At 41.3% G+C, this 144179-nt stretch overlaps 1 protein-coding gene across 7 annotated transcripts; it reads left to right on the forward strand.

Moving 5' to 3' along the window:
- Positions 1 to 11180: 11180 nt before the first annotated feature.
- LOC126272628 (nucleolar protein 8) lies at positions 11181 to 91038 on the forward strand. 7 transcript variants are annotated; one of them, XM_049975594.1, is made up of 10 exons: positions 11379 to 11697; positions 17311 to 17330; positions 20730 to 20941; positions 37157 to 37339; positions 48876 to 49570; positions 55423 to 55611; positions 61929 to 62131; positions 79156 to 79460; positions 81122 to 81343; positions 90506 to 91038. In XM_049975594.1, exons 4-10 carry the CDS (start codon positions 37159 to 37161, stop codon positions 90685 to 90687), a joined length of 1977 nt encoding a protein of 658 aa, XP_049831551.1. In that variant the 5' UTR covers positions 11379 to 11697; positions 17311 to 17330; positions 20730 to 20941; positions 37157 to 37158; the 3' UTR covers positions 90688 to 91038. The 7 variants fall into 7 exon arrangements, with proteins under 7 accessions (XP_049831548.1, XP_049831549.1, XP_049831546.1 ...); XM_049975595.1 differs by lacking the exon at positions 20730 to 20941 and adding an exon at positions 29721 to 29945; XM_049975592.1 differs by lacking the exons at positions 17311 to 17330; positions 20730 to 20941 and adding an exon at positions 29721 to 29945 and having other exon boundaries at positions 11318 to 11723.
- Positions 91039 to 144179: the final 53141 nt, after the last annotated feature.

The following is a 144179-nucleotide window of genomic DNA, read 5'->3' on the forward strand; positions in this document are numbered from 1 at the left end:
ATATTGATGATTATTCCTACCTATGTAGGTTGGGCTCAACAAAATATTTTCGCATTCGGAAGAGAAAGTTGGTGACTGAAATTTCGTAAAAAGGTCTCGCCGCGACGAAAAACGTCTTTGCTGTAATGACTTCCATCCCAACTCTTGTATCATATCTGCCACACTCTCTCCCCTATATCGTGATAATACAAAACGAGCTGCCCTTTTTTGCACCCTTTCTATGTCCTCCGTCAATCCCACCTGGTAAGGATCCCACACAGCGCAGCAATATTCTAACAGAGGATGAACGAGTGTGGTGTAAGCTGTCTCTTTAGTGGACTTGTTGCTCAGATTGTCACCCAGGTCATTTATATAAATCAGGAACAGCAGAGGTCCCATGACGCTTCCCTGGGGAACATCTGATATCACTTCAGTTTTACTCGATGATTTGCCGTCTATTACTACGAACTGCGATCTTCCTGACAGGAAATCACGAATCCAGTCGCACAACTGAGACGATACCCCATAGGTCCGCAGCTTGATTAGAAGTCGCTTGTGAGGAACGGTGTCAAAAGCTTTCCGGAAATCTAGAAATACGGAATCAACTTGAGATCCCCTGTCGATAGCGGCCATTACTTCGTGCGAATAAAGAGCTAGCTGCGTTGCACAAGAGCGATGTTTTCTGAAGAAAAATGCTGCATTGATAAATACCAATTATTACATTGTTACAGTTGAGTTACAGTTAGGAATGTAAACACATAAGGGATATTACATTATATTGGGGTGTGAATTTGTTTACTATTGGGCCACTTTGTGGTTAGTAGCACGTTTACTGTATTATGTAAAGTTTAAGAGTGGTTATGTGCTCAGTTACAATTGGTCATTTAGAACCAGCTGGGGATTCAGAGCTAAGTCTTTGTTTATTCCAAGTGCTTCTAGTAGTCTGTTTTTTCTGCCTTTATTGGCTTCCAGGTTTCTTTTTGTTTCGTAGTTAATAGAAGTTAGTTTCAGTATATTGTGCTTCTAAATACGACTTCCTATGTGTAAAAATGTTGCTCATATTCTGACTGAGTTCTGCTGACATGCATAATATAGGATGGAGTAAATGACTCCAGTGTTGGTTTTGTGTCATATAAAACAGAAACTGGTTTCACTACATAGTGTTGTGTCGACTTTTGTGTATTTGTTACTGCTTATAAGTCTGTGTGTCAACAGCATAATATTAAGCATATTGGTTTTATTCTACTTTAGTTTTGTTTGCATCCTCATTCCATACTTCCTCGCATTTAATGGAGAACTCCATGTTAGCAGGTTTTAATAATACTAGTCTTTAGCTTTGTTACATCTTGTCACAGGATGTAGAATGGTGTTGCTTCTTGCCACTGAGTGCCATGATTTCACAAAGGCTTACGGAGTGTAGATTTAGATGTAGATGAGTATGGTATGTAGTCTTGGTGACTGGAAAGTCTTCCTTCGAAATGCTAAGAATGCGAGAGCAGTTATGCAAATGTTTTCACGTGTTACTAACAGGTACTGAAAACATTATATTGTACCTGAAGTTAATTCAGATGTCTGTGACCTCCATTACATGTGAGAGTGCGAAAAACGGATGGGTACAAAAATAACATTGAATATGGGCAATACTCTTACAATGCATTTAAACTGTGCAGTTCAAACATGGATTCATAAGCAGTAACAAACACACGTGAGTCTGCAGAATACCAAGTGACGAAAACAGCTTTGAGTCATTTTCCCCGCCCAATATTATGGATGAGAGCAAAAATTAAGCAGAATAAAAGCAACATGTTTACAGTGGTATTAGAAGAGTGCAATAAACACAAGAAGTCATGGTCAGGAACATAATTACCATTTGTTCCACATGTTCGAAAATGCACTATAGTGTTTTGTAAATAAATTAACTTTACCACTAGACTTCCATACCCGCCCATAAAGTACGTATGAATAAATTTATCATATAGTATTCGTATTTCACAAAGCAAGTATACAGGTTATTGCCGCATATTTTCCCGAATTAGAAGGCCACTATGTTGGAATTTTGTGAATAATATATTTCGTGTGAAACAGCTGCAAAGTGCATCACGTTGAATATAATAGACCTCTCTGGTGCTATTGTATGCTCTGAGTTTTTGCGCATATAATGAATGTTCCTTGGTTGTTGTTGTTTCAATGTATTTTACTTGGAAGTGCAAATATAGTTACTGGCACTCAATGTGTATTACTCACTCTTACTTATTCACCGGTGTCGACTCCGGTAGGTTATGGGTCCAGCGATGCATTTGAAAAAAGTATATACATAATATAATAGTGAGAAAGTGTTGGAAAAATTCCAAGTAGTGCACTTGCGTAATATACGAGTTATCCTTACAAGACGAACCCAACTCTTTTGCATTATTCTTACGTATTATTCTGTTCATCAAGAAAGATCAAAGTTACCATTAAAATGAGCACGGCACAAATTCCGTGGATTGAAAGACTTATGGGTCGCGAAAATTATGCAATGTCGAAATTTTTCAGTAGAAGCGTATTTACGTTTAGATGACCTATGGGATATGGCAGGTGGGACAGATCATAATTATTCGAGTAAGGACAGGAAAGCAAAGTCAAAGTTGATATTACTAGTTGACCCAGTGAATTACGATCACGTGCAAAAGCTGCAAAAGCGAAAGTAGTTTTTTCTTTCAGCAGTGCTAGTTCTGCAAGGTTCGCAGGAGAGCTTCTGTAAAGTTTGGAAGGTAGGAGACGAGGTACTGGCAGAAGTAAAGCTGTGAGTACCGGGCGTGAGTCGTGCTTCGGTAGCTCAGTTGGTAGAGCACTTGCCCGCGAAAGGCAAAGGTCCCGAGTTCGAGTCTCGGTTGGGCACATAGTTTTAATCTGCCAGGAAGTTTCATAGTTTGGGACAAATTATGAAGTGCATTTGAGAATGGAGGCCTTACAAGGAAAGTATGATTATTATATGAGTTAATTACCACTCAGCTGAACAAATGCGAAAGTGTAGACGAATACTTCAGCAAAATAATAGCCACGTCGACCCGACTGAGAAACATTGAGATCGCTGACGAATAGATACGAACACTGCTGTTTTCAGGACTGTGCGAAAGGTATGCACCTATGATTAAGGGGCTGGAAAGCTCAGGTGTGCTGATCACGGGTGACAATATTAAAGTGAACCTCCTACAGGATGTAAAGAGTACTTTAAGCTGTCATGTATTAAAGAAAGAAACTGCATCTGCTCTTTATTAAAAGAAGAAGAAGAAAAAAAAATCAGTGAGATGCTATAGATATCAGAAGAAGTTGCATATTGCATCTCAGTGCAGAGAAAAAGTAAACCCAAGGTCAGACACACAGAAAAAGAGGTACTTTGCTGATAGCCCAGAGAGGGAGACCAATAATAAAGGTAAGGCACTCTCATGTTTTTATTCTTTTGGAGATGTGGGTAATCGTCAACTGGAATGGATTTTAGATTTAGGTGCATAAGTGCATATTGTCAAAGACAAAGCTCTTCTTTGTGATGTTAAAGATCAGGCTGGGAAACTAGACATACAAGTAAGTGTAAATAGTGAACCCAATATGGTTACAGCACTTGATGTTCATTAAGTAAAAAAATGTTGCGATTAACCTACTGTCTGTAGGGAAAATTGTCAAGAACGGAAGTACATTTTTGACATGCACGGAGCAAGAGTAATCAACGAAAATGGTGAAGTTATAACTACAGCAAGTAACAAAAGGAGTATTTTTAAATTGCATACGATTGACAGAAAAAATATAAATGCCATTCAGAATACTCAGCAGAAGGTTTTTTATTGCACCACAGACTTGGGCACCTAAATAGAAAGAGTATGTCTTTAATGAGGGATATGGTAAAGGGAATACAGAATTATAGTGTAACCAAGGACCCTTGTGAGATAAACATAAAAGGGAAACATGCGAGGCTACCTTTTAAGACTAGTAAAAGTAATTCTACACAGGTCTTACAGTTAATCCATACAGATGTATGTGGCCAGATTGAGTGCAAATCTATAGGTGAGAGTCATTATTTTCTTATGTTTATTGATAATTATTCACAATATACTAATGTTTGTTTTGTTGGTTCCTAAGACCAAGTGAATGACATTTTTGAGGAATATTGTAATATGGTCGAAAGGTGGACATGAAAGAAGATTAAGTTCATCAGGTCTGATAATGGGAGAGAATTTACTAACCAGAAGTTGAAGACACTTCTGGCAAAAATGGGAATCATCAAACTACCGTAAGGTACAGCCAATCTCAAAATGTGTTGCTGAGAGGGTTCGAAGCATGCTAACTGATCCTGGATTACCAAAAGATTTTTGGACAGAGGCGATATCAACAGATTTTTGGGCAGAGGCGGTGTCAAGAGCCGTTTATTTGATCAACATGTTACCTACAAAAGCATTAAGGAATAAAATACCCTATGAGATATGGGTAGATAGGAAACCTGACCTAAGCAACATGAGAGTTTCTGGGTGTGGTGCAATGGCGCACATTCCAAAACAGCTAAGAGGAAAATGGGACCCAAAAGCTAAAAAGTATATTTTTGTATGTTATTGTGAGAATTCAGAGGGCTACCGATTAATGGAGCCATTGAATAAAAGGATAGTTAGAAGGACATATGTAATATTCTTTGAAAATAGAAAGGAGTCTGAAGAGGGTAAGACTACTAGGTTAACTGCACCTAGTTCCGAGAGTGAAACCTATGTGACGAAAGAGAAAGTCAAGAATAGGAAGAGGACAGTCGAAGACAAATGTAGAATGTTTATGATGACAATGAGTTTGAGGACGATCAAAATGAAGAGAATAATGTAAGGCGTTCTTCTCGCCTACCAAAACCAAAAGAATATCTGGATTTTGATATGTATGCAGTCCACTCTCTTAATGATGAGCCAGCAACATCAGAAGAAGCAATGAGCGGCCCGAACACTCAAGAATGGAAAGAAGCGATGGAGAGAGAATTGGATTCTTTATCTCAGAACAAAACCTATGAATTGGTAAATTTGCCAGCAGATAAGAAGCCATTACAGACAAGCTCCGAAAATTCATCACCAAGATATAAAGCACGACTTTTAATAAGAGGATATTCGCAAAAACAAGGGGTAGAACATCTTTTAGCCTTTGCAGCAAAACGAAATTTAACAATTCATCATATGAATGTAGAAACAGCATTTTGAATGGGAAATTGGAGGAGGGGATATATGTCTTTCCATCAAGAGAAGCTATGAAAACCAGATCAGAAAGGAAAAAGATTTGGCGTTTACGAAAAAGTATTTATGGACTTAAACATAGTGGACATTGCTGGAATCGATGTCTACATAAAACTCTAATATGGAGCAATCTAAGGCAGATCCCAGTACATACTATAAAAGGGAAAGAGAAGGGATAATAATAATGGCAGTATGGGTGGACAACTTCTTTATCCTGGCTGAAAACGAAAATCAAATGATAATTTTTAAGAAACAGCTGCAAGGTGCATGATTTGGGGGGGAAGTTAAACATTATTAGGTATGCAGATCACTAAGGATGAAGAGAGACAGGAATTGAGAATAAATCAATAATCATATACAAAAAAAATCTTAAAGAAATTTTGCATGAGTGATTGTAAACCCATAACAACTTCAATGGAAGTAGGGGTGAAGTTAAATATAAATGAGACAGATATGGTAACGTCACGACCAGACATTGTTTTTGCCACTAATGCAGTGAGCAGATATTGCAGAGACCCAAAGGAAAAGCACTGGAAAACTGTGAAAAGGATATTCTGATACCTAAGAGGGACTTCAAACAACGAATTAAGATACCATAGAGGAGGTAACGCAAACCTAGAAGGCTACAGCGATGCAGACTGGGGAAGTGAATTGGGTGATAGGCACTCCACTATTGTCTGCTGCTTTAAATTAATGGGGAGGCTCATTTCATGGTCCTGTCAAAAGCAAAAAAGCGTTGCACTGAGTGCTGTAGAGGCCGAGTATATTGTGCTATCTTACACCATCCAGAAAGCATTGTAGCTAAACATTAATGTATGAAATGGAACCCAATTTAATAGTGGAATCCACAACGCTCTTCTGTGACAATAAAGGAGACATTAACGTAGCTAAAACTGATGTCACTAGTGCTAGAACAAAACTTATTGATACGAAGGTAATCCCAAAAGTAAGGTCTCCTATTTTTTTCTAAGTACAGAACTCTGTTTGTGTGGCAGTTGGTCACACTGTTATGAAGAGTGTTTAACATGCTGTGTTTACTCAACTGTCACGCGTGACGAAACCTGGGCATTCTATTTTACACCTGAGACGCAGCAACAATCACGCCAGTGGTGGCATCCTTCTTCGCCAAAGCCACGGAAATTCAAACAAACACAGTCTGCCAGTAAAGTCATGACAACCGTTTTTGAGATCGGAAATGAGTATTGTAGGTCGACTTTATGCCCACTGGGACCACAATTGACGCTGACAGTACTGTGAGGCTCTGAAAAACTCAAACAAGCAATTCAGAACCGGAGAAGAGGAATGTTGAGCAAGGGCGTACACATTCTCCATGACAACGCTCGTCCACACATTGCTCGGCAAATCATTGCTCTCCTGCAACAGTTTCAGTGGAACATAATCAACCACCTACCCTATAGTCCTGACTTGGCGGCCAGTGACTATCACCTGTTCCCTAGGTCAAAAGAACATTTGGCCAGAAAGCGATTAAGCTCCGGCGATGAGGCGTAAGAAAAGGTTCATAACTTTCTGAACAGCATGGCGAATAGCTGGTATGACATGGGCATACAAAACTGCCACAGCGTCTACAAAAATGCACCGACAGAAATTGTGTTATGTTGAAAAATAGTTAAATGTTCAAGCTGTAAACTGATGTAAACCTTTGTAGAAATAAACAGGTCTATTCACTTATATAAAATAGGTGACCCTACTTTTGGGATTACCCTCATACAGGTAACGATTTTATTTGGGACTACATAGAGCGACAGAACATCGTCGTGGAATACCTGCGCACAGAAGACATGTTGGCTGACCTTCTGACAAAACCCTTTGACAAAGATAAGTTTGAAAAGATTGTGGGTCTGTTTGGTTTATCTTGTGAAGGCAAGCCACAAAATATATGATCAAAAGGGGGGTGTTGGGATCGTGTGAACAATACGTTTCGTGTGAAATATGGAATATAATAGACCTCTCAGGTGCTATTGTACTCTCTGAGTTTTCATGTATGTAATGAATGTTCGTTGGTTGTTGTGTTCAATGTATTTTACCTAGAAGTGAAACTATAGTTACTGGTACTAAAGGTGTTTTACTCGCTATTACTTATTTACCTGTGTCGACTCTGATCACTAGGAGTGCTACGGTCGACCTCTGTTCTGTATCGTAATACGGGCCTCGGACTTTCGATATTTTGGTGTTCTCTGATTATGAGGATGTTCGATATTTTGGTGTTCTCTGATGATGAGGATGTTGGTAGACCCATGTTTCTTCCGCTCTTCTACTGATGTATTTTGTTGTCGACAATGCCAGATCTTCCACTTTGTTGGAAGATCTTCCTATTAGTTCTGTTCAGTCGGAAACAAGATTTCCCTCTGAAATCTTCCGTTTTTTAATTCTGCTTTATAAATTAATCTTTAATGACATAGTACATGATACTACATATATGACGTAACACCAATATTTGTATGAATCCTCTGCTTGCTCTTGGTAATCGCTGATGACAAGAAAAAAAAACCAATTGCAGCTGTATACCATTTCTTTTGCGTTGAAAGCATCTCAGTTTAGGTGGCTACGTAGGATGAATGTTAAATAGTTCATTATGGATACAAGTAGTGATTCGGATGCCTCTCTGAGAGTGGTAAGACGTAAACAGAAAAAATACAGCATGGAATATAATAAAAAATGGGAAAATGAGCCCGGTCGAGCGGTTCTAGGCGCTACAGTCTGGAACCGCGCGACCGCTACGGTCTCAATTTCGAATCCTGCCTCGGGCATGGATGTGTGTTCTAGGGAACTGATGACCTCAGAAGTTAAGTCTCATAGTGCTCAGAACCATTCGAACCATTTTATTTGATTTTGAAAATGAGCCTCTTTTCATAAGTGGTTAAGTAAAAGTATCTGGGTTTCTTTTTTTGTTTACAGTGTTCTTCCATGTGTGACCAACACTTGAATTTGACATCCGGAATAAGTGATGTGAACAAACATATCACAACAAAGAAACATGTGAAACTATGTAGTACTATTGTGAAAATTTTAATATAATTGAGTGCCTTCTGTGAGCGTTAAATGAAATTACATGAAAATAGCAAGGAAGGTGATATATGTCTCGCTAGTTTTAAACATGATCTACCAGTAATAACTGTAACTGAGCACTTACCCAACCAGATAAAGACTGTGTCCAGATTCTGAAACTGGAGGGCACATCTGGTGTAAGAGATCAAAATTAACAATTCTTATAAATAATGCTGGAAGTTGGACATCTATGATTTTGCTGTTTGCATACACAATTCTGAATCTGAGATTTTATTGTTGCAGGTAGTAGCGACCAAGCAGTTGTCGATGGGAGTCAGAAGTGGTTAGATCGAGATTGTGGTTGAGAGAAGCCATGTGATATGAGAGATTGCAACCTACCATGATTGTGCTTGTACTGCTAGAGGAGACTTTAGTATTAATTGAGAATCTGTTGGTAATCTGACTTCTCGCTGCCCATTTTTGTTGGTTGCTTGTACACTGGAAGGATTTTCTCATATTTGTGTATGGATACACTCAGGGTAATATCTGTATCTTTGTTGTGGGCAGAAATGTGTTTATTGAGTATAGACATTTTGGTTGTATAAAACATCTATGTATGGCAGAGTGTGTAATAAGAAATGATAAACATTAATGACGAGTTCCTTTGACTTATTTCTCTGAATTATGCTACTAGCAACACTTTATATGAAGATATTCTTACTTTTTTTCCGACCATGTCGAAATATGGTAGGTTTTGCTGCAGATGGTGCAAATGTAATGATGGGGGCCCACAATTAATTATGTACATTGCTGAAGAAGGAAACAGTACAACGTTTCACAATAAAATGCATATGTCGTTCATTTGCACTTTCTGCTTCTTGTGAATGCCTCAAATTGCCTATAGGAATTAAAGATCATGCAACAAATGTTTACAGCTATTTTCAGTCAAGTGCTATTTTTGTAGTTGAGCTAAGGGAATTTCAAGATTTTGTAAATGTATTATGTCACAAGCCAGTACAGCCATGTCAAACACTCTAGGCTATTCTTAAGAACTTCTGGAGAAATATGAGACTTTAAAGCCCTATTTTACCAATGCCATGTTGAGTGATAACTTCTTGCTTGTGAAACTTTACTGCAAATACAGAACGATCCAACAACAAAATTGTTTCTTAAATTTTTGGATTTCATACTACCCTGATTAAAAAATTTGAATCTGAAAATGCAGAGTGAATCACCACAAATTCATATTATTTACCATGATGTTGCTCGTACATTGAAAACAATTTCTGAGTGTTTCATAAAAGATTAATACCTTTCTAAGGTAATGTTGTGAAACGTTCAGTATAAAAATCAATGTAATTTAAACTAGTAGATGATATTTATTTTGGTGCTAAAACTCCTCTTACAGTAACCAAAACCTAAGCAACCAAGAATTGAAAGATTTCGAGCTTCAATGCTTAAACTTCTGCGTATAAGAGATTTCATTTGGATGACAATCTGTTGAAGGACTTAGAAACTCTTGATACTGAAATTGTAAAGAACAAATCTATTTCATCATTGTTTGGACCTGCATCACTGTTTCCGAATTTAGTTGGAGATTACGAATCACAATAGCTGGATACAGACTGGAGAAAGCTGCGAAATACCGACATTCACATTATCAACACAGTTCCAACAGTGTACTGGATTGTGGCTCGAGGTGCAAAGAAGGGGGACAGAGAGTCAATGTTTTCAAAATCATCTAACTTAATGTTCTCATTTTTGTATACTCATTCATCGGTTAGTGTTGAAAGACAAGAAATCGATTGACAAGTGAAACAGTTTTAGGACTTCTGCATTCCATGTGGCCAAGAAAAACCTATGTCCATTAAGGCTTCAGTGTAAGATCTGAATTTATTAAACTAATGAATAGTGACATGTAGAAAACTGTACAAGAGGAGATAGATGAATAACCTCAATATTAAGCAGGAAGATCAAACTGGGACAAGCTTATATTTTCAAAGCGTTTAAATTATGAAATATAGATATAAGAGTTGTGTAATAGTGTCAAACCCTCGTAAACAAAATGATGTTTAATAATCGTTACCTACTGGCTGCTGATGAACGAGTGTTTCAGAAATATTGTATAAGTTCATTACAGTAATTTAACGGATTATATTTCCCTCCTCTTAACATATTTTATATAGTCATTGGAGCATTTTTATAGCACAGTTATAAAATACTATCTTTTCTCCACGATCTTCCATATTTTTCTTTATCTGGAATGACATGCACATCTGATGTGCCGCCACAGCTTGTGGCTACTGTACACACAGGACGCCACAAATTCTATGTTGTTACACAGCTTGCAGTATGGCGTCAATTGAAATCATATTGGCGGGTATGGCCTTAGAGCTGCGAGAAAAGTAATACACGAGGAAGAGGAAACCTTAGTGTTGGACACGAAAATATATTTGGAATAGGGAAAAATCAGGAGAAACAAAAGCATTTATGAAAGAAATAAGTCTCCGAGACGAAAATACTCTCTGCAACGCAAACTAACCAACAGTTGGCATGTAAATATCATAACCAGACACGCCACTCTTCCAAGATTTTATAACCTGTTTGTTGGCACAGATATTTCGAATAAATAATTTGTAGTTCAACAGCTGCCACATTACACTCCGGAGCTATTTCCGCATTTTAGAACCTATTCGTCGTTATAGGTATTTCGAATAACTAATTTTTAATTTAACAGCTGCCACATCACACTCCAGGGCTATTTTCGCACATAATATAGAAGTTATACAATGTTTTTTGTCTCACAAGTTACGAAGTTTATACGACTCGCTTTTTTGGTTATATTTATTAAGTTCATTTATTTTTTCATTTGTGGGATGTGCCATGGGTTTGAGCTCTCTCTCTCTCTCTCTCTCTCTCACACATACACTGGTGCAGAAAATCAAACATAAGTTGCTGTTCTTGTGGTTCTAGAAGCTGCGAAAGTGTATATGCCGACCACTGTTTTCATTTGTTTCGAAAATAAAATAAAAACACACTGAAATCGAATGGAGTAGGCTACAGCAGCAATTATTGCACGATATCTGCGACAGAATGTTTGTGTTTCGAAATTCTGTCACTAGGGAGCAATGTGTGGCTCAACAAAATACAATCAAGCTGAACTTTCTGTGACGTGACGAAAGATGCGTCTCTTAAGTTGCGCCACCAAAAACTGGGAGTTTACACATGTAACTGGAGTATGCCACTAGCTGTGGTGACACTTTCGTTGCAGGAGTGAACCCGGCCTTATAAAACCTTCGATTTTATTTTTTTGGATCTGGCGACACTGGTTGTTGTGGTACAAGCACACTCCGATAAGTGTGATCTCTGAGATGTGTACACTGCGTGTTAGCGGCAGTGGGAACGTGTTGTTTGTGTATAGGCGAGGAGCACTTGTTATTAATGTTATACAGTAACAGGCTCAGTATTTGTTACTGTGTAGGTGTCAACTTGTGTACAGAGGTATGGTGCATTTACGCTTTGTTTTTTTTGTTCTTTTGGTTGGCAGTAGCACGTGCTAACTTATGTTGACATGATAGATCTCTCAATATTCAATATAAGCTTAAACCGTGATCCATTTTCTGTACTAGATGAATAAGTTAAAATTTGCACTTGTTGAACGCCTTTTTCATCACTTAAGGCACAAATTTTTGATGTTTTGGTTGGCGCCACATTTGAAAGTGTTAGAATTAAAGTAATTTATGTGCATAGAAATAATTGCTAGCTTACAGAACTTGGTGTTCAGTCCAACAGTTTGTGGTTGTTCTCGGCCGCTGGTTATTACCAAGACGGTTAGCGTTACGTAGCCGTTGACGTAGTAAACATCATTTTACAAAGGAACTGTGAGACGATTACCAATGAACTGCGAACAGCAGAAAACTTCATAGTTCAAGATTCGAGAGACGCATGCTGTCATCATCGGATCTTATGCTTTAAAATATTACTATTACTAAGTGAGCATCGTTTACCCTCCATGGCCGAATAGATTACATCACATCTTAGCATTTATATTTTGGAACTACTACTAAAACTAAGATAACGGACAAGAAGTATTACACAACACTGATCTTATAAATAATGGTCGTAAACAATACTGTGCAACTCTTAAATGATTCCAGTTTGCGGCTTCACATGTGATGGTATCATTTCAGAATTCTACTTGTAGAGAAAAATTGATTTACAGAGTGGCTGTTGATTGAGTACACTCATTAGTCTATTTCAAAAAGAATATTGCCATCCTTTAGTGCCTCAGCTGAATTTCTACGCTTAGTCATTAATGTTGTATCATCTACAAAGAGCAGAGCATGGCTGTCACATCTTAAGTCATTGACAAATATTAAAAATAGCATATGGGCAAGTATGGAGCTGTGTGATTCACAGTGTTCAAGTGCCTTTTCACAAAACATTGCTCCCTGGATACAGGGACCGATCACCATGCAATTTGGCCCCTTCCTCCCCCCTCTTTAAACCAACCAATTTGGATCCAGACACTTTGCCACCAGTCTCTTAGGTAAGATGACAGTCTCAAAAGTGACACCCTTTATACTGTAAGAGTTAATTTTTCTAATAGTATCTTACAAAAAGTGCAATCAAATGCCTTGCTTAGATCACAAAGAACTGAAGCCCTGCAGTTCTTTTCTTCAAATGCATCCACTATTTTTGTTTTTACACCAAGCATTGTAGTAAATCTACATTTCCCTCTTCAAAATCCTTGTTGGTTGTCCAGGAACAGGCTGTTGTCTTTGAAATAACACAACAATTCGTCGTTATAGTTTCAATACATTCGCTAGTATAGGTATTATGGAAATTGGTCTATACCTGGCTGGACTGTTACGATCACTTTGTTTATACACTAGTACTGTCTTTGCTGGTTTAAGAAGTTTGCAAAAATTCCAACCCCAATCCACTGGTTAATGGCAGCAACCAAGGTTTCAGCGATGTCAAATACTGTTTTCTTCAATTCAGCACACATCATGCCATATATAGGGTGGAGAAAAATTGTGTCATGAAATTTCAACCCTGAATAGCTGATGCCAGTAGGAACCAAAATTACTTTTATTGTGTTGGCTGACAACACACAATTTTTAAACCACGCAAACTTGATGCCATGCATTCCAATTGGCTGTGGGATTGCCATGTTACCAGATGCTCCGGACAACACACGACTGTGAATGCTTTGCCTGCCAGAGATCGTGATGTATCTGAGGTGGCCCCCATGCTCTGTGGTAGTGCACCAGCCTTCCACTCTTGAGGCAAATCTGCTGGGATCCCGACATATCCATCTTAGTGTCATGATAAGACGTACCGAGAACAAACCCGTCAACAGCTGTCAGTTCGCATACAGAAAGTCTTTTACAAATTATGTCGGTTCTGAGAAGGACCTTTTTTTGTAGCTAGGATCTTGTTTATTTAAAGCAGGTGCTCGAGCTGGCAATCCTCGGATGCAACACAAGCTTGGTAATGTCGAACAGTGTTTCGCCAAACACTTTCAAAGATTCCTGGCATAGCTCTGATGTGATTGGTGGCATGTTGAATGCGATCCATTAATTCCTCTTCATTTCTAGGTGGGTCGTGTCCGGGTGGTTGAACTGGAACTTTGAAGAATCCCTACAGTAAAAGGGCTGGTGATTGTTGGGGGCCGTGTCCTTGAGCACCTCTGCCAATTACCAGGCCGTCAAAGATATCGTTTAAATATCCATGCACAGCATGTGCGGGCGCCCCATCGTGCTGCAACCGAATGCATAGCCCTATGTCCGGGGGAACATCTTCCAGTAGGCCGGGTAGAGTGTCTTGCAAGGAGTGATGGTAATTTGCCCTGGCAAGTCGAAAAAGTAGACGGACAGACCCAATCAAATGGTCACCCACAGTGCCTGCCAAACTGTTGAGCAAAAATCGTTCCTGGTGTCTGTGGACTTATGTGACATGAGGATTTCCCCTTGCCTAATAATGGACTTTTTAGTGTTGTAAAGGTGCAATTGTCGGTAAACAACACAATGGCGGGGAAGTTGGGATCTCGTGCAACATGTTGCAGAAACCAACGGCAAAACCCTAGCATGTGTTCATTGTCCACCACATGATTTTGGCCTTGGACAGGGTGGAAACTAAATGGATACTGTCCCGTCATTGCTCAAAACAGTCTCTCGAAATGCAATATCCCATTGTGTTCGAGGTCTTCCGGCATCACCATGATATCCTGCAAGCGAGCCTTTTTCGCCAAGTAGCCGGTGAATTGCTGTAAATGGTTGCGGGTGTGGGTGGTGTCTTTCTGGGTAATGTTCCTCATACAACTGTCGAGCTTCATGCACATTACCGTGCTAGTCCATAAATAAAAACCATATCTCATTGTTCTTCAGACTAATACTGTGCTGCCATGCTTACTGTATGAGTAAATCGCAGGTGACATGTGCGCTCCGAAGTGAAGCTTACATGTGAATGCCTCTGGCATGAGGCGGAGACAAAGAGCAAGACCTATTTGACAGGTGTGTGTATCACATTGGGGCAGTGACGGGGGGAAGGGATGTTTGCCTGTGTGAACTCAGACAACCATAGCCCTGTCCGTCAACCGACGAAGGGCAAAAGGGCAATCCCACGGCCAATCCAAGTATGTGGCACCAAGTTTCCGTAGTTTAAAAATTGTACGTTGTTGACCTACACAACATTAGTAATTTTGGTTCCTACTGGCATCAGTTATCTGGGGTTAAAATTTTGTGGCACAATTTTTCTCTGGCCTTTACATCTTTGCAAATGAAGCATTTAAAATCTTTCACAATTTTTACTTTGTCCTCTGGGATCTTCCACCTGGTCAAGGCGTAACTGTTGCTAATGCTTATATTGCTTGTAATATCAATTTCTAAAATTTATTACTCCAGCCACATTATTCCCAACAACATCAATAAAATGTTTTCTAAAATCATCAGGGCTGCAAGCATTTAATGGGGAAACAGGGCTTTTCCTGTGTTCATGAACTGATGCCAACTTTGCATGTGTTGTGGGCATCAGAAAGGAACCTAACATTATATGGCTGCTTCTGCTTTTTTCCTTTACATTCTTGTATCTTTCAGATGATAAGAATGAAACATATCTTTGGCCCTGGCAGCTGTTGCTGTTTTAGCTGAGTCATATGGCAGCAAAATAATACACTTAATGTTTTCCAGCTTGGGAGTGTACCATGGTTTGTCTCTACCTGTTTTTATTTTACTTTGAAGTGTATCTCAGGGATTCTTTATCACTACTGGTGGGAAACAGTTGTCAAAATTTATTTTGAGGAGCTGGAAAATCCATTTAAGAGCATCACTTGGCACCAATCCTAGAACTTTAGACAATATGTTGTAATTTTTTAAAGCATATGATCCGATAATGACAACATTACTGTTGAAACCCATCAAACAATAAGAATACTTATTTTAGCGATGTTGGCTTGTGAAGTTTTCATCAGTTATTGCAGATCACCCCCATACTTACTTTCAGGAATATATTATAATTAAATGTGTCCTGTACTGCCGATGACTTAGCCTGTTTGATTTTTTTGCTGGTATTGTAGTTAGTTGAACCTGTGATTACAAAATAAACAAACAGCTATACTTAACTTTCACAACTGAATGTATGTAGTGTATATTTTGTGCCATATGTAATCAGTTCATGTTTTGATGCATAGTCCTTATTCGCTACTCGTTGAGTTAGGGTTCATTACCATTTTATGATCAGTAGAGTGCAGTCGTGTAAATGTAACCAATGATGATGATTCTGCAAATACCCAGTAATATGGTTTTCACTTTTTGTTACAGTTTGGGTGTACTAATACCATTTTCTGTCCAAATACACATTCCAGTCTCAGATCTCATGGATGTAAACCTATGATTTTGTGGTGTTTTAGTGGTGTATGCATTTGCACAATTACTTTTTTGTTTGGGACCATCGTAGGTATGAGTTCTGTAACCTATTCAGCCAATGCAAATTACTGGCCGATAAGAAGCACGTAACATATTTTTGAATGTGTTTTGGTTCCCCCTTGAGGCTGCATCCCAGTCGTAAACCCTAAGAAGATAATTATCCGTGTCAAAAATATATTCAGTCTTAAGAAAATTCTCATTTTCAGAAATGCTTTTCCCCCCTGTTATCAGCCTACATTTTGTATCCTCCCTATTTTGGCAGTTGTAAGTTGTTTTGCTGCCCAGTTAATAAATTTTTCAGAAGATATATTCTAGAATAGTATCCAAACTGAGCAGTAATGATATCCTCTATTCATATAACCAACATGATTACTCTGCAATTCAAAATTAAGTGCCTGGCAGAGGGTTCTGTGAACCACACTCAAGTTATTTCTCTAATGTCCACTCACCAGATATTAAAAGCATTAAATAACAAAATTGCGCTACTAGGCATTTTATGTGACGTATGTAAGGCATTTGACAGTGTCAATCACAATATTTTCCTATATTAAAAACAAAGATTCCAAGACTTACCAAGCGGGAAAGCGCCGGTAGACAGGCACAATAAAATAACACACAAACATACACACAAAATTTCTAGCTTTCGCAACCAACGGTTGCTTCTTCAGGAAACAGGGAAGGAGAGGGAAAGACGAAAGGATGTGGGTTTTAAGGGAGCGGGTAAGGAGTCATTCCAATCCCGGGAGTGGAAAGACTTACCGTACGGGGAACAAAAGGACAGGTGTACACTCGCGCGCGCACACACACATATCCATCCACACATACACAGACACAAGCAGACTTTCTGTGACGTGACGAAAGATGCGTCTCTTAAGTTCCGCCACTAAAAACTGGGAGTTTACACATGTAACTGGAGTATGCCACTAGCTGTGGCGACACTTTCGTTGCAGGTGTGAACCCGGCTTTATAAAACCTTCGATTTTATTTTTTTGGATCTGGCGACACTGGTTGTTGTGGTACAAGCACACCCCGATTAGTGTGATCTCTGAGATGTGTACACTGCGTATTAGCGGCAGTGGGAACGTGTTGTTTGTGTATAGGCGAGGAGCACTTGTTATTAATGTTATACAGTAACAGGCTCAGTATTTGTTATTGTGTAGGTGTCAACTTGTGTACAGAGGTATGGTGCATTTACGCTTTGTTTTTTTGTTCTTTTTATATTTATTAAGTTCATTTATTTTTTCATTTGTGGGATGTGCCATGGGTTTGAGCTCACACACACACACACACACACACACACACACACACACACACACTGATGCAGAAAATCAAACATAAGTTGCTGTTCTTGTGGTTCTCGAAGCTGCGAAAGTGTATATGCCGACCACTGTTTTCATTTTTTTCGAAAATAAAATAAAAACACACTGAAATCGAATGGAGCAGGATACAGCAGCAATTATTGCACGATATCTGTGACAGAATGGTTGTGTTTCGAAATACTGTTACTAGGGAGCAATGGTGGTAGGAAAGTGGCTCAACAAATTACAATCAAGCTGAACTTTCTGTGACGTGACGAAAGATGCGTCTCTTAAGTTGCGCCACTAAAAACTGGGAGTTCACACATGTAACTGGAGTATGCCACTAGCTGCATGTCTGCTTGTCTCTGTGTATGTGCGGATGGATATGTGTGTGTGTGTGTGTGTGTGCGAGTGTACACCTGTCCTTTTTCCCCCCTACGGTAAGTCTTTCCGCTCCCGGGATTGGAATGACTCCTTACCCTCTCCCTTAAAACCCACATCCTTTTGTGTTTCCGTCTCCTTCCTTCTTTCCTGAAGAAGCAACCGTTGGTTGCGAAAGCTAGAAATTTTGTGTGTGTGTTTGTGTGTTATTTTATTATGCCTGTCTACCGGCGCTTTCCCGCTTGGTAAGTCTTGGAATCTTTGTTTTTAATATATTTTTCCCATGTGGAAGTTTTTTTCTATTTTATGTACAATATTTTCCTAGATATACCAAGATTGTGTGGGCTTGATGGTATAGTGACACAGTGGTTTGTCATATCTTTCCCTCTTACTGGTTGAGAATAGTGTTGCAATCGCCGGCTGGGGTGGCTGAGCAGTTGTAGCCGCTACAGTCTGGAACTGCGTGGCCACTACGGTCGCAGATTCGAATCCTGCCTCAGGCATGGATGTATGTGATGCCCTTAGGTTAGTTAGGTTTAAGTAGTTCTAAGTTCTAGGGGACTGATGACCTCAGAAATTAAGTCCCATAGTGCTCAGAGCCATTTGTTGCAATCAGTCCAAACATTAATACGGAAACAGATGAAATAGCAGGCTAAATAATGTCCAAAAAAGTATTATTGAGTCTTTTATGCCACCAAAATTTTTGATCATGTACCCAATGATGTATAATTTCTGACAGAAAGAAAAGTAAAATTTGAAAACAGGCTGATAAAGTTTCCTGTTGACAACTCCTGTTCTGTAGTATGAATTGCATTATTGTAATGTGTAAAAGGTGTGGGTAGGAATGACTAACTCACATATGTATGCATTTAAAAAAATTAAAACACATGGAAATGATGTACGTGTAACCATTTTTTTACTAAATAATTTGTCAATGAATTTTACTACATTCCATTAATGTCAGTATTTTCCAATTATTCCCTTGTAGGAGAGGATGTGAAATTGGCAGCTTCACTTGTTTTCTTTTTTTCCTTCCCAAAACCTCCTTATTAATTCCCTGTGTTTTTGCTTCCTTTGGTCTGTCAATTTTTTCCCTGTTTCTTTTCTTGAGATTTGTTCAATTTACCAGTATCTAATTTTATTTTTTTAATTGTTTTTTTGTTCGTAATTACTTCTGAAATTTTCAATCATTCCAGGTTTTCATGTGTTCTTTTTTTCCATCCAACTGGCCTTTAATTTGCTGCATTAATGACGTTAAAAAATGTTTTAGTGAGTCTGTTTTCACCCATCCAAACACATGACATCTTTTCCTAAATTAAACTGTTTTCATAGGGTTCCTCTGTAGGTTGACAAACCCAAGTTCCAGCTTAGAGAACAGTACTATAGGTTTTTCTAAGAACTTTTTATTCTTGTTTCTAAATTTCAAGACTTTTTGTCAACCTTCTAATTACTGTGGATTCTGCTGCATACAAGGCTTCTTCTGAAATAATCATTGAGTGAACTGGCTCAGTGGTTAGCACAATGGACTCGCATTCAGGAGGACAGTGGTTCAAACCCGCATCTGGCCATCCTGATTTAGGTTTCCCGTGATGTCCCTAGATCACTTCAGGCAAATGCTGGTCTGGTTCCTTTGAAAGGGTATGGCCGATTTCCTTCCCCATCCTCTAATCCGAGCTCGTGCTTTGTCTTTAATGACCTCATTGTCAACGGGACATGAAACACTAAACTCCTCCTCCTTCTAAAATAATCATGGTATAGTGTCATAGTTTTGCATTATGAGGTACCATTCTTTTGTGGTAGTGATTCCTTGTCAGATTGATGAAGACCATGTTCAGTCCTGTGGGCTGGATGACCTCTCCTAAGTACATGAGGTGAGAGACCTGTAGGTTTTTCCATCCTGTGCTTCCAGTGATGGTTTTTCTGTTGATTTGGTGTATGTATCCTGAGATTTTTTTTTAATTGGAAATTTGGAGACTGGTAGTTTGCTTTATCATTTTTGTTTGTTAATGTAACCATGTCATCTACAAAGGCCAAACGTTACACAGTGGCTTTTTTTCCTTTATGTAATTTGGATACATGTGATGTATTTTTGCCATTCTGTGATTATTTTTTCCAGTGAATAAAAAAATGTGGTATTCGTATGACAACATGCTGGCTAGATACAAGATTTTTTTCTGTAGAAAATACTGTTTGCATTCAAGATTACTTTTAAAGTATAGAGAGAGTAGTTAAGGAGAAACATCTTAGATCTACATTTCAAAACACCTCTGCTATCTGTGAACCATTTTATTTTAGGTAAATTGTCAACCAGTTTTACTATTGCATATATCACCTTTTCCTTGCCAAAGATAGATTCACCATAGGGTAATGCAGGACATTTTCCCTTCTAGTGGTGTACATGTGAATATTTCTGTTGTTTTATTTTTAACTCAGATGGATTTTTGAAAGCAGATTTCATAACTGAATACATGTAGTATGAGAATGTGGCTAATATTCCAAGCTGCTTAGAGACAGGCCTGCGAAATGTATATGAGTGAAACCTGCTCATAACTCTAAAGTGAGAAGTTACCCCTAAACATTATTCCATAAGACATCAGTGAATGAAAATATGTTGCCGTACAGACTTCTGTTGACTACCAACAAAGTTGGCAATTATTCTTATGACAAAAGCAACTGAACCTAAACTCTTTTTCTGCTTTCAAGTTTTTATCAGTATGCATACCTAAGAATTTAGAATATTGTACCCTGTTTATTATTTTTTGTTGGCACACTATGTAAATAGGCGGTGAGATGGCTAGGCTATGTTTTTTCCAAAGTTTAAAATTAAACCCCTTGTACAAAATCAAACAGTGATTTTCACAAACATATTGTTTATTATTTTCTATGTTGATGTTTTTTAGCTTGGCTTCACAAGAATGGTTGTGCCATTTGCGAATGGGACTAATTATGGATTTAATACAAATGAAATGGTGGATCATTAACATAAACCAAGAACAGGATACTGAAGATTGTAGTACCATACATTGACTTTGACTTAGGACATCATCGATGGCAGACATACCAGTTTCAACTTATACAATATGGCAATCCTGATATGACATTACACATGCAGGTAGGCACAAATAATATGCAAAATATTTCATTGCAGAAATAAAGTGAAACTAGCAGAATGACACTTGAATTGAGGGCTTTGGCCTCACGTGATTTGTATAGTGCACACACACACACACACACACACACACACACACACCTCCATGAACTGGTACCAGATATTTCAGTTTATCTGTTTAACTCAAACAAAGTCCACAAATTTATATAGCTGACCCAAAGTTTGCATTACCACAACATCAAAATCTATGATACACCTGATACAAAAATGTAACTCCAGCAATTTCGGTGGAACACACTCCGTTACCTACCAATCACAATTCAGCATAATTACCTACCACTAATAACATAACCCAAAAATTTGGGAAAAAATTGCATTAACACCAATTTTGAAATACAAGGAACATACATTATGCACATAAATTCACATACTCTACATGCTACAGCTAAAATGAACCGTAAAAATATACTTATTCACCTGTTTGTGTGTGCACACACGTGCTCTCTCTCCCACACACACACACACACACACACACACACACACACACACACACATATATACATATATCATCAACATACTGTCTCGAATGGCCAGCCTAGAATTCTCAAACTGGGAACCTCTCCACATAGAATGGTCCGAGATGCAGGAGATTTGCCCAGTCTAATACCTTCTCCACGTACTTTACCACACTGGGCAACAGTAGGTTTGGTTAATCTCATACCTTCCCCACAAACATACTACTACTACTACTACTACTACTACTACTACTACTACTACTATTACTACTCCTTGACACTACTGCTCCTGTTGGGCCTTGGCCTCCCGGACAACCTCCGCCTACTCTTCTCTGGTGGCTGCCTTGGCTCTTCCATCTTCTCACTCCCATCCTTCTCAAGTCCACTTCCATTTTGTCTAGCCATCTGGTCCATGGTCTGCCCCTTATACGACATCAACCAAGTTTTCCTTTGAAAACTGTCTTGACTGTTCTGTTCTCCAGCATTCTTTCCACATGTCCCAACCAAAGCAGTCTTATTACTCTTTATTTCAGTCACGATATCTGGTTTGTTGTGCAACTCTCTGATCTCCTTAGTATTTCTGATTCTCCAAAAATTCCTATCATTCACTGGCCCATAGATTTTCCGAAGTATCTTCCTTTCCCATCTCAGCAAGACGTGTCATAGTCCAGGTCTCCATCCATACATCACCACAGGTATAACTACTGTGTGATACGCTGTCAGCTTCTGATCCCTGCTAAGGCTCCTTGCTTTAAACACTTTAACCAGTGCAAAGTAGCTCCTGTTACCAGCTGCAATTCTTGCATATGTTTCTTCTCTCATATTATTATACTCAGTTACCAGTGACACAAGATATTTAAAGCTCTTACACCGTTTATATTCTTTTCCATTCAAAGTCGTACTTTTTTTCTCCTTACTATATCTTTTCCTAGATGTTAGCATATACTAGGTCCTTAATTGGTTAATGGTCAGCCCCATCTTTCCACCATATCTTTCTACTTTTTCAAGCTTTCCCTCAAGGTCCTGTTTCCTCATGGATAACAAATGAATATCATCTGCATATGCAAGTTCCTCAGCCACTGTATTAAACAGTGTTCCCCCAGGGTTGTTGCTTTGTGTATTTCACATTACACTCTCCAAGGCAACATTAAACAGAATAGTGGAGAGCACATCACCCTACCGCAGTCCTCGGTTAACTTTAAATGCCTTTGATAAAGTGCCCTTGATCTTTACTTTGCATATTGTTCTTCTCAAAGTCATTTGAACCAATCTTATCAGTTTGTTATGGGCTCCTGCCTCTTACATTGCCTTCAAAAGTTGATCCCTTTTGATACTATCATAAACTTGTTTGAAGTCAATGAACAGCTGGTGGACATTGATGTTGTACTCATAACATTTTTCAAGGATCCGTCTAATAGTGAAAATCTGGTCTGTAGTGGATCTGTTAGTTCTGAAACTACACTGGTAGTCTCCTAGATACTCTTCTACATATGTTCTTAACCGCCCAGCCATGATTTTTCCTAATATGTTATATACTAGACAGAGTAGTGCAATTCCTCTACAATTCCCACAGTCAGCTTTGTCATGATCCTTATGTAGAGGGTAGAGTATTGCAGTACTTCATTGTTTTGGCATATTTTCTTTTAACCATATTTCCACTATAACCTCATGCAAAATTCTTACTAGTTTTTCTCCATCATATTTTATCATCTCTGCTGTAATATTGTCTTCTCCTGGAGCTTTATTATTTTTAAGAGTCTTGATACTGACTTTAACTTCTTCCAGTGCAGGTTCTGCTACTGATCCCTGGTGCTCTTCATCTCTGTGTACTCCCTGCTCTACCTCTTTTGCTATACCGGCATCAACCCCACCTTCATTTTCCGATTCTGTATTCAGTAGTTCACTAAAATACTCTACCCATCTGTCTTAAGTCTGCTCTTTTCCTCCAATCAGATTTCCCTCCTTATTTTTACAGAAGACTGCTCTGGGTTGGAATCCTTTCCTTATATCTTTAATATAGAATTTCCTTGTTTCTTGAGCAGTACTTCTCTCTTCTAACTCATCACTCCACTGTTTTTGAGAGTCTCTTCTTTTCCTCTTACATTCCTTATCTGCTTACCTTCTCTTCTCCCGGTACTTTTCTACAGTACCTATAGTTTTCCTCTGCAGCATTCTTTTTGTTACCTCGTTTCTTTCTTCTATCTTCCTCCTATAGTCTTCATCAAACCAGCTATGGGTTCTCGATTACTTCTTCCTCCCCATTACAGTTCTAGCTGTCTCATGCATTATTCCTTTAACTGTTTCCCATCTTTCTTCAATATCCTCTCCTGCCCGGTCTTCAGCTTCATTAAGTCTATTTGTCAAGATAGTTTTATACTGTTGTACTGTATTTTTATCATTTTTTAACTTGATATCATCAAACCTTAGTGTGATAGCTTTCTTGATCAGTCTGTAATTGGCTATCCTCTGTCTGTATTTGATTCTAACCAAATAATGGTCTCTATCCCCATCTGCACCACGACAGCTATCCACCTCTAATATATCTGAAGCAAGTTGTCTCTCTATGAGTATGTGATCAATCTAATTTTCTGTGATCCCATCTGGGGAGCTCCATGTAACTTCCCTTATATCCTCCCTTTGCATTCATGTGCTTTTAATAATCATGTTATTGTTCATGGCAAAATCAATTAGTTTGATACCGTTATCATTAGAGACTTCACGTAGACTCTCCTTACCAGCCATTTTTCTGTATGCGATTTCTTTTCGTACTTGAGCATTGTGAAGTGCCACATTAACATCATGTTTTGCCAGCCTTGCTATTTCCTGCTCCAGTTGCTCATAGAATACATCTTTTTCCACCGACTCTGCATCTTCTGTTGGTGTATATGTACATATTGAAGAAACGGGCTTTCATTTGTAATACGCAGATTCTTTTGATAACAGGCTTAAAGTTCATTGTGGCAGCCTTTTGAGAATTATCAGCCAGAAAACTTGTGCCACCTTTGATTCCGCAGCTGTAAAACAGTGTGTATCCCAGATGTTACTATTCACATTGTATTCCTTCATTACCTTTTTCAGATTTTGTAGTCCTCCAGGCTTGTTCAGTATTCTCACATTCCAGGTCGCTAAATACCAATTCGTGTGCTGTTTCCATTGCCAAGGCCATTTACCTGTTACATCCACCCGTCTTTCTTCGTCCTTTGGTTCCATAATAAGTTTTTTTCCGGGTTGAGGTTGTTAGCCTCATGTGCAGCACCCATCTTGGAGGACCTGGATTTTTTTTAGGGTTCACTCCTCTAGGAGGGTTGGCTTCCCTACACCTATAGGGGGGGGGGGGTCCCCTTCCCCCCCCACTCTATGTCTATGTTGTGGGTCACACTTCGCCTGTCTTCTCTGTCAAGACCAATCCAGCGCTTGGGTGACCCTGCCAGTAGCTATGCTACTGTCGGCTCAGCTCTCGGCTTAATCAGAGCATGCAAACACTCCTGCCCACCACTGAAGGTGCCTATGATAAGACTGCGTCCCCTGGTAGGGTCCCCAAAACGTGAAAGAATTTAATTGCTGTCAACAAGTCATGACCCTCGGGCGTACAGCAAATTACCTGTGAACTTCACTTTCCTAATCATAACTAACAAAACATAGATTTAAATCTCCAGACATAAATGCCTCACCACACTAATAATTCTAGATCATGAAATGAATCTATTCCCATAACTGCAAACATCAAAATGACTTGCCACAAACACTTGTAATATTATTTTTAACAACAGAACTAAAGCAGTCCTGTGTATCATTAACATCATACACAAACAATTTAGAAACATAAACATCCCACACAAGAGAGCATCATCACATACTCTTAACATGCTTTCTGCAGATGCAACCGTTTCAAATATGTTGCACCATGATGATGTCACTAAAAGTGGTTGGAGTGGTACTGCAAACTTCAGTTGACCACCATGAATGGTAGTGGGTCAAGTATCAAACCTTGTGGGACTCCCATTGTAATTTATCCTGCAGCAGATGACTTTAACAGCCTAAGATAACTTTCCACATTCTGTTTGTTCAATAAGAAATAAACCAGGCATTTGCTGGACTATGTATTCCATAAAAACATAACTTCTCTTGTAGTGTGTTGTGATTGGCAGAGTCAAATGCCTTCAGTAAGTCACAGACGATCCCAAATGGTAATATTTGATCATTCAAAGCTTTTGTTATACACTCAGTAAATGCGTAAATAGCTGTCTCAGTAGAGTGTCCCTTTTGAAATTCAAAGAGTAATTGGGTAAATGTCTCATTACTACATATGTAGATGACATCCCTTGAGTTAGTTTCATATTCCATGGATCATTTGTATCATTAATCATAATGATGTGGAACAAGTCATTTTACATTCATATTACACATTCCTATGAAAGTGTAGCTACATCCTGATCATCTGCAAATAGTTTTTTTATGTACTCATTGTTGTCTTTGTTTCCTCTTCATCCAGCATCAGGCTGGGTTGAAACATTTAAGATCCATCTCCATTGTCCCATGTTTTTCCACCATTTTTCTTTTAAGACTGTTTTTGTTCTAGTGCAAATTCCATCACCATAAACTGGTCTTTATTGAAGCAGAACAGCTTGCTCCGGATCTCCCTCATGTCCTCGAACTTGGCTTCCATAATTCATTTTTATATTTTCCATCTTACATTATCTTTACAAGTACAAACTATTTAACCTGTTTTTCTCAGTTCTCTTATTCAGCTATTCTACTGCAGTTTTGCTCCTAAATTTTCGTTTATGACTGTCCCTATCTTTGTTTTTTCTAACATATTTCTTAAGAGTTTCGTTTCTTGGGGTTGGATTGTACTCTTCTTTTTTCTCACTGTTGTCCATGTCTCCACTGCATAGGTCAACTGGACTGTAAAGTAAAATATGTCTTGAACATCGCTTCCTTAACTTCATTGGTATCTTTCTTCCCCAGACTCCGTCCCTCATACACTGGTAAAATGCATTGCACTGTTATATCCTTTTGCTGATTTCTGCCACCACCCTCGGTCACCATTATCTCAATGTGTTGGTATTTGAAATTCCCCACAATTTCAGTATCCTGTCCTTACCATTCTGTGTCTCCTCTGGTTCCACGTTGTAGCTTTTAATCACTGCAGAATTATAAATTCTTGTATGAAATGGAAGCTTATTTTCCAATGTAACTTTGCTGTCTGCCAGACATTTTATATCAGTGAGTAATTGATCAGAAATTTTGGTGCCAGCATTGTACACCTTTTTTTCCCCTCCTCTCTAAAGATAATGTAAAGTAATGAATATAATTTTTTTTCTTCTGGTTTTGTAATTATGTGCATCTTTCTTCCTTTTGAACTTGTTGGATCGTTCACAGGGGAAAAAATATACTGTGAATCAGTAGTCAGAGTACCTAACTCCTTAAACAGATTTCTACAAAGGGATCATAGATGAAAACCACATATTATTATTACAGCACGTTTTTGAACAATGAGCACTTACTTCCTTAAAGTTGAGTTTCCCAGAACATTATTCCGTGTGACATTTTTGAATGAAAATATGTAAAATGGGTCAATTTACTGATTTGTTTCTCTCCGGGGTTTGCAGTTGAGATGTGTCTGAAATAAGTTTTGGGAGTACCAAAATACGCTGTGTCCAGTTTAAATTCTTATTGGTGTGGACACCTAAAATTTTTGATGTTTCCACCCTAGTTGCTATTTCCTCAGCATGTGTTATATCTGTCATTATTTTAGTACCTCTAGATGTACAGAACTGAAAATGTTGTGTCTTTTTAAAATTGAGATTGAGACCATTCACAAAAAACATTTCTTACCATTTGTTCTGCTGCTGTTTGTATGTTTGGATTGATTAAAATTCTGGTGCCATCTTTAAAGAGAACTAATTCTGCTTGTTGCACATTAGGCAGAAGGTGTTTACATTGAGATACAATAGGGAACCTAAGATTGAGCCTTATGCTTTATTTCCAGTCAGAATGATGTCCCTTTCTTACATTGCTTGAATTATTAAGTCTAACTTTCTATATTTTTGTAGTTAGATATTACATGATCTGCTTGTTTCCTATACCATCAGTTCCATATACCTCAGTTTATCCAGGAGAATATTGTACTCCACACATTCAGACACTTTAGGTAGGCCACAGGAAGTATCAACTGGTGCTATTTTGCTATTTAGTTCTTGTAAAATTTGATGAGCGAATGTGTAAATGACAAGCTCAGTTGAGCCAAACTGCGATTTACTGAGGATACTACTGTTCTTAGGTGGGATCTATTCTGGAATATATGACCTTCTCAAAACCTTTGGCTAATGTCAATAGAGAAATGGGTTGTTAATTATCGACTTCTCTCTTATCACCCGCCCTTAGTGATGCATTACATATTTCAGAAACGACAGTGCTTATTGTATAGTACTCTGTTGGAATTCACATTGAATACAGATTAGTTTTTATTTTTGAGCAAATATGTAATTTTCTTAATTTCAGAAGGAAGTTTCTTCTATGTTTAAGAAGTGGTTATTAAACATATCTGCTACCTGTTACTGATCATTTATAGGCATTCCATTTAAATTAATAGTGATGTTATCCTTTTCTATCTCTCATTTTACTACATTCCATGTAGTGTTAAGTCTGTTGTCAGAATTATTTATTTCTGACGTAATGTGGATGTTCCTTTTTTAAATAACTTTTCTTAATAATTTTGAGCAGTTCATGTATTGTGGAAGTACTGCAGGATCTTGACTTGTTCTTGCCAACAAATACAATTGCCTTTTCATTTCAAAAGATATTTTATTTCCTATACTGATCCATGTTTTTTTTTAAGTATCTGTCTAATGTCTTTCATTAGCTTATGTGGAAAGCTACTTTGAAGTAATGATATGAAATTATCGTGAAATAGATTAAATTTTGTCACCATTTGATTCGTTAGAAGTTTCATCCAAGTTGATCTGTTGTAAACTATTCTTAAAAATGTTGTCCTGGAATCGAATTATTTTAAATCTTTTTTCCACTGGGGAGTGTCTGTAATGTATGGTACTATCTCATTTATCCTAACTAACTGTATATTGTGATCAGAGAGAGCATTTTTTTGGTAGGTATATAGTAATTTTCTTGTATTGAGGTTTATCAATCAGTTAATTGATCAGTTATCAATTAGGCTCCTACTGTGTTTATCCACCTTTGTTGGGCGTGTAATTACTTATATCAAATTGTTGGATCCAAATAAGGTTTCCTGATCATTTTTCCTATAAGAATCCTATAGAAAATGTACACTCAAATGACCACAAACTGTTAACAGCTTGCTGCTGTCTGATAGATAGAATAGTAGGGAGTCTATGTTAGTAATAGACAGTTCAAAATTTTCCATTGAGGGTCTACATACAGTTACTACAATTAAAAGTTAACTATTTTTCAGTATTAATTCACAAGCACACACTCCTTTGTGCTAATCACTACAAAATGTTTTTGAATTTGTGTTCTGCCTCAATGTAAGTAACAAATCTTCCTTTTCCTGTGTTAGTTCTACATGAGTAAGATGCTTGAGTGTAATCTTTTATATTTAATTTCTCTAACCAAATGGTTATATGGTGCTCATGTACATTATATTAGCTTCTCAAAAATCTTAGTAGATGATATGATGAGTGACATTGGGTGGTATTTATTAACATCTGTGGAGTCAGCTTTTTTAAAAAAGAGGAGCATGACGGTGACATATTTTAATCTGTCTGGAAAAACACCTTGAATTAATGATTCGTGCATTACATAAGTGACGAAGAACAATACATATTATAGGACTACAACATTTTAGCTGGAGATAGTATCCATCCCACCATTCCATATCAACTTTCACTTTTTAGAGTCATGATGAGCTACTTTATTTCTAATGGAAACGGGAGAGTAATTTTTTCCCTCTAAATGTCCTCTGTATTGCTTCTTCACTGTACTGTATCAGTTTACCTTTTCAACTGTTTGAACCAATTCTCTCACCTATTTCTAAAAAGTAATCAGTAAAAATATCTGCTACACAATAATGGTCTTTTACAGTGCTCCCATTCTCTCCCTCTCTCTCTTTTAACAATTTTACAAGTTGTTTTTATTGTTTGATCTGTCAGTTTTTTTACAAGATATGCGTATTACTGGAAATTTTTCACACCTTTTCTTCATATGTACAGTACTCTTTGTAATATGTAAATATTTCCAAATCATTTGGTTTTCTGGCTGTTTTGTACAAGTCCTTTTTTTGTTTTCAGGACTCTACCACCTTTAGTAGCCCAAGGAATTTTTAATGACTTCTCTTTATTACATTTATCTTTTTAGGAAAACTACTTCAAAAATGGATACAAACTCTTTAAGAATGGCTCATTGTAAACTACACTCCAATGTACATTTTTAAAGCTTTTTTTAAAGTCTTCTGTAGTTTCGTCAGTTAACGAGTCTGACTGTTTTATTAGTGTGTATTTGAACTGTAAAAAGAGGTGAGTTACATGACTGTACATTGTGATCTGACAGTATGTTTATCACAGTATAAGCATGCATGCTTTTACTTCTGCTCATTGTGTTGTTGTTGTCTTCAGTCCTGAGACTGGTTTGATGCAGCTCTCCATGCTACTCTATCCTGTGCAAGTTTCTACACCTCCCAGTACCTAGTGCAACCTACATCCTTCTCAATCTGCTTAGTGTATTCATCTCTTGGTCTCCCTCTAAGATTTTTACCCTCCACGCTGCCCTCCAATACTAAATTGGTGATCCCTTGATGCCTCAGAACATTTCCTACCAACCGATCCCTTCTTCTGGTCAAGTTGTGTCACAAACTTCTCTTCTCACCAATCCTATTCAATACTTCCAGATTAGTTACGAGATCTACCCACCTAATCTTCAACATTCTTCTGTAGCACTACATTTCGAAAGCTTCTATTCTCTTCTTGTCCAAACTATTTATCGTCCATGTTTCATTTCCATACATGGCTACACTCCATACAAATACTTTCAGAACCGACTTCCTGACACTTAAATCTATACTCGATGTTAACAAATTCCTCTTCTTCAGAAACGCTTTCCTTGCCATTGCCAGTCTACATTTTATATCCTCTCTACTTCGACCATCATCAGTTATTTTGCTCCCCAAACAGCAAAACTCCTTTACTACTTTAAGTGTCTCATTTCCTAATCTAATTCCCTCAACATCACTCGACTTAATTTGACTACATTCCACTATTCTCGTTTTGCTTTTGTTGATGTTCATCTTATATCCTCCTTTCAAGACACTGTCCACTCCGTTCAACTGCTCTTCCAAGTCCTTTGCTGTCTCTGACATAATTACAATGTCATCGGTGAACCTCAAAGTTTTTATTTCTTCTCCATGGATTTTAATACCTTCTCCGAATTTTTCTTTTGTTTCCTTTACCGCTTGCTCAATATACAGATGAATAACATCGGGGATAGGCTACAACACTGTCTCACTCCCTTCCCAACCACTGCTTCCCTTTCATGTCTCTTGACTCTTATAATTGCCATCTGGTTTCTGTACAAATTGTAAATAGCCTTTTGCTCCCTGTATTTTACCCCAGCCACCTATAGAATTTGAAAGTGAGTATTCCAGTCAACATTGTCAAAAGCTTTCTCTAAGTCTACAAATGCTAGAAACGTAGGTTTGCCTTTCCTTAATCTTTCTTCTAAGATAAGTCGTAAGGCCAGTATTGCCTCACGTGTTCCAGTATTTCTACGGAATCCAAACTGATCTTCCCCGAGGTTGGCTTCGACCAGTTTTTCCATTCGTCTGTAAAGAATTCGTGTTAGTATTTTGCAGCTGTGGGTTATGAAACTGATTGTTCGGTAATTTTCACATGTGTCAACACCTGATTTCTTTGGGATTGGAATTATTATATTCTTCTTGAAGTCTGAGGGTATTTCACCTGTTTCATACCTCTTGCTCACCAGTTGGTAGAGTTTTGTCAGGACTGGCTCTCCCAAGGCCATCAATAGTTCTAATGGAATGTTGTCTACTCCGGGGGCCTTGTTTCGACTCAGCTCTTTCAGTGCTCTGTCAAACTCTTCACGCAGTATCGTATCTCCCGTTTCATCTTCATCTACATCCTCTTCCATTTCCATAATATTGTCCTCAAGTACATCGCCCTTATATAGACCCTCTAAATACTCTTTCCACCTTTCTGCTTTCCTCTCTGTGCTTAGAACTGGGTTTCCATCTGAGCTCTTGATATTCATACAAGTGGTTCTCTTTTCTCCAAAGGTCTCTTTAATTTTCCTGTAGGCAGTATCTATCTTACCCCTAGTGAGATAAGCCTCTACATCCTTACATTTGTCCTCTAGCCATCCCTGCTCATTGTATGAATACATTACCTACAAGGGTACTACTATCTCAAGTAACTTTGGTTAAAGGAAATTCATGACTGTTACTAAATTACAAGTGTGCTAAAAGATCACTCTTACTGTCAAATTCTTTCAAGAAATTTACATAAAAATCACCACAAATTAATAATCCCTTCCTTCTGTCTGACACATAGCACAACAGTCCATCAAAATTTTTCATAAACCATTCCCAATTTCCCAGTGGGGACAATGTATGCTTTAACAGTCACAAGTATTAAATTTCCCATTATTAACTCACAATCACATGCATCCATATCCTGAGCTATATAGAATTTATGTATTCCTACATTTTTGCATTTGTATTTATTTGTTATGAAAGTGAAGACTACTCCTTTGCTCCTATTGGACCTATGTGAATATGCTACTATTTTATAACAACATACATTAAGATTCGCTGTCCTTGTCATTACGTAATGTGCAGATAGGCATATAACATGAACTTTTAGTGAATAAGATCTTGCAAATGAACTAACAACTCATTTACATTATATATTAATAAATTTTCAACATGCAGCTATATTTACAAACTAATTTGTGTTGTGAATGTAAAATGACTCGTACCACATCACTTTGATTTCTTGTGCAAATGATCCCTGTAACTTATACCCCCCTCCCTCAAATATTTTGACCAAGCAAGTTGATGTCATTTTTCATTCTATTGTTATAAGATGAACTGGATCTCTCTGTGTGTTTGATTTCCTTTAATTTGTCATTCTGAATTTGACTTAAAGCTTGTGTCTCACCTGACCCCCAATAAGCTTTGTGTGCTGGTGACCCTTCTCATAACTTCTGTTTGGTTCTTGTAAAGTTTCATGTAACATTTTGCCTTCATTCAACTTAGGTCTCTCAGTGGTCTGCCAAATTCTTCTTGCAGTACTAAATTCTACATTTCATCAACTACTTCTTTCATTTTCATAATATTGTCTTCAAAGTTCTTTCCTTTATGTAGCCCTTCTATATATTCCTTCAACCTGTGGTTCCTGGTGTCTGTTCCTGTAGTCATGTCCTAGTTCATGAACCACGGGCAACGTATGAGTGGCCAAGTAAGTGGTCCCGACAGTCGGGATACTAGTTACTTTGGAATAAGGCTGGGCATCTAGGACATATTCTGAGTCGTGATCACCTTTGTGCTCATATGGTAAAGACTACCAAATCCACCGGTTAGTCCCTCAACCGTTAGGGGTAAAACTCAATGGGACTAGGGGCAAGTAAGTCTAGCAACCTGCTTCCCTGGTACTTAAAATATGATGCTGGCAACAATCAGAGCAAAATGCCTCGGACCTTTGGAGCTGACGGAGTCCCACCTCTAACTGACAAACCAGGGGCTCCTAAGATACGACTTGGCAAACAAATGGTAATGAGATGGGGAGCTATTAATATCAATGGGGGCTACTCTGGGAAGAAGGTAGAGCTGGCAGAGGCTGCAAGTAAGATGGGGCTGGATGTTTTACCTGTTAGTGATACTCGGGTAAGGGGTGAGAAAGAAGAGGAAGTGGGAGAATACAAGGTCTACCTGTCAGGAGTCAAAGCAGGACTAGCACAATGGGGCCTAGGGCTTTACATCAGGAAAGAAATGGAACCCAGCGTAGTTGCAGTAAGGTATGTAAACGAACGACTGATGTGGATAGATTTGACAGTGTCTAGCAAGAAAATTAGGATTGTGTCAGTATATTCGAATTGTGAAGGAACAAATCAAGATAAGATGGATAGTTTTTATGAGGCACTCAGTGATGTAGTTGTTAGAGTAAAGGACAAGGACAGTGTTCTGCTCATGGGGGATTTTAATGCCAGGATTGGAAATCGAACAGAAGGGTATGAAAAGGTTATGGGTAAATTTGGAGAGGATATGGAACGGAAAACAACTTTTGGATTTCTGTGCCAGTATGGGCTTAGTAATCACAAACTCCTTTTTTAAACATAAGAACATTCACCGGTATACTTGGGAAGGCAGGGGAACCAGATCTGTCATTGACTATATAATAACAGATCAGGAATTCAGGAAGGCTGTGAGGGACACACGTGTATTCAGGGGATTCTTTGATGACACTGATCATTATTTAATACGCAGTGAAATTGGGATTGTGAGGCCGAAAGTGCAGGAGGTCAGGTCCATATGTAGGAGGATAAGAGTGGAGAAACTTCAGGATAAGGAAATCAGGCACAAGTACATAACAGCGATCTCAGAAAGGTACCAGTTAGTTGAATGTAGTCAATTACAGTCACTGGAAAAGGAATGGACAAGGAACAGGGACACAGTACTAGAAGTGGCTAAAGAATGTCTTGGAAAAGTAGTGTGTAAAAGTAGGATGAAGCAAACAGCTTGGTGGAATGACACAGTCAAGGCAGCCTGTATAAGGAAAAAGAAGGCGTATCAAAAATTGCTACATACTAGAACTCAGGTAGACAGAGAAAGTTATGTTGAAGAAAGAAACAAAGCCAAACAGATAATTGCAGCATCCGAGAAGAAATATTGGGAAGACTTTGGAAACAGGTTGGAGACTATGGGTCAAGCTGCTGGAAAACCATTCTGGAGTGTAATTAGCAGTCTTCGAAAGGGAAGTAAGAAGGAAATGACAAGTATTTTGGACAGGTCAGGAAAACTGCTGGTGAATCCCGTGGATGCCTTGGGCGGATGGGGGGAATATTTTGAAGAGTTGCTCAATGTAGGTGAAAATACGATCAGCAGTGTTTCAGATTTCGAGGTAGAATGGGATAGGAAAGATGATGCAAATAGGATCACATTTGAGGAAGTGGAGAAAATGGTCAATAGATTGCAGTGCAATAAAGCAGCTGGGGTGGATGAAATTAAGTCGGAACTCATCAAATACAGTGGAATGTCAAGTCTTAAATAGCTACACAGGATAATTGAAATGGCCTGGGAGTTGGGACAGGTTCCATCAGACTGGACAAAAGGAGTAATCGCACCAATCTTTAAACATGGAAACAGAAAAGATTGTAACAACTACAGAGGTATCTCTTTAATCAGTTTTGTGGGTAAAATCTTCTCAGGTATTGTTGAAAGGAAAGTGCGAGTATTAGTTGAGGACCAATTGGATGAAAATCAGTGTGGGTTTAGGCCTCTTAGAGGTTGTCAGGACCAGATCTTTAGCTTATGGCAAATAATGGAGAAGTGTTATGAGTGAAACAGGGAATTGTATCTATGCTTTATAGATCTAGAAAAGACATATGACCGGGTTTCTAGGAGGAAGTTATTGTCTGTTCTACAAAATTATGGAATAGGAGGCAAACTTTTGCAAGCAATTAAAGGTCTTTACATGGATAGTCAGGCAGCAGTTAGAGTTTACGGTAAATTGAGTTCATGGTTCAGAGTAGTTTCAGGGGTGAGACAAGGCTGCAACCTGTCTCCACTGTTGTTCATATTATTTATGGATCATATGTTGAAAACAATAGACTAGCTGGGTGAGATTAAGATATGTGAACACAAAATAAGCAGTCTTGCATATGCGGATGACTTAGTTGTGATGGCAGATTCGATTAAAAGTTTGCAAAGTAATATTTCAGAGCTACATCAGAAATGTAAGGACTATGGTATGAAGATTAGCATATCCAAAATGAAAGTAATGTCAGTGGAAAAGAAATGTAAACGGATTGAGTGCCAAATAGGAGGAACAAAGTTAGAACAGGTGGACAGTTTCAAGTACTTAGGATGCATATTCTTACAGGATGGCAACATAGTGAAAGAACTGGAAGCAAGGTGTAGCAAAGCCAATGCAGTAAGCACTCAGCTACGATCTACTCTCTTCTTCAAGAAGGAAGTCAGTACCAAGACTAAGTTATCTGTGCACCGTTCAATCTTTCGACCAACTTTGTTGTATGGGAGCGAAAGCTGGGTGGATTCAGGTTACCTTATCAACAAGGTTGAGGTTACGGATATGAAAGTAGCTAGGATGATTGCAGGTACTAGTAGATGGGAACAATGGCAGGAGGGTGTCCACAATGAGGATATCAAAGAAAAACTGGGAATGAACTCTATAGATGTAGCAGTCAGGATGAACAGGCTTAGATGGTGGGGTCATGTTACATGCATGGGAGAAGCAAGGTTACCCAAGAGACTCATGGGTTCAGCAGTAGAGGGTAGGAGGAGTCGGGGCAGACCAAGGAGAAGGTATCTGGATTCGGTTAAGAGAGATTTTGAAGTAATAGGTTTAACATCAGAAGAGGCACTAATGTTAGCACTGAATAGGGGATCATGGAGGAATTTTATAAGGGGGCTATGCTCCAGACTGAACGCTGAAAGGCATAATCAGTCTTAAATGATGATGATGATGATGATGATGATCCATAGCACTTATTTTTCTCATAGTCGTGTGTGCCATTCATAGCTTTGCATTTCTCCACCAACTATGTCTACTGTTCCATTTTGAATTTTTTAATAATCTCATGTGTTTTAATTCCTGTTTGCCTATTTCATTTGCTCCACTTTTATGTTTTCTCCTTGCATATTGTTTGTTAATCTAGAGTTCCTAATGGACCTTGCCTGTTTGTTGCTCTACTGTCTTTACTGTTTCAGTTCTCAACATCACTCATTCATCTGTGATTGTATTTATTTCACATATTTCACTTGTTTATTATCTAACGGCCTGTTTAAAAATTTCTAGACTACCTGTGGATGTTTTGATTGTTTCATCTTTTACAAGCCCCAATTCTTCAATTTTGTATCTTTCAGAAATTTCTTCAGCTGTAATCTACAGCTCATAACCAATAAATTGTGATCAGTGTCCACACCTGACCCTGGAAATGTTCTGCTGTATAAAATTTGGGTTCTGAATTTCTCTGACAAACATTCCAGTGTCTCCAGATCTATGATTTTCAATATGCTCTGTTCAAAATTGTATCAGGTGACTTCCGTATTCATTAGTTTATCATCTTCCATAATATACTAAAAGTCTGTTTTATATCATTTCACACGTTTTTTTCAGTCTCGTCATCTTTATTTATGATATTGTGTTTAAACACAGAGAATTCACAGAAGTGTTCAATTACTGATTGTCTATTCGAATATTATAGGAAACAAAACAATGCATACAGGTAAAAATCAACAGGCTTTCCTTGGAGAATAAAGTAAATTTAGCATAACTGAAGAATCTATTATAAAAGCAAAGAAATTAACCAACATTACCTTATGAAGTTTTAAGAACTGTATATTTGTGCAATGACTATTGATACTGTTAGCTCAACATTGTATAGCAATATTTTATTTAATAGATTGCATTACTGTAATGTTTCCCTTTCTTTTGAGGGTTCATTTATTGTACACTACATGCTTTTTTATTTGTAGAAATGAAGTTAAATGTACAACGAATATTTGTGGGTAACTTACCCACAGTGGTAACTGAAGATGATCTTTCGAAGAGGTTCTCCAAGTATGGAAAAGTTCAATCAACTGAAATTAAACGACGCTCTGATGACTCTGTGTTTGCTTATGTTAATTTAGAGGCTGACAGGAGTCATATAAATGAATGTGAGTATATAAAATGTCTTTTGAAAGTACTGAAGTGTGCACTTTATGTGTTCCCTATGACTGCAGATGCAAAAAAAGTGGGATATATAGAAACAAACTTCCACATGGGAAAAATATATTAAAAACAAAGATTCCAAGACTTACCAAGCGGGAAAGCGCCGGTAGATAGGCACAATAAATAAAACGCACAAACACACACACAGAATTTCGAGCTTTCGCAACCGGCGGCTGCTTCGTCAGGAAAGAGGGAAGGAAAAGGAAAGATGAAAGGATGTGGGTTTTACGGGAGAGGGTAAGGAGTCATTCCAATCCCGGGGGCGGAAAGACTTACCTTAGGGGGAAGAAAGGATAGGTATATACTCGCGTGCGCACGCACACACACACACACACACACACACACACACGCACACACATCCATACATACACAGACACAAGCAGACATATACTCTTTGCCTTTAAATATGTCTGCTTGTGTGTGTGTGTGTGTGTGTGTGTGTGTGTGTGTGTGTGTGTGCGCACACACAAGTATATACCTATCCTTTCTTCCCCCTAAGGTAAGTCTTTCCGCACCCGGGATTGGAATGACTCCTTACCCTCTCCCTTAAAACCCACATCCTTTCATCTTTCCTTTTCCTTCCCTCTTTCCTGACGAAGCAGCCGCCAGTTGCGAAAGCTCGAAATTCTGTGTGTGTGTTTGTGCATTTTATTTATTGTGCCTATCTACCGGCGATATATGTTTTTAGCTTATCATTAAGCTTCATTAATATACTGTTCCATCTCCATTTTCATATATAATAGAGCTTTGATATTGTCTTATGCCATAAACAGAATCACAGTTAAAATGACATTGATACACAGTATCTTGCCAGGTTTCTCTATATGAAAATGTGCCATAGACTAGTTCTTTATTGACAAGATTAATTTAAATTTTTTTGTAGCAAGTCCAGGTTGAAATATCAACAACGTTATGAAAAAGATATAGTGCTCTCACCTTAAAGATGACACATTGAATTGCAGACAGGCACAACAAAAATACTGTTATTCATTGAGCTCTCATCTAAAGCATTCTTCAGAAACAATACCCCACACACATTCACATAAGCAAGCACACTTCACACACACATATGGCTACTACCTGTGGCTGTTCCATCCAGAATACAATGATGTTGATCCCAATTTCTGGTAGAAGGTATGACATAATCCCCAGTCTCGAATTAAATTTGTTTAGGCATTTTTTGAATCTGGGAAGGTTTAATCTTTGTGATGCCCTTGCTTCTAACTAAGTGTTCTTAATGATTTTGATATATTAAATTGTTAAATTGTAGATCCATGCAAAATAGATCTTCCTGGCGGAACAAGTCAGGTAAAAATAACATAATATAAATTACAGAAAAAGTCTGGCCAATACTTACCTTCAGATGGAGAAATTCTAATACTACTGATAAGATCTTGGTTTTTGTCTTTTTATCAATACTTCTGATAGAAACATTTAATGGTGAGAAAACAATTTCCTAGATTTTAAAGCTATTAGTTTCTTCTTCAGAGAGTAAAGAGGGATTCATTTGTTGAAGGTTACACTGGAGGGGCAGATCACTTAGGCCCCAGGATGAAAGGAACCCACCTGTGGGGGGGGGGGGGGGGGGGGATAAGGGAAACAAAGGTTTATGGGCAGACATCAGAAATAATCAAAGATAGTACAGTATGTGACCAAAAGTATCTGGACACCACCAAAAACATACATTTTTCATATTAGGTGCATTGTGCTGCCACCTACTGCCAGGTACCCCATATCAGCGACCTCAGTAGTCATTAGACACCGTGAGATAGTAGACTGGGGTGGTCCACTGAGCTCACAGACTTTAAACGTGGTCCCCAAGAAACCTTCCAGGTTCTGTTGGAATGTATGCCTGCGAGCGTGGATGCTGTCATCAGGGCAAAGGATGGGCCAACACCATATTGAATTTTAGCACTAACGAAGGGAGGGCACCACAAACTTGTAAGTCATTTTCAGCCTGGTGTCCGAATACTTTTGATCACAAAGTGTATACTGGTTAGCACTGATTTAGTTCAGAGATGACATAAGGACAGGTTGAGACATTAATTTGGATATGTGTGTGTGTGTGTGTGTGTGTGTGTGTGTGTGTGTGTGTGTGTGTGTGTGTGTGTGTGTGAGAGAGAGAGAGAGAAAGAGAGAGAGAAAGAGAGAGATATGTTTAGTGGATTCAAAAATTATGTATTTGTTTTTCATTTTGAAATGGTGGCCATTTTTGTTTCAGGATCCAAGCTTTTTTTGCATTTGCAAGCATATGCAGTTTTTCAATTATTGAGTAATGAGTTACTATAGACCTTTCAAATAAAAAGCAGTATTTTCAGCTCACACTGGTCTACAAATTAAAACTGTTATTGCCTAACTGAACCCTTAATGTATTTTTAATAGCTCAAAGGTATTGGTCATCTATTTAAAAAAAAAAAAAAAAAAAAAAACCCTCAATTTTTGAGCAGTAGTTTTCCAATGAAGGAGTAATTTCTCATCTGTAATATTTTTTATGCTATTGCACTATATAGTATAGTTATTTTCTACTGAATTTCAACTCTGAGAAGCTAACACTTGAGAAAATATGCTGCTTTTAAAATGGATTCTTCGAATTTTTTTCCTTTCATACCTTTTCTAGGGGACCAGACACAAATCTGATAATTACCCACTTAATAGACCCTTACGATACCAAACTTTAGGGAAATGGAACTTTAAGAATCAAATGGAAGTTATGGAAAAAAATTACAAATGTCAGTAAAAAATGCATTTTATAACATCTAGGCTAATGGAATAAATTATATCAGTTATATGATTTAAGCACATATCTACAGTTACTTGTCTTTTTATATTGAAAGAGAGCCAGCTAATTGCATTATCTGGTCTCATCTTATTTGTTTTTGCCATGTTGTGCACTGAGCATCTGAGAATTTTCTTCACTCATGTTGGGTGTTAGATTAAAAATTCACCCAGTCACAGTTGTAAATTCCAGGAGTGATAACTACTCCAATAAATTTTTAACTGACATTCAACCTTGAACCTTCTCAACTTTTTTAAACGGGATCCTTGGTCATGGCGTGTAGTAAAATGTTACATGCACATCTTGGTTTTGACAATCAGTGTTATCAACTTTGGCGGTCCACCACTTCTCGTCGTAGACACCAGCCACTATGTCTTTGTTTTGAAGTGTCAGTGGTACAAGTTTTTCACATTGATAAAATTCACTATCAGGGGATGTAGGTGCGAACCTACACTTGAAAACGACTTGACTGGGGGATAAGACAGTGAAGAGATCGAGTGCCTTTAATCTTCCGACAGGTGTTGAATCTTTCCTCCAAGACATTGGTGTAGAGTTCTTGTATTTCTTCACATTCTACAAAAACATAAGTAACACCTTTTACCCGTTCTTTTCAAAATTTAAACATTTCTGAGGATGTCAAGATCTGGTTCTTGTACGTCTGCTGCAGGCTAGCATTTGTGTCAGCTCACTTGTTGTACCTCCGACACCATCACAGTTATTCTTCCCATGGCTTGACGTGAAAAAGTACAATTTTACATCAATTCCAAAATCTTCTTTGTGAAAGGATATGTTAATATTTGTTTTGTTTTTATATTGGTGTTTAGCACCTTCAGAGAAATAGATTAGTCTGTATGGAAAGGTGGTGGTGTTTGATGTAGTTTGTTAATTTGCAGTTGAAAAGCATGCTCTGCTGTAGTGCGTGTTCAAGGTGGTCACTGATGACACGAAAACTATGACTGTTTAGTTTATCTTGGTCTATAAAATGAGTACAAATGGATGAAAAGTAGCCTGTTTGTTTGCCCATTGGTGCCCTTACCTAGTGAGGTGATGCAATGGTTAGCACACTGGACACGCATTCAGGATGATGATGGTTCAAACCCGTGTCCTGCTATCCTGATTTAGGTTTTTCCCTAAATTGCTTCAGGCAAATGCTGAAATGGTTCCTTTGAAAGGGCATGGCCAATTTCCTTCCCCATCCTTTCCTAATCCTATCTTGTGCTCCATCTCTAATGACCTAATTGTTGACGAGACGTTAAACGGTAATCTCCTCCCTCCATTGGTCCCTAGTGATTCAACTTGAACAACAAAGGAATAGTTTGCAGAAAAGTTGGCAAGAATTAAGCATTCACCAGTTGCCAATGTTTGCATTTTGTCTTTCAAAAATTTACCTTGACATTTGATAATAAAATGAAACATTTTCAGCTTATTGGGATTAGCTGCCAGCACATCAGAAAACTCCTGTTGTGGATTTATGATTTTAAACATTTCCAATTTGTCTTGTGTCACGCATTGTTTGTATTCTATGTTATCGGGAATCAAATCATCTTCCTTCGGTTCCTGAAACATGTCGTGTAAAGCTTTTTTGCATAGACAGTCGTGACATTTTCCCATGTTTATACAATTGTAACTGTTAATGTTGCATACCAGAATGCCAGCAGGTCTAAGATAAGACCCCTCTATCATCAAATTTACATTGTGGTGATACAAACAAATGCAAACGTTATGGATACTCCTGCAACAATACACCATTTTGATCTCTACTTGCAAAATTTCGACCCTTCAGTTTTAATGTCATCATTTGGTAGTTCATATAAATTACACAGTATTAACCATTTTTTGCCTTTGAACCTTAATACCATTTTGTTTCAGAGGAACTCTCACTTTTTTACCAGGCATCAAATAGCTGTTATTATCATCTACATAAAACCTAATAATCTTTTGTGTTTTCATCTATCAAATTACTCACATTCTTCATTTGTATTGCGGGTAAAATTTCCCATTTTGTTACTATATGCATTATTAATTTAACCAAAATGTTATAGCTTAAAGTTGAACAAATATATTTCAAGGATGAAGCAATACATGAAAGTCACAAATCAAGTAAACAGAGTAATACGTGTGTACACTTTAACAGTTAAAATCATAACTGACTCCAAGTCTAGTGGCCGCTGGCTAGCTGGCCACTTAGGTGGCGCTGCTGCTGCATGGCTAGCAGACAGCGCCACATGTAGAGGACACGCGTAACTGCGCGGCGACACTTTGAAGGATTGGTGAGTCACAACACAAACATTCTGTCAGATTAAATTTATAACTAACATTTGCTCAACTCCAGAAATTTGGTAGGAAACTGAAAATCTTGATTTTTATCCCCTGTGTCTGAAACGTTATTCCGTTTTTAGCTGTTCTATCAAATCATCATATTCATGTGGTGAATTTTTAGAACTTTTATGTGGTTGAGTACAACTTTATTTGTGAAATAAAACTTCAAATTATTTTTGACTGTTGTTGCCACTTCCTCAATTTTTGCATCCAAAGCAAAACATTGCTTTTCTTCATTTGGTTTTCTAACTTTACCAGTAGGTGGTACACCTAGGATTTCACAAGTTATATTTACTTTTTTATAGTTTGTTATTAGTCAATTTTTTTATTTGAACTATTAGTATCTGTTATTCAGTTAATTACAAATATCTTAAAGTAAGATTTTGGACACAATGATTTTCCTGTTATTGTGTTGATAAAAGAGCTTTTAATTTTAAGAACCATGCTCAAACATTATTTTTCTCAGGCCATTTACATTGATCAGTCAAAACATGACCACTGCCCACCACAACGTTGGATGCCACCTGGTGGCATTGTGGGCCTTTGATGCAGTAACGGAAGTATGTAAATGGAGCAAATATGGATTGGGGATCCCACTAACAAAGATACAGGCAGCAAAAATGGAGAAATCAATTCAGATTAGCAACTTTGACAAATGACAAATTATTATTATGCAGAGCCTGTGAAATAGAATCTTGAAAATGGCAAAGCTGTTGAATGATCACATGTTACTGTCATGAACATCTATGGAAAAAGGCATAGGGACAGTGGAACTATTACTAGGCACTAAATGGTTGGACACCCATGCCTCTTCACAGAATGTGGGGTTCAGAGACTTGTCTACTGTGTAAAATAGGATAGCTGGTGCTCTGTGGCGTCTCTGCTGGAAGATCACAATGTTGGTGTACACACAAGTGCTTCGAAGCACACCTTTCTTTGTACACTATAGAACATGCATCTTCACAGCAGACCACACCTATGTATTCACATGTTGATGCAACAACACCATCAGTTACAATTGTATTGAGCACAGGACCATCGGGATTCAACTGTTGATCAATGGAAATGTGTCAGCTCTTTGGATGATACACATTTTTGATGCTAGGTTGATGGTTGTTCCCACAAACACCGTCGTCAAGGTGAATGGCAGCTCGTAACTTGCAGTAACCCATGGACACAGGCTGGTGCTGCTAGTGGACTTCCGGAAGGTGTTCGATACAGTTCCGCACTGTCGCCTGATAAACAAAGTAAGAGCCTACGGAATATCAGACCAGCTGTGTGGCTGGATTGAAGAGTTTTTAGCAAACAGAACACAGCATGTTGTTATCAATGGAGAGACGTCTACAGACATTAAAGTAACCTCTGGCGTGCCACAGGGGAGTGTTATGGGACCACTGCTTTTCACAATATATATAAATGACCTAGTAGATAGTGTTGGAAGTTCCATGCGGCTGTTCGCGGATGATGCTGTAGTATACAGAGAGGTTGCAGCATTAGAAAATTGTAGCGAAATGCAGGAAGATCTGCAGCGGATAGGCACTTGGTGCAGGGAGTGGCAACTGACCCTTAACATAGGCAAATGTAATGTATTGCGAATACATAGAAAGAAGGATCCTTTATTGTATGATTATATGATAGCGGAACAAACACTGGTAGCAGTTACTTCTGTAAAATATCTGGGAGTACGCGTGTGGAACGATTTGAAGTGGAATGATCATATAAAATTAATTGTTGGTAAAGCGGGTACCAGGTTGAGATTCATTGGGAGAGTCCTTAGAAAATGTAGTCCATCAACAAAGGAGGTGACTTACAAAACACTTGTTTGACCTATACTTGAGTATTGCTCATCAGTGTGGGATCCATACCAGATCGGGTTGACGGAGGAGATAGAGAAGTTCCAAAGAAGAGCGGCGCGATTCGTCACAGGGTTATTTGGTAACCGTGATAGCGTTATGGAGATGTTTAGCAAACTCAAGTGGCAGACTCTGTGAGAGAGGCGCTCTTCATCGCGGTGTAGCTTGCTCGCTAGGTTTTGAGAGGGTGCGTTTCTGGATGAGGTATCAAATATATTGCTTCTCCCTACTTATACCTCTCGAGGAGATCACGAATGTAAAATTAGAGAGATTCGAGCACGTACGGAGGCTTTCAGACAGTTGTTCTTCCCGCGAACTATACGTGACTGGAACAGGAAATGACAGTGGCACGTAAAGTGCCCTCCGCCACACACCGTTGGGTGGCTTGCGGAGTATGGATGTAGATTTAGATGTAGAATCCACAAGCTTGTACAGGCTTGCATGTGAACCTTTAGAGACTTCAAGCTACTATCTGCTATCATGAGGAAATTTTCGGCAGAGGGTTTTATCAACAAATGATCATTGGCTGCTTTAATTTGTTTTATTTAAATTATTTAGTTGATATCCTTTATTCAATTTCCCTAGATATCACAGATATTAAAAAACATATTTTTGTCCCAAACAGTGGAAAATACAAGGTGGAATAAGGACAGTATTATGAAAAGGATAATTGCTGCTCTCCATATAGGAGAGATGCTGAGTCGCAGATAGGCACAACAAAATGATTGTCAAACAAGTAAGCTTTTTGCCAAAAAGGCCTTCATCAGCATTAGACAACATACACTGCACACATTCATGAAAACACAACTCACAAACACATGGCCACAGTCTCTGGATGTGTATGCCTGGCCTTTGTGTGTATGCATGTGTTGTCTATGTCTCATGAAGGCCTCTTTGGCCAAAAGCTTACTTGTTCAACAGTATTTTTATCAATCTTATCTGCAGCTCAGCATCTCTGGTATATGGTGAGTGATAGCTATACTTTTCTTAATATTTTTGACTCATATTGATAGGTTTCTTTCATAGTGTACAGTTGAATCACAAATTTAGATTTATACTTAAGTTTGATATCATAAAGATCTATTAGTCTGTAATTTTCAAATTTTGTTTGGTCCTTTAACAAAGATACTACCACGAAAAAATGAAAAAAATCTGTTTTTTTAAAAATATTGTAGTTTTTGTTAGTGAAGGCTTCTCACCATTGACACTCTATTATACATAGTGTAAAAGCACAAAAAAATATTAAGGCTGAGAAATTACCCCATAGAAAAATGCTGTTCAGGAATTGAACTTCTTTAATTTGCGGCCATTATGTTTGAGCTGTCACAAATATATTAAGGAATGCAGTCAGCTAGGTGGCAGTGATTTTAATTTGTGTGCCAATGTGTGCTGAACTAAATGCTTTTTATTTGAAAGGCCTAAGACAGCCCAGTACTGAATAATTAAAAAAACATAGATGCTTGCAAATGCCAAATAAATAAATAAATAAATAAATAAATAAATAAATAAAACCCTCACACCCTAAAGCAAAAATGATAAACAATAAACAAATTTTCAAAATATATTTGAGTCCACTAAATGTTAGGAAATTCACCCAGCAAATATCACATTTTTCTAGTATGGTCAAGAAACCAATTATTTTTCTCCTAGACCACTTGGGTCACTGGTATGACCCAAGGATAATGTGGTGGTGGTGGTGGTGGTGGTGGTGGTGGTGGTGGTGGACAGGAGGGAGGGAATGATGGGGGGCTGGCAACAGAGGGCATTCCCAATCATCATATCTGGTGTACAGAGTTTTTATTGATTAACTATAATTGCATCTCATTAATTCTGTAGCCAAATGGTACCAGCTTTATATGTTTTGTAAAGTGCAGGGCTTTGCATTTATCTACATTAAGAGCTGGTTACCAATCTTTCCCTGAGGCTGATATTAAATGAAGATCTAAATTGACATTACTTCATTTTTCATCATCTATAATTTCTTAATAAAGTGCATCACGTGTAAAAAATCCTCAGATTGAAGTCAATTTTTGAAGTCATTAAAGTATAATAACTTGAACATCAACAATCTTTTTACACTTCTCTGAAGCTCTATAGATTAGGCTGTTCAACCCCCAGGTGGACACAGGCACCGTTGAAAAGGGGTGGTGGATGGCTGACATAGACAGTGCTACAGCAGACCGTAGCACACGTGATCATACTCAACTTGCTAAGTGCCCATGGGCAGGGTTGGCCAATAAGCTCCTGAATGTGCAGAATGCATGCAATACGGCTGTCTGGCAAGCAGCTTGCACTACCTGTGCCTGCCTGCAGATGCAGTGAATGGTGGGCACGGATGCCCTTATTCCATGGTGCAGCATTGGAAAAGCCTATTCCGCATATTACTTCAGTATCAGTAGATGACTCATCATCTAGGATAATGTGTTGCATCAGGAAATTTTTGAGTCAGTCTCATACCTGTTTAGATATTGCATATTCTTTCTTTAGAAAGAATCAAAATCTCCTCAGAGCAGCTGAACATTTTTTCCTGTACATAAAGCACTGAGGATATTATGTGTGAAGAGCACTAGTTTAGCTTCAAATGATCAGTTGTTTTGGAACCCATGCTCAGTTCAATGGATAAAGTTATTTTGTTCGAGATACATCATAAAGTTAGAACTCACGTATGTATGTATGTATGTAATACATTAGTATTCTGCGACATACAGGTATGAGTGGTATAGGATGATAGCTCTGTGTATCTGTTCTACTTTCTTTTTGTAGGTGAGTGTGACCTGTGTTCTTTTCCTAATTGGGTTTTAGCAATTTGGGCTGCTTCTTAACATAATTCTTAGTGCTGGACCAAACGAGGTGGCACAATGGTTAGCACACTGGACTTGCATTTGGGAGAATCATGGTTCAATCCCACGTCCGGCCATCCTGATTTAGGTTTTCTGTGATTTCCCTAAATTGCTTCAGGCAAATGCTGAGATGGTTCCTTTCAAAGAGCACGGCTGACTTCCTTCCCCATCCTTCCCTAATCCGATGAGACTGATGACCTCACTGTCTGGTCTCTTCCCCCAAAACAACCCAACCCAACCCAACCCTCTTAGTGCTGGTGTGGCTATGGAATGATGTCAACATTCCTTCATTTCCCTTTTTGAAGAAAGATTTTAAAGCAGAAGTCACCAGTTTTGCTCATGTTTCACTACTTTCTGCTTTAGTTCTTTTCTCGTTCACAAGTTCCTGGAATCTCTTTGCCTCATTGACAGTCTTTATATACAGCCAGAATTTCTTGTGTTATTTTCCTGTGGTGCTTATTGAAGACTTCGTGCATTGCCCTTTCAATTAACATGTGTTTATCTGGATTTCTGATTTCTTTTGTCTGTATTATGCAGTAGGCACTGCTTCTGAAGAATCTTGCTGATATTTTTTGTATAGAAAGGGGGAATCTGTGCCATCTTTAATTATCCTGTTAGGTGCATATTTTTGTACAGCTTGGTTGATCATGTGTTTGAACTTGAGTTATATTCTCTGCCTCAATCCATTGCTTCTAACTCCTGTCTGAGAAATGGGACAACATCATGTTTAAGATTTTATTGATCAGTGTGCCATTATGTATAAAAATGTTTGCCCTTTCTGTGCCATCATTTTTTAAATGTTTGTTTTGATATTGATTATGAAGCACTAGGAGTTTATGACTTTGCCAGTTCACATTGTAGATAAAAATGTCACTGGGTATTTGATGTCTGTCTCTATTTGACTCCTAAACAAAATGAAAACAACTGCTAATGCATTGTAAAATTTGACTGTGGTGTGACTGATTTGATAAAATTGATATGGAAGAGAAATAATAATTACAGCGTAGTGTATGTAGACAGCTTTGAGCCTAAAACTAATGTACTTCATATTGGAGTGAAAAATGCCTCATTTTCCAGATTTTAAAAGGAAACAATATTGATGTGTTAGCTTCAATTCGTATAAAGTAACATGTAACCTAATATGCACTGAACATAAATTACGACCACATTCTTCATGCAAACTCCCTGAATTAACTGCAGTAGGTTATGTAATTTAGAAGTATTGTAATAATTGTAATCAACAATTGAAAGATAGAGAATTCGTTATCTGGCTGTACTGTGGGACAATAAGATGAAAAAGAATACATTTTTGACCATGTAGTATAATTAAAATCACTTGATAAAGACTGAATTGCAAATAAAACAGCTGGATGATTTTCAATATTTTTATTGTAAGTAACATTTTTACCAAAAAATTGTTTCAGTAATTGATGTAGCTTTGCTTTATTTAGATAAATTTCTTTTTTAGAGAGACATGAGATATGATGCAAAATCTCCCAGTACTTGGCTCTCACCTGCCCTGTGCAGCCTGCCATATTGACAATGGTCTGCATGTACCTACAAAACAGTGTACACCCCAATAACATGACATCCAAGCAAGAACTGTGTTTTGACATTTTTAACAGTAAATTTTGATGTTGTGTATTTAACCATTTGCATTATTATTCGTACTTTAAAATCTTGTATTTTATAGGTCTTGAATACATGTCAAAAAGAAAATGGCATGGTCAGCACGTGAAAGTGGAACTTGCAAAAGAAAGCTTTTTGGACCGATTGGCGAGGGAAAGACAACAGCAACAGTCTGTCGTAAAACCAATTCAGATATCTGCAGGGATAAATCCTACAGGAAACTTTATACATAATGGAAGTCAAGATGATGAGTTTGTGCAGACGTGTAATTTCAAAAAGGAAAGTCAGGGAAATGCCAAACAATCAAATGTTGCAAAATTTGAAACTGAAGACTCAGGTATGGGCACTTGTGAAGTGAGCTACAATAAAAAATTACCAATGTTTAAGGGTATACTAAGTTCTTATGCAGAATTCAAACCCAAGTTAGAAGAAACACAAGTACAACCATCTTCACCACTAAAGAATGTATCAGAAAGTATGAGGAAAGGAAGCAAAAAGAAGGGTAATCTGGAAAATAATTTATTTCCTGCCAGTGAAAACATTCTTGGGTATCAAGAATCGAAATTTAATATCTTTAATTACGAGCATAAGAAGCAGAAAGTCCAGGATGACCAAATACAATTAAAAGTTATAAAAAATAGAATTGTTCCAGAAATAAAAAGTTTGAAATCTGAGGAAAAGAGATTAAAATCTATTGAAGAAAAAAGAATGTCATTCAAAAATCAAGTACAAACTGTAAAACGAGCTTTAGCTGCTGTGGTAAGTACTGCAACTTCTTATCTTCAATTTCTATAATTATTTCTGTTATTATAGTGTTTTAATTTAGCCAGTTCAGTAATCAAATATTTTTTTAAGATTTTAATGTTCTTAGAGCACAGTTTCAGCAGTTCATTGCCATATAATTGTCTAATCTTCCTGTAACTTGTTTTGTTCTTGTAATCATCTGGTGTGCAATGTGTTCACATATTTCAGTTCTGACAAGAAAAAGAATGCCATGTAATGACAATGGCTATGAAATGCAGAACCAAATCTATAAGAAAAACTTTTTATGTTTGCAAGTGCAAATAAGCAGTTACTAAATGTTATCAAAAGTGGAAATGAGGGTATTGTCTAAAATTTGACACATTTTGAGGGAGTTGTGATCAGAGTTTAATATAATAATCTGCTACTCTCAGGGTAAAAATCTCATACGACATGATGAAGGATGGAAAAAACTAATTCTGCCTTATGGTTTACATATGGAAACAGTGTAATAAAGGAGATTGTTACCCTCATGTTACAGAAATGAATTTCAAGCGATAAACAAGGAAAAGCAACTCATGAATCTGTAAGGAGAGATGTGTGTGTTACCTCTTCAGTCTTCTTCTGGCAGACAGTAGTAAATACTGTCTTACAAGGAGAGGTCCCCAGTGGTGGGAAAGACTTACTGAAACCGTCTGTGTGGTTATGTAGGTTAAGATCCCAGGTATCACACCCTACAGCCATTTGTTGTGGTGGGTCTTCATTTGCAACTAATTGATGGAAAAAAAATCCAGAATTTCTCATGACACTCAGTAACGTTAAATAAGTCCTAACACCTTGTCTGGTTGTGCGGTGTAATGGATACGGTAATAGCTTCACATCCAGGAAGTTGTGGGTTTGAATCTTGTCAGGTGCAGTAGTTTTTATTATTTTTAAATCTTTATTGGAATGACTGTGATCATCATTTTTGTTCAAATTTAAATGTAATTTTTTATTTCCATTTATTTGTCACATAACTTTAATCATAATATCAGCTTCTTCATTTACTCTCATTTTTCCTCCTCTCATTCTTTTTCTACTTTAAATCTTTGTCCATGAGTTTTTAATTAATTTTATGTATCCATTTCAATTTAAATTATTTTGTTTTATCACCATGTTTTTTCGTCCACATTATTGTGTTTATTATATCTCTTTCTCATTTTACTTGAATTTTGTTTTACTTATGAACCCTTCTTTCATTTAAATCTTCAGCTACCATATTTTGTCCATAGTGCAATAGATGTTTAGGTTGTGTTTCATGTGTTTATATGAGGATTACCATACAAAAGGAAATTGCACCTCATAATAAAAAAATAAAAAAAAACATTGTTCACTCCATTGCACAGACAGGATAAACAGATTATTTTGTTCTTTGTTTTTTAACTGACAGATCAGAATTTTCAAATAATTGAATATTTAAATAATTAAATTCATATTCACAAAAATCCGACTGGAGAAAGCATGATACAAAGAAAGAATAGAACAAATGAAAAAGTTCATATGGTGATTAAAACGATATGACAAAAGAATAGAAATAAAAAATTGCATTTAAACCAATTAATTGAATAAAATAATGATCAAAATCACTTTGATAAAGATTTAAAAATAATAAAAACTACTGTACCTGAAGAGTTTCAAACCCATAAGTTCCTGCAAGTGAAGTTATTATCCTGTCCACCACACCACACAACCAGTCAAGGTGTTTGGACTTCTTTCATGTTACTGAGTATCATGCAAAACTCGGAATCTCTTTTTGTTCCATCAGTTACTAGCAAACGAGGGCTCTCCAGGGCAAATGACTGCTGGGTATGATATCTGGGAGCTCACCATATATTTGGTTTCAAAAAGTTGATCCCACTGCTTGGGACCTCTCCTTGTTTGAGAAACTTGGACAGTAGGTTACATTTCTTGCAAAGTATTCCCATGGTCAATACTCCAAACAATCAGGAAAACAATGTATATTCTCCTCTTCATCACAAGGGCAGAACAGATGCTTTAAATTATAGATTAGCAATAATAGCTTCTGTCATTTGTAGGTTTCTAGGACACATTCAAGTTCCCAGAGAGTGAAAAGCTTAAAATGTATGAGCATACATTGTTTATCTGCAAATACTGAATCAATTGAATTCACACTGGTAGAGCCTAGTAGATTGCTGAGTGTTCATTAGAAACAAAGTCAGTGCCCCAAAGAAGTGTGCGAAGACTATTTTTTTCTCAGTGTGAGTGAAAAACCATAAAATTATGATACAGGTTTGCTGGTCAATACTTAATTTCAGGTGGTGAAATTTTTAGTTCTGCATGACCACATATAAATGAGCTATCTGGTATCATGAGCTGTACATTTAGGTTGTTTGTTGATAATCTACTTGTCTACTGAAAATTATTATTGTTTAGTACAGCACCTATAAGGAAGTTCAGAATGATATAAAAAAATCCACTTAGTATGGATGACAGTTTGCCTTAAATAGCTTAGCGCCCATTAGTTGTGAGCATTATTTTTTGCAATTTCATTCATTACATAATTACATATGCAAGCATAATTTTACAAAATTATATGAATGTGTAGTACATCAGCAAAGTAGACAAGCAAAAGCCTAGTGTGATATATTCATTACTGTGTGCTCAAATGTAATTTAAAATTTTCACCCATTCAGATTAAAGGCAGAGACAGAAGATATTCAGTAGTGGGTTGCTAATTTTGTTCAATCAGTATGAAAATGTTTGTTTTTGGAGGCTTTACATTGAGAATATTTAGATGAAAGATGATGATTCATAAAGTGCTTTGGTCAATTTTAGATCACCAATATTCAGAATAGAATGCAGGTGACTACTGTCCCCGGTGTATGGAGGGTGAGTTGGGAGGAAAGATACATGCTTTGAGGGACAATAGTGTTGGTGATTCAGAACAACAAACTTCAAATGAACATATACCCTTTTCTCAACCATATATGACATACACCTGTTTGAAAGTTATGGGTATTAGTCATGCTGAAAGTACATTTGATGATGGGTTACCAAAGGAGTATCCTCCAAGTATTCTGGCAACACATTTTGAAGGAAATCCATTAAGATGATTATCTAAAACATTTGGACTAATGAGTCGGTCAGCAACAATACTACACCACACGTTGATTGAGAAATGTCATTGAAAATTTATTTCCACAGTAGCATGTAGATTTTGACCTGCCCACACATGAGAGTTGTGCATGTTGTTGATGTCATTGCAGATAAATGTTGACTCATCAGTGAACAGAATCTGTGGAATCACAGCATTCCATATGAATGAGCTGACATCAGCAACACAGCAGCTGTGTACAGGAGCAGGAAAATGCATTGCAGTTGCCATTGAACTTTTTTAACATCTTTTGTGAGGAAATGTACACAATGAAACAAAACATAAGATCACACTGTTTCATTACTATCCTCTTCATTTGTGCTGTTCTCCGTTGTTTTCATTAGTTTTCACGTAAACTATTGAGAATAGGACATATGTTCACAAGATATTTTTTGCTCAGAATCACAAATACTATCAGCCTCCAGAGCTTGTACCTTTTTTCCTGACTCATCTTGTATAATGCATGATGTCTATAAGAGCATGATAACAGAGGTTAGTGCACATATAGCAACATACAGCATGTTCTACTGTGTTAAACTTGTTGTTGAAAGAGTGAAGGGAATGAAAAATAATGGTACCAAAACCATCCACCATGCACAGTACAGAGGCTAGTAGTGTGTGAATCTAAATATTAAAAAATTCAGTGGAGAATCCAGGATGGAACAGCAGCAGTATTATGGAAAGGATAGATTGCTACTCGGCGTATAGAAGACATGCTGAATTGCAGATAGATATAACAGAAATATTTCTAAAGTAGAAAACACACACACACAATCACACAAGCACAACTCACATAAAGATGACCATTGTATCTGGCTGCTGAGGCCCAGCTGCTTATACGACTGCCTGATGAGAAAGCAGACTGTGGGTGTTTGGGGTAAGAAGTAGGCTGGTGTGGAGAGGGGAGGGATAGCAGGTAGAGGTGGGCAAAATGTATTGCTACTTGGGGTCAGCATGCAAGGATGTAGTGGGATAGAGTAGAACTGCTGGGTGCAGTTGGAAGCTTTCCTTTTTTTTGGGGGGGGGGGGGGGGGGGGGGGGAGGAGGGTGAGGGAGGGGAGGAGAAGAGGAGAGAAGTAGAAGAGGGAAATAAAGACTAGTGGGTGCATTGGTGGAATAGAAGATTGTGAAATGCTGGAATGGAACCAGGGAAGGGGATAGATAAGTGGAGGACAGGGACTAGTAAAGTTTGAGATCAGGATGTTACAGGAATGTAACATATATGACAAAAAGCGTTCCTACCTGTGCGGTTAAGAAAAGGTGGTGTTAGTAGGAAGGATCTAGATGGTGTTCACTGTGAAGCAGTCATTGAAGTGAAGCACATTGTCTATGAAGCATGTTCAGCAACTGGGTGGTCTAGCTGTCTCTTGGCTACAGTTTGTCAGTGGTCATTCATATGGGCACAGAGCTTGAGCAATGCCATGCTCTTATAGAAGGCAGCACAGTGGTTCCAGCTTCCCTTGTAGATCACCTGACTGCTTTCACAGATGGCGCTGTCTTTGATGGGGTAGAAGATGCTTGTGACTAGACTGGATAGAGTAGAACTGCTGGGTGCAGTTGGAAGCTTTCTTTTGGGGAGGGGGGGGGAGGGAGGAGGGTGAGGGAGGGGAGGAGAAGAGGAGAGAAGTAGAAGAGGGGAATAAAGACTAGTGGATGCATTGGTGGTGGTGGTGGTGGTGGTGGTGGTGGTGGTGGTGGTGGTGGGAGGATGTAAGGGACAGGTCTTGCATCAAGGTCCATTGTAGGGATATGGGCCATAGGGCAAGAAGTTGGGAGCAGGGGTGGAATCGATATGGTCAAGGATATTGCGTATGTTATGGCAGGTGGTGGAATACCTCTGTGGGAGGGGTGGAAAACATCGCAAGTGCACCCAGCAGCCCTACATTGTCCCCACCATGCCCCTGCATGCTTTCACAAGCAGCACTACACCTTCCCACCCCTACCCTGCTATCCATCCCCTTCCCTATGCTAGTTTCCTCCTTACCTGTACCACCAACAGATTGCCTTCCCACCAGCCACAGTTTATTGTATGCAGTCTGGCTTCAGCAGCCAGAGACAGTGCTCATGTGTGTGTGAGTTGTGCTTTTGTGTGAGTATATGTGTTTTTTTTCTACTTTAGTAGGAGGCCGTGTGGCTGAAAGCTCAAATGTATGGCAGTCTTTTTTTCGTGCCTGTCTGCAACTCGACATCTCATCAATATGATGAGCAACATAATATTGTCGTTAAATGTAAAAAATATTATAAAGAAATAAAAACCACTCTTAAATCCATTACTTCTGAAAAAAAGAGTTGTTTGTAATTACACATGGATATCTTTTCCTCTACAGCAGTACTGAAGAATTCATTAATAGCAAAATTTGTTTGGTGAAGGTGCTGGTGGAATTGTAAAATGTTGCAGACAAATAACAGTAATTAGTATCTTGGTTTGCAAGAAGCAGAATGGAGATGGAATAGACATGATTTTTAAATCTGCCTGTGGATTTCCGGAAACAATGTCTACTATTTTGCATAAATAGCTATAAAATTGAAAAGTATTCAAGCCAACAACTTTGGTCTATTTATTTTATGTATTTGATTCTGTTACAAACTGTCAACTGTTCTGTTAACAGTTATAATCTTAATGGTTAATAAATGACAGTTAATTGCAGTAAAATTATATACATTCACTTGTTCCTCATTTCATTTTTGTTTCACAAAAAATCCTTATATTTTTCAGGATGCTCCACCAAATAAAAAAATTATTTTCAGTGATAATGAAATGTCTACTGTACATACAGATGATGAAAATGATGATGGTGAAAAGCCAGTTGACAAGCCATCTACACTCTTTGACGATGAATCATCAGATGATGAAATAAATGACTTCAAAATAAAAGCACAGTTTGAAGGAAGAAAAGGTCAGAAGGTAATTTTTTAGTTTGGTTTTCTGCAGTGTAGCTCTTCATTTTTCCTGCATTTTTTAGGTGAAATTTTTATAGTTGATGGCTATACTTGAACTAGAAAACATACAAGAGTAATTAAATTCGAGTTATGAACAGTCATCTCTCACAAGCAAATAACTGCTTTGAACCCAGTGACTAGTGTCTTTTTACAATGAATTTCCTAAAGGTTCTTGGAATAATAGTAATGAACAGACATTATCTACACTTTCAATTGCAACCTACTACTGTGTTTTTTTTTTTTAATGGGAACAGAGATGGGATACACTGGCACGTTGTAGAATTGACGTGTAGATGAACAACGGTGGTGACATAGATGTAAGTGATTAGAACTTGAGTCTCATAGCATGTCAGGTTATTATGTAGCTTGTATGTAAAGAATTAGAACAGTATATTGGCTCAGTGTTTGAGACCCCACTCTAGCTTGAGCTAGACATTCCTCCTGTTGAGAAATTTAGGATGCAGATATTATGGAATATCACTAACTTAAGGCCCAACATAGAGAAGGGAGTTATTCTCAGATCAGTTTCATTCTTTCAAAGCTACTCTTCCGTTTTGTTGATGTCCTGCATGGTGTATGTTGTATGAATGGAAAAGGCAGTGGGAAAGTGGAGAGTTAATACCTGTGAAAGACAAGTGTTAGCATATTACAACCATAATGAGTGCATGTGTAGTGTAGCATTATGCTTGTGTCATTAAAGGTGATGAAAGAAAATGGAGAGGGTGAAATCTGCTGCTAGTACATAGAATTCTTCTTTTGAATAGCATGAAGGGGCACCGAGTGCTGCAACCTGCAGTAATAAGTCAACACTAATCAAATATTACTGCAACTTAACTCCCTGGATTCTTGCACCTATGACAAATTAGTCAGCAAGAGAATAAACAAAGGAGAAGGAATTAAAACTTGGAAGTTTCAGAAGTTCAGCATCCATCTCAGGATGTAGTCGGTGAGTTTTCCACAATAATGTGAACAAGTTCAGTGTGTTCAACATGACATAGGCCACAGTAGCATAGACATCCAGAGGAAATGTTTCCAAGTTTTAACACCTGCAGACGAGCACTGGTAACATAGTCCAACTGCTGTGGTAGTACAGTAGAGCAAGATGATGAACTCAGCAGAGTACAATGATGCCATATTCTTGAATATAGTGGCAGTTGTGGTGAGAAAATTGTCTGCTCTGCACCCAATTGTACTGACTTCTTCATAGTGCTCAAGGCAGCCAACTTATGTGGAATATAATCTCTTCTCATGAGCTACTTTGGAATGTATCAGCACAAATATTGATGAATAGACTAGATTTTCACCTCTCCTCTCCTTGCTAACCACATACTGGCAATTGAAAGTACACAAGCATACATTTTTCACCTTGACTATGAGGATGAATGGTAAGTTTTTACCACCTGGCACTAGTCTGCTGCCAGTTGATTGTACTCTGTTCATTGTAAGAATGATCCTGATGTAGCCAAACGCTTTCACAGTGGTTGGTCACTGGCCGTAGTACACAATCATGGGTGGTGTTACGCCAGTGAAATCTAATTATGTGTTAGATATTTTGTGTTATACTACCACTAATTCCCTCCTGTGGGTCCGGCATTTAGAATAGACCTGAGGTATTCCTTCCTGTCGTAAGAGGCGACTAAAAGGAGTCTCACATGTTTCGGCCTCTGTATGATGGTCCCTTGTAGGGTTTGACCTCCATTTTTCAAAATTTTTCCGATGAGCGAGCCAATTGGGGAAGGGCACCTTACATGGTGCATAGTGTCTATCATGCGCGGAGACCTCTCTCATCCTTCTTCGATGTGGATCTGCACTTCCACTCATTTTTCAGCTGTTGGACGAGGTCACCCTCCTGGGTGTGTTTTCCTCCATCTTCTGTGCAGTATCGCTTTCCGCGCTGTCAACGATGATGGACTTTTTAGCTCGTTTGCGCCTGACATCCAGCACGGTAGCCAGTCCGTTATGGTGGGGCCTCCATGTACCCTGTTGCTTGTAGCCCCCTGATCACACAGGGATCGCTCTGCTGATGCCTAGATCGTTAACTCCCCACTTATGCCAAGGAGTAGATGCCAGTCACTGTGGGGCATCAGGACTCCCTGCAATGGCCTTCCTGCCAGGTGGTCTTTGCTGGGGCTGGGTGGCACCTGTGGAGAGGGCACCTGGTCGGAGTGGTTGGCATCAGGGCAGATGACACGCCATGAAGCGTAGTATGCCATCTCATGCTGGTGGTCAAACACCAGCAGTCTCTAAGCAGTCAAGGTCTAACTTCAAAGTAAGAAATACGACCCCAAATTGTTTCCCCCCTTGGCCACACTATGGGAAGAATGCCAGGCTAAGGATGGCAGTGAAGCCTATTCACACCCGTACCTCGTATGTACTAGAGTTGATGGGGAATCTTTCTTGTCAGTGAAACTTCAGTTTCTTGTGTATCATTTTGAGGACAAGTTTGTGGAGGTGAAAGGCTTGTCCAAAAAGCGGTTGGGGGTTGGCCTTGATCAAACCAGCACCCTCTGCCCAGTCAAGGGCACTACTCGCTTGTGACAATCTGGGGGATGTTTCTGTTTCCATCACGCCCCATAAGAGCTGAAATATGGTCCAGGGTATCATATTTCTCAGGGACCTTCTACAGTCTCACGATGAGCTGCATGCCAATTTAGAGCAGCGAGGTGTCCATTTCATCCGGCGTGTCCACCGGGGCCCAAAGGATAATCAGGTTTCCACCGGTGTCTTCATCTTGGCCTTTGAGGGTGACACATTACCCGAGAAGGTCAAGGTGATGGTATACCGCTGTGACGTAAAGCTCTATATCCCTCCTCTGATGCAGTGCTTTAAGTGCTGGAAGTACAGCTGTATGTCTTCCCGCTGTACTTCCAGCATTAACTGTCAGGATTGTGGATGTCAACGGCGGAGAGCACCATTCGCCTTGCTCGCCAGACTGCAGGACAGTAATGGAATACAAGGCCCTGGACCGACTGACCTACAATGAGGCTAAGAGAAAATATGAGAGGCTACATCCTGTGCATATGATGTCAACCTATCAACCTACACCACCGCTACAACAACGCATCTACCATCTTCCATTCTCACCTGGAGAAGTGTTAAGTCTTCTTCGGCTCCTCTCACCAGGATGGAATCCCTTGGGTCACTCCCTTCCCAGGATCCTACAAGGGGCAAAGCTGATGCCCACCAGTGGCTGAAGCAACCAGAGGTAGCTGGTCGTAGGGCTTCACGGTCCTCCTCAGTCACAGAGACTGAATCAGTGGATCCCTCCCAGCCGGACAAACCTAAGGAGCAGTGAGAGAAACCTAAAAAGAAAAAGACCCCCAAGAACCAAGGCACTGTGGTGGCATCCACATCACCACTGCCTACAAGCTCTCGATCTGAGAATGAGGTGGAGATTCTGGCATCTGCTGAGGACCTAGATCTCGCTGGTCCCTCATACACAATGGATGTTGATCACACAGGTACTCATCTGGTGGCAGCAGGTGACCCTGAGGCGTAGACTGCCTCATTGAGTGTTTCATGCCTTCCCAGTCTCACAATCATGTAATCTTACCTGCTTTTTGCATTGCCCTCCAGGAAACCTGCCCTCTGCGGCTATACGGTATATTAGAGGAACTGTAGCAACTATAGTAGAGTGTCAGGTGGAGTTTGCGTCTATGTCCTGAGCTCGGTATGTAGTGAACATGTGCCCCTACAAACCCCACTTGAAGCTGTGGCTGCCAGGATAAGGACGACACAGGAAATAACTGTCTACAATACCCCTGAACGTATTAGCTACACTGATTGATCAACGCCCTAAACATTTCCTACTTTTGGGAGATTTTAATGTTCATAACCCCTTGTGGGGTGGCGCCATGCTTACTGGCTGAGGTAGGGAGGTCGAAAATTTACTGTCAAAATTCGACCTCTACCTCTTAAATACAGGTGCCGCCACACATTTCAGTGTAGCATATGGCACATATTTGGCCATTGATCTCTCGGTTTGCAGTCCTGGCCTCCTCCCACCAATCCACTGGAGAGCACATGATGACCTGTGTGGTAGTGACCACTTGCCCATCTTCTTGTCACTCCCCTGGTGTCATGCCCACTGGTGCCTTCCCAGATGGGCTTTAAACAAGGCATACTGGAAAGACTTCACCTCTACTGTCACCGCTGAATCTCCCCCACATGGTGCCATTGATGTTGTCATCGAGCAGGTCAGTACAATGATGGTTTCTGCAGCGGAAACGTGATCCCTCATTTTTTAGGGTGCCCCCAGAGAAAGACAGTCCCTTGGTGGTCGCCAGAAGTCACTGAGGCAACTAAAGAGTGTTAGCGAGCTATACAGTGACATAAGTGGCACCCTTCCATAGACCACCTAATAGCCTTTAAGTGGCTCTGTGCCCGCATTCATCAGCTTCTAAAACGACAGAAATAGGAGTGTTGGGAGAGGTATGTGTCGACCGTTGGTTGCCATACGTCACATTCCCAAGTCTGGACGAAGATCAGATTTCTTTTTGGGTACCAGACCCCAACAGGTGTCCCTGGCATTAACATCAGTGGCGTGTTATCTACTGACGCAAACATGATTGCCAAGCACTTTGCTGAGCAGTATGCTCGAACCTCTGCATTGGAGAACTACCCCCAAGCCTTTCGCACCCTCAAACTGCGGATAGAAAGGAAAGTCCTCTTGTTCACTACATGCCACAATGAACCCTATAACGATCCATTTATAGAGTGGGAGCTCCTCTGTGCCCTTGCACATTGCCTCGACACAGCTCTTGGGCTGGATCGGATCCACAGTCAGATCTCTCATCCGGCTACAAGCGACATCTCCTGGTCATCTTCAACCAGCATCTGTCTATCACAGTGGCAGGAGAGCACCATCATTTTGGTGCTCAAACCTGGCCAAAACCAGCTTGATGTGGATAGTTACCAGCTCATCAGCCTCACCAACTTTCTTTGTATGTTGCTGGAACATATGGTGTGTCGGCGGTTGTGTTGGGTTCTGGAGTCACTTGGCCTTCTGGCCCCATATCAGGGCGGCTTCCGCTGTGCTTGATGTACCACTGATAATCTCATGTCCCTCGAGTCTGCCATCCGAACAGCCTTTACCAGATGCCAACCTCTGGTTACTGTCTTTTTTAACTTACATAAAGCATACAACACGACCTGGGGACATCAAATGCTTACCACATTGTATGAGTGGGGTCTCCGGGGCCCACTCCCGATTTTTATCCAAAACTTGCTGTTGCTTCGTACTTTCCGTGTCCAAGTCGGAGTAAATGGAGTGTGCAGAGGCAAATCGATTATCACGTGACTATGCACTGCTCACCATTCCTCAGATTGTAACTGTTTATCTTTGTGTACAGGAGCGTTCAGTTATAAACATCGATCTGAAGAAACATCAAATTGGTAGGAGAGTGTGAAGAACCTCTCTCTTCTGAGTACTGATGAAAATGGCGGGAAGTTGTAACCCCCTTGCCCCAACTGCTTCTTGACAGTAATATGGGCAGTCATTGTGGTATTTCTTCTGACATGTTTGTGTTTCACCTGTGTATGGTGAAAATTGTGTCCTTTTGTGAAACATAGAAGAGGAACATCTTTAAAAAGCTGTGAAAAACTGATAATTCTCAATGTTTTTGAGAAGTTGTCAAAACAACATCCATCGCTACCGGTAAATATATTTGCAGCAATGGCATCTGAGTTTACTTAGGTTTCTGTGACAGGTGTAATACATGTGCATAAAGAAAGACACTATACATAACTATTTATTTAATTAATCTTTTCCAATTGGGACTTGTGTTCACGCTACAAATTATATATCAACACATTGTGAGCTATTTTCCCTTGTTCTAAAATTCCAGGAGAGTGGAGCGGAACTTCAAATGGCCTTGTAACAGCTATGTCCAGCTAGGTGCTTACTGCTGTCTCAGGAACTAGAGACATTGTTCATCTGAGACATGGCCACTACACCAATCTGTTCTTGCCTAGATAGGAGAGGGGAGAGGGCATTTTGAATGTTTTTGTCCAAAGCAAGTAGCATAAACCAACAGTTGTAATTTATTTGCTAATATAGTCCCTGTAAATAAACACACGGACAATTGTGATAACAGTACAGATGAAAAGTGTCAATTTTTCTGTATGTTAAGTTATTCTTAGTTTCCCATACTCGTCACATGAGCTGTCATCAGTGAGTGAGATTTCTTCCCCGCAGTATCATTTGGGTGATGATTCGTTGTATTGATGGATTTATGGAAAGACTGTTATGTTAGAAATAATAATGAGTTTCCTGTTTTCTAGCTGTTGGAGCTGCAGTCGAAGTATGCAAATGACAAGAGATTTACCTTGGATGAAAGGTTTTATGAAAGTGATGATGATGAAGCGTCAGTGGAGCCTGATAAAGTTGTTGAATTTCAAGATGAAAAGAAACGACAGTTGAACATTCTGCAGGATGTCCTGGGTGACACAGCCCACGTGTTACCAGAGAAGAGAGAAAAACCTAGGTAAGGTTACTTTGTAACTCTTGTAGTTGAATGTCACTAAATGACTGAGAGAGGAAGGGTAGATGATCAGATCAGGGAGAGGCGGGGGGGATACACCTTACAGAATCCTGTTATTGATGTTAGACTGGATCTTACTATTTTTTGAGCTGACCTTGAATGCAAACAACATCCCAGAAATGAGACGATGAAGAAGAAGAAGAAGAAGAAGAAGAAGAAGAAGGAGGAGGAGGAGGAGGAGGAGGAGGTAAAAAAAAAGACCCTCATTTCAAACCACATTTAAAAATCAAAACAATTTTCACTTATTACATATTTGATAAAATGGCCCCACTTCTCAGGAATTTGTGACGAGTAATAGTTCTTATTTATAGTAAATTGCATGGAATTAAATCTAGCCTTTTGCGCACTTAAAATTACTGTTACATCACAAACACTGACAGCAGTGAGAATCACTATCTCTGTCAAAATATTCCAAGCGGCATTAGGACAGCTGGGGCCCCCAAGAATTTTGCAGACTATACCGCAATTCATGCTTGACATGTAGGGCAGTCTTTCCATATCACATGGGTGTCATCCGAAGTGTCTTTTTCTTTCAGTGAAATATAGCATTTTATCCAGGAAAGTTACATCTTGGTTTGCGAAAGTACAAACTTGATTTGAAGTACTTAAATTTGGCAAAGAACTATCTACATATTCAGGCTGCTGATTTGTTACAATATTATGAAAGGGGTAGTTACTACTCACCATGTACTGGAGTTACTGAGTCGCAGATAGGCAGAATAAAAAGATTGTCAGAAAGTGGGCATTTGGCCAACAAGGTCTTCATCGAAAACAGACCACACTCCCATGTGCGCTTGTAACCCAGCATCTCTCGTATATGGTAAGTAGCAACTATCCTTTTCGTAACATCGTAACATCCCAACCGGGCTTTACCATATTTGGTTTTTGCAACACACTGATTTGTGTCATCTCTGGTAAAGGTTAAACAGGGTACTTTATTAGATTACTATTTAAACAGTCCAAACAGTATTATATATATATATATATATGATGATGTAAATAAAATAGAAAGAAACTTTCACATGGGAAAAATATATTAAAAACAAAGATTCCAAGACTTACCAAGTGGGAAAGCGCCGGCAGACAGGCACATGAACAAAACACACAAACACACACACACAGAATTACGAGCTTTCGCAACTGGCAGTTGCTTCGTCAGGAAAGAGGGAAGGAGAGGGAAAAATGACAGGATGTGGGTTTTAAGGGAGAGGGTAAGGAGTCATTCCAATCCCGGGAGCGGAAAGACTTCCCTTAGGGGAAAAAAAGGACAGGTGTACACTCGCGCACACACACACACACACACACACACACACACACACACACACATATCCATCCGCACATACACAGACACAAGCAGACATATTTAAATATGTCTGCTTGTGTCTGTGTATGTGTGGATGGATATGTGTGTGTGTGTGTGTGTGTGTGCGTGTGCGAGTGTACACCTGTCCTTTTTTTCCCCTAAGGGAAGTCTTTCCGCTCCCGGGATTGGAATGACTCCTTACCCTCTCCCTTAAAACCCACATCCTTTCATTTTTCCCTCTCCTTCCCTCTTTCCTGACGAAGCAACTGCCAGTTGCGAAAGCTCGTAATCATATATATATATATATATATATATATATATATATATATATATATATATATATATATTACTACACAGTATCATTTCCAGCACAAGCGATACGTACAAAGTGTAAGTATTGCCACCATTGCAGAAAATTTTTCTTCTGCAGCATCCCCTATGTCTGTCAGTGTTGTTTAACAAACAGATTAGGGCACGCATTCGGGAGGACGACGGTTCAATCCCGCATCTGGCCATCCTGATTAGGTTTTCTGTGATTTCCCAAAATGGCTCCAGGCAAATGCTGGGATGGTTTCTTTCAAAGGGCACGGCCGACTTCCTTCCCCATCCTTCCCTAATCCGATGAGACCGATGACCTTGCTGTCTGGTCTCCTTCCCCAAAACAACCAACCAACCAGATTAGGGCACTGCTAGGCAGCTATAATTAGGAACTATATACGGGTGGGCTGTGAGCTGGAACATCACAGGCAAGTCTCACTGCACCACATAACTGAACAGTTGGGGTTGTTCATGTTTTCTTATATGGCTGGTGTAATGCTAGTATAAAGCCTCCTAAGGAAATCAACCCCTTCCAGCATCTAGAGGGTACTACTACTATTACTACTATTACTCCCTCCCTCCCTCCCCCCCTCTCTCTTTCTTTTTCTCTCCTTTTGGGAGGGGCAGGGAGGGAAGAGGCTCACACAGGCTTACTGTAGACCAAAAGACCTGTGCCGCGGAGAAACTCCAGTAATGTTATAAACAATAATACTAATTTACAACACATAATAGAACAAAAAGATGTAAAAAGGTATTAGATAAACATGAACCTAAGGAAAAAACACTATGTCTTCTTGTTCTTAGTGGCATATACTCACCAACTGGCTGGATACTGTCTCATATCTACCAAAAAAATGACTTAGAAATGAAAAGTGTAAGTACAAACCAGAAATTTTGTTGAACTGTCATAAACATATATATACTGTTTTTAATCATTACTCATATGATTCTGAGTCATTGTCACTCAATTCCTTGTTGTTACTCTCTTCATAGAAAGCATCATCCTCTGTGCCATCAGGCACATTAGAAACTCAACATTTTTTTTTTTAAATGGATGATAGACAGTTTTATTTGGGATACATTTTCTACTTCAGTAAATCTACTCACACACTTGAGGCAAGCTTGCACACTGAACACACCTGTAAGCATTAATTGCCCATCTTCTTTTGTTAGCTACCATGTGTACATATTTTTAAGTTTGTAAATAAAATAGAAAGAAACTTCCACATGGGAAAAATATATTAAAAACAAAGATTCCAAGACTTACCAAGCGGGAAAGTGCCGGTAGATAGGCACAATAAATAAAACACACAAACACACACACACTTGCGCACACACACACACATATCAAGACTTACCAAGCGGGAAAGTGCCGGTAGATAGGCACAATAAATAAAACACACAAACACACACACAGAATTTCTAGCTTTCGCAACCGGCGGTTGCTTCTTCAGGAAAGTGCGAGTGTACACCTGTCCTTTTTTCCCCCTAAGGGAAGTCTTTCTACTCCCGGGATTGGAATGACTCCTTACCCTCTCCCTTAAAACCCTTATCCTTTCGTCTTTCCCTCTCCTTCCCTCTTTCCTGAAGAAGCAACCGCCGGTTGCGAAAGCTAGAAATTCTGTGTGTGTGTTTGTGTGTTTTATTTATTGTGCCTATCTACCGGCGCTTTCCCGCTTGGTAAGTCTTGGAATCTTTGTTTTTTAATATATTTTTAAGTTTGCCTGTACTTAGTTTGCTTAAATAAACTTCCAATGCCTGTAGATTGACATTATCCCTCCTACAATTACAGTCAAGTGTGCTCTGCCCTCTACCAATTTTCTCTTTACGGCCAGAGTTGTATGACCTGCAGACATATCTACTACAAGCATGTTTGGCAGACATAGCAAGGCACCAGGATGACATTGCCATGCAGGTTTAATCCACTCTAATATCATGTCCTCTGTGAACCAGCCACTTATGTTAGAATGTACAATAATGCATTTTGAAAATACCTCGGACTTAGGTAACATCTTGTGTTTAAAAACAATGAATGGTCACTGTTTATGGCCTTGGCTGTACAAGCAAGCACAACAGATAGGTGCTGCTTTTCACCCCCCGCAGACAGTATCTTGACACACCTTTGTTCCCATTTGCTTCTACTGTGTAATTTGTTGTCGTATCTAAAGACACCGAAGTGTGGTCTGCATTTCCTATCTGACCACGCAGATAATTATTTTTGGTGCACTGCCTGATTATGAAATGCTAAAATATGAGGAGTTTTTGCTCGTACTTATCTGGAAGCTTCTATTTAACTGAAGCCCCCCTGCACAGAGAAAATCCCCAGTGTTTCACGAAACAGACAACCCAATTGCAGCTTCCTTTCACATTCATAATTTTCTGCCATCAAGCAACTTCATGTGATGTAACTTGGATAATTTCTGCACTGACAGGTAAGTATTTCTGTTGCTGCTCCCTAACAGAATCATTCAGCACAACTTCTAATGTATAATAATGGCCATGTTTTGGCCCAGAAATTGCTTTTGTATTGCTGGAACAAGCTAAAAGTTGTTTATTTTGCTGTCTCCAGCGTCCCACTTTACTCTTATTGATCCCTTATCACTAGCCTGCAGCACGTTTTGGTGTTTCCTTGGTGAGTGAAATCACTTCTGTCTTCAACATCGCAGTATAACGAACACGCTTCACCATGGTAGACTAAAACCTGGCACTTCACAAAAGTACTAAAGTAGACTGACACAAAGGGTGAAATATGAGTGTACCAGCTACAAACATTGAAGCTAGCACTGTTCCCATTGGCTCAGGGATTAGTGGAAGATACACAAATGAAGTTAGGGGAAGGGAGGGGAGGAGAGAGGTCTAGCTTTGGGAAAATTTCAGCCATTGTGTGCAATGCAGATAATTCATATTGATCATCTGCTATAATAGAAATCTCTCACAGAAGTAACAAGATTCCATAAGGACTTTTGTGTCCAAATGTGGAACTTACTTGTAATTGTGAATATGAAATTAAACTAAGTCAGTGAAACATATATTATTGTTATGTTGTGAATATTGGCAGCATTTAGAAATGGTCTGATGTACATCAATGTGTGTTGATAGGTTCCGAACAGAGTTGGAACTGTCGAAATGTAAAACTGTATTGACCATGCTTGCCAACTTCTGCAAGTTTGTTAAAAACGTTTGCTTCGATGGCGAATATGGAAAGAGATTTATTTTTATTGCTGTGAAATTTGAAAAAACTGCTGAATTCTAATATGAGCTATATTGAATATCCCCCAACTTAAGAAACAGTAAACATTCAATACTTGAAACACTAACACAATGGCTTCTGTTTAAAAATAACTTCTTACGGTGGTTTCTAGTGGCATTTTTCAGAAATTCTTAGGCTTTGCCTCAGGATCTTAAGCTGCAGGTGCATTGTTGGACCATGACAATCAGAAAAAAATGTCTGCTTGCATTTGGGTAAATATGGTGATCTGGCAATATTAAAAGGTGCTGTGTGGATTGAGTGAATTGGATGCATTTGTTTACATTTTATTTACAGAGAACTTGATGCCTTTTAACCTTTGATGTTTTCGGAGCTGCTTTTGGAATATGTTAACAGCTCTTTCATTCACATTTCTTACACTTCTTAAGAAATTTGTAGACAAATTATGTCATTAATGAGCATCGTTATATTGGCCACAAAAAACTGAAGTTGATAGAGGATGTAAAAGCAGTGATTTAATAAAGCCTGATATAAATTTAAGCATTAGGAATTTTTTTCCAAAAGTATTTCTTTGGAATTTAATGTTGTCTGGAAGTGAAATGTTGAAATAAACAGTGCAGGTGAGATGAGAATAAAAGTTTTTAAACAGTGGTGTTACAGTGGCGAGCTGAAAAATATGTGTATTAGATCGAGTACAGGTCAGTAGGTGCTGAGTGAAATCGAGGAAAAATGAGCTTTATTATACAACTTGATTAGGAGAAGGGGTAGGCTGGTAGTATACATGCTGAGGAACCGAGGCATAGTTAATTTGGTAATGGAAGGAAGTGTGGATGGTGAAATTGTAGTGTGTTCGCATAACAACGTGAGCTGTAGATGGGCTATCAGCAAGGCACGGGGAGGGGGGTGGGGGGGGGGGGGGGGATGGTAGTGGTCGGGTTCATGGGCAGGTGCAGTAGGGGAAATGCCTAGTGCTGGAGGGAGAAGAACCATTCTACATTTTTTGTAAATAGTAAGTGGAGCCCCTCCATACTGACACTTGCATGGTGACCATTCAAAAAGATCTACTGTCACCACTTCTTTAGTTAGAGTGTAGAAAAAATTCTGCTGAAAATGCAACAAAAGCAACAAAATGGCTTGTTAACCATTTGTAACTTTCAGAGAAGTGTCATGAGCGGCAAATTTGGGATAAAACCTACATGTTTTTCTTGTTGCCATCTTAAAAATTGCTTCTTTTGCCAAAACACAGTGGAGTTACATAGTGTCACCTCACTAATATGTTGTGCAGATGCAGTTGTGAAAGAAGTGTGAAACAGTGATTTAAGTGGCAAACTGAGGAAAAGCAAGCTTAGTAACATGAAAAATCACATGCTCGGTATAAAAATAAACATGTATTGACTTTACTTATTTTGTTCCAAAACCCATGCATTTTTTGTTTCACCAACTTTCGGTGGCACTTAAAAATTACATTCTTTCACTGAAAAAGTCTGTAGGTAGGGAAATAACACAGAAGATGATAAAGGTTTGCGTAGTAACCATATGGCAAACTACTCTCCATTGGACACTACCGAGGCATAGTTAATTTGGTAATGGAAGGAAGTGTGGATGGTGAAATTGTAGTGTGTGAGCATAACAACGTGAGCTGTAGATGGGCTATCAGCAATGTTGTTGTAGTGGTTGGGTTCATGGGCAGGTGCTGGAGGGGGATATCTTATACCATTTATGAAATACAAGAAATGTTGTGCATATTTCACTCTGGTTTTATCACTGCTGCACGCAATTACAAATGTATGTGCTACATCAGATCAATTTTCTCGAGATTGGTGGCAGGTAGAGATGTCCACCCAAGTATTAAAAAAATTCAGTATGTTGGCTAAATTTCATACACAATAACATATACAATGTCCACCAAACGCAAAATCGTAGTGACCCATAATTTTCATTACAAACTTTTTCGAATTTTGTGTACTGTCTCACTTACATGGAAATATCACAATAACTGAAATCATTAACAAAATGTTGGGCACATCAACATAAAGCTAACATAGAAAGCTATATGTACTGCAAACCTGAATTTTTTTGCTGTATAGTTTCTGGAAAATCATTTGGGAAAGACGGCAGGGAGTGTGTCTTGATTCTATCATTGCCGACTAGCAGAAAGGAGGATGAAACACTGTCGGTCTCCCCTTCTGAACAAACAAATGAACTTGATCAGCACTTTGGTCACTGCGCATTGGCCACAGTATCCTGCATTGACTCTAGAGAGAGATCAAGGCTTGACTACAGTTAGCAGGTTCAAGTGAATGCAGATTACAGTAGTTACGCAAAGTTGAAAAATTTGCAAAGGATGTTCGAGTGTGGAGAGCTCCGTCAAATTAGTCTTGAAGCTGAAGACCACAACAGCAACAATAATAACAACAAAACGTTTAGTAATTTCACAGCGAGTTATGGAAGCCCATAATCCCAAGTTTAGTGGCAATATATCAAATGATTATTTGAAAGGTGTTGAATAATTGTTGATGTGATTGGAAACATTTATCTGAAGTCAGCCATTACCAGTTTTGTATATTCACATTTCTAGCGAAATAAATAAAATACAATTGAGCAGAATTTTTTCAAAAGATCTTAAATACTCAGTTGTTTAAAATTTATATTTTTGTAGTTACAAATCAAGATTGTTGCCTTATGTGACCTGTGGAAATGGTTTTGTCAAAGCTGAAATATGCTGCTGTTATAAGGTGTTGAAAATAAGGGTTTTTACAAAACTTGATACTTGACCTTTGGCTTAAATGGCCAAAAGCAATATATGTAAACTGTACTTTGCTTCTGATTATTGCTCAGTTTGTGCAAGCTGTGTGAGGGAGGAGGAAAATAAAGAAAAAAAGTGAAAAAAGAAGAGTACTGTTTCAATAAAGTACAGCATGAGGAAAAAATATGGCCAGGCCGTACCTGTATGTGCTGCAACATTTCAAGTAACATCATGGATGTCCAAATCCAGAACCTCAAAAAGAATGTGACCCGGAGGAAAAGAATCAATCAATAACAAACCATAGGTTGCACAAACTTTGTGCAGAAACTTTCTATGCAATAATGGAGGAGAAAAATCTGTGATTAAAGAATCAGCCAATACAAAAGCTCTCTGTAGGTGAAGTATTCTGTTCAAGACAGGTTTGGCTATGCAATTTGTGCATTATGATTCTTTCACAAGTACAGACCAGATGGAGAAGATGATTGCTTTTGATACTTGGCTTGAAACAAGAGGACAAAACATTCAACCATGTAACCTCTGCTCTATTGGATTTTGTCAGAAACCTAAGGCATTCCAACCAAAAAATGGTCCAACTGAAATTTATTTATTTTCTGACTCCTATACAATTCAAAATAAAAATACAGTAATGATGTGCACGCTAATGGCCTTGGAATAAGAGCAGAAAATTTAACAAGCTGGTACATTATGTCCCTATTTGTGGTCACATCTCTAAACCTATCAGAGTGTTGGATAAAATAGGTGAAGACTGTCAGAAAAAGGAAGATATTCTTTGATCAACTGAATACTACAAAGTGCTGGAACAATCAAGATATTAAATAAATATTGGGAAGAAAAGGATCTCAAGTCCAAAGCATTAAAAGCCCTATGATCTAAGGTGTACTTCAGAATAATTACTCAGTGAGTGATAGATTATGAAAAGTCTAAGAGGAAGGTATTATTGTCACTATCAGATACTTATAATTGAAATTCTGTAAGAATTGAGGTACAGGAATCCAGAAACTGTAGCCAGGAAGTGAGCCCCTTTGGAAAAGAACAACATGGTCAGCAAGAAAAAGGGAAAGTATGTCTTGAAACTTGAGATACATTTTGTGTGTCAGAAAGAGCAGAAAAGCGTTACTAGGACATTGTTGAAAGTGATCAATAGATTTACAGTGTAATATTATGTACCTGTATTCTGTGTTGTATTATAATAATGTTTATTGGTATTTTGCAGTTCTGCTTATCAAACACTTATGAAACAGTGTGATTCTGAAGTGTAATACTGTAGTAAATTATTGTATTTCCAAGCAAAATGACCAATAAAGGAGCTTTATTTGTAATTAATGTTAAAGAAAGAAAGAAATGTTAAAAATAGAAAATTTGAATTAACAAACTTTTAACTTCCATCCTCGCATTTATTGACTTTTTAAAAAACTTGGAAGCTTCATCCCTTTATTCGGAAATTTTAGGAATATTGAACTCAATCTGAAATGCGGATACAAAATCTTTGTAAATGTTAAATTACCTTGTTTATGTAATTACTCTTTCAGTACAATATTTTAAAAAAAATTTGTTTCCTCAAAAATTTGCTTTCTTTGTTTATCAAGTTTTGAAAAAGATGCTGCTAAATAAATTTCTTTTCATATTTGCCATGTGTTCTCGTCATTTGAACATTTTTACAGCGCTTTTTACTTCAATACACTCATAAAACTGATACGTGTACCTCAGCATTTCTGAATCTACATCTATACTCTGCAAACCACTGTGAAGTCCTTGGCAGAAGGTAATTTCCATTGTTCCAGTTATTGGGGCTTCTTTCCATTCCATTCACATATCAAGTGTGGAAAGAATGACTGTTAAATGCCTTTGTGTGTGCTGTAGTTAATTTAATCCTGCCTTCATGATCCCTGTGGGAGCAATAGGTATATGAGGATTGTAATACGTTACTGGAGTTATCTTTTAAAGCTGGTTCTTGGAATTTTGTAAATAGACTTTCATGGAATAGTTTGCATCTGTCTTCAAGAGTGTGCTAATTCACTTTCTCCAGCATCTCTGTGACAACGTCCCACAGGTAAAGACTGAGCTTATGTGATTGTTCCAATTCTTATCTCTTGCAAAATGCTACACCCAGGTGTTTGTATGACCAATCCCAGCTTTACGTCTCTTAGTTTATATTTGTATCTCAACAGGGTGCCAAGTATTCCCTTAATTTAGGCCTTATAGTTCTATGCTGTGCTGAACAGTATGTGAGACTGCTTTGTCACAGAATTCATTAAAAAAAGGCCTCAGATACAGAAATTATTATGTGTTTGTATGTAGTACACATGTCGTGTAAGAATCTTTGAAGCTGAAATGTGCTCAGGATTAAACTTTTTGCAAAGTACTTCGTTATTAAATGGTGTGAAGTTTTGTGTTGGATGTAACTTATCTGACGTTGACTCGCCATCGTGCTGAGTGCAATCTGTTTGAGAGCTACTTATATATACTTGTATCATTTAATGGTATCAGCTGCAAGTCATTACTCCTAAATTATTTACAACCTGCAGGAATATCCCGTATCCCAAGTATATTACATTCTGTCATGTCTTACAGAAATTGTGAAGAATTGAAACACTATGGCACCACATACTACGATGTCTAGTAGACCCTGAATGGCACGTCAGACACATCCAAATTGGTATGCACATGATTGCTGCCTTCAGATCACAGCGAGCTTTACAATTCTTTGTTGTGATATTACTGTTCTTTGTGTCTATAAATGAGATGTTACACACAGACCTCTTACTTATAAGTAAACCTCCCTTTAGAGTTTAATTTCTTTTGCATGAAGCTCACAGACTGCAAAGGTGAAAACGCATGATTAGAGCAAACTAGGGTTTTAGAATGTAATATATTCCTCAACAGGAAAAGTACACTAAGATCTACTGCTGTTAAATAAAATAAAATAAGTACAAGGTTTATACACCCTGGGACAGCTGAAAAATCTGGGAAAAACCTGGGAATTTTTTTGACATGGCAAAATCTAGGAAAAACCAGGCAATTTTGTAGAATTTTGAGAAATTTTCATTCTTTCAGTTTTCAGTTAATTTTTTTATAATTTTGACTGGTGAGAACTAATATAACAATTTTTCCTATAGCCTGGCACTGCAGAACAATACTGCAGCAATAAAACATTAATGAGAAAAAACACCAAAATAAAACTTTAATTGCAAAGAAAATGCACCATTTACCTCAACAAAACACAGTGTACGCGCAAGTGTCTGCCAACAACAGAATGTGTCAAAGACTACGCAGTACTTCGTAACAACAAACTGCTTTCAATGCATCTTTTAGTGGCCTTTGGTTCAGTGATTATGACGCCACAACTGTTTGCATTTCCAACAGGTCACAGCAAAATATTGTGAATGGTAGTTTGAGAAGAGTTAATTTCAAAGCAAATTTTCTTTCAAGCAAGATGAATTATGTTATGTGTGAGAATGTGTGACAAATTTCTTACATCCAGAGCATTAGACTCTCACTCAGAACTTAAACACTGAGGACCAGCTACTTAGAAAAATTTTGGGCCCAGAAGACTTGTCATTTATGCTATTATGTAAAATTTTAGTGGTACATTTGTGTTTGATATATCTTAAATTGTAACACACACCAAAAAAGAGCAAGTTTCAAGGTTGGCATATATTTATTTTAATTTTTTCGTAGATTCATATTATGCAAAAATGATGGAAAAAATATAATTATTTTTAAAAAGGTGCAGAGTTAGTTCTTGAGCAATTCCAGACAAAATTGGCTTTTCTATGGAAAAGTCAAAGTGCTTGACAGAACTTGTATTCAGCCAGGTGATCCATGAAATGATTGGTGCACAGCAATGAAATCTATAATCGTGCTTGTCAGAAATATCCAGCCGCTGCACTTTATGCTGTGCCCTTAGGATCCTGCTTAGTTACACCCTTGGAAAGGAACAGCAAAAATTTTTTGACATCCAATACTACATGTCCCCCCCATGATCCATCGACTTTGCCGTTGGTGGGGTGGCTTGCGTGTCTCAGCGATACAGATAGCCGTACCGTAGGTACAACCACAATGGAGGGATATCTGTTGAGAGGACAGACAAACATGTGGTTCCTGAAGAGGGGCAGCAGCCTTTTCAGTGGTTGCAAGGGCAACAGTCTGGATGATTGACTGATCTGGCCTTGTAACAATAACCAAAATGGCCTTGATGTGTTGGTACTGCGAACGGCTGAAAGTAAGGGGAAACTACGGCCATAATTTTTCCCGAGGGCATGCAGCTTTACTGTATGATTAAATGATGATGGTGTCCTCTTGGGTAAAATATTCCGGAGGTAAAATAGTCCCCCATTTGGATCTCCGGGCGGGGACTACTCAAGAGGATGTCGTTATCAGCAGAAAGAAAACTGGCGTTCTACGGATTGGAGCGTGGAATGTCAGATCCCTTAATCGGGCAGGTAGGTTAGAAAATTTAAAAAGGGAAATGGATAGGTTAAAGTTAGATATAGTGGGAATTAGTGAAGTTCGGTGGCAGGAGGAACAAGACTTTTGGTCATGTGAATACAGGGTTATAAACACAAAATCAAATAGGGGTAATGCAGGAGTAGGTTTAATAATGAATAGGAAAATAGGAATGCGGGTAAGCTACTACAAACAGCATAGTGAACACATTATTGTGGCCAAGATAGACAAAAAGCCCACACCTACTACAGTAGTACAAGTTTATATGCCAACTAGCTCTGCAGATGACGAAGAAATTGAAGAAATGTATGATGAAATATAAGAAATTATTCAGGTAGTGAAGGGAGACGAAAATTTAATAGTCATGGGCGACTGGAATTCGAGTGTAGGAAAAGGGAGAGAAGGAAACGTAGAAGGTGAATATGGAATGGGGCTAAGAAATGAAAGAGGAAGCCGCCTCGTAGAATTTTGCACAGAGCACAACTTAGTCATAGCTAACACTTAGTTTAAGAACCATGAAAGAAGGTTGTATACATGGAAGAACCCTGGAGATACTAAAATGTATCAGATAGATTATATAATGGTAAGACAGAGATTTAGGAACCAGGTTGTAAATTGTAAGACTTTTCCAGGGGCAGATGTGGACTCTGACCACAATCTATTGGTTATGACCTGTACATTAAAACTGAAGAAACTGCAAAAAGATGGGAATTTAAGGAGATGGGACCTGGACAAACTGAAAGAACTAGTGGTTGTACAGAGTTTCAGGGAGAGCATAAGGGAACAATTGACAGGAATGGGGGAAAGAAATACAGTAGAAGAAGAATGGGTAGCTCTGAGGGATGAAGTAGTGAAGGCAGCAGAGGATCAAGGAGGTAAAAAGACGAGGGCTAATAGAAATCCTTGGGTAACAGAAGAAATATTGAATTTAATTGATGAAAGGAGAAAATATAAAAATGCAGTAAATGAAGCAGGCAAAAGGGAATAAAAACGTCTCAAAAATGAGATCGACAGAAAATGCAAAATGGCTAAGCAGCGATGGCTAGAGGACAAATGTAAAGATGTAGAGGCTTATCTCACTAGGGGTAAGATAGATACTGCCTACAGGAAAATTAAAGAGACCTTTGGAGATATGAGAACCACTTGTATGAACATCAAGAGCTCAGATGGAAATCCAGTTCTATGCAAAGAAGGAAAAGCAGAAAGGTGGAAGGAGTATATAGAGGGTCTATACAAGGGTGACGTACTTGAGGACAATATTAAGAAAATGGAAGGGGATGTAGATGAAGATGAAATGGGAGATACGATATTGCGTGAAGAGTTTGACAGAGCACTGAAAGACCTAAGTCGAAACAAAGCCCCAGGAGTAGACAACATTCCATTAGAACTACTGACAGCCTTGGGAGAGCCAGTCCTGACAAAACTCTACCATCTGGTGAGCAAGATGTATGAGACAGGCGAAATACCCTCAGACTTCAAGAAGAATATAATAATTCCAATCCCAAAGAAAGCAGGTGTTGACAGATGTGAAAATTACCGAACTATCAGTTTAATAAGTCACAGCTGCAAAATACTAACACGAATTCTTTACAGGCGAATGGAAAAACTAGTAGAAGCCGACCTCGGGGAAGATCAGTTTGGATTCCGTAGAAATACTGGAACACGTGAGGCAATACTGACCTTACGACTTATCTTAGGAGAAAGATTAAGGAAAGGCAAATCTACGTTCCTAGCAGTTGTAGACTTAGAGAAAGCTTTTGACAATGTTGACTGGAATACCCTCTTTCAAATTTTAAGGTGGCAGGGATAAAATACAGGGAGCGAAAGGCTATTTACAATTTGTACAGAAACCAGATGGCAGTTATAAGTGTCGAGGGACATGAAAGGGAAGCAGTGTTTGGGAAGGGAGTGAGACAGGGTTGTAGCCTCTCCCCGATGTTATTCAATCTGTATATTGAGCAAGCGGTAAAGGAAACAAAAGAAAAATTCGGAGTAGGTATTAAAATCCATGGAGAAGAAATAAAAACTTTGAGGTTCGCCGATGACTTTGTAATTCTGTCAGAGACAGCAAAGGACTTGGAAGAGCAGTTGAATGGAATGGACAGTGTCTTGAAAGTAGGATATAAGATGAACATCAACAAAAGCAAAACGAGGATAATGGAATGTAGTCGAATTAAGTCGGGTGATGCTGAGGGAATTACATTAGGAAATGAGACACTTAAAGTAGTAAAGGAGTTTTGCTATTTGGGGAGCAAAATAACTGATGATGGTCGAAGTAGAGAGGATATAAAATGTAGACTGGCAATGGCAAGGAAAGCGTTTCTGAAGAAGAGAAATTTGTTAACATCGAATATACACTCCTGGAAATAGAAATAAGAACACCGTGAATTCATTGTCCCAGGAAGGGGAAACTTTATTGACACATTCCTGGGGTCAGATACATCACATGATCACACTGACAGAACCACAGGCACATAGACACAGGCAACAGAGCATGCACAATGTTGGCACTAGTACAGTGTATATCCACCTTTCGCAGCAAGTCAGGCTGCTATTCTCCCATGGAGACGATCGTAGAGATGCTGGATGTAGTCCTGTGGAACGGCTTGCCATGCCATTTCCACCTGGCGCCTCAGTTGGACCAGCGTTCGTGCTGGACATGCAAACCGCGTGAGACGACGCTTCAACCAGTCCCAAACATGCTCAATGGGGGACAGATCCGGAGATCTTGCTTTCCAGGGTAGTTGATTTACACCTTCTAGAGCACGTTGGGTGGCACGGGATACATGCGGACGTGCATTGTCCTGTTGGAACAGCAAGTTCCCTTGCCGGTCTAGGAATGGGTTCGATGACGGTTTGGATGTACCGAGCACTATTCAGTGTCCCCTCGACGATCACCAGAGGTGTACGGCCAGTGTAGGAGATCGCTCCCCACACCATGATGCCGGGTGTTGGCCCTGTGTGCCTCGGTCGTATGCAGTCCTGATTGTGGCGCTCACCTGCACGGCGCCAAACACGCATACGACCATCATTGGCACCAAGGCAGAAGCGACTCTTATCGCTGAAGACGACACGTCTCCATTCGTCCCTCCATTCACGCATGTCGCGACACCACTGGAGGCGGGCTGCACGATGTTGGGGCGTGAGCGGAAGACGGCCTAACGGTGTGCGGGACCGTAGCCCAGCTTCATGGAGACGGTTGCGAATGGTCCTCGCCGATACCCCAGGAGCAACAGTGTCCCTAATTTGCTGGGAAGTGGCTGTGCGGTCCCCTACGGCAGTGTGTAGGATCCTGCGGTCTTGGCGTGCATCCGTGTGTCGCTGCTGTCCGGTCCCAGGTCGACGGGCACGTGCACCTTCCGCCGACCACTGGCGACAACATCGATGTACTGTGGAGACCTCACGCCCCACGTGTTGAGCAATTCGGCGGTACGTCCACCCGGCCTCCTGCATGCCCACTATACGCCCTCGCTCAAAGTCCGTCAACTGCACATACGGTTCACGTCCACGCTGTCGCGGCATGCAACCAGTGTTAAAGACTGCGATGGAGCTCCGTATGCCACGGCAAACTGGCTGACACTGACGGCGGCGGTGCACAAATGCTGCGCATCTAGCGCCATTCGACAGCCAACACCGCTGTTCCTGGTGTGTCTGCTGTGCCGTGCGTGTGATCATTGCTTGTACAGCCCTCTCGCAGTGTCCGGAGCAAGTATGGTGGGTCTGACACACCGGTGTCAATGTGTTCTTTTTTCCATTTCCAGGAGTGTAGATTTAAGTGTTAAGAAGTCGTTTCTGAAAGTATTTGTATGGAGTGTAGCCATGTATGGAAGAGAAATGTGGATGATAAATAGTTTGTACAAGAAGAGAATAGAAGCTTTCGAAATGTGGTGCTACAGAAGAATGCTGTAGATTAGATGGGTAGATCACATAACTAATGAGGAAGTATTGAATCGGATTGGGGAGAAGAGAAGTTTGTGGCACAACTTGACCAGAAGAAGGGATCGGTTGGTAGGACATGGTCTGAGGTATCAAGGGATCACCAGTTTAGTATTGGAGGGCAGTAATCGTAGAGGGAGACCAAGAGATGAATACACTAAGCTGATTCAGAAGGATGTAGGTTACAGTAGGTACTGGGAGATGAAGAAGCTTGCACAGGATAGAGTAGCATGGAGAGCTGCATCAAACCAGTCTCTGGACTGAAGACCACAACAACAACATCATACTACATGTGAAAGCTTAGCTTTTCTTGTGACTGTACCATATGTATATTAATTCAAACCATTAACTTTTCCTATTTGTGTGTTTGCACTGCTTAACGGTGATGTTACTGTTTGTCTTATGCTCTGAATATCTGGTGTCATTTGCCGATGAGATTGCATGACAAAAGCGCATTTTAATCTTGATTTCAGTGCTTCGGAAGCTACCATTCTGTATTGGTGGAATTGATGTTGGAATTCATGTTTAGACTTTGGTAATACAAACATATGTTAGTGTAAATGTTGTCACACATCAAATATCTTTCCAAAACGCTCTGGTTTTTGCTGGGATTTGTTTCCTAAAGTACCAGGCAGTTTTATGCCAGTGTATGAAACTTTCATCATTTGAAAGATTGATATGTTGTACAGCTCTGAGGAATAGTATATTGTCACTTAACAAGGGAAAAATGTACTTTCACCTGGGAAAAGTGCATTTTCGGCCAGGAAAAAGTACTTTTTTACAGAGAAATCCAGGAGTTTTCTTTCTTGTCTATGTATACACTATGAAATAGTAATTTACATTTGTAAGCATACACTGTTGATATTTGACATTAAGAACACTTTCCTGTAAGTAACTGTGTGTGCTTTTATTTGCATTATTTAGGGATATCTATATTGCAAAATTCATGTGAACCTCCAGTATTACCCTTTGCCATCTTTCTGTTTCAGTAATAGTAGGAGCATGCTAAGGTTTGATCCATTGAAAGCAGATCATAAGAGATTTGAGGTTGCAACAGTTTCAACACCTGAGAAAATAGAGAATGAAAGCAAAAAAATGAATGTGGAGAATGGTCTGAAAATGCAGGATGAGGAAGATCATGAGGTTGAAGATGAGAAACCTGCAAAAGTGGAAGTTTCCAAAGAAAAATTTTACAATGTAACAGACAGACTAAAAGAAACCCTAAAGAGCAAAACTCAAAATGATGCCCAGTTCAGTCTGCTTGAAATGTTTGGGTCCACAGAAGATGATAAAGGTTTGTACTAAATTTAAAACATTTCAATGTGTAAACTTGAGTGTATGAATATACTGAAAAGTAACACAGAAGGATTTTGTCACCATATTATTGTGGTTAGGAAGCCAGGGAGTACCGGGAAGTAGACCCATTATTTTTTCCAGGTGTGAGTTAGAGCAGCCCTTGCCCTAATAGCAGCACCATCTGGTGATGAGCAGAAATGGCACCTGTTATAGCATCACCCACACAAAAGGAGCAAACTGTAGTCTCTTTTCTGGTAGTAAAAAGACTTGGCCCAAATGAAATTCAAACTGAAGTGTTTGGAGTGTATGTATGAATCATAGCAACACCTCCATATGGTGCATGGATTATAGCAACATTTCCATGTTGGTGCATGCCCTTGTTAGAAACCATGTTAATGAGCCATTATCAGTAAATTTGACAATATTGCTGAATATATCGGGCACTGAGAAAGCAATTTTAAATGAGTCCCATGTTTTATCTATGTGTGTTGGAAGAGATATTCCATATTTTGTAAAGAAGAGTGTGTGATGAATTAGTGCCTACTGCTTGCCAGGAATGTAATAGGTAACCTGTAGGGACAGAGGCTGGTGGTGCATTTTGACCAGTTCGGAGGTAACATGCCTGAGACCAAGGCATTCCAGAAGGGACAGTGACTGAAGGTGAATCTTGGGTACATCATTTTCTGTCTGATTCAAAGCAGGTGTGAAAGCACTCTTTTTCACTATCTCTCAAGAAATTTGAAGAGATAAAATCTGGAAATAAAGCTCTTGTTAATGTGGCCTCAATTTGTGTGACTTATATTATTGGCAAGAGTGCATAATTTGCCCAAAATTGCTCCAGTTCACATTGGCTTTGTACCAATAGATTTTGGCTTTGTTGATGTGGTTATGTTTGGAATACCCCTCTCATCTTTCCACAAGTGTTTAAGGAGACACATCCTAAAAATTCTTCATGTAAATTTTATGCTAATAAAAAAAACCTCAGTTCGTGTTATTAAATTGTCTACTTCCAAAAATTTTATTATAATATTACTAAGATATGAGGCGTTGTATTGACAATTCGTTAACATGTCTGTAATGAAGAGTTTAATGTGTGTTCTATGACAACCTCTCACCTTATAGTCATTTATGCTCGGGAATGGAATTTGAAAATAATTTTGTAGTGTAAGTCAAGAGTTTTCATATACCAGTAAGCTTTTTGTTTTATTCCACTACCATCCAGGGTCTAGAATGAAAATTTGTCCACTCACTTAAAGGTTTTGTCTATATGAATAAAAGTTCCAGAATAAAGAATATATGTAGCAGTATGAAAAGAAGAATAGTTACATTTTTGACACAGCTTCAGAATTGATTGTGTGAAAAGTTGTAGTAGTTACTCTTCACCCAAGAGACAGGTGAACAACAGTACTGTCACGCAGTTAGTATTAGACAACATTAAATGAAGATTTAGTATTAAATTTTGAGTCAGCCTTATCATGATTTCTTGACCTCATGTGTACAACAAATAGTGCATTCACACTAGTGTTTGTAGTAAGCCTCTGTTCTTTCATTTGGTAAAGTAACTGTTCATAATTACATGTGTCATGTGAATTATCTGTTAATATGTAAACTCTCTTTGTTTTTGACTCTTCATAGATTATTCAGTTTTTGCCTTTATAGGTGCACAGTCCTCCCAAGAAAAATACAAGAACTCTGAATTAAATAAGAAAAAACAAATTGGCTGGTCACGGAATCCTTTCAAATATGATTCTAGTGATTCTGAAGATGAATATGAGGTAAAAAAATCAACAGAGTCAAATCAGAACAGTTATGAAACTATTTCTGAAAATATGAAGGCCACCAGTTCATTCTTCTTTAAAGAAAATGATGCCCGTCTAAAAGGTAAGCTGTGGGGGAAAAAAGTATATGTATGAATAATTTGTTACTACAAAAATACTCTGTTGGAACTGGGAAATAGTCACATATTTTTAAACTGTGGAAACTGAGATACTAACAAAGGAACATATAGACAACACATAACTGAGTATTTACCTAACATTACCACATATTTTAGGCTAACTAATAGAGTGATAATATTATGAAAAGTTTAAATTACTACGCACCATAAAGATGACATTTTGAGTTGCAGACAGCCACAACGAAAAGACAGTTACACATGAGTTTTTGGCCAAAGTAGTCTTCAGAAAACACACACACACACACACACACACACACACACACAAAATTCACACAAGCAGCTGTATCTTATGAACAGATAACCTCTACCATTGGCAGTGGGACAAGGCTACTAGGCAAAGTGTCAGGAGGCTGTGGGAGAGGTGGGCGAGGGGAAGGAGGAGGAGCAGAGACGGGTGTGCGCATTGGCAGAGGATATTCCACCACTGCTTTTAGCTTGTTTGGGTCTCACTTAACCAATTTTTGGTTAAGACGTGTCCCAGATATGGACCTCTTTCCTTAAAAATTCATTTATCCACCTGCGATTTCAACATGTGTTCTTCCAGAGATTACTTCCAAAAATTAGTATGTTATATAAATGAATAAGCAATTTTTTCACCCTGTATATCCATTAGAATTGAGTTCATCAATTTTTAGAAAGTGGCGGTTGAAGAACAAAGTCCGATGAGCATTGTTGTGTAAATATAATACACGTACAGTCCACTAAAAGCTATTAAATTCTGGGTTTTTTGATGTAATAATGCCTGATAATATTCCTTAGTCGAGTATTGAAAAATATTTTGTGTTGGCCAAACCTTTCAAAATTTTATAGATATGGGTGGGTGGGAAGAGTGTGTTCACAGTTGTCATTTTGCTTTCTTTAATTGGTTACCATTCTCCAATTATTGTTACCAGATGCATCCAAATTTTTGGAGTGTTATTAATGGAAAGTTCCTGGAGCTAGTTGAAGGCACTATTATTTCATCCTGTTACATCTGAGTTACCTCCTATTGTAACGCTTATGATATTCTGTAAGGACAGGAGCAAATTACTTGTCCCTCAGATTTGGGAATAAATTTGATTTGATGCTGAATTGTATCTGTATATTTCAACCTCTTGGCAGATGAAATACATCATGATACGCAGAACACAACTCTGTTATGGGCTGCTTCTGTACAACATTTAAATGATGTAACCATAAGTTCTCTTTTAATAAACTAATTCTTGATTTTTTCTCACTTGAGACTTTTCTACCTTATGCGCAGTCTGCTTCAGACTAGTGCTACATTGTGGCACTTCTTCCATTTTAAATGTGAGGCATCTGAATAGAAATCACCTCTTCTTGTGTGTTTAACACTAATTGCTAAAGAGTTTTATCACATTCTCACCAGCATGTCTGTTGCTTCTCAACAGTGCCCTCTCTTAGCTAGTATCTGTAACTTTTATCCTCAAAATCCTCTTCTCATGGGGATGCATCTTTATTTTAGCTTTAGGCTCTGTAGCTTCCATTTCCTGTCAGTGACATGTCTGCCTACTGGTAAGTGGTTTATGTTAACATTTCCTCAATGTACTCTTGTTTACTGTCTTGTTTGAGCAACTCTGGGAACTGTGAACTGTACTGCATTCACAGTTTGCAGTTTCAAAATCTGTTTGTGGCTTTCTAAGCCCCTGTTCTTGCGTCCTTGTGCTTCTATCTCCTTACACAATTCTATTGGCCTGCTGCTGATCCACAGGGTTCTTTTGGTATAATCAGTTAATTCAACATGCTCCGTAAAGAAGTCTCAACCAATTAAACTAGCTTAGGGAATATCCAATTCCCCTCCTACCAAATGAAACTCACGTTTCAAACTTAGTTCCCCATCTATTCCAAGATCTGAAATGGCCGTCCCATAGATATGTATCACCAGACTGCTAGTACCCTTAATTTTTATACTTTCGTTTGGTCAGTAACCAACCTGGCTTTACAGGCACTTCATATTGAATAAGCAAAATGTACTCGGTGAGCAAGTCAACTCTATGAACCCATTTTTTACTTTCAAAGTTTAATTGAGCTTGAGGAAACTGTAATATTATACTTCTTTCATTTTCCTGCTTTTCATTTTTTCACAGAATATCTTACATTTTTGTACATTCTCTGGCCATGTCCCCTGCCCTGTGATTTGCAAAACACACAACTGGCTTCGCTGTCTTACAAGAATAGGGTATCTATGTCCCAATATTTTTGCAACTTTTGAATCTTACTGGCCTTGGAGTCTCTGGCTCTAAACGAGCTGGAACTAATTCTACTTTACAAATTCTTTTCTCAAGCTGCAGTCTTCATTAAATTCCCAAATTTGCCACATATTTTGCATTTAATATTACCTTTGCGAATTCATAGATGAGCCACCCCCTCCCCCCCCCCCCCTCCCAACCCATGTACCATGGACCTTGCCATTGGTGGGAAGGCTTGCATGCCTTAACGATACAGATAGCTGTACTTACGGTGCAACCACAATGGAGGTGTATCTGGTGAGAGGCCAGACAAACATGTGGTGCCTGAAGAGGGGCAGCAGCCTTTTCAGTAGTTGCAGGGAAACAGTCTTGATGATTGACTGATCTGGCCTTGTAACACTAACCAAAATGGCCTTGCTGTGCTGGTACTGCGAATGGCTGAAAGCAAGGGGAAACTACAGCTGTAACTTTCCCCGAGGGCATGCAGCTTTACTGTATGGTTAAATGATGAAGGCGTCCTCTTGGGTGAAATACAGTAGAGGTAAAATATTCCCCCATTTGGATCTCCGGGCGGGGACTACTCAGGACGATGTTGTTATCAGGAGAAAGAAAACTGGCGTTGTGCAGGTCAGGGTGTGGAATGCCCGATCCCTTAATCGGGCAGGTAGGTTAGAAAATTTAAAAAGGGAAATGGATAGGTTTAATTTAGATATAGTGGGAATTAGTAAAGTTCGGTGGCAGGAGGAACATGACTTTTGGTCAGGTGAGTACAGGGTTATAAATACAAAATCAAGTAGGGGTAATGCAGGAGTAGGTTTAATAATGAGTAAAAAAAATAGGATTGCGGATAAGCTACTACAAACAGCATAGTGAACACATTATTGTGGCCAAGATAGATACGAAGCCCACACCTACCAAAGTAGTACAGGTTTATATGCCGACTAGCACCGCAGATGACAGAGAGATTGATGAAATGTATGATGAGATAAAAGAAATTATTCAGATAGTGAATGGAGATGAATATTTAAGTCATGGGTGACTGGAATTTGATAGTAGGAAAAGGAAGAGAGGGAAAAATAGTAGGTGAATATGTAATGGGGGTAAGGAATGAAAGAGGAAGCCGCCTGGTGGAATTTTGCACAGGGCATAACTTAATCATAGCTAACACTTGGTTCAAGAGTCATAAAAGAAGGTTGCATACATGGAAGAAGCCTGGATATACTGACAGGTTTCAGATAGATTATACAATGCTAAGACAGAGATTTAGGAACCAGGTTTTAAATTTTAAGACATTTCCAGGGGCAGATGTGGACTCTGACCACAATCTATTGGTTATGGACAGTAGATTAAAACTGAAGAAACTGCAAAAAGGTGGGGATTTAAGGAGATGGAATCTGGAAAAACTGACAGAACCAGGGGTTGTAGAGAGTTTCAGGGAGAGTTTTACAGAACAATTGACAAGAATGGGGGAAAGCAATACAGTAGAAGAAGAATGGGTAGCTTTGAGGGATGAAATAGTGAAGGCAGCAGAGGATCAAGTAGGTAAAAAGACAAGAGCTAATAGAAATCCTTGGGTAACAGAAGAGATACTCAATTCAATTGATGAAAGGAGAAAATATAAAAATGCAGTAAATGAAGCAGGCAAAAAGGAATAAAAACGTCTCAAAAATGAGATCGACAGGAAGTGCAAAATGGCTGAGTAGGGATGGCTAGAGGACAAATGTAAGGATGTAGAGGCACATATCACTAGGGGTAAGATAGATACTGCCTACAGGAAAATTAAAGAGACCTTTGGAGAAAAGAGAACCACAAGCATGGCTATAAAGAGCTCAGATGGAAACCCAGTTCTAAGCATAGAAGGGAAAGCAGAAAGGTGGTAGGAGTATATAGAGGGTCTATACAAGGGCGATGTTCTTGAGGACAATATTATAGAAATGGAACACGATGTAGATGAAGATGAAATGGGAGATATGAAACTACGTGAGGAGTTTGACAGAGCACTGAAAGCCCTGAGTCGAAACAAGGCCCCTGGAGTAGACAACATTCCATTAGAACTACCGATAGCCATGGGAGAGCCAGCCCTGACAAAACTCTACCATCTGGTGAGCAAGATGTATGAGAGAGGCGAAATACCTTCAGACTTCAAGAGGAATATAATAATTCCAATCCCAAAGAAAGCAGGGGTTGACAAATGTGAAAATTACCGAACTGTCAGTTTAATAAGCCACGGCTGCAAACTACTAGCATGAATTCTTTACATTTGAATGGAAAAACTAGTAGAAGCCAACCTTAGGGAAGATCAGTTTGTATTCCGTAGAAATGTTGGAACACATGAGGTAATACTGACCCTACAACTTATCTTAGAAAATAGATTAAGGAAAGGCAAACCTACATTTCTAGCATTTGTAGACGTAGAGAAAGCTTTTGACAATGTTGACTGGAATACCCTCTTTCAAATTCTAAAGGTGGCAGGGGTAAAATACAGGGAGTGAAAGGCTATTTATAATTTGTACAGAAACCAGATTGCAGTTACAAGAGTCGAGGGGCATGAAAGGGAAGCAGTGGTTGGGAAGGGAGTGAGACAGGGTTGTAGCCTATCCCCGATGTTATTCAATCTGTATATTGAGCAAGCAGTAAAGGAAACAAAAGAAAAATTCGGAGTAGGAATTAAAATTCATGGAGAAGAAATTAAAACTTTGAGGTTCACCAATGACATTGTAATTCTGTCACAGATAGCAAAGGACCTGGAATAGAAGTTGAATGGAATGGACAGTGTCTTGAAGGAGGATATAAGATGAACATCAACAAAAGCAAAACGAGGATAATGGAATGTAGTCAAATTAAATCGGGTGATGCCGAGGGTATTAGATTAGGAAATGAGACGCTTAAAGTAGTAAATGAGTTTTGCTATTTGGGGAGCAAAATAACTAATGATGGTGAAGTAGAGAGGATATAAAATGTAGACTGACCATGGCAAGGAAAGCATTTCTGAAGAAGAGAAATTTGTTAACATCGATTATAGATTTAAGTGTCAGGAAGACTTTTCTGAAAGTATTTGTTTGGAGTGTAGCCATGTATGGAAGTGAAACGTGGATGATAAATAGTTTAGACAAGAAGAGAATAGAAGCTTTCGAAATGTGGTGCTACAGGAGGATGCTGAAGATTAGATGGGTAGATCACTTAGCTGATGAGGTGGTACTGAATAGAATCGGGGAGAAGACAACTTGACTAGAAGTAGGGATTGATTGGTAGGACATATTCTGAGGCATCAAGTGATCACCAATTTAGTATTGGAGGGCAGCGCAGAGGGTAGAAATTGTAGAGGGAGATGATGAATACACTAAACAGATTCAGAAGGATTTAGGTTGCAGTAGGTACTGGGCGATGAAGCAGCTTGCAGAGGATAGAGTAGCATGGAGAGCTGCATCAACTCTGGACTGAAGGCCACAAAAACAACAACAGATGTGTTCCCTCCCTCCCCCCCCCCCCCCCCCCCCCCCCCCCACACACACACACAAAAAAAACACTTAATGGCTACTTTTCCCACTTTGCTCAGAGGATTTTTATCACTAAACCCTTTTTCTTTGGTTGTGATAATTTCCGTTTCTTCTGTCAAAGCTACTTCGACGGCCTCAGTTAGGATGATGTTTTCATCCCTTGCATGCACAACTGTGTGTATGCACTCATCATAGATTTCCTGAATGAATACTGCTCATCTTAATTTTCGTATTAATGAAAAATATCTTGCCAGTTATGATGCTGGCATTTGATCGTGGACAGCCCATGAAATTGATACTCAACTGAATCTACTTTACGGGCCCAATCTGCAATCAGTTCACCCTTTGATTGCCTACTGCAAAACATATTACAGTTGTAGAAATGTAAGCTACACTTACAACCGTAAATTTATAACAAAATATGTCTTACTACTTCGCAAATGGAAAATAATCCATGCACGGGCAATTTATTTCATCTAAGACCCAGAATAGGAGTTTTTACTAATTGTAATAACATCAGATGATCTGCTTCACTCACTAGTTCTAAACCTATGTCCACATTATTTAAAAATTCATTTAATCCAGGTATCGTACCATCGAAAACCAAGGAATAAGTTTGAGGGCATCACTGATAGTAATGTTAGCTGCTGCTGCTGCTGTTGCTGTTCCTCTTGTTTCTGATTGAGGCCATGACTGACCTCGGTTACTAATGAGCTGTGCAGAGATGAGTTACGACAGTGCCGCTTCTGAAGGCACTGTGCAGTGGAATGCTGAGATGGATGGGACGTGATGGCATGATGCTATCTGTGTTGCACTGTCTTCAGCTTTGTTGTGCTGGGATGTTACCCACTGCTCACAGCCTGCCTGGCTGCTGTTGAAAATTCTTGAAGGTGCCCCATGCCATCTGCTACTGGACCATAGTGTCGCCATTGGTCATTGCCCGGCAGTCCTCTAAGAACTGCACCCGCTACTCTGTCTCATTTTCACTTTGACCATTCCTGCGATCCCCTCGTGTCATGTGAAGACAGGCTGCCTTGGCTGCATCTTCTGCTATCTGGCATTGATCTCTTTACCTCTGCTTCTTTCTTTTGTTCTTCTCTCCCTGTCTGATGCCTTTAGAGTGCAAGTGCTTCTTCTTATAAGAGGCTCAGAGTCATCAGTCCGCCATGGTGTTGGGTCGAGTATCCCTAGTGCTTCTGGCCAACCATGTTCAGATCCTTTCCCTCCTCCTACTCTGTAGTTGGGGAGGTTGCTGGCCTTTACATAAGTAACTCGAAGTTTGGTAGCAACAGTGTTCAGCTGACAGCTAAACATCACCGCCCTTCATATTATGGCTAGCAACAACAGTGTTCTCCTTCACTTGGCTCCACTCTGAGGCCTTTTGTGAGTGGGATTGTAGTGTTTCCTTTCCTCGTGGTTCTGCCATGAAAATACAAAATAGAAAATCTGAGTGGGTTTTGAATTTTGATGGAATAAGTTACGGATAAGGCGGACTTTGTATTACTGATTGAGATAGTGCTGTAATTTGACCGTGAATGGCAGACCGGGTCGGCAACACTACAAAAAGCGACTGTAAGGAAATAGCATCAGAAATAAGTTGACATTTACCTTATAATTCTGTTAGAAACGTAGTATTTATTATAATATAGTCTTCGTGGCTGTGTCTGGAATACTTCGTAATTTTTTTGTAGGATGTCCTTTTTCTCATTGTTTGCTGGTCCTCTTGTTCTGCGTCTGATGAAAATTTCTTTAAGTTGTCACTGTCAAGATTAATTTATAAATTTGGCGATAACCATTTCGTATCACTACTGAAATAACTTCGTTTCGTAATATAGTTTTAATTTCCACTTAAAAGCAAATTTAACACAGCACTGAAAAATACACGTCCTGAATGTATGAAGACAAGAGAGTAATCAACTAGTTGTTAAAAACAAACACCTATGCAAAAGTAAAAAAAAAAAAAAGGATCAAAATTATTTATAAAAATCGGTCGCTGGCGCAGCGCTCTTCTGCATGCGTGATCGGAAATCATATTTTTGTATTGGCGGAGGCACGGTAGTCAAAGTACCATTGCAGGATCTGGTGTTCCATCAGGTTTTATCCATTTCTCATCTGACTCTGACCTGTGAAACGCATTGACATTGCTGTTCTCAGGAGCAAGTATCAAGCTTGCTGCCTATGCTAAGACTTGCCTGTTTGTGATCATCTTCTGCTGTAACACCTTACAGCAGCGTCTTAAGTGTTGTTGCCAGTTAATTCTGTGAAGTGAAACTTCTACCCTGGGACAGCTGCCCAAAGTGTCTGCAATTCACAGCACTCTACCGTTACCATTTATCTTTGGTAACCCAAAAACTGTCAGTTTTGCCTACATGATGTCTTTGTTTCCTAACTTGGAGTGCCCTCACTAGCTTTCAACAGCCTCAAGCTTAACAGTGTACAAGCTAGTAAGTGGGACATGGAAATGGACATGAACAAGTGTCCCAGGACTGACTGGGGTTCAAACTCCAAACTTTTCTATTTGGAGATTGGCACTTACTGAGTGATCTCAGAGCCCCAGTGAAGGCATTCCTTGTGGTATGAATTATGAGAGTACTCAGAATAAAGCTAAGTTTAGGGGTAAAACTGTCATGATGTGTGCTGTACAGAACATAAAGAAACTTGTCTGATAGATGGCGTTATAGGTAGTGTTGTTATTGTGATGGTATATGCAGGTCAGAAATAGTAAGGATGGTGATCTATCATCAGTCTCCACCTGTGCTAAGTACTCTCTGGAACTACAATCATGATAGTGTATCAGTGAAAGGGATTTAGATGTAGTACACTGTGTTTATGCTGCCACATCATTGCTTGTTGCTCACCGGTATGGCCTGGTGGTGCAGGAACAAGGCCACAGTCTCACCAGCCCATTTGACCTGCATCATTGCTGCTTGCCACGCTGCATGATCTCGCCAGGTGGTGATATCAAGCACATTTGTGTTTCATATCACAATCATTGCCACATGTCCGGAAACTTGAGCAGTGATGGGCTGCGTCAAGGTCATTCCAGCAGTGCTCTGTTTGACTCTGCTAGCATTCTGCTAGCTATGTAAATAGCTGCAGGGTAATTACTCCCAGCGACCAGTGAGGCTGCAGTGTAAGCATAACAAGGTTCCTGGCGAGTAGTGAGGTGTGATGTGCAAGCAGCGAGATGTCAGCAGCGAGGCTGCAGCATAAAAGTACTCTTATGTAGTCCTTACAGATGTTTCACAGCTGCTATTATTTTATAGTACAGTATATTACTTTAAAATAACATTGTATTGAGTTGTAAACTTTTGTTTTTCACGTGACAAACATACTAACAGTACTATTTTTATACATAATAAATTTGCATTACTGTAACAGAGTGATTAACTTTTTTCAGAGGGACTAGAGTTTATCACAACAGCAAAAAGGATTGGAGAAGAGGAATTTTCAAAAAGGCGTAGGGAGTTAAAGCTAATCATTAGAGCAAAAATAAAGAACAACATGAGGAAAAAAAGACCTTGGAAGAAAAAGCTTGGTGGCCAGAAGAAAAAATATGCAGGGAAAAAAAGTAAACATTAAGATAACTAAGGTTACATGTTACGTAAAATGTACCTCATTTGTGTTGTGCAGTTTGGTGCTGATGGATTTGTGATTTTAATTTTGGTGCTTTATCTGTGGAGACAGCTGTTTCTTTATAACGAGTGTGTGAAGAAATCTATTTTGCAAGACATAGGAAGCTGTTGTCTTTATAAGACCACATTTAAAAGGGAAGAGACTATGGATAACTGATCACAAGTATATTTTTTTATTTAATATTACCTGTAGAAGATCAGTTTGTACATAAACTTTGTATAAAATGAAGAGTATTTTACTGTAACTGAATTTTAAATTATTAATCTCAACAGGGGAAATAAAGCCAGCGAAACTGAAGGCACTGTGTAAACATTACGTTTATGAGGGTGTGCTGAAAAAAGTAATACCTCTAAATTTTTTATGTTAAAACTCTTAAAGCTTTTTAAATAAAAAAGCTAAATTATCATTCTACATCTTTAAATGAACACATTTCTCCTAATGCGACATCAATTTGTTGATACCATCACTGTAGAAGGTTTTACTTTGTTGACAGAGCCACAACCTCATCTCCTGCACTGCTTCATCACTAACAAAGTGAAGCCTTGAAGGTGTATAAGAACCTTCAACATTGCAGCGCGTCAGCAATCGTTTGTTAATATATTAATGGACTGAGATCCGCCTCGACTGCGAAAAAACACCTAGTGTTTACCTAGGTTTCGGTGTAGATAACTACACCTTCTTCAGAACAATAAACTCAAAAGTGTCTATAAAGACCTTTGTCAATAATTAAAAGCTCAGCATAGCTATACATTTATAAAAGAAAAAGATGACACATAAAAGTACATGTGAACAAAGTCAAAAGAATAACTTAACTTAATGGTGTACACTCCACCTCACATCAGCATGTGTTCGATGGGCCGTGTCCCGTCGCAAACTGCGGCAACCAAACGGTAGCTCGCTTACCAGCTAGACACGCTATCTATGCACATGCGCAAGAAATAGGAAGTTACTTAATGCGCATGCGCATAAAAATACGAGAAAGCCCGGGCTTTCAACATTTTGTGGGGTGTAACCACAGTCACTGGCTGCATTAAAGGCTTCGAAAACTTGCTGGCAGATCTTGATCTTTGTCTCTTGATTACTGGTGCCCCCACACACTTCATTGTGGCACACAGAACTTAACGCACCCATTGATGGGCTCTCAAAACTGTTGATTGGGTGTTTTCACTTGCGCTACATGGTGATATTGGCATGGCTGTCTCGAGTGCAACAGCAGTCATTCTATTGGCAGCCAACTTGGCGATACCCTATTCTTCGGGTCCCCCCCCCCCCCCAGGTATATGTAACCAGATGGACCTCTGAAATTGCCGAGGTCATTAGAGACTGCATCCATCGATGCAGCACCTCATTGCCTTACAATGACTCCATGGCCAGGTTGGCCACCTCAAGCACGCGCCTGCCACCTCATAAAATAATGGAAGCAAGAATCCGGGCAACTGTATGTTTCAACCATTGGGCCACATACGCCTCCTTTGCAGATTTGGATGAAGATCAGATGCCTTTATGGATATCAGCCCCACACTGATGTACCTGGTATTTCACTGAACAGAGTTGCCTTACTGACTCATACGCTGTCACTGAACATTTTGCTCTGCATTATGCTTGAGTCTCTGCATCTGAGAACTGTCAACCTGCCTTTCATGTCCTCAAACAGCGGGTGGAACAAATGCACCTATTTTTCGTTACATGCCACCTGGAGCCCTATAATGCTCCATTCAGTGAGTGAGAATTCTTCAGTGCCCTAACCCTTCACCCTGTTGTACCCTAGGGCTGTAGCACATCGAAAACCAAATGCTCAAACACTTATTGGCTTATTGTCCATGTCATCTTACGTTACCATATCTGGAGTGAGAGTGAGTTCCCATCTCAGTGGCAAGAAAGCACTGTTTTCCCGGTTGCTGAAATTGGGTAAGCAGCCCCTAGAGATGGACAGCTATTGCCCAATTAGTCTCACCAGTGTTCTCTGGAAGTTGCTCGAATACATGCTGAGCTAGCAGCTGTTTTAGCTCTTTGAGTCGTGGAGTCTTTGGGCTCCATCCCAGGGCAGTTTTTGCTAAGGTGTTCCACTGCTGACAATTTGGCTTTCCTGGAGTGTGCCACCTGGACAGCTTTTGTCCAATGTCAACACCTTATTGCTGTCTTCTTTGACCTATAAAAGGTTTATGACATCACATGGTGACACCACATCCTCGATACCTTACCTGATAGGGTCTCTGGGCCTGCTTCTGATTTTTTACATTACTAAATGCGGTGCCGACTTATCACTTTTTGGGACTGGTCTTCAATGCCCATTTAATGTGGCTTCCCATCTTTGCTGCCAACTGAGGCAAAGATGCTGGCTACAACTTACCACACTTCACTGCCTCAGTAACACCAGCTTGCATGCAGACCACACTACCCTTCTGCAACTTTACGAAGGCCTGCCTCTCCCATCTTGATTATGGGAGTCTAGCATATTGTTCGCCATATTCTCAGTACTGTGGTTCCTGGATCTGATACACCACTATGAGATCCGACTTGCAACAGCAGCCTGTCAAACTAGCCCTGTGAACAGCAAACTAATGGAGGCTGGGGTCACTCTACTACAGATCAGGTCACCAACAGTAGCTACCAAATTATAATATAGTTGTTCATGGCTTCCCTAAGAATCTGAATTGCTGTGTCCTTTTCCTAGTAGGTAGATCCACCTCCCACAACAGAGACCCAGAAGTGAGATCACAGTTGCTGTTCAACTGCAGTGTCTCTTCTCTGGACTCCAACTCCACTCCCCCCCCCCCCCCCCCCCCCCCCAGTCTTTTCTTGTCAGGGAGCAATAATCGCATGCACCCCCAAGGCTTGTACTCTGACCCCTGATCTGCCTTTATTTATCCTTTGGAGTGAAAGGTTCAATTGACCCTATTGTTTTTCGTCGCCTTTTCCTGACAAGTCTTCGATGTGTTGTGTTCGGAAGTGGTATACGCTGATGGCTCAATGGCCGATGAATGAATGAACCGGTTTTGCATATACACATGCAAGGTGCAGTCCCTGCAGAGTGGATGCAGTGTCATCACTGTGGAACTGATGGTCTCAAACAAGCCCTTAGCCCATGTAAGATACTTTTAATCTGCAGCGACTCCCTGAGCAGCCTTCAGGCTGTACACCAGTGCTACTCTCATCACCCATTGGTCACAACTATTCAGTATCTTCTCTCTGACCTCCATCAAGTTGGACAGGCTGTATCTTTGTTTGGGCCCCTGGAAATGTGGAGATCTCACGGAATGAACATACCGATCAGTTGGCTACCAAGATGACAATTTTGGAAATTGGGGTCCCAGAATTGGGTATTCAGTTTACTCTATGCCATCAAAAGCTGGAGGTGTGGAACTTCAATTAGTCCACCCTGCGCTCCTCAAACTGAGGGCAATAAAGGAGACCACAAGCACTTAGCAGTCTTTATGCTTCTCTCTGGGAGTCCACTGTCCTGTGTTGGCTACCACCTTACTGTCGATGTGGTGTCAGCCTGACGGTGGCTGACATCCTACTAGAGTACCGAAATTTGCCTGCTTTGCAGCAATATTGTGAACTTACTGACTCATTACCTCTCACGCTACGGGATGATGCCTTGCTTTACATTTCATCTGTGAAGGTGGTTTCTAATCATCTATGGGAGGTGGGGCACTTTGACTTCATTGACTGCCTGAGGGGTTGGAGGGGCATCTCTCACCTGCTCTGGCCCAGGGTACTTCCTGTGACCCTTGCTCATTGATCTGGCCTAGTCGTACCCATCCTACCGTTTTATTCTCCTTATTCTTCTACATTTCGCATTTTTAATGTTTTGTCTTTCCTAAAATTTTATCATCCGGCCTATGCTACTTGTTTTCCTGGGCTAATGGAGGGTGATGTAGTGCTGGTCAGGTGCAGAGGGTGCATCTCCCACCACACACCACCATGCCCCAGGGACCTCCAACTGCATTCTGGGTAGAGTGGCCCACCCACCTTACTCCCTCTCACTTCTCTTGAACTTCTCCTTGCTGTTATCTCTGTCTTATATCTTGGTTACAATCAGTCTTCCCAGGATTTGCTTTTTGTATCGTTCTGCTGAGGATTATTCTTGGTTTGATGCATATAGCATGAAGGGACGGGTGACCTTGCAGTTTGGTTCCTTTAACTCTATAAAACCAGTTAATCAGTTTGGAGCCCTCTGGTGGCAGGGGGCTATAACTTGCATCACCAAAGCAGGAAAGTCGACTGAGTAATACGCAGATATGCATGACGCTTATTACCTCAAACAGAATTTAAAAAAAAATGAGGTGTTACTTTTCTAGCAGGACCTCGTACTTCTTTAATTTTCTGTGTCTGAAATTGTCTGATTGAGCAGCACTCATGACTTTGGCAACTACTGTTTTGTAAGCACCTGTCATGTGGTTGAATTACATTTCCATGAGACTCGTCCAGTGAATCTGCTTTTTATGTGGTCATTCTGGAAAGCTATGCCTAGGTATTTTATGGGTGGTACTGTCTCCAGTTATCACCAATAATTGAACAATAATAGAGCTCTTTGCATATTGTTACATAATTCATTGCATGTATTTACATTCAGTGTCAACTGATAGTTCCTTCAACAATCGTTAATCTTCTAAAGGTTATCTGCAATTCTCCAATGGTGTTGGCATTACAATATTCCTATAGACAACAGAATTTCTGCAAGCAGTCTCATCAAGCTTCTCATGTTATCCACTAGATCATTCTTGTTTATTGTAAACGGTAACAGCTCTAGAACAGTCCTCTGGGATATCATAAAAATTATCTTTATGCCTGTTGATTTTGTCCTATGAAGAATGATGTGTCCTGCTGTAAGAAAGTCAAGAGTCCAATCTCAGGTCTGGCTTGACATTCAGTGAGTTTGTGTTTTGTTCATGAAACGCCGGTGTGAAGTTGTATCAACAGTCAAGGAACACAGCAAGCTGGATGTCATTGTCTATGGTGTTCTACATTAAGGGGACAAACAGAGTTAATTGAGTTTTGCTAGATATTTCGTAGGGCATCCATATCATTTTTATAGAGGAGATTTTTGTTTTCCAAAATGCGTGAGCATTGACGTTGATGAAAAACCCGGTAATTATGTACATCTGTCTAATAACCCATCTTCAGACATGCACTTCCTTTCAATTGTTTAGTGCCTTTTGTCGGTCCAGCAACTCAGGATAAACAGCTATTAAAAGTGGAGCTATTTCTTTTGCATCATATTAGTAAAATTTACCAGGTATCTCATCTACTCCAGATGTCTTTCCATTGTTGGATAATTCATCGTAACTTTTATATGTTTCAGTAGTTGAGATTCTCTCTCTCTCTCTCTCTCTCTCTCTCTCTCTCTCTCTCTCTCTCTCTCTCTCAACACACACACACACACACACACACACACACACACACACACACACACACACATTCCGTCAGTGGTGTTACCTCATTAAGGGAGCTGTGTCTGAAGTGAACGGTGGTGGTGTTGAGATTGTTAGGACTTCATCCAGTAGCGAAGCACTTATTTTCCTTTTTTTATGTGCCCGTTGGCTACTAAGCACCACATCTATTTGTTGAGATGTAATCTATTACCTCGTGCATATTATCTTCCATCCTGGATTTCCCATTGTTTTACATATTTCTGAGTGATTTACTTTAGTGATAGAAAAGCAAGTACTGATTTATTTGGTATATTTTTGCTGGTAGGCTAGAATTTTTAAGGGTATTATAGTGAAGTAGCCCCTACCACTTTGGTTGATGTTTGAACTGCGAGGTCCACTTCTTTCCATTGGCATATCTCAGATAATATAATTTTAGTAAACCTCTTCTACATCTACATCTACATCCATACTCCGCAAGCCACCTGACGGTTTGTGGCGGAGGGTACCCTGAGTACCTCTATCGGTTCTCCCTTCTATCTTCTATTCCAGTCTCGTATTGTACGTGGAAAGAAGGATTGTCGGTATGCTTCTGTGTGGGCTCTAATCTCTCTGATTTTATCCTCATGGTCTCTTCGCGAGATATACGTAGGAGGGAGCAATATACTGCTTGACTCTTCGGTGAAGGTATGTTCTCGAAACTTTAACAAAAGCCCGTACCGAGCTACTGAGCGTCTCTCCTGCAGAGTCTTCCACTGGAGTTTATCTATCATCTCCGTAACGCCTTTGCAATTACTAAATGATCCTGTAACGAAGCGCGCTGCTCTCCGTTGGATCTTCTCTATCTCTTCTATCAACCCTACCTGGTGCGGATCCCACACTGCTGAGCAGTATTCAAGCATTGGGCGAACAAGCGTACTGTAACCTACTTCCTTTGTTGTCGGATTGCATTTCCTTAGGATTCTTCCAATGAATCTCAGTCTGGCATCTGCTTTACCGACGATCAACTTTATATGATCATTCCATTTTAAATCACTCCTAATGCATACTGCCAGAGAATTTATGGAACTAACTGCTTCCAGTTGCTGACCTGCTATTTTATAGCTAAATGATAAGGGACTTATCTTTCTATGTATTCGCATCACATTACACTTGTCTTCATTGAGATTCAATTGCCATTCCGTGCACCATGCGTCAATTCGCTGCAGATCCTCCTGCATTTCAGTACAATTTTCCATTGTTGCAACCTCACGATACACCACAGTATCATCTGCAAAAAGCCTCAGTGAACTTCGGATGTCATCCACCAGGTCATTCATGTATATTGTGAATAGCAACGGTCCTATGACACTCCTCTGCGGCACACCTGAAATCACTCTTACTTCGGAAGACTTCTCTCCATTGAGAATGACATGCTGCGTTCTGTTATCTAGGAACTCCTCAATCCAATCACACAATTGATCTGATAGTCCGCATGCTCTTACTTTGTTCATTAAACGATTGTGGGGAACTGTGTCAAACGCCTTGCGGAAGTCAAGAAACACGGCATCTACCTGTGAACCCGTGTCTAAGGCCCTCTGAGTCTCGTGGACGAATAGTGCGAGCTGGGTTTCACACGACCGTCTTTTTCGAAACCCATGCTGATTCCTACAGAGTAGATTTCTAGTCTCCAGAAAAGACATTATACTCGAACATAATACGTGTTTCAAAATTATACAACTGATCGACGTTAGAGATATAGGTCTATAGTTCTGCACATCTGTTCGACGTCCCTTCTTGAAAACGGGGATGACCTGTGCCCTTTTCCAATCGTTTGGAACGCTTCGCTCTTCTAGAGACCTACGGTACACCACTGCAAGGACGAGGGCAAGTTCCTTCGCGTACTCTGTGTAAAATTGAACTGGCATCCCCTCAGGACCAGCGGCCTTTCCTCTTTTGAGCGATTTTAATTGTTTGTCTATCCCTCTGTCGTCTACTTCGATATCTACCATTTTGTCAACTGTGCGACAATCTAGAGAAGGAAGCACAGTGCAGTCTTCCTCTGTGAAACAGCTTTGGAAGAAGACATTTAGTATTTCGGCCTTTAGTCTGTCATCCTCAGTTTCAGTACCATTTTGGTCACAGAGTGTCTGGACATTTTGTTTTGATCCACCTACTGCTTTGACATAGGACCAAAATTTCTTAGGATTTTCTGCCAAGTCAGTACATAGAACTTTACTTTCGAATTCATTGAAAGCCTCTCGCATAGCCCTCCTCACACTACATTTCGCTTCGCGTAATTTTTGTTTGTCTGCAAGGCTTTGGCTATGTTTGTGTTTGCTGTGAAGTTCCCTTTGCTTCCGCAGCAGTTTTCTAACTCGGTTGTTGTACCACGGTGGCTCTTTCCCATCTCTTACGATCTTGCTTGGCACATACTCATCTAACGCATATTGTACCATGGTTTTGAACTTTGTCCACTGATCCTCAACACTATCTGCAATTGAGACAAAACTTTTGTGTTGAGCCGTCAGGTACTCTGTAATCTGCTTTTTGTCACTTTTGCTAAACAGAAAAATCTTCCTACCTTTTTTAATATTTCTATTTACGGCTGAAATCATCAATGCAGTAACTGCTTTATGATCGCTGATTCCCTGTTCTGCATTAACTGATTCAAGTAGTTCGGGTCTGTTTGTCACCAGAAGGTCTAATATGTTATCGCCACGAGTCGGTTTTCTGTTTAACTGCTCAAGGTAGTTTTCAGATAAAGCACTTAAAAATATTTCACTGGATTCTTTGTCCCTGCCACTCGTTATGAACGTTTGAGTCTCCCAGTCTATATCCGGCAAATTAAAATCTCCACCCAGAACTATAACATGGTGGGGAAATCTACTCTTCAGTCTAGAATGTTGCTAATTCACAAGTGGTCAAGAAGAGTTGAAATAATCTTCAAATGTAAATTTGGGTTTTTACATTTAAATTACTGTTATTCCTAGCAAAGCATTGTGTATATGAAATATGACTGTGTTATGAACTCCACATTAAACTTTAGATCCTCCAATGTCTAAAGCAATTTAGTGACTCACAGTTTCCCCTAGTTTTGCATTGTAGACTGTAATGTTAAAGGCAATCTTCAAACTGAGGACAGTTTTGTTTAGTTATAAAACCATTACCCTTTAAGTACTTTTGTTTTTGTTAGTTTGAACAGATGCTAACACCCTTTGTACAAATGATGGTTTCAGAAACATGGCTGCATTACTAAGGAATGTTTGGGAGGTTTTACTTTTATTGCTATTCTGATGCAAGAACAGATTGTCTCAAAATACTAAGAATATATCACTGTTGAGCGACACCTTTCAGTGTAATATATAGTGAACTTTCTACTGCAATTTATAAGACGTGCATGACATATCACTACTCTGATTCATTTGTTGACAGACCACTGGATTATTTGCAGCAATATTCAGTGACCACATCTCTAATGCTTGTGTCCATTAACTCTCCTGGTCCCTTCCCTCCTCCAATTTGATGGACAGCCTAGGATATCTCATTTGAACTATTGATCCATACACTGCACACAGTTTCACTCTTACAATGAATTACATGTGAGGTCTGTTCAGAAAATTTTGGAACTTTGTCCACAAAAATTATTCTACGCTTACCTTTTACTTATTGTGCATGGTCTCCTTTGAACCTCCTGAACTGATACACTGCTCCCAATGCTGTTTCCACTTGTGGAAGCAGTCTTAGTATGCCTCTTGCTGGATTGTGCAAAGTGCTATCTGAGAGTTTTCTTTTATCTCATCTATCACTGCAAGTATGTGTCCTTTCAACATTCTTTTCAAAATTGTAAATAAAAAAAAGTCCTCAGGGACCCGGTCTGGAGGGTATGGTGGATGAGGCAGCAGAGTGATTTCGTTTTTCGTGCAGTTGTTCATGCACCAAAACGGATGAATGTGCAGGTGTATTTTCATGATGCAAGAGCCATGAATTGTCTTGCCACATTTCAGGCTGTTTCCTTCTCACATTTTCTCACAGGCATCACAACATGTCCTGGTAGTACCATTTATTAACAGTTCATCCCTGTGGCAAGAATTCATGATGAACTAATCCTTCAAAGCCAAAGAAAATTATCAGCATTGCTTTGACATTTGACCTGACCTGACGAGTTGTTTTTGTTTTTTTTGTCTTGGAGAAACTTTCCCAACCCATTGTAAAGAGTGAATCTGGCTCTCAGCATCATTAACATAGAACCACATCTCATCACTAGTTATGATTTCTTTTAAGAAACATCTTGTTATCATCTGTGCGATCCAAAAGTTCTTCACAGATTGTGAGGTGAAGGTCTTCTGGTCTTGACTCGTGAGCCGTGGGATGAACTTGGCAACAACACGATGCATTCCAAGGTGCTGTGTCAGGATTTCATGACATGATCCAACTGAAATGTTACATTCTTCTGCAATCTCTTGGACAACCAGTCTTCAGTTGGCAGGCACAATTTCATTGACGTTCCTTACATGAGCATCATCGATAGACATCCTGAAGGAGGATCATCTTTAACTTCCATCTGGCCATTTTTAAGCTGTGTGAACCATTCGTAACACTGATTATGGCTTAAACACCCATCACTGTAGGCTTTGTGCATCATTTGGTGTGTCTCTGTAAACATTTTCTTGAGTGTCACACAAAGTTAAAAGCAGATGCGTTGCTCTTCTAACTCGGCCACCCCATGATTCACAAATTGTGCGACATAGCGTTTTACTCAGTACAACACTGAACACTAACTAACAGATATACAACAATGAAACTTCTGTCAGTTACACATTAAACACAGCTGTGCACAGGGATGCCAACCGCTTTTCGATTAAACGCACCATTGGTGTGAAATGATGAATTTTCCAGCATTTTTTGAACAGACCTCATATGTTCAGTTGTGTATTTTTGCCCACTCCACAGATGGATCCCTATCACCCTGGGGTCTGAATGATCTCCTCTTTATTTTTAACATCCCCAAAATATCCTTGTCGTCACAAAGGATGGAACTAACAGTTCCAAAAGCTAGGATAGTGAATCACATTTATTGTATATGTCTGTACCAAAAATAGTAAATATTTCACCTTCTGAAGGTAAGTAATGGTGAGAATTCTGTCTCATAATTTGTTACATTATGTAAACAATTTATCAACAAATGAAAATAATATAGATTTTCCAAGCAAGAAAATAACCATATTATAATTTTATATCTGTACTCTTATGATGACTCTCTTTAACATTTGATGTTTGTGCTCAGCTGGACATTTATACTACAGTATGTACATTGATGGTGCAAATCAGCAACAGAAAAGTTATTTGTTTCTCTTACAAGATAGAGGAGTTGTGTAAAAAGAAATGAGGCTCACAGTGTTCACATCTTAATACACTGGTCTCACAATTAGTAAAACCAAGTGAAAATGATTGTGCTAGTTGACATAAGCAGTAGTTCAAAACTGTAGACAGGCTTACAAAATATTAGCCCACAAGTAAAGAGAACATATATGATTAAAGAAATACATTTGTTATGATGTGAAGGGTTTGAGGTCACCATTTTCACCATTTATGACTTACTATATGGAAGAAAGAGCGGGAGGGATTGGGGGGGGGGGGGGGGTGGAGGGGAAAATTGAGTTGTAAGTCAGCTCAGGGGCCTTAAAGTTTAGATTATGGGTGTGGAGAGTGTGACAATATAAACCAAATAATGTTACTGTTGAATCTAGAGTTTTTTGGATCATTAGGCTGATTGGCGTCAGTTCTAGTGACATTTACTATGGGAGGGGGATTATAGTAGTAAGAGGGAAGTGAAGAGCAATTTCAGCCAATTGGTGTGGTTGTAACTTACTGTCTGGAAAAAAAAGTACTGTTGGTCTAGGACACCATTAGAATTCTTAGGGATGGAGTAACATAAGTCTGGGAGAAATTTCAGCCAAAATTTGTTAACTATGGCTTAGCATCCAGGAAAAATTGTTGTTGGAGTCAGAGACCCTTAGCACCACTAGGAATGATTTGAAAGTATAGATGATTTGTAAAAATAATAAAAAATGACTCATATTAATGTTTAAACCATAGTTTTCTGTGGCATTACATTGATTGATGACATTCCCTGATGATATTTAAGTATAGAACTCTGTATTAGCAAATAAGTGTGCAAGCCGACATTTTACCATGTCTTTACATTTGGAGAAGTCATTCATCTATGTATATAAGTACACTAGACTCTCGCTACTCCGGCCCTCAGTAGTCCTGCCTCTCAGTAATGTGGTGCACATCCAAAAACACATGCACAATGAATTATTGTGCACAACAATGTTTAGTTAAACAATGCTTTATGTGCTGTATTTGAAATTGTAGGTTTTTTTACAGTTCAGAATCATGTCTTCCAAAAGGAAACATCTTATGCTAGACCTCAAGCAGAAACTCGAAATTTTAGGTAAGTTAAATCGAGGTTTTTTGCAGAAAGTGATTGCCGCTGAGTTCAGTGTTGGACGAGCAACTATTTATGACATCAAAAAGAAAGACAATGTTATTTGACAGTACTCAACACAAATGGGTAGCGAGTTGGGAAAACGGAAAGTTATGCGAAAGAGTGAGATTGAAGAACTGGACATAGCTGTGTATAGATGGTCATACAACAACGCAGTAAAGGAATTCCAGTCAGTGGCCTGATTATAAAGGAAAAAGCAGCTGCATTTAACAAACAACTTGGCAGTAGTAACTTGTTTGCAGTGAGCGAAGGTTGGCTATCAAACTGGAAAAACAACATGGCATTCGGCAGTTGACAGTCACTGGGGAAAGCCGCTGAGCTAATGATAAGGATGCTGATGAGTTTGTAAGCAAGATACGGAAGATAATAGAGGAAGAAGATTTAACTGCTGCTGAAACAGGACTGTTTTACAAGATGCTTCCTTCAAAACATTAGCTGCCAAGAACAAGAAGGAAGCTCGTGATTACAAGCAACAGAAACAGTGCATAACATTAATGGCATGTTGTAATGCAAATGGGAGTAAAAAACTACCACTTATGGTGATTGGAAAATCCCAACATCCACATTTTTTTTTTCAACACACTGACATAAATACTCTACCAGTGCAGTATTGCACTCAGAAGAAAGTGTGGATGGACAGACAGATATTCTCTCAGTGGTTCCATGAAACAGTACCGAGGTAATGCTTGTAAAGCGGTTGCATCATAAAGCATGCCACCATCGCGTATCATCATTGCGACAGTTAAAAATTAAGGACATGTTTCATAGTGTGTGATAAGACTGTATAATTATGTACAGTATATTGTACACTCAAGGACTAAGGTATCATTGAAAATTAATGTATTTTTAGATTTAATAAAGTATACCCTCTATGTTTTAAAATTGTATCCTTCGGTTTGATAAAATACAGTACACTATGTCCCCTGTGTTTTCAAAATAAATAAACAAAATAAATGAATAAAATAAATTTCAGACACTCAATGATCCAGCACTTCTGCTAATCTGGCACCCATTTGTACCAGGAATGGCCAATTTAGCGAGAGTCTAGTGTACATACAAACTGGCACTTACAATAGAGAATGATAATGAGACAACGGGGAATAAGTGTCTGGGCAGTTATGGTAATCAGCAGTCAGTTATATTGACAAAAAAAAGTTGTCGTTGTATTCCCTGCCGCTGATGCTGAAAAGACTAGCCTGTCTTTGTCTCGAGGTGGTGCAATTTAGACAAAATTTGTCATTCCTGCGGTTCCTGTAAAAGAGAGAGAGAGATATATTACCGCTCTTGTTGATTGGTCCCAGCTGGTGTAACCCGAAAGAGTGGAAGACTCCCTCTGTTGAGGGATTAGTAAAACGTAATCCCTGAGCAGGTCAGGCCAACGTGTAGTTGGCCTGTGATGAGGTTGTTGGCCCAGTCCACGGATGAGCCGGTTGCGGGAGCATCCCGTCTTCGTGTAGAACTTCCTGGCGATGGCGTGAAACCTGTCTCGGAGAGGGAGAATCCCGGTGTCCTCGTGGAGTTGGCGCGTCGAGAAGCGCCTTGGAAGATGCTTAGCAGTCTTCGGGGCGCGGTTCTGTATCTGCTGCAGAGTCACAATGTGAGCATCTGCGGCTTTCCCCCAGACCACGGCTGCACGTCGATGACGTCGGCCACCGGCGTGAAGTTCGCTGCAAGTGCGTCAGCCAGGACGCTGGCTTTCGCGTCGGGGTCGCTTTCGAAGTCGTTCCCGACCTGTAAAGGCGGTATTCGCTGTCGCCGGCATAGGAAGGACTTTACCACCCTCCATGCACTGCCATCCTCAGTATTGAGGGTAGACACGAGGTCTTCCCATTCCTGGTTCCGGTGTTGCTCGACTGCTGCCTTAATTTCCCGTCGCATGCGGTTTAAGCGGCGCTTCGTGTCTGCTTGGCGAGTGAGCTGCCATTCACGAAACAGTCGGTTCTTCTCGGTGATCGCGTCCAGAAATAGGGCGCGGTAGCTGACGCGAGAAGTCTGGTGGTCCTCGGCGATGTCTCGGCGTCGCTTCCTCCGCTGCTCGGAGTATTCTTTGGGTGAAGAATGCTAGGGCGGCGTCTGCCCCTACCACAGCGGGGTTTGGCGCGTCCTCGAGCAGTTCGAGGGCTTTCGTCTGAAAGCGCTCGGCGTCGAGCCTGCGAGAGCTCGGACGGCTCTCTGGAAGAAAAGCTCCGGCCACGTCGAGGCCAAAAATGACTGGTACGTGGTCGGAGGAGAGGACGTAACGCGTCTCGGCGGTCGCGAAATGCCCGATGCCCTTCAGAAGAGCAATATCGAGCACGTCCGGTTGTCCCCGTGCAGGGAAGATGGTGGGGTCAAACGGCCCCTCGGTGATCGCGCCGTTGCGGTGAACAGCGCGGGAGAGGCGGCGCCCGCTGCGGCTGACAGTTCGCGAGTTCCGTTCGGTGCGTTTCGCATTGAAACCCCCGGCAATGAAAGCTCGCCCCTCCAGCGACAGCAGGACGTCGAAGTCGGCGGTCTGCTAGGCTGCCGGTACACTGACACGAAAAAGAGTCTTTCCGGTGGTGGTGTTGACGGCCACTCCCGTGGCTTCCAGCGCGTTGAGCGCTGGCAGTTGAACCCGGTGGTGGCGCAGTGACTTCTTCACGTAGATGGCAGTGCCGCCCCCGTGGGTGGCTCTGTCATCTCGGTAGCAGCAAAAATTTGCTGCTCGCACGTCGACCCCGGGTTTGAGGAAGGTCTGCTGCACAAGGCAGATGTCGAACTCCCGTAGGAATCGTCGAAACTCCCCCTGCTGGGTGTGGAGACCCCGGGCGTTGAACGTGCAAATGGTTAACCCATAAATATGGTCGTTATCCATTTTAAGGCTGGCTTCTCCCGGCGGTGGCCTGATGGGCCGCCGTCACTGCTCCCACGAAGACCGGTAACTGAGTCATCAGCTGGTTGAGCGACCGCAGAAGCGCGGCCAGCTCTGTGGTGTCTTCCTTTGCCGTTTCGGGAAGGGTTGACTCTTCGCGACGTTCCCCGCAGTCAGCAGCGGAGCGGCGTGCTGGGAACGCCCTGCGCGGGCGGCAACCCTCCTTACAGCCGCGGGCGCCGGCAAACCGGCCTCCCCGACTGCAGGCGGTGCCGCGGGCGAGGGCAGCTTCGACGGCTGCGGTGCCGGTGCGGCCACCCCTGGGAGCGGCCGTGGCGTCTCGAAGGGGGCTGCCGGCTTCCCCCTAGCAACGTCCGCGAAACTGCGGCTCGGGTTTACGAAGCTAGCGCGCTTCCCGCTCTCGAATGCGGCGCATCCCCGGTAACAGTGCGACGTGGTCCCCGTTACAGTTGCAGCACGTCGGTCGGTCTTCCTTCTTCTTGGGGCAGTCGCGCGACGGGTGCCCCTCGGCGCACTTGCAGCAGCGCACAGGCATCCTGCAAAACTTTGCCACGTGGTCCATGCGCTGGCAGTTGGAGCACTGGGCTCGTCTGCCTTTTGCACGGAGTGGCTTGACTTTCACGTCGAAGTCGGCAATATTTTCAACCTGAAAAATTTTCCGGTTGTCGACATTCTCGACTAAAACCACAAGGAACAAAGGCGTGTCCCTGTGGGTCCGACGTGGCGGGTCTAGAAGCCGAGTTCCTCCAGCTGCCGCTGCAGGAACGCCAGTTCCATCTTCAGCGGCGGTTCCATCTTCAGCGGCAAGTGACCTTCAGCTGCTTCGTGCTCTGCGTGAAGCAATTCCACTTCTCGGTCTCACAGAGTTGCACGAGTTTCGCATGGTCCTCTATGCACTCTGCTCTGACATTGTAAGTGTCGGTCCCCGCGATCATCTTCCGCAGTTTTGCGACGGAGTAGAGCTTCTCTCTGAGCTCGCTGTAGCCCTCACTCCACTGGATGGTAATCAGCGGCGGGCGGCGGGGCGGCTTCGTCGCCGTAGTCGGTGTGGTCCCGTCCCCGTCGGTCTCGGCTAATTCCGGCAGATCTGGAAACCGGTTTGCAGCCTCGACCTGTTCCGGCGTCACCGGTCCAAACGACCTGGCTCTCGCTGTGTGGCGCCGGGAGGGCGCGATGAAGCCTTCTTCGTCAGGCTTCCTCGGCGATGAGGTCGTCGTCCTGCGACGTACCCTCCTCTTCTTCCGCCTGGCGCGACCGGAACTTGCCCGGGGGGAGGGAGTGTCCTGTACGGCCGCTGCTGGGTGCTTCCGTGAGGTTTGCTCGACCTCAGCAGGCTCGTCGGGTGTTGCCAGCCTGGACGTTGGTGAGGGCGTGGCGGCTTCTGTAGCTACCACGGCTGGTGCGACTGCTGGCGCGGCAGCTGTCGTGGCAACTGCAACAGGTAATTGCCCGTCGTGACCCACAGGTACGAGGGACCGGAGTCTCGTCAGTACCTCCACCCTGTCCGCATCGGTTCTCATGGCCAGGCGTTACATGCAGATGCAACTCTCCTCGGGAGTCAGCATGGCGATGGCAGCGGCAAATTCCTCCTCTGTCAGGGGGATCGGCAGCTCGATGCGTCGTCTCGGCACAGAGAGTGTGCGGACGCGGCGCCGTCCGTTCGCGGAAACTTCTGCGTCCGCCCGGCGGCCGCGAGCAACTCTCTCACTCGTCGTCCTCGTCGGTGGTGGGGGGCCAGACGCTGCTGTCCGGGAAACTTCCCATAGACCGCAATCTGCTACACCCTGCGTCTCACAGGAGCGATCGTCTCGTTCCGGCTCCTCCTTCATGTCGTAACCCCCAACACGACAACTTTGCCTCTTTAGAAAGACACGACAGTTTTTGCTTTCTCAGGGAATGGCCATCCAGCGGTGAAGGAAAGAGAGAAAACGTTGGTTACCGAGAACACGCAAGGCGAGTGGCCAAATGCGTGAACCCGCGCAACCGATCGCTACAAAATCACGAGCGAGAGGTTAGCTTCAGCACAGAGCGTCCGCACACTCCGGCAGCCACAGCGCAAGTGCGTGTGCGTGCATTCCCTGCCAATAAAACTATTTTCACGTTTTTCTTTCCATCTTCGCCAACCCCTTGTTCTGACTGTAGACTGCCGGCCACTAAAATCGCAACACCTGGAAAGATAGCAAATAACAAAATTTTACTTATTATGCATATACAGTTTGGTAGGAAGAATGGAAGATCAAAAATTTAGGTTATTTGGGGTCACAGAGAGTACAGAAATTCGTTACACATAGCTGCTATCTCTAACCTGGCTGGACACTGCGTCGAACTATCAGATAAAGGTACGCCATTACATGTTGCTTCACTCCATCAAACGTAGTAGCTGGCATTTTCGGTGGACTAGAGATCTGGTGTACATGTTGGTCAGGGCTCCTGGTGAACACCCTCTGTATCAAGCCAGGACAGCATGGGCAATATGTGGTCTTGCGTTATTTTGTTGAAAGATGTCACAGAAATAGTCAAGATAGAGAACAATTATCAGCCTAAAAATTTAGAAATTTAATGGATGCTATCCAAATTAATGGCTATACAAACCAGATGATCATGTTGTGTACCCAATTTCACCTCATTCATCATGCCAAGTGCTGAACGTGATGATGATGATTATGAGTGCAATCTGGCAATTTTTGTTTTCCTTGGAGCCTGCATATGTGGATACTTCATCATGCTGCTATGTCCTGAATTTGGAATTGTCTGGAAACATCACATCGTGCCACTGTGTCACACATTGCCACAGGTTGCCTCACTGTTAACGTGCCTCTTTTTGCTGCCACATTGAGGCAGCCTGCTAGTATGGTCACTGTACTGACTTTGCGTGTTGCTGTAGATGTCATCGCACTGTCCTTGTAGTTACTTGCCTTGATGCAAACAATCACATATCCAAATTGTCGTCCGCAGCACATGATCTAGTGGCTAGCATTGCTATCTCTGGATCATGGGGTCCTGGGTTCGATTACCGGCCGGGTTTGGGATTTTCTCTGCCCTGGGCTGGCTGGCTGTGTTTTCCTCATCATTCCATCATCATTCATGAAAAGTGGCGAGACTGGGCTGTGTTCAGATTTGGAAAGTGTACGGCACTGATGACCATGCAGTTGAGTGCCCACAAACCAATCATCATCCAAATTGTCCCACTCTTCAAAGGTAATTCTGCATAAGTTGCATTAGGTAAGTGGTCATTCTCGATGTCCAAAAGCAGTGCATTGCAATCAATCCCACACATGTTTGAATGGGTTCATGGCCCTGGAACAGGCAGGCAACTTCATTCTGGTGACCCTAGCACGCTGAGGCAATGTGTTCAGGAGAACAGCACAGTGAATATGCAAATTATGAACCATCTAGATGAGATTGTCACTAAAATGTTGGTGATATGGTACCACTTGTGGTTGCAGACTCTCGTCCCTGTACATTAGAGCAGTGAGATTGCTCTCAACAACCACAAGAGATGTACAGTGGCCCCATGTAATGCCCCCTCCTCCTACATCACCACTCACCACAAACTGCTTGCATATGTGGTACACATTGTTGGATCTATTAGATATTACCTGGCTGCCCCTAGACATGTTGTCTGTGTTTATCAAAGTGCAAATTGATCAGAGTTTCACCCATTAACACCACCTGACGCCAGTCCTGAGGTGTACATTCTGCATGATTTCTTGCCCGTCTGTAAAGGAGCTCATGGTGTTGAGATGTATGACGTGGTGCTCACCATGGCTGTCAGAAATGGAGATTTGCTTCATGCAGCCGTCTCCTAACAGTTAAATGTTACAGGACATCCTTTAGCCTCCGCTACTGGAAAATTCAGGTTTGGAGCACCCAGTCCATGGTTCCTCTTACATAAAAGTTGAAGATATCCAACATCCTGTGCACCTGTCAAATGTTGATGGCCCGAGTGATGGAACTCTTTAACAATGCCTATCAACTGGAACCTATTCCATGCCTGCACCGCATCACTTTGATTCCAGTGTACATGTCGAGCAACTTCCCTGATTAACAAGTGCTGTGTGCGCAACATGACAATGCAGACCCGATCACTGGTCATGACTGTCTTTGCTAGTGTGGTGGATGATCATTCCACCATGTCAATAATGTATCTTTATTGGTGCTTTACTTTCAACTGAAATGTCTGTCCATTTGAGTGCAGTATTCTACCATTGGGTCGTGCTTATAGAGCTGTGCGTATGTTTCCAAATGACATACTCTTTTAAACGATAGCTCTTTACGTGAACAAGTTATCAAGAGGCTGAGACCACACCGTGCTGTTCCACCACGATTGTATGGGCTGCCCAAGATTCAGAAGGATGGCGTTCCACTACGATTGATAGTGAGTAATATTGGTGCTTCTACTTATTCGATTGCAGAACATCTGGCTTGCTTACTCAGACCGTATGTGGGTGTTGCCACTGCATATGCAATTACAAGGATCTTATCAATCGTTTGAAGACTATTAAGCTGAGCAGCTCGGATTTATTAGTTGGCTTTGATGTGATCTCACTTTTTACCAAAGTGCCTTTATTTGACTCGCTACATCTTATTGGTAACTTGTTCAGTGATGATTTGACGGCTTTGTTTGAACATTTCAACTTATTTTTTAATTTAATAACGAATTTTTTGAACAAACTGACAGTCTCGCCATGGGAAGTCCCTTGTCCCCTGTGGTTGCCAACCTTTTTATGGAAGACTTTCTGAGGAGAAAGCTTTTGAGTCTGCCGTCTTAAAGCCTATGGTTTTCTGGCGTTACATTGATGACACTTTCTTTGTCTTGCCTCTTGGCAGACAAGAACTGGAAAAATTCCTTTGTCTTTTTAACTCTTTATATGAGAATATCAAGTTTATTATAGAGACTGAGAAAGATGGGACTTTACCCTTTCTATATGTGTTAGTACGCTGTAAGAATGATGGGTCTTGGGGACATTCGGCGTACAGAAAACCCACACATACAGATCTATATCTTCAGGCGTCCAGTTGCCATCACCCTGCACAAACCGCCGCTAACGTAGTACTTTAATTCAACGTGCGCATGTAATATCAGATTATGATAGCCTTCACGAAGAATTATGCTTGGTGAAGGTTTTAGAAGAAAATGGTTATATTTCGCGTCAAATATGGAGGGCCATGCACAATTATAATAACAAGAAGCAATGCTCTGAGGACACTGATGATGACTATAAATCAATTGTGTTCCTTTCATATGCCGGGAATGTGTCTTCTAAAATAGGCAGATTGCTTAGGAAAAATGACATTAATGTCATCTTCCGTCCACCAGCAAAGAGCAAGGCCTTAATCGGATCTGTTAAAGATGATTTACAATTGAGGAAGGTGGGTGTTAATAAAATTCCCTGTGAATGTGGCTCTGCATATACAGGGTGGTCCATTGATTGTGACCGGGCTAAATATCTCACGAAATAAGCGTCAAACGAAAAACTACAACGAACGAAACTAGTCTAGCTTGAAGGGAGAAACCAGATGGTGCTATCGTTGGCCCGCTAGATGGCGCTGCCATGGGTCAAACTGATATCAACTGCGTTTTTTAAAAATAGGAACCCCCATTTTTATTACATATTCGTGTAGTACGTAATATGAATGTTTTAGCTGGATCACTTTTTTCGTTTTGTGCTAGATGGCGCTGTAATAGTCACAAACATATGGCTCACAAATTTTAGACACAGTTGGTAACAGGTAGTTTTTTAAAATTAAAATACAGAACGTAGGTACGTTTGAACATTTTATTTCGGTTGTTCCAATGTGATACATGTACCTTTGTGAACTTATCATTTCTGAGAACGCATGCTGTTACAGCGTGATTGCCTGTAATTACCACATTAATGCAATAAGTGCTCAAAATGATGTTCGTCAACATCAATGCATTTGGCAATACGTGTAACGACATTCCTGTCAACAGCGAGTAGTTCGCCTTCCGTACTGTTTGCACATGCATTGACAATGCGCTGACGCATGTTGTCAGGCGTTGTCGGTGGATCACGATAGCAAATATCCTTCAACTTCCCCACAGGAAGAAATCCGGGGACGCCAGATCCGGTGAACGTGCGGGCCATGGTATGGTGCTTCGACAACCAATCCATCTGTCACGAAATATGCTATTCAATATCGCTTCAATCGCACGCGAGCTATGTGCCGGACATCCATCATATGCAGTGAAACATCTTGTAGCAACATCGGTAGAACATTACGTTGGAAATCAGCATACATTGCACTATTTAGATTGCCACCGATAAAATGAGGGCCAATTATCCCTCCTCTCATAATGCCGCATCAAACATTAACCCGCCAAGCTCGCTGATGTTCTACTTGCCGCAGCAATCGTGGATTTTCCGTTGGCCAATAGTGCATATTATGCCATTTTACGTTACCATTGTTGGTGAATGACGCTTCGTCGCTAAATAGAATGCGTGCAAAAAATCTGTCATTGTCCCGTAATTTCTCTTGTGCCCAGTGGCAGAACTGTACACGACGTTCAAAGTCGTCGTCATGCAATTCCTGGTGCATAGAAATATGGTACGTGTGCAATCGATGTTGAAGTACCATTCTCAACACCGACGTTTTTGAGATTTCCGATTCTCGCGCAGTTTGTCTGCTACTGGTGTGCGGATTAGCCGCGACAGCAGCTAAAACACCTACTTGAGCATCATCATTTGTTGCAGGTCGTGGTTGATGTTTCACATGTGACTGAACACTTCCTGTTTCCTTAAATAACGCAATTATCCGGCGAACTTCCCGGACACTTGGATGATGTCGTCCAGGATACCGAACAGCATACATAGCACACACCCGTTGGGCATTTTGATCACAATAGCCATACATCAGCACGATATCGACTTTTTCCGCAGTTGGTAAACGGTCTATTTTAACACGTTTAATGTATCACGAAGCAAATACCGTCCGCACTGGTGGAATGTTAGGTGATACCACGTACTTATATGTTTGTGACTATTACAGCGCCATCTGTCACAAAGTGAAAAAAGTGGTCCAACTAAAATATTCATATTTATTTACGTACTACACGAATATGTAATAAAAATGGGGGTTACTATTAAAAAAAAAAACGCAGTTGATATCCGTTTGACCTATGGCAGCGCCATCTAGCGGGCCAACCATAGCGCCATCTGGTTTCCTCCTTCAAGCTAGACGAGTTTCGTTCTTCGTAGTTTTTGCATTTGATGTTTATTTCGTGAGATATTTGGCCCAGTCACTATCGGTGGACCATCCTGTATACGTCAGATGACACGAACGGCTCAGGAACGCTGTGTAGAACACGAAAGACACACCCATCTGCGGCAACCTTTAAAATCAGCAGTGGCAGAACGTTCGTTTCCATGGGACATTCAGTGGACTACAATAATATCAAAATTTTGCACCGGTTTCCAGCTTCTGGGACTCATTGAAATCCAATTATTAAAATTATACGATCTCAACGGAATCGATATGCTCAGTGGATACTCAGTGATTAGTTTGTTCTTACTTCACCACTGAGAGCAGCACATACAACATGGCTGCCTCGCGCATGTCACCTCCTAACGCATGTGCCGTAAACCTGCCAGTATGATACGGATGTGCAGAATTTGCTATAAATACCACTACTGCATCAGATCTCTTCAGTGCTTCGTCTACTCGCCTGAGGATGGCCAGATGTCTCTGGGCCGAAATATTGTGGCAGAATGTTTATAGGATCCGGCTGCAAACCAGAAAATTACTGGAAGAAGAAATACGCCGGGAAAATTTCAGAAGTCACATGTCTCTTCTTGTCTACTTTTTGACTATAGTAGTTTCAGTAACAGTTGCACTGACTCCTTCTCTCCAGAAGTCAGTTGACTTCGAGAGAAATAAGACTGACGTCTTTTGAGCTACTAGTTTGTAGGGTGTATCCCACAGATTAATCTGCAGGTGATCTCTGACAAATTTGAAATGCAAAAGATTAGATAAGTTCAATAATTTTTTTTTGAAAATGTGCTTGGTAATTGGCCTGTAATACTACCCTCCTACCTTACAGAAATTTCTCTACTCTGTGAACCCACTGCCCCAGCGAAATGAGCTTTCTGCTATGAGAGGTACTTTCTGATGAGATGAGTCTCTTGACAGTTGTAACGACAACACAGATTGCATTAGTTAAACTATTCATGAATTCCACAGTCGTACCCTTGATAATTCCTCCAGATTATGCTACCTCTGAATAACCCTGTCCTGAGCTGGCAGGGAGAGGGCGTTCGTTTTAATTTCACAGTAAATGGCGAAATATTTTTGAGATATTATTTCAGATGGTTCTGGATACGCTTTACTACCCGTATACTTGGTTTAGCAGCTGCCAGGACTCTTGTGGAATTCTATTTGGAACCTGTTTTTCAGTTATTGTCTCTTTATTTAAAACGATATGAGTTAAATTCTTTAGTGCTAGCAGATTGTGCTTTGAGTTACACACGAGTTGCATAGTTTACAAGCATCATTACTTTAACAGTAACGTCAATATTAAACGATGTCTCTGCCCATGATTCGTAGGTCTGTAGCTTAGGAGTCAAATTTACACGTGAAGCTGAATCTCCATTACCCCTCTCTGTAACTGAAAGCCGTAATGATCTTGCATTCTTTTGGTCTATAAAGCTTATGTGACATTGGAATTCATGATTATAATAATAATAAATGTGCCATGTCGAACGTCTTAGTTTCCCTGTGAAAATACTGATCCTTGCAGTACAGAAAATTACGAGGTGTCATTTGCGGAAGAGAGAAATTAATTCTGCTGGAAGCGCATTCTCGTCGTCAAAACTGTGATAAATTGCAGGGTTTTTATTAAGGATGATTATTGATATTATCGGGTGTTCTTGGCCGTACAGAGTAGAGGAAATACTTGCGCCGTGCAGCGGACATTGAATTTCATCATCAGTGATTTTCGGGATATGGCAGGTGCCAATGCAGCCACAGGCATTTGGCGCTTGCTCGTGGCACGGAAGGTATGTACGAAGCCTGGTATGTGCAGCGGTAGTCCGCTAGTGATGTGAAGGGCTCCCGGCACGAAACGGGGTTAAATTTTGACGGCTGGCAGCGTGACTACCAGGCAAGGATGGATATCGGAGACTCGATGTGGAATGTCCAACAGTTACACTCATTTACCTCGTTCTGAAAAACTACGAGATTGTTATCAGAACAAATTACTGTACTCTGAAATTGACTACATTGCCCCTGATGTCCCATGTGTGATTTAGTGGCGAATGAGTTTTAATGAAAATGGTACTATACCTCGCACAAACACACGATAGTTTCTTTTTACGTGTCACTGCTGAAATACAGAAATTAGTTTGGTCGACATTATGAATCATTTATGCACCCAGTTCAGAGCTTGTTAAATTCAGAACTGTACAGCTCTACGCTCGATGAACGATCGTTCAAAGCAGTGGTCGGTAACGTTTTAGCAGGTAAGGGATGTATACTGGCAAATAAAGGCTGGTCGCGTTTATTATGTTGTGTACAGGTACCTATATCGACGATACTAAAAATGCAAAAACACAAATATTTGCTTTTACATTTTATTCGCCATCATTTTATTAATGAGAGCGATGAAAAACTGGAAATGAAAAAAAAAACAAAAAACGAACACTTTGAATGAGAACTGCGAGTCGAAGCATAATTTAATGTGATTTTTGAGCTTGTATTTTAGTGGCTATTTGTGGAATGTTTGATTTCTCACGTTTCTTGGCGGACAACACAGTGGAAAAATAGTGTAATATAGCAATCAACAGGGTGACAATTATTGAACTATATGAAAAAAACCGTAAATTAGTTACAAACTACGGCGTGCACACACTTGATTCAATATGTAAACGTCACTACAGATATTCGAAGTTAGTGTTATGACATGTTCGATGATGTGGCACAAACAAATAGCAAATTCTGCGTGACACGCTGAAGTCTCATAACATTGATGCTGTCTATAACCTCCTGAAATGGCCGTTTTCAGCTCAGCAAAGATTGATACTGTCGATGACCCCCTGAAATGGCCGTTTTCAGCCCAGTAAAGGCTTTCGGGTTATTGCTGCACACGTTGTCTTCAGTATAGCCCCACAAAAAGGGGTCATGTGTGTTCAGATCTGGTGAATATCGCGGTCAATCGAGGCCCATGCTGTGGCCTCCGGGGTACCCGAGAGCCAGTATGTGGTCCCCAAAGTGCTCTTCCAGGACATCAAACACTCTCCTGCTTCGATGGGGTCGAGTTCCGTCTTCCATGAACCACATCTTGTCGAAATCAGGGTCACTTCGGATAATGGGGATGAAATCATCTTCCAAAACCTTCACGTATCATTTAGTAATCACGGCGCCATCAAGGAATGTTGCACCGATTATTCAGTGACTGGGCATAGCACACCACACAGTCACCTACTGAGGCTGAAGAGACTTCTAGATCGCAAAATGCGGATTCGCAGTCCCCCAAATGCTCCAATTTTGCTTATTGACAAACCCGTCCAAATGAAAGTGGGCTTCGTCACTAAACCACATCATACTAATTCCCATTATGCACTGCGGCCAACCGAACAATTTGAACATCCTAACACAAAACTTTCAGAAGTTATGACGAGTTTATTTCATGTAAGTTTAGTAATTGTCACCCTGTATATCTGTCAGTTTTGAATCATTTCTACCCACTAGACCCTTGTTTCGTCCACAACATTAGTTGTAACGTTTACCAGTTTTAGCCACGGCAATTGCATTGTACTAACGGTTATCGTAAGTGGCGAAATAAAGCTTCCTGTAAAGTCATTCCTTCCAAACTGCAGAACTCTAAAAGCTCATCAAAAAATGAAAGTTGGGATGAATTTCGCGAACAAATATTAGCAGCTGCGCAGTGTTTTTTTACATAATCGCGCCTTTTCCCGAAGTTAATTTTTGTCCAAATCTACAGTACGCCGTGAACACGTTCTGACAGCCATACAAATATCTTCAATTATTTTTCTCAGCCATAACTAAAGCATACTTGTTTTACTAGTTCGTGCGCCGCGCGGGACTAGCCGAGCGGTCTTAGGCGCTGCAGTCGTGGACTGTGCGACTAGTCTCGGCGGAAGTTCGAGTCCTCGCTCGGGCATGGGTGTGTATGTGTTTGTCTTTAGGATAATTTAGGTTACGTAGTGTGTAAGCCTAGGGACTGATGACCTTAGCAGTTGAGTCCCATGAGATTTCACACCCAATACTAGTACGTGGATAAACGAAACGATCGGGCAGACTTCGCAAGTAATTCATCTACCCTTAAACTCGTATATACACCCAGCTTGTTACTTTGAGCTAGAAACACAAAAACGCTGGGTTGGATGATTCAAGTGCGATAATTTTATTTTTCATTAAATCACCTGCAAGACACACAAATTTTGCTTTAGGCTTGCTACTGTAATGATGTTTGTTACACTGAGGTGACAAGCAATCTGATGAGCATGTGCACATATATAACGAGCAGTCCATTGGCGGAGCTGTTAATTGTTATCAAGTGATGGATGTGAAAAGATTTCTGACGTGATTATGACCGCACGACACGAATTAACAGACTTTGAACGCGGAATGGTAGCTGGAGCTAGATGCTGCTTTGAAAATCGTTAGAGAATTCAGTATTCTGGGATACACAGTGTCAAGATTGTGCCGAGAATAGCAAATTTCAGGCATTGCCTCTCACTATGGACAACGCAATGGCCGGCAGCCTACGCTTAAAGACCCAGAGCAGTGGCGTTTATGTAGAGTTGCCACTGCTAACAGGCAAGCAACACTTCGTGAAATAACTGCAGAAATCGATGTGGGACATAATGACGTGTTCATTAGAAGAGTGCGGCGAAATTTGGTGTTAATGGGCTTTGGCAGCAGACGACCGACGCGAGTGCTTTTGCTAACATCTCGATCGTGTGCGAAGCCTCTCCCTTGGGCTTGTGACCATATCGATGGGACTCAAGCCGACTGAAAAGCTGTGGCCTGGTAAGATGAGTCCCAATTTCAGCTGGTAGAAGAGCTGCTCGTAGTGTTCGAGTGTGGTGCAGACCTCATGAAGCCATCGTGGATGCTGGTAGTGGTTCCATAATGGTGTAATGGACTGGGTCCTCTGGTCCAATTACACCGGTAATTAATTGGAAATGGTTATGTTCAGTTACTTGGAGACCACTTGCAGTCATTCATGGACTTCATGTTTCCAAACAATAATGGAATTTTTGTGGATGACAATGCACCATGTCACCGGAATAAAATTGTTCGCAATGGATCTGAGGAACATTCTAGACAGTTCTAGCAAATGATTTGGCCAACAGTATCGCCTGATATGAATCCAGTCGAAATTTATGAAACATAACCAAGAGGTCAGTTCGTGTACAAAATCTTGCACTGGCAACACTTTAGCAATTATCGACGGCTATAGAGACGGCGTGGCTCATTTCTGCAGGGGCTTCCGACTTGAGTCCATGCCTCAATGAGTTGTTACATCTGGCAAAAAGGTCTGACACGGTGTTAGGAGGTATCCCATGAGTTTTGTCATCTCAGTGTAAGGTAAATGTACCAAAGAATGTGCAATCCCAAAGAGAGTTTAGCTCGTGTTCCTGACTGTTGGCTAAACTGATCAGCTCGCCATTGACGTAGTTGTGTAAAGAAATCCCGCACGTCTGGGATGAAAGAGGTAAGAATCACTTTTCAGCATTCTTGATATAATTCTGGTACTCTGTTGCATAAGTTCTCACGGAACATACCAGCAACAGCCTTCAATTCTTGACTGCATTTTGAAAGGCTGGCTTTCAGTCTACCATACTGTGTCCACATGTTTTGCAAATGTGAGATATGCCGCCATCTGTTGACTTTGCTTGGAATCATTGTTGCTGTACGAAAGAACGCGCATATAACGTCCCCAAAGAGTGCGTGCGTACTTTAGAGGACACAACTACAAATTTATACCATCTTGAGTATGTTGGAGTCTAAAGGGTAGGTTTTTTTACAGAATGACGTCAAATTATGTACGAAAATAGGACAGGAAGCTCATCTCTACCAAATATCCGCTCAATGAGGCAACGAATCGAAAATGAAGAAAGCAACCGCAAGGTTGCCACTGCTCTTGGTATGAAGTAGTCTGCTTTAAGGAAAAGACTGAAAGCTGCTGCTTCTTCTTCTTCTTCTTCTTCTTCTTCTTCTTCTTCTTTTTTAATGGCCAATATGCAAGCACATACAATACCTCTAAATACTCTGATTATAGGTTGCGTTTTCTTTTTAGGGTACTGTACTAACGTCAATGAGACGTTTAAAAAGTGTTCTCTCAGATGAGCTTCAAAAATAACTCGGGAACCATGTCAGGGATCTTGCTAGGTTCTGCGGTATCAACAGAAAGCAGCTTATGCAACTGGTACATGAGTATGCAGAGGTTGACAAAATCATCGCTTCATTAAGGACACAAAGGTAGCTGATCAGCACTCGGTTCAAGATTTCTGAAAAAGGCAGCACCTTACATTTCGGACTCCAGAGAAATACTGTAGGCAGGAGTATCAGTTTCAATAAACCCCAGACTGAGAGGTTTTTTTAAAATTTGAAGCAGGTAGTAGAAGAGAGAATTTCTTGCTCGCAGCATCAATAACATATCTGAGACAGAAATATCTTTGGTTTCTAACAAGATCCCAAAGGTCATAAGTCCGCAAAGAAGAGGCCAAACTACCGCAGTTGCCTGTGCAATGAATCCTGTCGGTTTCTTCATATTACCAGTCATAATCTTTCCACGAAAGCCTGAGCTTTTTAAAGCTGCCCCTGAAGGAACTCTCCCCAGGATCTCGGTGGTTTCATAAACTCTTTATCTCTTCATTGATTGGCTAAAGCACTTCAGAGACTATGCCAAACCAACTAAAGATGACCTGGTCCTTCTGATACTCGATAATCACATGTCACAATGCAATCTTCAAGCTTTTTTTCTATTGTCGAGATCGTCACGTAACTTTGTTATCCCTACCACCACACGCCAGTCAGAAACTTCAGTCTGTGGGTTCTTATGACCACTGAAAGCTGACAAATGGATGCATCTGCCTGGTATTTCGTAATGCTTGTGAATGAGTTACCACTCTACAGTAGATGTAACATCCTCCTGTGCAATACAACGATGTGTTTTCAAAAGAGGTGTTTTTTCTGTCTAGTGTAACTCATTGATTCCAGGAAGATCTGCTCCACAATTCTGGAGAAACAGAACAACTTACACCCCAAGAGGCAGATTTGAAAAGTATCTCCAATGGAGACCCAGGTAGAAACCATCTACATCTGCATGGATACTCTGCAAATCACATTTAAGTGCCTGGCAGAGGGTTCCTCGAACCACCTTCACAGTTCTCTATTATTCCAATCTCGTATAGCGCGCGGAAAGAATGAACACCTGAATCTTTCCGTACGAGCTCTGATTTCCCTTATTTTATCCATTTGTGACAAGTGAGAATGCAGCAGAAATTGCTGTGTCTCCGGCAGGAATCTAGCCTTTACCGAAAAATAAACAATAAAGAGGAAGCGACAAGCCAGGTGATGAGAGGTTACGACATCCTCTCCAAGTAAAAATTGTATTTTGGAGGGAAATACCAACAGTAGGTTAAGTACCGTCTTACAGCTCCAATACTGAGGGCATCTTGTCTCATAAGCAACCTTGCTTCTGAGGATGCATCCTGTTCCAGACAGAACAGATGTACTGCACCTGAAGGGACAGCAGACAGGTCAACTATTTTCTGGCCGATATGTAACGAGCGGTATAAGGAGCTAGGGCATGAACTGTGAAAGATGGTGGCCAGAATAGTGCTCTTCATTTGAAGGTGGTCTCGCGTTCATTTGTCGCATTTGCTAAATGCGCACTCTGGACATATTGGAGTATTCTCAATTGGAGATGAACGAGAGTGTGAGCACTTTCCATTTTTCTTATTTTTGAAAAGTTCCATCCAAGTATTACCTTTCTGCAGCTGTTGTTTTCTGAACATGTGGATATTGTGTTAACAAATATATACCTGAAATGGTTTTGTTTTCCTATTGCTCACTCTTAGGCATGGTTTCCCTATATTATTTTCGAATGGCATATACATTTTCCTGTAAAATCAGTAAAAATGTATAAATCTGACCATGCATCGTTAAACTCTCCTTTTTGTTCCGGTAACATCCTTTTTCTTTTTTGAAGCCAATTTACGAAACCCTCGCCACGGCTAAACGCTGCAACAGAATTGTTATTGTACTGTATAACGCTGTTTAGCTTTGCGAACTAAAGCTTGTCAAATAAAAAACTTTTACTTACCGTTATTCAAAACAAAATCGTTGGATTCATACAACGCTGTTGATGTACAAGATCTGTTCAATAAATTCCGGAACATTCTTAATTTCGCGCCAGTGGTGTGTTGGAGTGAAATGCGGTTGACATCACTGCACACGACTGTTTAATGTGTAACTGCCGGAAGTTTCATTATTGTATGTCTGTTAGCTGTTGTTCAATACTGTATTGAGTAGAATGTTGTGTCGCACAGTTTGCAAATTTCGAGATGGCAGAGTTAGAAGAGCAACGCGTCTGCATTAAATTTTGCATGAAACTCAAGAAAACGTTTACAGAGACGTACCAAATGACACAGGAAGCCCACGGTGATGAGCGCTTTATCCCTCCTCGGTGTTACGAATGGTTCACACTGTTTAAGAATGGCCGGACGGAAGTTAAAGATGACCCTCGAACAGGACGCCCCTTGACGTCTACCGACGACCCTTATGTCAGACACGTCAACGAAATTATGCGTGCCAATCGAAGACTGACCCTCCGAGAGGTTGCAGAAGAAGATAACATTTCAGTTGGATCGTATCATGAATGACTGGCACAGCATCTTGGAACGCATCGTGCTGCGTCCAAGTTCCCCGTTCCTTAACAGAATCATAACTGGCGATGAGACATGGCCGGCCCGTGTGGCCGAAAGTGTAGAGCCGCCGATAAATATACAAAAAATAAGTTTTAAGCTGAAACCCATTAGGGAGTATTATCTTGAACTAAGTTATCTCAGCAAAAAGCTTTTAAACTCCAAAAACGCTACAGCAAAGGCGATTTTAGCTGAAAGGCGGAAACATGAAAGGAAAAATAATATAGAAACCAAATACGCTGGAATAGCATGGAATGTGGTCTGGAAAAACATCAGTAGTGATGTTCTTTCGTCTGACGTGAGAACAGCGTGGTACAAGGTAGTCAGTAACATAATCAGCACTAATGAGCGTCTCTTTGCCATCGGTTTAAGTGACACAAATCTGCAGCAAATGCAACCTCGTTGATAGTGTGCCTCATCGTTACACTTGTGGAGATCGGATTATCAACTGGAGTTGAACCAGGGAGAAAATTGCTCAAATAACAAGAACTTCAGCAAACAATGTACCGACTAACATTTTCTTCAGACCAGAGGAAAGTTACTACCCTCAGGCAAAAAATAACGCAGTGATTTGGTTAATGGGCAAATAGACAAGTTATGTTTTTAACAATATTGGGAGCGATGAACATATTGAATACAAGATGTATATGGAAAATGAATTCGATAAAATACTTAAATATCAGAATCACAATAAGAAATATGGTAACGTGCTCCGAATTGTCTTCAACCGAATGGGTATAGTTTAGGAATTGGATTCCTAGTAGAGAGGGAATGGGTTGGGTCACGTTCCCGACCTAACCTCACCTGGAAGTCACACAAGAAAAATAAATCAGTAGTACAGCAGATACAAGAATATGGCGAGAAACATCTGGTGTCTGATATAAAGGAAGATCTTGAACTCCCTATAGATGCGTTTAGAATGCTGGAACTGACAAAAATAATACGCAGTGAAATATTTTGCGATGTCGCTGTTCGGTACTGCTCTTCTGTCCACGTAATTTACCCTGGAAGGAACACACATCAAGGATTTACTGAGTAATTTGGGTCTGGGAAATGACGATGAGGAACCCCAGGCTGCAGAAGAAGAAAATGTGCTGCTGAACTGCCACCAGTTGAAGGTGACAGTGGAGGTGCTAAATTGTGCTACTGCTAAAGACTACGTATCATTCGTCATTGTTTGAATGCTGTAATTTATGACTGCAATTATCTGTCACCTTAATTATGTAATTTCATTTTGTTACTGCTTTTGGTGAATAAAACAAAAAAAGCGGTTCTAGGCGCGTCAGTCTTGAACCGCGCGACCACTACGGCCGCAGGTTCGAATCCTGCCTCGGGCATGGATGTGTGTGATGTCCTTAGGTTAGTTAGGTTTAAGTAGTTTTAAGTTCTAGGGGACTGATGACCTCAGATGTTAAGCCCCACAGTGCTCAGAGCCATTTTTTTGATATATGTGTTTAGGGTTATGATGTTAAGACCAAGGTTTAGTCTTCACAATGGGTCGGGAAAAGTTCTTTAAGACCAAAAAAAGCTCGTCAGGTCAGGTCAGGTCAAATGTTAAAGCCAAGCTGATAGTTTTCTTTGACTTTCAAGGATTTGTTCATCATGAATTATTGCCACAGGGACAAACTGTTACTCAATGGCACTATCGGGACGTGTTGCGACGCCTGCGAGGAAATGTGAGAAGGAAACGGCCGAAATGTGGCGAGACAATTCATGGCTCACATACCCGCAGATGCATCGTTGCTGATGCTTGGTTATTGCACAAAAAGTGAAATCGCCGTGCTGCCTCACTCTCCGTGCTCTCCAGACCTGGAACCTGCGGATTTTTTTTTTATTTGCAAAGTCGAAAACCCCATTGAAAGGAAGAAGATTTGCAACGATAGACTAGATAGAAGAAAATTCGCTGACGGCGATTAGCGCGATCCAGCAAGAGGCGTAACAAGACTGCTCCACGACGCTGGGATCGGTGTATGAATGGCGGTGGAGAGTATTTCGAAGGAGACCATGCGCAGTAAGTAAAGGATAAGCGTAGAAAAATTTTGTGGACAAAGTTCCGGAATATTTTGAACAGACGTACATGAACGCGTTTCGCTCGATCGATTGCACTGGTGGCGCGCGTGCTGCAATTGTCGCGGTCATCGTTTAGTTTCGGTGGTCACTCTTACACGGATTTATGATTTGGCGCGAAACTGAAATAGTTCCGAATGATAAGATCTTTGTTTATTAAACAGTCGTGGGCTGCAAGAAGGAACAATAACAGCATACGAGCCGCGGCGAGCCGACCGCAGGTTTATAAATATAACGGTAAGTCCAAATCAATAGGTTGGGTTGTTTGGGGAAGGAGACCAGACAGCGAGATCATTGGTGTCATTGGATTAGGGAAGGACGGGGAAGGAAGTCGCCCGTGCCCTTTCAAAGGAACTATCCCGGTATTTGCCTGGAGTGAACTAGGGAAATCACGGAAAACCTAAATCTGGATGGCCGGACGCGGGATTGAACCGTCGTCCTCCCGAATGCGAGTCCAGCGTCTAACCACTGCGCCACCTCGCTCGGTCCAAATCAATGGTTTCATTCTATAACACGGCATTTAAAAGCAGGCACAGTTTCCACCAGCAGCACGTAATATATCCTTATTGATTAGTAGCTCATGCCAGGGTTTATGTTGGCTGATTTGGGATGTCAGGGTGATTCAATATCTATACTCCTAAAACCAGTGTGAAGTGCATGACATAGGGTACTTCTCATTGTGCTAGGTTTCGTCCCGTTCTATTCATGTATGGAGAGCAGGTGAGTGTGGAGGGGCTTCCGCCCCAGTACAGTCTACATCTTGTCCAAGATTTTCCTAAAGACAGGTCCAGATGTAACAATCTGTCTGCACGCATCACGTCTGCCGTGCGGGATTAGCCGAGCGGTCTGGGGCGCTGCAGTCATGGACAGTGCGGCTAATCCCGGCGGAGGTTCGAGTCCTCCCTCGGGCATGGGTGTGTGTGTTCGTCCTTAGGATAATTTAGGTTAAGTAGTGTGTAATCTTAGGGACTGATGACCTTAGCAGTTGAGTGCCATAAGATTTCACACACATTTGAACATTTTTGAACATCACGTCTGTGTAGACAGATCGTGGCGTGCGGACCAGAAATGTGCATAGATGTGAAACTTGAGCAAATTTGGAAATTTGAAGTATGAGCATAATAGCTCAACTGCCCAGAGAAATCGTAGCGAGTGGATAAGAGATCGTCGCAATTATGGTGCGCGAAATGTGGTGAAGTCAGCTGTTGTTCAGTCTGGTGTTTGTCGTCTTTGTGCACACACTAAACTCTGAAATGGATGATACACGTCAGTGATCTAGATAGTTCGTTACATAATTTGTCGGAATATGTAGGAGTCACAACTGTTTGTGGAAAGTTAAGAGCAAGGACCCAGATAAGAAGAATTAAAATCCTAAAAGTGTACCAGTATTATAGGTGCTAGTAGACTTCAGGCAAGGACTTTAAATCTCCAGATGCTCGGACACTAACTAAAAAATATTTCGTTGGCCACACCTATAATTTATTACAATATTTGGCTTACAAATGTAAAAATGTAAATTATCATAATCGCTAATGAAAGTGAGTTATTTTACTTGCCTTCATAAAAACCTTCTTTAGAACAGTGTATGAGGCTTGACTGAAAAGTAATGCCTCCACTTTCGTAACCCTTCAACAGTCGGCAGCATAGGTATGTGGGAGGCACTGGTTTGTTCCGTAGCCCCTTCTCTACAGCTCCAGTTGGCGGGAAGCCTTAGCATTGAACGGCTGTGTTGTTACAGTGTAAAGTATGGAACCCTGCGCAGACGGTCGGTCAATACGGTTTAAGCAACGTGCAGTCATTGAGTTCTTGACAACAGAAGGTGTCACCCCAGAGGAGATTCACCAGAGAGTGAAAGTAGTTTATGGTCATTGTGTTGATCTGAGTACTTTGCGTCGTTGGGCAATTAAGTGTCCCGGCGAGATCTTGACATGTGGAATAATTGGGTCTACTGCTGGATGTTTGTGTCGCTCTGGCACAATATTTCGGCCACGTAACTCGTTGCCTTCTTCAGGTGCTACCTGAGACTGCCGTATTGGAGGATCCTGTCCAGTATTTATGCCCAGAGGGCGCTGGGTGCTCTCTTTGCCGTCCCCGCCCGCCTGGCGCTGCTGTAATGTGTTGTCTCTTCCCCGGTGCTCCCTCGGACGTCCGCGCCCGACTTGGTCGCCGTCTATGGCAGCTCTTTGAGGCCCGTCCTGTGTCCGGCGTTCCGTTTGCGGTCCGCGCCCGCCTGGTGGTGGTGCTGAGATTTTGGCTATTCCCTGCTGCTCCCACGGACGACCGCGCCTGGCTCGTCCACCATCTGTGGTCGTGGTAGTTGTCTGATGCCGGACCCGCGTTTGGCGTTCCGTTTGTGGTCTGCGCCCGCTTGGCGCTGCTCCTGAGGTCTTGGCACTTCACTGGTGCTCCGACGGACGTCCGCGCCCACCTCGTCCACCATCTGCAGTTGTGGCAGCTGTCTGAGACCCATCTCGCGTCGGGCGCTCCTTTCGCTGTCCGCGCCCGCCTGGCGCTGTTTGTAAGGTGTTGTCTCTTCCCTGGCGCTCCCTCGGACGTCCGCGCCCGACTTGGTCTCCATCTCTAGCAGCTCTCTGAGGCCTGTCCTTTGCGGACGCTCCGTTCGCTGTCAGCGCCCGCCTGCCGCTGCTCCTGAGGTGTTGGCACTTCCCTGGTGCTCCGACGGTCGTCCGTGCTCGGATCGTCCATCATCTGTGGTCGTGGCGGCTCTCAGAGGCCCATCCTGCGTCGGGAGTTGCGTTCGCGGTCCGCGCCCGCCTGGCGCTGCTCCTGCGGTGTTGCTACTTCTTAAGGACGGGCGCAGACGGCAAAGAGAGCACCCAGCGCCCTCTGGGCATTAATACTGGACAAGATCCTCCATTCACAGAGACGCGACGCACGCACGCAGTTAGCGTTGAGGTGTCGGAGCGAGAGGATGTCTGTGCAGCGAAGGGTGTGGCGGATCGCCGTCCGGCACAGCCCGCTTTGTCGGCGGCCCCATCCGGCCCTCCACCTACGATGACCGTGGCAACGAATATGGATACGGAAATGGAATACGTTTCGGATGCACTGCAAGTTCCGCTGACCGATTCCGACGACGAGTCGACGGCGAGAAATGACGTTCCCGCCGCCGCCAGGCGGGCGACCACTGCCACAGGAACCACCCGCGCCCCCTCCTACAGGCAAAAAGGCGAAACAGTCCGATGTCTTCGTCGATGACGAAGGGTTTCAACTCGTCAAACGGCCATCCAGGAAAGTTCAACTCTCCTCAGCGCCGCTGGTTCTGATGGCAAACGCCTATGAAGAGCTCGCTGAAGGTGTGGAACTGCCTGCACAGAAGAGAGAACCCAAACCGCCGCCCATTGTGGTCCACACTTACCCCTCTGCAACGGACAAGACACTCAAGATCGTCTTTCGAGGGCTCACTCGAAACTACAGTATGGATCACATCAGACGGCAACTGGAGGATTTGGGCTGTGGATTTGGTCTCCGTCGATAACCTGCCTACCCTGTCGACGAACCTGAAAGGAGACACCGCTGGTCCTTGTAGTTACCTGTGATATCCTCACACAACTGCGGGCTCTGGAAGGTCACGAAGATCACAGCGACACCTACAGAATAACTGCGCTCAAAGAGGGGTGAACCACAATGTTACAACTGTCAAATGGTTGGGCATGTGGCGCTGTTCTACACGCTTCCCCCGCACTGTGTTAAGTGTGCAGCGGAGCACACCAGTCGAGGCTGCACACGGCAGCGGACAGATGGCCGACCCAAATGCGCTGGATGTGTTGGGGAACATGTGGCCTCCTACCACGTCTGTTCCAGCTTCCAACGGGCTCTGGCACGGAGCCGTGGTCAGCGACTTGGCTCGATAAAGCGGCCTGCACCAGTCAGACCTGGAGTCAGTTTTGCTACTGCTATTACCTCTGGCTCTTCACCGCAGGCCTCCATACCTGCAATGAAGCCGGCCACTGCTGCAACAGCTACCAACACTGAGACCGACCGCCGTCCACGGGCCACAGTGCGAATACTAACGCATCGCTCTGAACAGCAGTGGGGTGATGACTAGGGACAACACGACCACTCCCAACAGGGACGTCAGGCTGGCGTCATGTCAAGCCCAGCTCAAAACTTCTGAGCTTCACCTGTACCATCCCAGGCGGCCGATTCCAGCATGGACGAAATGAAGCTCCTCCTGAAAGAACTTTGGGAGTTTCTGAAAGATATCCCATGGCAACTCATTCCCACTGTCGGTGCAGCCATTCAGGCAATCTCCACCAGACCACTGGCATCCCAGCATGGCCTGTAGTCAATGAGGCATCACAATCTGCGTGTGGAACGCCCAGGGCATCCGCACCCAAGGTGGCGAATTTCGACAGCTGTTGTGGGATGAGGTCATCAACATTTGCCTGGTTTATGATACTTTTCTCAAGCCTGGTGTCCATGTCTGCGCTGCCAACTATGTGTGTTACAGGACCGACAGACCAACTCATGGCGGTGGCACAGCAGTCTACGTTCGGACTTCCCTGGTGCACCATCAAGTTCCACTTCCGAGGCTACAAGCGATGGAGGTCACTGCTGTAGCTGTCGACACTTCGCTTGGGCACATCACATTTGTTTCTGTCTACCGTCTGCCTGGCCGACAGTTACTCCTACAGGACATTGAAGCTTTGCTGGCATTACCTGGAACAGTCTTTGCTGGTGGTGACTTTAACGCAAAGCACATCGAATGGCATTCCCATGTCACCAACAACCACAGACGCAAACATCTCTGAGCAGCCCAGTGGTGGAGCTCCATCATCCTTGGACCTCACGAACCCACCCACTTTCCCAACAACTGTGGACCTCCGGATGTGCTCGACATTGCAGTGGCCAAGGGGGTGTCCTATGTTATATCCGCCAGCACCCGCAATGCCTTAACTTCAGACCATGTCCGAGTTATATTTGACACTGATGTCGATGCCCAGCCAGTGAAGCGAAGAGGGATCCCGACCAGGAACACCAACTGGAATCGGTATCAGGACTGTTGGAAGAGGGTCTGTGTGATGCACTTGACGCAGACGATGTTGGGATTGATGGCTGTGCCTGATTCCTCCAAGACTGTGCTCTACAAACGGTGCTCCGTGCCACACCATGGCTGCGATCTGACCCACTTGACCGATCCTGGCAACTACCACCACATCTCATGGAGGCGATAACTGCCAAAAACCGTCTCTTTCGTGAATGGCAGCTGACGCACAATGCAGCGATGAAGAGGGCTCTGAACAGGATGAGGACAGACATCAAATATGCTGTTGCCAACCACCGCCATCAGGAATGGTCCAACCACCTGGCCACTCTTTGGGTTGATGATGGTACCACCTGGAAAGCCACACAGCTCTTCCTCCGCCAGCGTCCGAAGATTCCACCGCTACAAGTTAGTCAAAACATCGTCAGCAGCCCAGTGGACAAAGCAAACGCCATTGCTGACGTTTTTGAACAAAATTTCCACCCCATAATGGACCCCATGGATCCGGATCACATTCGACTCGTTGCTCAACGTCTTCCTTGATGCCCCTACGGTTGACGAACATATCGAAGAGGTGGATGCTGCTGAAGTCTCCGATCAACTTCGTCAGCTCAACAAACGCAAGGTGGGAGGCTCTGACCAGCTTACAAATGAAATGCTGCGATGGATGCCACCAACAGCCACTGAACACCTGGCTCGACTTTTCAACTGCATCTTCCGCACTGGCTGCTATCCTCAGGAGTGGAAACACGCCGAGGTAGTCCCCATCAGGGAGCCTGGAAAGGACCCTCGTCTATCGAGCAGCTACAGGCCTATCAGTTTGCTACCAGCAGTCAGCAAAGTCTTTGAAAGGCTGTATCGCTGCCGCCTCCTGCGTCACATCAGGGAAGACTGTCTCCTACCGGACAAACAGTGTGGTTTTCGCCCTGGACATGCAACGACACACCAACTGTTTCAACTCGTTGAAGAGACTGTTGATGCCATCGAATGACGGAAGTATTTTCGGGCCATCTTCCTGGATGTTTCACGGGCATTCGATTCTGTATGGCATGAGGGGCTACTCTTCATGCTCCTGGACCTCGGTGTGCCCCTGCTGCAAGTCCGTCTCTTAAAATCTTACCTCACCGGCAGAAGCTTTCATGTATGCACGGAGCACCTGTCGACGCGCCGCCGGTCAGTGCTGGAGTTCCCCAAGGCTCAGTCCTCAGCCCCATACTGTACATCCTGTATACCAGTGACATACACGTGAAGCATGAAATCAGCTCTGCTCCAACGATGCATGCAGGCAGCAGCTGACACACTTCATCAGTGGACCAGGAGGTGGCGCCTCAGCTTCAATGGGGCTAAGACACAAGCCCTCCTCATCACCAAGAAGCAAATCCCAGCTGACCTACCACAGATCACCATCAAGGGAACCGCTGCACCTTGGGGCAATACAGCCAAGACCCGTGGTCTAGGGGTAGCGTCTTTGATTCATAATCAAAACGTCTTCGGTCCCGGGTTCGATCCCCGCCACTGCCTAAAATTTGATAAATAGTCAGCATTGGCGGCCGAAGACTTCCGGCATAAGAAGTCAGCCTCATTCTGCCAACGGCTTTGTCAAAGTGGGCGGAGGAGAGGATAGAGGTTCAGGGCACTCTCTTGTCCTAGGGGTGGGAAATTGCCCCTAAAGGCGGAAGAATCAGCAATGATCAACGACATGAAGATGCAGAAGGCAATGGAAACCACTGCATTAAAGACACGTAACGTGTATCCACAGGACATGTGGCCTGTAATTGAAGAAGTGTCATGATGATCTCCCCATTGGCAAAAGATTTCGGAATAGTCCCCCATTCGGATCTCCAGGAGGGGACTGCCAAGGGGGAGGTTACCATAAGAAAAAAGATTGAATAATCAACGAAAGGGTAGCGTTCTACGAGTCGGGGCGTGGAATGTCAGAAGCTTGAACGTGGAAGGGAAACTAGAAAATCTGAAAAGGGAAATGCAAAGGCTCAATCTAGATATAGTAGGGGTCAGTGAAGTGAAGTGGAAGGAAGACAAGGATTTCTGGTCAGATGAGTACCGGGTAATATCAACAGCAGCAGAAAATGGTATAACAGGTGTAGCATTCGTTATGAATAGGAAGGTAGGGCAGAGGGAGGGTGTGTTACTGTGAACAGTTCAGTGACTGGGTTGTTCTAATCAGAATAGACAGCAGACCAACACCGACAACGATAGTTCAGGTATACATGCCGACGTCGCAAGCTGAAGATGAACAGATAGAGAAAGTGTATGAGGATATTGAAAGGGTAATGCAGTATGTAAAGGGGGACGAAAATCTAATAGTCATGGGCGACTGGAATGCAGTTGTAGGGGAAGGAGTAGAAGAAACGGTTACAGGAGAATATGGGCTTGGGACAAGGAATGAAAGAGGAGAAAGACTAATTGAGTTCTGTAACAAGTTTCAGCTAGTAATAGCGAATACCCTGTTCAAGAATCACAAGAGGAGGAGGTATACTTGGAAAAGGCCGGGAGATACGGGAAGATTTCAATTAGATTACATCATGGTCAGACAGAGATTCCGAAATCAGATACTGGATTGTAAGGCGTACCCAGGAGCAGATATAGACTCAGATCACAATATAGTAGTGATGAACAGTAGGCTGAAGTTCAAGACATTAGTCAGGAAGAATCAATACGCTAAGAAGTGGGATACGGAAGTTCTAAGGAATGACGAGATACGTTTGAAGTTCTCTAACGCTATAGATACAGCAATAAGGAATAGCGCAGTAGGCAACACAGTTGAAGAGGAATGGACGTCTCTAAAAAGGGCCAACACAGAAGTTGGGAAGGAAAACATAGGTACAAAGAAGGTAGCTGCGAAGAAACCATGGGTAACAGAAGAAATACTTCAGTTGATTGATGAAAGGAGGAAGTACAAACATTTTCCGGGAAAATCAGGAATACAGAAATACAAGTTGCTGAGGAATGAAATAAATAGGAAGTGCAGGGAAGCTATGACGAAATGACTGCAGGAAAAATGTGAAGACATCGAAAAAGATATGTTTGTCGGAAGGACAGACTCAGCATACAGGAAAGTCAAAACAACCTTTGGTGATATTAAAAGCAACGGTGGTAACATTAAGAATGCAACGGGGATTCCACTGTTAAATGCAGAGGAGAGAGCAGATAGGTGGAAAGAATACATTGAAAGCCTCTATGAGGGTGAAGATTTGTCTGATGTGATAGAAGAAGAAACAGGAGTCGATTTAGAAGAAATAGGGGATCCAGTATTAGAATCGGAATTTAAAAGAGCTTTGGAGGACTTACGGTCAAATAAGGCAGAAGGGATAGATAACATTCCATCAGAATTTCTAAAATCGTTGGGGGAAATGGCAACAAAACGACTATTCACGTTGGTGTGTAGAATATATGAGTCTGGCGACATACCATCTGACTTTCGGAAAAGCATCATCCACACAATTCCGAAGACGGCAAGAGCTGACAAGTGCGAAAATTATCGCACAATCAGCTTAACAGCTCATGCATCGAAGCTGCTTACAAGAATAATATACAGAAGAATGGAAAAGAAAATTGAGAATGCGCTAGGTGACGATCAGTTTGGCTTTAGGAAAAGTAAAGGGACGAGAGAGGCAATTCTGACCTTACGGCTAATAATGGAAGCAAGGCTCAAGAAAAATCAAGACACGTTCATAGGGTTTGTCGACCTGGAAAAAGCGTTCGACAATATAAATTGGTGCAAGCTGTTCGAGATTCTGAAAAAAGTAGGGGTAAGCTACAGGGAGAGAGGGGTCATATACAATATGTACAACAACCAAGAGGGAATAATAAGAGTGGACGATCAAGAACGAAGTGCTCGTATTAAGAAGGGAGTAAGAGAAGGCTGTAGCCTTTCGCCCCTACTCTTCAATCTGTACATCGAGGAAGCAATGATGGAAATAGAAGAAAGGTTCAGGAGTGGAATTGAAATACAAGGTGAAAGGATATCAATGATACGATTCGCTGATGACATTGCTATCCTGAGTGAAAGTGAAGAAGAATTAAATGATCTGCTGAACGGAATGAACAGTCTAATGAGTACACAGTATGGTTTGAGAGTAAATCGGAGAAAGACGAAGGTAATGAGAAGTAGTAGAAATGAGAACAGCGAGAAACTTAACATCAGGATTGATGGTCACGAAGTCAATGAAGTTAAGGAATTCTGCTACCTAGGCAGTAAAATAACCAATGACGGACGGAGCAAGGAGGACATACAAAGCAGACTCGCTATGGCAAAAAAGGCATTTTTGGCCAAGAGAAGTCTACTAATATCAAATACCGGTCTTAATTTGAGGAAGAAATTTCTGAGGATGTACGTCTGCAGTACAGCATTGTATGGTAGTGAAACTGTGGGAAAACCGGAACAGAAGAGAATAGAAGCATTTGAGGTGTGGTGCTATAGATGAATGTTGAAAATTAGGTGGACTGATAAGATAAGGAATGAGGAGGTTCTACGCAGAATCGGAGAGGAAAGGAATATGTGGAAAACACTGATAAGGAGAAGGGACAGGATGATAGGACATCTGCTAAGATATGAGGGAATGGGCTTTCATGGTAATAGAGGGAGCTGTAGAGGGCAAAAACTGTAGAGGAAGACAGAGATTGAAATACGTCAAGCAAATAATTGAGGACGTAGGTTGCAAGTGCTACTCTGAGATGAAAAGGTTAGCACAGGAAAGGAATTCGTGGCGGGCCGCATCAATCAAACCAGTCAGTAGACCGATGACAAAAATAAATAAATAAATAAATAAAAATAAAAAAATAACCTGCGTGTGACACTGGATAGAGGGTTCACATGGAGACACCATATCGACAACATAGTCAAAAAGGTCAGGGGTAGAATGACTCAACTCTACCCCTTCCTCAATCCGACAACTGCGCTCCAGCCAGAACTGGGTGTTGCGCTTTATCTTACACTCATACGGCTGCTCATCGATTACGCCGCTGTGGTTTGGGGCAATGCTGCTGCGACCCACATTGACTGACTCCAGAGGCTTCAGAACCGGATTCTACGTCGGGCATTGCACCTCCCTCGGGACTTCTTATCGGATGGTCTTAACCGAGTTTCCAACATCCCAACTGTTCGAGACAGGTTTCGTCAGGCTGCACGGCTCTTTTACGAGAAGAATGCGCGCTCCGACAATCCGCTCCTTGGAGCAGTGGGCCACCGGATTCAGCGTCTTAACGCAATCAGATGGCCCCACCTGCTTCGCGACCACTGAGTTCAAAAAAATGTTTCAAATGGCTCTGAGCACTATGGGACTCAATATCTTAGGTCATAAGTCCCCTAGAACTTAGAACTACTTAAACCTAACTAACCTAAGGACATCACAAACATCCATGCCCGAGGCAGGATTCGAACCTGCGACCGTAGCAGTCCCGCGATTCCGGACTGCAGCGCCAGAACCGCACGGCCACCGCGGCCGGCACCATTGAGTTGCCAGCACATCCAGAACACCATCCCAGCAGACTGACAGGACATAAAACAAGAAGTAAGGACACATCATACGCACCATCAGTTTGGAGGAATAGCCTTCCAGCTTAGACAACACTGATCCACAGGGGCTCATCTGTCCCTGTCAGGCAGCAGCAGCAGCAGCAGCAGCAGCAGCATTCACAGACTACCTGGTAAATAGCGAAATCCTGGACGACGCGATCCCGAACGTGGCCGAGCGTGATGAGCATCAAATGAACTTCCTGCAAAGTCGGGAGCTCATAAGAAGGAAGGCGGAAGCCCGTGAAGAGCAGTTCGGAAGCGAACGAGAAGAGCGGGAAAGAAGGAAAGAAGGCAAGAGGAGGACCGCAACAGAAGGCGCGAAGCCACCCTTGCCCGCTGTGAACGCCAGCGCCAACGCTGGCAGGACGGCAAATAAAATAAGACGAAACAAGCGGTTCTGGCTGGGTTTTGCAGGTTTTCCTTGGCCGCTAAGGTGAATACCGGAACTGTCCCCAACATACTCCTGCAAATAAATAAATTCCCAATTGGGAGAACACCCTCCCCCCCTCCCCATGCACCCTCAGCGAGCAAAATAAATTGTGCCAAAACTGTATAAAACTACACCCCATGGCTGAAAAGGGCAAAATGCACGCCCTAGAACAGCCCGCCATTCTCTCTCAGAGAAGGGAATGAAAATTGAAAAAAATAATAATAATAACAATAATAAAATAAAAATAAAGACCACCTCCAATATGGCAGTCTCAGGTAGCACCTGAAGAAGGCAACGAGTTACGTGGCCGAAATATTGTGCCAGAGCGACGCAAGCATCCGGCAGTAGACCCAATTAATGATGTTGAGGTGGGAACATCAGCCTGCGTGACAAAGAGTAATTGGACGTCCTGTGACAGCAACCACAGAGTTTCACAAGCAAAATGTTGACCGATTGAATCAGGACGATCGTCGCATCACTCAAGACAGAAACTGCAAGTACAATCGGCATTTCACAAGAACGTGTGGGTCACATTATTGCTTTGCTTGGCTATCGGAAGATCTGTGCACGATTCGTACCCCGGATGCTGACTCCTGAAATGAATGAGCAGAGACTTGAAATTTCCCAGGAACTCCTTTCGCGTTATGAGAATGAAGGTGACGCCTTTCTCTACTCAACTGTAACAGGAGACGAAACTTGGGTACACCATTCCGACCCGGAGACGAAACGTCAATCTATGGAATATCGATATAAAGACTGGCCACAGAAAAAGAAATTCAAGCCGCAGCCCTCTGCTGGAAAAATCATGGCCACAGTTTTCTAGGACGCAGATGGTGTTATCCATGTTAATTTCCTTGATCGTGGAACAACAATAAATTCAGAGCGTTACGTCACAATGCTGCGGACTCTGGAACGACGAATAACAACAGTCCGAAAGTAAAAGGGAAACGTTTTCCTGCAGCATGACAATGTCAAACCATTCACGTGCCGCCACAGCAGAACTTCAAGCCTGAAGCTCACCACCATACGGCAGCCTCCATACAGTCCAGATTTAGCACCATCTGACTTCCATCTGTTCCCGATAATGAAAGATGATCTGCGGGGACATCATTATGCTTCTGATGAAGACGTTGAGAGAACTGTGAGACTGTGTTTGCGGAAACAGACTGTCGACTTCTTACGTGACGGCTTCAGAAAACTTGTTCATCTTTGGCAGAAATGTATCCAACTGGCTGGTTATGTGGAAAAGTGAAAACTGATAATTAAGATCACAATCTAAGGATTATGTATGCGTTTGATTTATTAAAATATTCCCATCCAAAACCAATTAACGAAGGTGGAGGCATTACTTTTCATTCAGCCCTTGTGTATAGCTTTGCGTGCACTACATATTATTTTGCTCATTGCTTGTTTGGACACTGAAGTCGAAAAATCAAAATTTTGAAAACATTGTCCTGTTGTCAGACATCGACATGTGGGTGTCAGCCGGTTATATATTGAATTCGCTTTCTCATGTAAGCATTTTGTCATAGTAGGTGAGGAGTTACTAGCTTGAATAGATAGCTGTCCATTCACAAAGAATTTCACCAGTCGTCGTGTTCTCCCAGTAACTCGCGAGGTAAATTAATATGTGAAAATTTCCACCACCTAGGGAGCCACTGTCTTGGCCGCTAGATTGTTCTTTTTCCATCTGACATGTAGCTTTGTTTGCAGTTTTTTTCCAAGTTCGATAACAGTTTATGGAAGAATTTCCTTCATACAAGTTAGTACCCTGAAATGAAATACTCTTTGCCAGAATGTAGCTGCTTAACGCTGAAATTTCTTTCCTAGACCGACAGCTGACAAACTGTGTCGCGGAAACGCACGAGATTTGCAGCGATCTGTTGCATGAACAGGCTTTTGCACAAATACCTGCCCAGACACACCATTTCAGCCTTAACTTTCTACATTATGGTGACGTGTCTCATGCCGACAATCCGACTTGTTTTGAATTCGCTCTCGAGTAGCGTACCTGGTATGTACGTAACACTGAGACGCTAATATTTAAACTCGAAAATTATACGGCCATGTATTTTAACAAACTCATTTTAGACAAAACTGAGTTCAGATAATTCGCGATGTTGGTCACAGACTTTCAGCTGTGGTTCGCACAGCTATCCTAGTTACGTTGCGAAAGTCTCGCTTTTAGCTGAATCTTTCAATGAATTCTGGGACTGGAGGATCCGTGTCCTGCCATTTGAATGGACAATTTTTTCGAGATGTAATAGATGTGGTATAGTCTTCGTCTGGCGTCGCCAGTCACATTTCACTTTCACTCTCGTAATTTATTCATTTTGGTTTGAGGATTCCTTCTTTGTTATATTGGATAGGCGTTCCGTTTACTGTCATATTTGCTCCTTCTGTTTTTTTTTTTTTCATTGCCGTACTATAACGGCTCTACTGTTAAATTCATTTTTTCTACTATACAAGGTGTCCCATGAGGAATGGTCAGAATTAATGGATGTGATAGGAACAATCATTTGAAGCAGGAAAACTTCATAAGGACGTATGATCTACCCTGAGTTGTTTCCAAGATAGAACTTATTTAATGTACATGGATATTTATTTTCTGTATTATTCACTATATTCTCAGCCTTACACATGCAGGTACTACAACAGTTAATAAACATTACAACATGCGTTTCACAAAGTACCAAATGAAAAATAGGTATTTTTAACACATTCACCTCCAAGCATTATAATACATGATAAATTACAATTGTTGTGCAATTCGCAATAAATGTTCGAATATAATACAATCAACTTCACTGCACTTGTGCACTGTTGGGAAAACGTTTTGTTGCTTGTCTGAGTGCCTTTATTGTAATGGACGTGGACGCGTTAGGGAAAGTAAACCTAAGAGCCAAAATAATTGGTATGCCTCCCTAATATGGTGTAGGACCCTGGCGAGCCCACAAAAGTGCCAAAACACGACGTGGCTTGGACTCGACTAATGTCTAAAGTAGTGCTGGAAGGAACTGACTCCATGAATTCTACAGGGCTGTCCATAAAACCGTAAGAGTTCGAGGGGGTGGAGATCTCTTCTGAACAACATGTTGCAAGGCATCCCAGATATACTCGGTAATGTTCATGTCTGGAGAATTTGGTGGCCAGCGGGGGAGTTTAAACTCAGAAGAGTGTTCCTGAAGCCACTGTGTAGCTATTCTGGACGTGTGGGGTGTCGCATTGTCCTGCTGGAATTGTCCAAGTCCGTCGGAATGCACACTGGACATGAATGGATGCAGGTGATCAGCCAGGATGCTTACGTACGTGTCACCTGTCAGAGTCTTATCTAGACGTATCAGGAGTCCCATATTACTTCAACTGCAGACGCCCTACACCATTACAGAGTCTTCACCAGCTTGAACAGTCCCCTGCTGACATGCAGGGTCCATGGATACATGAGATTGTCTTTATACCAGTACACGTCTATCCACGCGACAAAATTTGAAACGAGACTCGTTCGACCAGCCAACATGTTTCCAGTCATCATGCGTCCCATGTCCGTGTTGACGGACCCAGGCGAGGCATAAAGCTTTGTGTCGTGCAGTCATCAAGGGTACACGGATGGGCTGCGAAAGCCCATATCGATGGTGTTGCGTTGAATGGTTGTCTCGCTGACACTTGATGGCTCAGTATTGAAATCTGCATCAACTTGCAGAAGGGTTGCACTTCTGTCACGTTGAACGGTTCTCTTCAGTCGTGGTCGGTCCCGTTCTTGCAGAATCTCTTTCTGTCCGCATCGATGTCGGAGATTTGATTTTTTACCGGATTCCTGATATTCACGGTACACTCGTGAAATGGTCGTTCCGGAAAATTCCCGTTTCCTCGCTGCCTCGGAGATGCTGTGTCGCATCGCCCGTGCACCGACTATAACAGCAAGTTCAAACTCACTTAACTCTAGATACCCTGCCATTGTAGCAGCAGTAACCGATCTAACAACTGCGCCAGACATTAGTTGTATTGTAAAGGCACTGCCGACCGTAACGCCGTATTCTGCCTGTTTAGTTGTGTCTGTATCTGACTACGCATGCCACACCCATTGCTTTCGCGCTTCAGTGTTAATTACGTTAAAGTCCTATAGATGCCAGCATTTGTGGTCTTATGAACGGGTCATATAAACGAAGGAAACGGAAAGAAACACAAATATTGTAGACGGTAACTCATCAACTTAAGCCTTTGTACAATTACACACACAACAGAAACAAACAATAAAAAGGAAATCTTACATGTAGAAGAAAGCAAGCATGTCACTGGGGAAATCTCTTCTAGAAGACGTTTTATCTGGCAAATGTTGTGGAGCCCAACTATTTTTTTGTTGTTGTCCTCAATGATTTCAACTGCACCGTTTTTGTATGTGCGATGCTCCGCACCTGCAACGGCCTGTTGTATACCGAAACGAATTTGTGACACTTCTGCTTCGACTTGCTAGAAAGTAGGAAGAACTTCACGAGTAGCTTCTCACCAATGTGGAACTCGCGTGTCCATGCTAATATGCCAGCTCTCATCTTTCTACTTACTGAGTGCACATTCATCCACTTCCTTGTGCACCTCACGCGATCTCGGCGGGAAGTATACGATTTTTATAATCAGGTGCTGTGATTACTGGTTCTGGAGCACCGCCACTGGCGACAGTTGCATAACCCTGTGGGGTACCTCATTTAATACGTTATGGAAACCCTTCGCAAAGGCGTCCTTTTATGTGTTGTTTGATGCTGTAAATTCTGCACAGGTTCCCCAGCTACTTCATCACGTATTCAGCGGGAATGGAACTCGGATGATGAGATGAGATACGGGTGATATGTCTTTTCATTATTTCTCTCCATAATGTCACGTGGAATTGCGGTCCGTTGTCGGAAATAATTTTCTCGACAAGTCCAGACGTGGTAAGCGCTGCGGCTCTCTTCACACGTGTCACAAACTTCGTGGTGGGTTCTATGAAAACGAAAATAAAATAGTATGCTTTTTGTGCGAGGTAATGACTCCATGAAGTCTGTGGCCGCTAGCTGCTTCAGTTTTCGGTGTGCAGTGTAGTAAACAGGCGGCTGCTTGTTGGTAATTGTATGTTCTGCCTTGTGACAGACTTTGTACAGTGATTGAAAGAGTCAGCTCACTCGGTTCCTGTATTTAAAGTGTCCGACATCCGTAGTTTGACGAAAAACTTCCTTGCCCCAACGTGCCCGTAACTACTGTGGATGTTCCAGGCTACCTCGTCTGTGAGGTGTTTTGGTATGCACACAAGCCACAGTGAACCTTCCAAGCGTCCTCTGTGGGAGACCCAACTCAGCCCTTTCTAAGAAGGTAAAACACCCAGACAGAAGCTTCTCACCGGTCCTTAAATTTGCCTTTGTGCCCCAAAGGTACGTGATCTTTATCTTGCCTGTTTTTTTTATGTCACTCATGGTTGTCGTCACATTCTGCTCAAGTCTGACTTTCTGCACGTAACAGAGACTGAAATGTTCTCCCTCCGATTCCTCCTCATTGCTCTCTACAAAACTTACTGGCGAGCGTGACAAGGCATCAGCGGTGATAATGGTACTCTATTATATATGAATTATTTGGAAGACATATTCCTGGAGCAAGAGAATCTGGTAAGCCGCTTGTGTGTCAACTTCGCCGTGAGCAGAAACTCCAGCGCTTTATGATAGATATACATTAGTGTTCTCTGTCCTTTCAGGAAGTACCTGAACTTCTGGAAGGGCCACAGCTTGTCGAGTACTTCCAGTTCAGTCGCCAAATAGTTCTTCTCCTCTCTGTGAGAACCCGGCTGCCAAATACAGTGGTTTTCCATAGAAGATTTCCTGCCGCCCTGTACACATATCAAAAAATGTTTTGCATCACCACGGTTCCAAGAGTTCCGGAACCTGTACAGAAAACTGGAATAGAGATCAACATAAACATCATTTCCGCCCTTTTTATTGCTCGTGAAAATGAAACATTGCATGTTGTACCACCGTACAGCGAGTCCTTCAGAGGTGGTGGTCCAAATTGCTGTACACACCGGTTAGGCAGGAGGTGAGAAAACTTAGATTTCATGATCGAGTAGCTGCTCATAAGCCACACATCATGCCAGTGGGCGCCAAAAGACGGCTCGTTTGGTGTAAGGAGCGTAAATATTGGACGATTGAACACTGGAAAGAAGGTTGTGTGGAGTGACGAATCACGGTAAAACAATGTGGCGATCCGATGGCAGGGTGTGGGTATGGCGAAGGCCCGGTGAACGTCATCTGCCAGCTTGTGTAGCGCCAACAGTAAAATTCGGAGGCGGTAGTGTTACGGTGTGGTCGTGTTTTCCAAGAAGGGGGCTTTCAACCCTTGTTGTTTTGCGTGGCACTATCACAGCACAAGTCTACATTGATGTTTTAAACACCTTCTTGCTTCCTAAGTTGAAGAGCAGTTGGGGGTTGGTGATTGCTTTTTTCAACACGATCGAGCACCTGTTCATAATGTACGGCCTGTTTCGGAGTGGTTACACGACAATAACACCTCTGTAATGAGCCTGCACCGAGTCCTCACCTGAATCCTATAGAACACCTCTGGGATTTTTTCGAATGCCGACTCCGTGCCAGGCCTCACCGACCGACACCGATATCGCTCCGCAGTGCAGCACTCCGTGAAGAATGGGCTGCCATTCCCCAAGAAACCTTCCAGCACCTGATTGAACGAATGACTGCGAGAGTGGATGTTGTCATCAAGGCTATGGGTGGGCCAACACCATATTGAATTCCAGCATTACCGACGGAGGGCGCCACGAACTTGTATGTCATTTCCGCCAGGTATGCGGATAGTTTTGTTCACGTAGTGTATGTTTACAGTAATATATGTGGTCAACAGTTCCTGTAACACTAGACTGCGTTCCTGTCACGTCCTTTTTGCAATAAGCGTATCATCAACGTAGTTAGTGACTGTTTCTTTTAGAAAGTCACTGAGGCCTCTAATGAAGGCGGCGGACGAAATATTCAGTCCAAATGGCAATCTGCTAGACTCGTAGGAATTCCCAAATGCAAGAAAGGCGGTGTACTGCCTACACTCGGGATTCAACTCAGTGCGCCAGACCTACTGCGGGGGTAGGTGGAGGAGTAGACAGAGCCACAATAAAATTTCTGGAGCAGTTCCTGCAGTACCTGCTGCCTCTCCGTTTCTGTGTTGATTGTTGTATTTATCTGGCGGGAGTTTTGAACAAGACGTATGAGTCCATCTTCCTTTTATACAGTTTTGAAAGGGATATTGTAGGCGAACCTCCCTGGTTCTGTTATACTGTCTGCTTGCATTTTGGAGATTGCAGCTGCTACATTATCTTGATATATGTAAGGGATTGCTTAAGAAGAGGCGAAGAACTTCATGTGGGGTCTCACCCTGAATTCATAAATAAAGTTCTTAAACTTCCCGGGATTAGGCAGAAACACTTGTTCGCCATCAGCACGCTTTCCAGCTGTTTCTGCCCTCCGGCTCTGTATCGTGCACAGAGTCCAACTTTCACCTTATTGTCTCCTCTGTCTGTTCCTTGACCTCGATCTCTTCCTTCTTACTATCATTACCACCCGTACCGATTGGTCGATTGGTCATTTTACCTCCTCCTTGAGTGTAGCACAGATTCAGGCAGTCAGCCGGCAACTGTGCCCGTAGTACTTGTACTTCAAACTTAATTACAATTTTAGTTCCCCTGCTCTAGGCGACCACTCATCTACCCAAGAAGATTGTCGCCTGATATGCCCTCAAGAAATTTATGGCAATAACTAGCTTAATTCCTAAGTCTGACACCACACGAAAGTTTGTTTGTAGACGGTGTCCTTGACTTGAGTCTCGTGTGCAGGTTTACCTCTGCGCCCTTTCCTGCAATTGCACCTCTGATCTTCGTCTTTTCCGTAGTGAGTGTTGGCCAGTTCCTGTTTTCTGTACAACGATGGAATGCCTGTTCGGAAATGGCCTATATATGGTTACCGCTATCCACAATTCCAGGTAACATAACCTCCTCTACAGCAACCGAAATTACAGGGTGCGGGTCCTCACTGCCACTTCTTTTTCTTCTCTTAATACGTCACTGACATTCTTGTACTCAACTACGTGAAACTGGTCCTTTCCGAAATTATTAGCGGAGTGACTGTGCACCGCTTGTGCTCGTCTGTGGCATCAGGTGTGACTAGGGCTTCTTTTCGCGATCCTTGAGACGAGTTGGGAGATCCGATGACAATTCTCTCGCCCTCCTATTGATTGCGCCCTGATCTCGCCAATTTCGGTGTCTCCGGTGTTATCTTGTTCGTATCGTTCGCTCCCGTAGTACCTATGCTCTCGGTGCCCTACTTTTTTTCCCGATGCTCCGGAATGCCCATTCCTCTCGTTTCTTCTACCGTTGTCCTGGGGGTTGCTGTTGTTACTCTGGCGTTCTGTTTTTCATACATCAGCTCTAACTCACACAGTAAGATATTGAATATTCCTATACCGTCTGTGCATTTCTCTAATAACACTTGTTGTACTGTATCAGGAGCTTTGAAAAACATAACCGCTTTGTTTCTGATGCGCTGTGGGGCACCACGAGGAATTGATTCTTCCTCAATAAAGTCTCAAACATCTCGACGGAATGCTTTTAGCCTGACGATTCAAAGTGTGGCCACATCATTATCTCCTGCCTTATTCTGTCTTGCATTTCTCGCGACTAGTACGTGGCGAGAAATGCCTCCTTGAGCTCATCATAGCATCAACAGTTTGCCGCAACATCGCGCATCGAAACGGCGGCTGTTCCCTCGAAGTATGCACAAATAAACTCAAATTTTGTGCTGATGGGGCACGAAGTTACAAGGAACCTACTGAACTACCTAATCCAAATTTTTGGGGTGCTGTGTTTTCCAGATTTCCTTGAAATTTTGAAGCGTTAGTAGTGACAAAAAGTGCTTATGGTCGAACGTGGTTTCGTTTCTCGCACCTGAACATCTCACTGAGTCAGATACGGGACTTTGTTCGACATCATGCGTTAGTTCCTGCCGTCCGGTAAATGTATCAGGAGTTCCTTCTCTCATTTGTTCTAAGTTAAACCTCGAGTTTGCACTCGTCGCGCCCCGCTTGTATTTTGCGTGGCTCTACTCGATATGGAACCCATCGGCATCGGTTGCACTGTCGGGAACCTAAATTTCTGCGCAGGACAGGATACATTTATCCCTGAACCACCAACTCTGAGCTACCCGATCGCGCAATTTTGTTCTTTTGGTGGTGGTGGTTAGTGTTTAACGTCCCGTCGACAACGAGGTCATTAGAGACGGAGCGCAAACTCGGGTTAGGGAAGGATTGGGGAGGAAATCGGCCGTGCCCTTTCAAAGGAACCATCCCGGCATTTGCCTTAAACGATTTAGGGAAATCACGGAAAACCTAAATCAGGATGGCTGGAGACGGGATTGAACCGTCGTCCTTCCGAATGCGAGGCCAGTGTGCTAACCACTGCGCCACCTCGCTCGGTTTTGTTCTTTTGTTTGAGTTCAGCTCGACCATATTCTGCCCCGTCTCAGTCGTGTGGCGAAGACCTTAACATTTTTGTACACTGTGTATTTAGCGAGTCTTACTCGCCCGTCCACAACAAGAACCATTATCTTTGCCCGTGGTGTTTCTATCCTAGGTAAGTGAGCGTCTCTTTTAGCGCCAAGCGCCATTTGTCTTGTTTCCACAATCATTTGTGCCACCTCTGTTACTCTGTCCTCAAACTCGTCAACATGGTCGGTAATTTGTTTCTGTAG

This window comes from Schistocerca gregaria, chromosome 5 (genome assembly GCF_023897955.1).
Source record: "Schistocerca gregaria isolate iqSchGreg1 chromosome 5, iqSchGreg1.2, whole genome shotgun sequence".
NCBI classification, from domain to species: Eukaryota; Metazoa; Arthropoda; class Insecta; order Orthoptera; family Acrididae; genus Schistocerca; species Schistocerca gregaria.

What these genes read in the sequence shown, in the direction of transcription:
- LOC126272628 (XM_049975591.1), top strand. Translation starts at nt 37,159, where the DNA reads ATGAAGTTAAATGTACAACGAATATTTGTGGGTAACTTACCCACAGTG. An exon ending in CAGGAGTCATATAAATGAAT is followed by an intron (nt 37,340 to 48,875) that starts GTGAGTATATAA and finishes TGTATTTTATAG; the next exon opens with GTCTTGAATACATGTCAAAA. An exon ending in AACGAGCTTTAGCTGCTGTG is followed by an intron (nt 49,571 to 55,422) that starts GTAAGTACTGCA and finishes TATATTTTTCAG; the next exon opens with GATGCTCCACCAAATAAAAA.